The 141,564-nt window shown below is 44.7% G+C and overlaps 4 protein-coding genes across 9 annotated transcripts in view; all 4 read left to right on the top strand.

Annotated features, from left to right (window-relative positions):
• Als2 (alsin Rho guanine nucleotide exchange factor ALS2) overlaps positions 1-46,458 on the top strand; it is a 73,044-nt gene extending 26,586 nt beyond the window's left edge. For 2 of the 4 annotated variants that reach the window (XM_052749545.1, XM_052749544.1), the window contains exons 7-34: positions 796-892; positions 2,613-2,690; positions 6,792-6,974; positions 9,125-9,296; positions 10,906-11,086; positions 13,001-13,066; positions 17,147-17,309; positions 18,555-18,686; positions 19,396-19,524; positions 20,307-20,377; positions 20,820-20,886; positions 21,596-21,798; positions 21,916-21,981; positions 23,048-23,146; positions 23,875-24,039; positions 27,062-27,173; positions 27,518-27,595; positions 28,340-28,473; positions 30,075-30,242; positions 33,591-33,708; positions 35,524-35,681; positions 38,117-38,239; positions 38,646-38,822; positions 39,994-40,039; positions 40,211-40,272; positions 40,806-40,955; positions 41,405-41,501; positions 45,232-46,458. In XM_052749545.1, the coding sequence (XP_052605505.1) occupies positions 796-892; positions 2,613-2,690; positions 6,792-6,974; positions 9,125-9,296; positions 10,906-11,086; positions 13,001-13,066; positions 17,147-17,309; positions 18,555-18,686; positions 19,396-19,524; positions 20,307-20,377; positions 20,820-20,886; positions 21,596-21,798; positions 21,916-21,981; positions 23,048-23,146; positions 23,875-24,039; positions 27,062-27,173; positions 27,518-27,595; positions 28,340-28,473; positions 30,075-30,242; positions 33,591-33,708; positions 35,524-35,681; positions 38,117-38,239; positions 38,646-38,822; positions 39,994-40,039; positions 40,211-40,272; positions 40,806-40,955; positions 41,405-41,501; positions 45,232-45,270 (3,334 nt within the window). In that variant the 3' untranslated portion in view covers positions 45,271-46,458. The remainder of the gene's footprint in view (positions 1-795; positions 893-2,612; positions 2,691-6,791; positions 6,975-9,124; positions 9,297-10,905; positions 11,087-13,000; positions 13,067-17,146; positions 17,310-18,554; positions 18,687-19,395; positions 19,525-20,306; positions 20,378-20,819; positions 20,887-21,595; positions 21,799-21,915; positions 21,982-23,047; positions 23,147-23,874; positions 24,040-27,061; positions 27,174-27,517; positions 27,596-28,339; positions 28,474-30,074; positions 30,243-33,590; positions 33,709-35,523; positions 35,682-38,116; positions 38,240-38,645; positions 38,823-39,993; positions 40,040-40,210; positions 40,273-40,805; positions 40,956-41,404; positions 41,502-45,231) is intronic. The other 2 variants (XM_052749546.1, XR_008220839.1) reach the window with 2 other exon arrangements.
• A 1,347-nt stretch (positions 46,459-47,805) lies between these two features.
• Mpp4 (MAGUK p55 scaffold protein 4) lies at positions 47,806-88,993 on the top strand. The gene is made up of 21 exons (XM_052749543.1): positions 47,806-50,221; positions 51,623-51,744; positions 54,731-54,808; positions 58,121-58,201; positions 59,012-59,143; positions 59,790-59,871; positions 61,561-61,646; positions 64,025-64,096; positions 65,517-65,713; positions 66,718-66,782; positions 69,457-69,474; positions 71,175-71,213; positions 73,225-73,245; positions 74,382-74,396; positions 76,668-76,709; positions 79,140-79,310; positions 80,627-80,707; positions 84,061-84,154; positions 84,948-85,056; positions 86,128-86,262; positions 87,875-88,993. Exons 1-21 carry the CDS (start codon positions 50,146-50,148, stop codon positions 88,064-88,066), a joined length of 1,908 nt encoding a protein of 635 aa, XP_052605503.1. The 5' UTR covers positions 47,806-50,145; the 3' UTR covers positions 88,067-88,993.
• Positions 88,994-89,311: 318 nt separating this feature from the next.
• Positions 89,312-108,472, top strand: Tmem237 (transmembrane protein 237). Of its 3 annotated transcripts, none has more exons than XM_052749539.1 (13): positions 89,312-89,368; positions 91,505-91,536; positions 92,152-92,162; positions 93,679-93,735; positions 95,828-95,965; positions 98,761-98,878; positions 99,624-99,781; positions 102,030-102,153; positions 102,408-102,599; positions 103,753-103,826; positions 104,671-104,761; positions 105,640-105,761; positions 107,729-108,472. In XM_052749539.1, the coding sequence occupies exons 1-13, from the start codon at positions 89,327-89,329 to the stop codon at positions 107,788-107,790; spliced, it is 1,221 nt and encodes a 406-aa protein (XP_052605499.1). In that variant the 5' UTR covers positions 89,312-89,326; the 3' UTR covers positions 107,791-108,472. The 3 variants fall into 3 exon arrangements, with proteins under 3 accessions (XP_052605499.1, XP_052605501.1, XP_052605500.1); XM_052749540.1 differs by lacking the exon at positions 89,312-89,368 and adding an exon at positions 89,918-89,965; XM_052749541.1 differs by lacking the exon at positions 92,152-92,162 and having other exon boundaries at positions 89,349-89,368.
• Positions 108,473-116,024: 7,552 nt separating this feature from the next.
• The window catches only part of C2cd6 (C2 calcium dependent domain containing 6), a 92,266-nt gene continuing 66,726 nt past the window's right edge, over positions 116,025-141,564 (top strand). The window contains exons 1-9 of the mRNA XM_052749538.1: positions 116,025-116,390; positions 124,063-124,149; positions 125,639-125,690; positions 127,610-127,755; positions 130,704-130,829; positions 131,848-131,892; positions 132,884-132,952; positions 135,666-135,745; positions 139,970-140,107. Of these exons, the coding sequence (XP_052605498.1) occupies positions 116,025-116,390; positions 124,063-124,149; positions 125,639-125,690; positions 127,610-127,755; positions 130,704-130,829; positions 131,848-131,892; positions 132,884-132,952; positions 135,666-135,745; positions 139,970-140,107 (1,109 nt within the window). The remainder of the gene's footprint in view (positions 116,391-124,062; positions 124,150-125,638; positions 125,691-127,609; positions 127,756-130,703; positions 130,830-131,847; positions 131,893-132,883; positions 132,953-135,665; positions 135,746-139,969; positions 140,108-141,564) is intronic.

Raw genomic sequence — 141,564 nt, 5'->3', positions numbered from 1 at the left:
AGTTACATTTTAACTTAGGAAGAGGAGCACGTAAAATAACTGCCACTAAAGCATTAAACTGTCTGTACATCAGAGAAGGCTGTCATTCTGTTTAATATGCATCCTCAGACTGTTACCATGCTTGAGTTCTGAAGCTGGAAGGTGTGGAAATAGACTGTCTACAGCGGTGGGCTAACATGTCTCCCAGCGGAGTGCAGGGAACTGAAATAAAAAGTTGCCTTCCTTCTCACTGTCCGTCTTCCTGTTCTACTGCGTCATGGGTAGTTCTACAGTCACTACATTTCTCTCTTTTATTTGAGATAGGGTTGTATATGTGGCCTAGACTGGGCTTGAGGCGGTGATCCTCCTGTCTCCAGGTGCTGGGATTTAGGCCTATGCATCACTTCCAGCTCAGCTTTCTTTTTTTTTTTTTTTTTTGGTTTTTCGAGACAGGGTTTCTCTGTGTAGCTTTGCGCCTTTCCTGGAACTCACTTGGTAGTCCAGGCTGGCCTCGAACTCACAGAGATCCGCCTGGCTCTGCCTCCCGAGTGCTGGGATTAAAGGCGTGCGCCACCACTGCCCGGCGAGCTCAGCTTTCTTAATAGATTCCTAATTGCAGGGGTTAATTAGTGAGGATAGACAGTGCTTAAAACTGATGAAAACTGGGTGTAATGTTTAGAAGTAGTTTGATCATGTCCTCATTATTTTTGACATTTTATTTTTATTTAACAGCACTGACTGTAATTTGAAGGGCCTTGATTCATGCTGAAAAGATGTTGACTTTGCGTGTGTGTGTGTGTGTTTGTTTCCTTCAAGGCTTCAGCCATTGTGTGTCAAGTGTCTGGATGGTAAAGAGGTGATTCACCTGGAGGCAGCCGGTTCCCACTCTCTTGCACTTACTGCGAAATCTCAGGTAAGGGCAGACTCTGGAGTGCGGCTCTTGTATTGATGGGCGGCTATCCTGGCCAGGTGTACCACCGTCTCTGAGTGACTGCCTTCAGGCAGTCTGGCCTGTCTCCTTTGAGATCTTAGGTTTCACATGGCAGTATTTCCATTTCTGACTGAGGAGAGGAGAGCCTGTCTAAGAGGATTCATCCAGTCTGAGGCTGTAGCTTGGTTGGCAGAGTGCTTGCTTAGCACGTACGGGGCCCTTGGTTCCACCCCAGCACATGAACCAGGCCTGGTGACACATGCTTGTCATCCCAGCACTCAGGACATCTGGAACAGGGTCAGGAGTCCCATGCTGTCCTTTGTTACAATGAAGGCTTGGAGAGAGGTGGGGTGGGAGGAGGGAGGGAGGGAAAAAAGGCCAGTAGGGTGCTGTGTATGATATGGGGGTGTCTGTATATGATGTAGGTATGTGGATGTCTGTATGATTAAGGGGTGTCTGTATGATGTATGTGTATGATATGTGGATATCTGTAGGGTCTGTGGCTTTGCCCATGCTACGGCACACGGGGAAGTCAGAGAACAGCTTATGGGTTGGTTCTCTCCTCCTCCTTTACTTGGTCCTGGGGATGGAACTCCTGCTGCCAGGACCACCATGTCCAACCCTTCTCCTGATTTGAGCCCTCGTACTGACCCTGTTGAAGGGTTTACAGTATCATTTAGAATAATTAACCTGCTAATAATCCAGTCATTAGGTAGTGGAGGCATACCCACAATGGAGTTTTACGTGGTTATTAAAAATAGTGGTGTATTTTTGTTTGTTTTTGAAATGGAATCTCACCTGCGGCTCAGGTTGGCTTCTGACTCAGCCTCTTGAGTGCTGGACTTTGAGATATGAACTATCACAAAGATGCTGATTGAGCTGGGCATGATGATGCAGTGCTTTAATGTCAGTACCTGGGACACTGAGGCAGAATTGCCTGGACTAAAGAAGCAGTGATAATGTCCTTAATATATGGATCTATGTTTTGTTTTCTGTTTTATTAACACATTCTACATGACAGTGCGTCTTAGGACATTTTCATTGTACAGACTGTATTGTTCTCACTCCCTACTAGTCCCTCCCTCTTCCCAACCAGTCCCCCTTCTACCTGCACGTACCTACATGTGTGTGTACAGCTGGTGGGGTCAGTAGGGCTGTTACAGGAACACATGTACCTCACAGTGCTCCACCACTCAAGAAGAGCTGTCTGTGGGCGGGACCATGACTCCTCTCTAATCCATGGCAGGGTGTTGGCAGACCTAATCTTGTGGGGATCCTGTGCAGGTAGACTGGCCTCAAACCAGAGATCCCCCTGTCTCAGCCTCCTGACTGTGCTGTGATTACAAGCTTGTACTGCCGTGCCAGGTTTCATTAAGCTTTCTCCTCCTCCTCCTCCTGTTCTCTACCTTCTTCTCCTCCTCTTCTTCCTCCTCCTCCTTTTGAAATAGAATGAGACAGGCTCTCGCTTTGTAGCCCAGGCTGGCCACACACTGACAGTTTAGCTCAGACTAGGAGCTTTTCCCACCTCATCCTCCAGAGTGTGGGGATTTCAGGTGTAAGCCTCTGTGTCCAGCTAGTATCTGTAGTATAGAAAATGAGTGTGAACAGTTTCTGTGATTATAGGTGTAGTCTTACAAAGGTTCAGCGTTTACATGCAGAATCAAATGCACATTCTTACCTGTGTGTCTGTTGTTTCTGACAGGTTTACTCCTGGGGCAGTAACACCTTTGGTCAGCTCGGGCATTCTGATTTTCCAACAACAGTTCCTCGACTCTCAAAGGTACTTTGTGAACTTAATAGCAATATTCTGGAATTCTGTGCTAAAGCACTTTATATGTCTAAGGAAATTGTTTCTGTAGCCAAATTTAGTTTATAAATAAAATTTTCCTAAAAAATTGATTAAAAATGGTTTTATAACATGAAACCACTCCTTTTTTAGCTAAATGTAATTTTTTAAAAATGTTTTTATTTCATAGCCTTAGCTGTTCATTGAATATTTGTAGTATTTCTGTCTTTTTTAAAAAAAAGAAAAAAAAGAAGAAAAGAAATAGAAAATGCCTTCTTTTAAACAATTTTTATTTGTTTTGGTGTGTTCTGAGCTAAATACCATCAAATAGTGTCTACTCTGGCTTCTCTCTTAAATTTGGTTTTGACCAGCAATAATTTCCTGGTATATGGGTTTATTTTACAGCTTACATCACAGTAAACCTTTTGTTAACACTTTTCTGTAGCAAAACTAAAGGTTCAGCTGACCCCTTCTCTGTTTTATAGATGGGTTTTCACTTATGTAACACTGTTGAGAGAGTCGCAGCTTCTGGTCCCTTCTGTTTCCTTCTTTTTTTTTTTATTTTTTTTTTATTTTTGGTTTTTCAAGACAGGGTTTCTCTGCGTAGCTTTGCACCTTTCCTGGAACTCACTTGGTAGCCCAGGCTGGCCTCGAACTCACAGAGATCCGCCTGGCTCTGCCTCCCGAGTGCTGGGATTAAAGGCGTGCGCCACCACCGCCCGGCCTGTTTCGTTCTTGATTGGTTTCCCAGCCTCCCCTAACACTTTGGAGAAGTCCTGCTCTGCAGCCACTAGTGCTGATCCCTGCTGTGAGTTTAGAGGCAGGGTGCTGTGAGCCGGGGCGCATCAGAATGGGGGCTAGTGCTGGGCTGGGCTTCCCTGTCCAAGATGGCCTCTAACTCACAGAGATTCTCCTGCCTCTCCCTCCAGGATTAAGCCGCCATCTTAAAAATTTCTTCATTATAAATATATGTGGGTGCCTACAGAGTTCAGATGGGAGCATCTGATTCCCCAGAGCTTGAGTTTCAGGTAACTGAGCTGCTGACAGAGGTGCTGGGAACTTAGGTGCTCTGTAAGAGCAGTCCATGCACTTAACCGCTGAGCCATCATTCCAGCTCTGCGTTTAGCCTAAAACATTTCCTCAATATTCATCCCAGTTTCTATTACTGAAACACAAAGATACAGCAGATACAGCAATTCGTTGCTCCTTGTCATTTTAATAAAGTAGGAAGCGCTCTTATTCATACGAGGGAAAGGTTTTTAAGCCAGACCTTGTGGCAGCAAGCCTGTAATCCCAACTCCAGGAAAGGCTGAGGCATAAGGATTGAAATTCAAGTTCAGCATAGGCTACAGAGCAAGTTCAAGGTGACCCTGACAATGCAGAAAGACCCTGTTTCAAAGCCTTCCAGGAAGGGATGGGACTCTTACACACAAGTGTGAGGCCCTGGGTTCCATTCCAGAATTATAAAAATAAAGTAACAGAAAGCAAACAAAAGGAAACCTTATTGGAGAAAATGCCGTCCCGGAGTCAGAGAACTTGAAAGTCTGGCTTGCATTTAGCCTTTAGCATGGTGGAATTTGTTTCGAGGTTGGTCTCAGAACTCTGCATACAGAAATACAGCATTGGGGTTTTGCTTTCTTTACTTGGGAATGGGTGTGTATTTGTTTGCTTCTCAAGGTCTGGAGATGAGACCTAAGGCCTTCCATGTGGCAGGCAAGACCTCCAACTCTGAGCTCTAGCCCCACCCCAGTCACAGCCACAGCCCAAGCACGGATGACTTTGAAATCATCCCACTTACTCTACAAAAGCTAAAAATCTAGTGAGGTCTGAGTTAGGGTTTTTGTTTATTTTACTTATTTGTTTGGTTTTTGTTTGATTTTTTTTTTTTTGAGGCATACTCATTATAAAGTCCAACTGGCTTTAAATTCTTAATCCTCCTGCTTCAGCCTCCAGACTGCTGAGGCTACTACCGGCAAGTGCCACCATGCCCAGTTCTGAAACTGGAGTGTTTTTTGTTGTGGTTTTGTTTTTAAAATGTGGTTTTCTGACAATGAATTCAGGCTTTAGAGGCAAGCAAGTACCTTTGTCCTTTGAGCCATTGCTCAGGCCCTCTTCTGTTAGTCTTGTTACAATTTATTTATTTATTTTACGTGTATGAATGTTTTGCTGGCATGTATGTAAGTGTATTGCATACATGTCTCAGATCCTCTGGAACTGGAGTTACAGATCGTTGTGAGCCATCATGTGGGTTCTGGGAATTGAACCCAGGTCTTCTGCAAAAGCAACAAGTGCTCTTAACAGCTGAGCCATATCTCCAGCCCCCGAATTTGTTTTGATTGGAGATTATGTTGCACATACTTGCTGGCTTGTCGGACTTGGTAGTTGGACTTGATAGTGCCACCTCCTGGTATTCAGGAGGTGGGGGCATTCAAGGCTAGCCTAGGCCACATAGCAGAGAGCCTGTCTCAAACACACAGATTGGGTGATTCTTGTAAACCTTGTAATTCACTCTTCTCACAGTGAACTAGAAGTCAGTTGTTTGGATGGCTTGATTTTTGAGAACAGTGTCATGTCGAAAGAGGTAGCTAGGAGTAAGTAGTGGAGATGTGTGCACACACATGCACTTTCACACAGTTACCTAGAACTTTGAAGCAGTGGAGATGTGTGCACACACATGCACTTTCACACAGCCACCTAGAACTTTGAAGCAGTGGAGATGTGTGCACACACATGCACTTTCACACAGCCACCTAGAACTTTGAAGCAGTGGAGATGTGTGCACACACATGCACTTTCACACAGTTACCTAGAACTTTGAAGTAGTGGAGATGTGTGCACACACATGCACTTTCACACAGTTACCTAGAACTTTGAAGTAGTGGAGATGTGTGCACACACATGCACTTTCACACAGTTACCTAGAACTTTGAAGTAGTGGAGATGTGTGCACACACATGCACTTTCACACAGCCACCTAGAACTTTGAAGTAGTGGAGATGTGTGCACACACATGCACTTTCACACAGCCACCTAGAACTTTGAAGCAGTGGAGATGTGTGCACACACACACTCACACAGTCATCTGGTTCTCAGAGCCTAACTGGATGGAAAGGGTCTGTGGATTAGGGGTTTTGTTTATCTGCATAGGGGTGGAGGGAAGCTGGAGGTTGGGGCAGTATTTTGTCGTAGCACACTGTAATGAAATCTTAGGAGGAATGCCGTGCATCAGACAGAACCTTAGGGAATAATATTAATTAAGTGGTGGATTACAGGGTACCTAGAGCACTGGCTCCTGTCTTTAGATGGAAGCTCCTGCACCACTATGTGGACTCCTGAGGTTTGAAAACCATCAGTTTCCAGCCGTCTTCAGCTTGGTTCTCAAGCATTTGCATCTGTCAGAGTCACTGGAGGGCCTGTTAAGACGGAAAGCCGCTCCCTCCTGGGTAATCTGTGGCTGAGAGTTTGCGTTTCTAACGTGTTTCCAGGTGATTGCTCCTGCTGCTGCTGCAAAGACCACACTTTGAGAGCCACTGGCCTAGGTCCACGTAGATGGCTTCTCAGGGGTCCTGCGTGTTTCAGCATCCTGGGAGTTGGCACAGTGAAGTCACATCAGAGAGATAGTGAGTTACAAGTGGGAAACTGAATTCCAGCACCCAAGGGTTTAGTTGGCAATAATGAAATTTAGCCTTTTTAGATTTTTTTCTTCTTCTTTTGATTTTTGGCACACAGCCGAAAGTGGATGGACAAAGGTGCATTCTAGGTGTTACTTTTAGAGCAGTACTCTAGAGCCTCCTCATTGTAAAATAAGCTGCTTATAGAGACCTATACAAATAACATTAAAAACTATTAAGAACTATGCTTTTTCCTTTCCATATTCTACTTTTTCAGATTTTTATAAAAGTCCAATTCAGGTGTAAAAGCTGAACGTCAGGTTTCCTTTTCCTTCTGCTCTGTTCTGCAGTAATTGGGTACCATGCTGGGTGAGGTTCACACTGAGGTGTGGCTGACCGCCTGTGCCTGCCTAAGTAACCTGTTCCATGCACCTGGACTTCTCCTCGGTTGCCTTGGACAGACGCTATCTTTCTGTCGTTTCAGGTTAACGGTGGAAATGGGGTCTGGAGTATAGCTGCAGGCCAGGATTATTCCTTGTTTTTAGTGGACACCGATGACTTCCAGCCTGGGTTGTATTACAGTGGCCGACAGGACCCTGCAGAAGGTGACACCCTTCCAGAGAATCCCAGTGGGACAAAGACTCCAGTCCTTCTCTCCTGTAGCAAGGTGAACAGAGTTACAAAACAAACAGACAAAAAGCCAACAAGCAGAAAGCACAGGCATAGCATTCCTCCATGAAAACGCTGCCTCAGCTGCTGCCCAGAGCGCATGCACTCTGCTGGGGCAAGCGCACACACCAGTGATCCCAGTATCTCAGGAGGAGGCCGAGGACTGCAGCTCCTGTGGCTTTTCATTCCTGTCAGTCATTCCTTTCACTGCCTTCTCTTGAAGATCTGAATTAATGTCTGCCTTTCTACCTCCTGCCTCGTTTTGTACACTGAGACCATTAGCTTGTTTCTGCTTTTCCTGTTAAAGCAGCTCACATCCTCAAAGAGAGACGTGTCAGCAGGGACTGTAACCCCAAGTGCTGGTACAGCCTAGACTTTGTATTCTCATTGGAAAATGTGCTTTATAGACTGTATAGACTATGGCTTTCTGGTTAGTAAGCTCTGAATGTATTGAGATAAGACCTTAATTGCCAGAAACAGCATTGGCCAAGGTTTGGCTCTTGACTTACATGCAGCTTGTTTGGGGTGTGCTGATTGGCTCCATGCAGTAGCTGGCCTGTCACCACATGCCCTGTGAAAGACTTCAGTCTAAAGGATGACATGGACCGATGAAAGGACCGAGGCTCTGGTGTGTGTCACTGATTTCCTTGGGAGGTTAATATTTACAGAGAGTATAGCCTGTAGTAAGTAAATGTGAAAAAAGACATTGAATGTTTTGTTCATAGTGGGAAGAGCAAATATTTAAAAAAAGTTCCTTTCAGAGAAAAATCTTAGCACACACTAGTTATAGACACTTGTGGGTTACATGTGACATTCAGCACATCTGTACAAGGGGTAACGACCACATCATGGTATATTATTTATTTAGTATGCAGCATGTATGACTGCAGGCCAGAAGAGGGCGCCAGATCTCATTACAGATGGTTGTTAGCCACCGTGTGGTTGCTGGAACTGAACTCAGGACCTCTGGAAGAGCAGCCAGGGCTCTTAACCTCTGAGCCATCTCTCTAACCCAGATGTCATCTTGACATACTGATTTTCGCTCCTCTGGACCTATTCTGAGTAGTGGGGTTGCTGGATGGTGTAGTAGTTCCGTCTCTAGGTTTGTTGGTTTGTTTGTTTTGAGGGGCTGTTTGAGTGTCCTCTTTGACAGCTTCTCTTGAGGTCAGTTTCCCACTTTTTAATTGGATGATTTGGGACTTTTTGATACTGAGATTTTTCAGTTCCTCTTCTGCTCTGGATATCCCTTCATCAGATAATAATCCAAAGGCATCTTCTCCCATTCTGTAGACTGTCTCTTCACTTCATTGCTTTTCCCCGTGGAGTGGAGCTTTTGGTATAAGATAGTATCCTTTGCCTTTTTTAAATTTTTTTTGTGTGCTTGTATTTTGGGGGGGGGTCATATCCAGAAAAACCTTTCCCCAGGCCAATATCCTGAAGCATTTCCCCTGTGTTTTCCTTATTTTGTTTCCTGATTTTGATTTGTGAAGTAGAACCTTATCTAGCCAAGGCTAGCCTCTGACTGATCCCCTGCCTGGAACTGCAGCTGTGGCCACCGCACCAACTCTTTTTTTTTTTTTTTTTAGTGCAGGATCTCATAGTTAGCCCAGACTAACCTAGAACTCACTGTAGCCAGCTCGGCCTTGAAGTCCCAGCATGCCTCCTGCTCCAGCCCCTGAGTGCTGGAATTATAGGTACAGACAACCATCATATCGGCCCTATGTTTTCTTAAAGAAAATCTCTTTGTGTTGGCACTTTTAGGAGACAAGATGACACATAGACCTTTGGTTTAGCATAGGGTTCTGCTTTTTCTCATTAGTCTTATTTCATGCCAAGTGAGTCTTGAGATATATAATTCTTATAGATGTCCAAGGTAGCTTGAAATAAATACAAATAAGCGTACACAGTTATTCACATTTCACAGTGGTATGTGAATAAGCCAACTCCAAAACAAGTGAAAAGAGCACTACTATACAGTGTTGTAAATCTTCACCTTTAAGGTATTGGTAGTTTAGTAACCTGCTTACCGACTCTTGGATATCTTCACCTTTGGCTAACCCATCTGTGGCTGTGAGCCCATGCAACATACCAGATCATCGCTCATAAATTACGTGTTATCAGTGATCTTTTTATTTTCCCCCTTTTCAGCTTGGATATATAAGCAGAGTGACAGCAGGAAAAGATAGCTATCTTGCCTTGGTGGACAAGAACATCATGGGGTATATCGCCAGTCTCCATGAATTGGCTACTACGGAAAGGCGGTTTTACTCAAAACTCAGCGATATCAAATCTCAGATACTCAGGCCTCTTCTCAGTTTAGGTAAGTTGACACCGTCCACCGTCCCCATCCCTGGACCATCGGGGCTCTCATTTTAGCTTGCTTTCTGGATTGTCAGGAAGCCCATTGGTTTGCTTGCTTTTTAGATAGGGTGTCCTGTAGCCCAGGTTGGCCCAACTCACTCTGTAGCTGAGGAAGCTCTTGAATTCTTGATCCTTTTGCCTCTACCAGCCAGTTGCTGAGATTAAAAGTGTGATTAAAAATAACTGGAGTACGTGGTAAGACCCTGTCTCGAAAACAACCCCGTCCCAGCTTCCAGCTTGTCTAGGTCTGGCCCTGTACTCAGAAAACAGAGGTGGGATTTTCTCTTTCTTTTCCTCCCTGGCCTCAGTTAGGGCTTAGAACTTAGGCTAGCAGTCTAGCACATCAGTTTCACCCTATTAAGGGAATGTTGGCTTGTGTGGTGAGCTCATTGTTTCTAATGGAAAAATCCCCGCTTTAAACATCTAACTTAGCAATCTGTTTTTATTTATGTGGAGTTTGTTTTGAGTTAGGGTCTCCTGTGGTCCTGGTCAGTCTGCAACTCTGTATGTAGCTAGATGACTTTGAACTCCTGTTCCTCATACCTTCCCCCAAATACTGCAGCTACAGGCTTGGACCACCACTTCCGACTCATTGAACCATATTTGTGAATACAGTCCAGATGCAAGTCGAGGATTTGTATTTTTGTTTTTAGTCTAGTTTGCTTTGTAAGTGTTGTGGAGCCCCTGTTGTATAAACTCTCCTCCGGGGGATGGGCTCAGAACTTAGCAGGAGAAGGAAGCAGGGGGCGCTTCCCGGGTTGCTCTGAAAGGAAGAGGAGCCTGTCGTCTGACCAGGTCTTGATCTGTCTGTTGATCTCGCTGTTCTTGTCATCAGTCTCATCGCTAGAAGTGAGGAACTTCAGGCTGGGAAGGGCAGATGGTCTGCCGATGTCCCAAACCTGAGAGTGACCTAGGCCCCCGGAAGCTTAGGTTACCTGCGTGCCGAAGAGCTGGGTTCCTCCATGGGAGCAGCATCGTGCAACAAGTTCCAAACGCTAAATGAGAGCTCTCTGAGCTGGGGGTGTATCTCAGCTGCCAGAGCGTTTCCCTGGTATACTCAAGGCCCTGGTCACCTCCAGGCTCTGCATGGAACAGGGCATGGCAGCATACACCTGAAGTTAGCTCTGAGAGGTAGGACAGGGCATGGCAGCATACACCTGAAGTTAGCTCTGGGAGGTAGGACAGGGGATGACAGTTCAGGGTCATCCTGGGTCATAAGAAGACTTTATCTCTAAAAGAGAAACATACCTATCTCTACCCTGTTACTATTGTGTGAAGTTAATGATTCATTTCCTTAGCTTTCAAAATGTAACAGGCATTAGCTTCAGTGGGTCTCCTGTTTGACTGATATTAAAAAATCACCTGGGAAACTCTAAAAGAAACACCCATTCTGAGATAGTGAGACCAAATCTGCTGAGTCAGAGACCAGCAGTTCCTGTAGATTTTTGTAACATTTCTGGTAGTGATTTGGGTTCCATAGATTAGAATTTCAACAGAGTAAGTATTTTCAGAAAGGAGAAAGTCATAAGAAAGCACTTGGTTTTCATGTTGTTATCATTTTGTTGCAGAAAATTTGGGCACTGTGACTACTGTCCAGCTGTTGCAGGAAGTTGCAAGCCGGTTCAGCAAGTTGTGTTACCTCATTGGGCAGCATGGAGTCTCACTTAGCAGCTTCCTGCAGGGCGTGAAGGAAGCCAGGAGCCTGGTCATCATGAAGCACTCGAGTCTTTTCTTGGACAGTTACACAGAGCAAGTATCAATCAGTCCGTTGTCATGCCCATTCTCAGCAAGGTGGTTCTGCGGGGACCGCACCTCAGTCAGGAGAGGCCACGGGGAGAGTGCTCCTAGGCACCAGGACTGACCAGCAGTGTTGAACCTTAGCCAGCCCTAGTTCTGCAGTGCTCAAGTTCAGTGTTCCTTACAGGGGAACAGGGCTAACATTACTGCTCCCCCATTTCCTTCTGTATCCAACGAGATTGACAACGTACTTTATTCACATACAATGTCCTGTCATGAGTCTGGTTATTTTGTTCACTTAAGTACATTATACCAAAATTTGAGGAAATAAAGAAGTGTTAAAGAGCAGCTGAAGTGTGAGCCTGGTTTTACTGCTGTGTGACGGCACACTTTAGTTACATCTAACACGACAGTGTTTTCTGAATAACCCTAGGGATGATAATCCAAGGCGCTTTCCATGTTTTATAAGTAAAATATACCAAGATATTTGTAAACTTAAACTGTTTCTCACTTTTTCTTGATTTGTATTTTGATATCAGGATTCAAGGCAATAATTTGTTATGTTAATGTATACCAGGTGATGCTGTTGATCTGATGGGTGTGTTGTTTTTATATGTAGCTATTTATTCTCCATCCTACAGAAATTGACTCAGTGCCACCAAGTACCAGGCATTGCACAGAGTGACAGCATGGGGCCAGTGAGAAACACCTGTTGCCGGGGAGTTATAAATAACCTAAGGACTAATGTGTGTTTATTATCAAGAGCTGCAGGCAACACTAATCAGAAGGATATTTAAGGTTGCCCCTTTTCTCACCAGTAGAAATAGCCTGCAGTCGCCATTTCTGAGTTAGTATATAAGTGACTTCAGCCCCAGGCAGATTAAATATATTGGAACTGTTGTCTAGGAAGAAGTATCTTGTCTTTATTCTTCTAACTCATCAAACATGAATAATAATGATAGAACTCGGCACACCGATTTATTTTAAAAATTAGACTTTGTTACTTGTGTGAAGGTTTCAGCTTTCGTGCAGTCCCCCCCTTATTTATTTATTTATTTATTTATTATCTGTCTTGTATTTACCCTACCGTGACTCCATTTCTTTTCCCTCTGTGTTACTCGTGGCCTTATGCTTTAGAATGCAGTTCTGATGCCTTGGGCCACTGTTAAAGTGTAATAGTTATTCCTGTAGGTAAGATAAACTGACGTTACCTTTGGTGTGTGGGGGCAGTGTTGAGACAGGGTTTCTCTGTGTAACAACAGCTCTGGTTCTCCTAGAACTTGCTTTGGAGGCCAGGCTGGTGTTGAACTCACAGAGATCTGCCTGCTTCTGCCTCCTGAGTGTGCCAGCACCCCAGCTCAGTAATTTATATTTTTAAAGTCTGTACCACCATGGCTCCTTTCAGAAAGACTTTCCCAAAGTCTCTGTCAGTATCAGTTACTTGCTAGTCCAGGAGAATGATAGGAGCAGTCTGTCTACGTTTGTTCAGGAGCACTGGCAGTATTGAATCAGCATGTTCTAATAGTGGTCTCACCCAGATCCCTAAGTGTTTTCTTAACCTTCAGTGTCCATTTCCTGAAGACTTAATTGAAGAACTGGAAATGAAGATTAGGTTTTCATTAAAAATCCTACAATTTGAACCACGTTCTTTCCAGCTTGTTAGGTTAGTAAGTGTCACCTGCTCGGCACAAGGTGCTTTTGAAATCCCTTTTCTGTTAACATCCCTACTGACCTGGATTTATCACACCCCTGCTGCATCCATCTACCTGTTCTCCTCTCCAGTGGTAAGAGTTCATTAAGTTGATGTCACAAAAGTTCTGAAATCGGTGGGTAGGATTTCAGAAAGTGTCTAGATATGCATTTGGAACTCCACAGAGCTAATGTACATTCTGTCACTAATGCCGGTGTGTCTGTGTTCCACCCAAGGTACTGCGCATCAGTTTCAAACTTCCTGGTGATGGGAGGATTCCAGCTCCTCGCAAAGCCTGCCATGTAAGCAGCCTGCACTTCCCTTACCTTCTAGCAGCCGCACATCATAGCTTTGGGGATGGCTTTGTTTTTCCTGTTTTATTATTTCTGTTTTGTTTATTTCTTGAAAATTTCATACATAATATTTTTATCATATTCTTTGTCCTCCCCAAGTTCCTCCCAGATCCTTCTCCTGCAAACCCACCCAGTTTTATGTCTTTTTTTTCTCTTTTAAAAAACAAAACTAGGGGCTGGAGAGATGGCTCAGTGGTTAAGAGCACTGTTTGGCCTTCCAGAGGTCCTGAGTTCAATTCCCAGCACCCACATGGTGGCTCACAACCCTCTGTAATGAGATCTGGCGCCCTCTTCTGATCTGCAAGCTTATATGTAGGCAGAACACTGTATACATAATAAATAAATAAATCTTCAAAAAAAAAAACAAAACAAAACTAAAAATCACGCTGTCAGTTTTGTGTTCAACTACCTCTGAACTTGAGGGTGTGGTTAATATACCCAGTGTCGTACCATTGAAGAGTGCTGACTTTCCCTCTCCCAGCAGCTGTCAATCGCATATAGCTTCTTGGTTAGGGGTGGAACTTGTGTCCACCTCTCATTTTCAGTGTCAAGACTTGGTCTGGTTTGACTCTATCCAGGTTGTGTGCATGCTTTCACGGTCTCTGTGAGTTCATGTGTTCATCAGCCCTGTTATGTCTGGAAGATGATGGTTCCTTAGAGTCTTTTAAAAATCTTTGTCCCCTCTTCTGCACAGACCCCTGAGCCCTGAGGGGAGGGGGTGATAAAGACATCCCACTCAGGGTTGAGTGCACCCTCACTCTCTGCACGTGGTCCACTTGTGGGTTTCTGTGTTACTTACCATCTACCGCAGGAAGAAGGTTCTCGATGAAGACTGAGCAGTAGGTCAAGGGGTAGAGCAGTGTGTCTCTAGGAGTTGTTTGACTGCTGTGTTTGTTTAGCAGAGTAAGTAGTAGTAGGGCCCGTGGGGGACCCACCTTGTCTCAGGTTCTTGGCCTCATTAACATTGTCAGATACAGGCTCCATCTTTGGTGGTGGACCTTAAATGCCATTTTTAAGTGGTTGGTTACCCCTGTAATGCTTGTGCCATTATCGCACCAGTGGGCCTCTCTTGGAGGCCCAGCACTGTTGTAGCTTGCAGAGTTCACAGCTGGGTGAAACTGATGGTTAGCTTCCTCCTCCAGGACTGTGTATTACATATACCTTATAGCACCGTGATCACTAGTCAGTAGGGGTGACGCTTCCAATTGAGCAGCTGCTCAGTTTCTCCATGTTCTGTGACATAATGTGTAATGTTTTCAGCAATAGGGTCTTACCGTCAGGTGACCAGTAACACTGGCAATAGCCTGTAATGTTGATGGGGATCTATAGGACCCTTTGGCCAACAACTCCAAAAGATGTGATCTATTCTTGACACTGAGGGTTTTATTTGGTAGCATATGATGTAGTTGGCGTATTGTCTCCCTCGTTATATGGTAACTCCATTTAAGCTCCTTGTATATATATTAGGAAGCTTCTACAGTGGGAGGTTCCACATGGCTTTTTGAAGGACCTTAGATTATGTTATAGTGTGGGTATTTGGAGTGCCATGGGACAATATTGGCATTGAGTCATTAACTGTTAGGACAGGTATGGTTAGCCCCTGACTATCATTAGGTGTAGTAGGGTTCTGAAGAGCACTAAGGTCAAAGATGCAAGAACTGGTCCTTCTTCAGTGCTGCCTCTTGTTAGACCAGACTTGTTGGCCGACTCTTCACAGCAGGAGCCGACTTGATTTTTATCTGAAAAGTGAGGATGTCTGCTCCCCTGTTGGTAAAGAACAGATAATGTCCGTTATGATCCCAGAAAGGTATATCTCGCACAGATTGCATCTAGCTTTTGGACGAATAATATAAAAACCTCTGATATAATACATTGATCTAATCATAAAGGCAAACTGATAATTCTATATTTCAGTAGGAAATACTTCAGCTATTCGCTCACCACCCATACTTAACAGATTCAGCCAGGTTTGCTTTTATTTTTCTGTGCTGATGTGGTGACATCTTGGTCTCACTTCTGGTTTTTGTCAATCTAATTTTTTTTTTTTTAATTTGGCTAGTTTTCAGAAAAGGATTACACTAGAAATTCTAAAATGAGTTGAGGCGCTTCCTCTTTTCTGTTTTCTGGAATAGCTTCTATGAGCCCAGGAGTGTCTGTATCTTGAAGATTGGATAGAATGCACTGTAAAAAACCTGTGTGCCCTTCATTGGGAGTGTTTCCTGTGGGGAGTTTCTGAACTGTTAGTTTAGTCCTGTAATGAGTAAGTCTGTCTGGGTCTTGTTTCTTATGGCTTTAGTCATTATTTATTTGGAAAGTCACTCCTTTCGTCTGTTTCAATTTCATGAACATTCTCTAGTATAGTCTTACGGAGTTTTCACCCCACAGCTGCAGTTCTTCCCACTGGCATTCCTTATTTCAGCCTTTTTATTTGTTTGTTTCTTTTTTGAACCAGTGGGTTTTATTGGGTTTACTTAAAAGAATGTGGGTGAGCCGGGCGGTGGTGGCGCACGCCTTTAATCCCAGCACTCGGGAGGCAGAGCCAGGCGGATCTCTGTGAGTTTGAGGCCAGCCTGGTCTACAGAGTGAGTTCCAGGAGAGGCACAAAGCTACACAGAGAAACCCTGTCTCGAAAAACCAAAAAAAAAAAAAAAAGAGAGAGAAACAGCAACCATTGGAAAATATTAAGAGGGAGCCAACTGCTGACAAGACTGGTCATAATTTTTAAAATAAATAAAATAGACTCCAGCCAGAGGAGCAGATCACCGATGGTGTCAACCTCAGCCCATAAACACTGGTGAAGCTCCTGAGGACAAGCAGCTGCTGGGGCAGGGTGGCCTAAATTTACCCAGAGTGGACATCTACAGTCATCCCTCTAAGTAAGGCTCTGGGGTCACTGAGGAAGAGGGGACAGAGAGAATCTAACAGCTACAAGGAGAGGTGAAGTACTGGCTAACAGTTTCCTCTTAGACTGAGGGAAGCTCCTAAAGCAGGAAGGTAAACAACTCCAAATAGCTCCAGGAAGTTCCTGAAACTGAGCAGACTCACTAGGTGCCTTCTTTCCAAGTATAAACAAGCCAAGCTGCAAAGAAGACTCTAAGACCAGACCAGCTACCTGGAAGAGTTTTAGACCGGAGTCGCTTAGAAGGGACACTCTCCAACCTGTTGAGTGGCCTGCAGGCTGTGCGCTGAGCTCCAGGTCCCCAGCTCTGTGAGCTGTCACCCATGCTGGGGGGGCTTTGGTGATGCGGCTGTCTTTGGGTCATTTCTGCTCCTGTGAGTGACCCCTCACCCACATTCTTTTTTTTTTTTTTTTTTTTTTGGTTTTTTGAGACAGGGTTTCTCTGTGTAGCTTTGCGCCTCTCCTGGAACTCACTCTGTAGACCAGGCTGGCCTCGAACTCACAGAGATCCGCCTGGCTCTGCCTCCCGAGTGCTGGGATTAAAGGCGTGCGCCACCACTGCCCAGCCACTGTTTCTCATTTTTGAAAGTGTTACATTAGCACACATTAATTATACATAATAATGGCCTAATTAATTACAACATTTACACACATGTAGAATGTATTTTGATCATACTGCCCTCTCTTGCCTTTCCTCCCACTCTCTCTGATCCCTTCCTCCAGTGAGAAGGAAGAACTTAGACGGGCTTAGTTCCCTGGTAGTGCTTGGGGCCAGGGATTCTGCTTTTCCTCTGGTGTCCTTCCAGCACAGCTCAGCAGAGTGGCCAGACCTGCTAGATCCCTGTGACTTCAGGCTGTGAAAATAACGGAATGGTGTCATTTATCCCCTGAAACTGTGGAACATGAGGAAACACTTCTATCAGAGTTGCTGTTGCTACCACGTAAAGTTCTATTTTATAGGTTAAAATATTATAGTTCTGTGAATTATAATGGGTCATTCGTAGTATCTGTATTCATTTTCATAGCACCAAGGCTGTGCGTCCTGAACAGTTACTGCAATGAAACGTAAATGTCATATCATTCATATTTATACCAGATGATCAACAGAATCTTGTTTCCCTCTTTTCCAGTGATTTCCTAAATAAAAACCAAGAACTCCTACAAGATTTGTCAGAAGTGAATGATGAGAACACTCAGTTGATGGAAATACTGAATATGCTGTTTTTCTTGCCAATCAGACGACTTCATAATTACGCAAAAGTGTTGCTAAAGCTCGCCACTTGCTTTGAAGTGGTGGGTTCCCTGCGTGCCCCCTTGAATTCTGGGGAAGGAGGCCAAGAGTCCAAGTAGTTTGCATCAAGTCACATGAGATGTTGCCCCATTAAGTTGATTAAGATTGCTTTCTCTGTGAGGAAGTGGAAGAAGAGACAAGCAGGGTAGAGCGAGCTCGTCTCGAAGCTGTGGAGTCCATTTCCACTCAGGACCGTATTCAGAGCGCACTCACTGCGTGAAGCGGTCTAGTCTAGAGCCCGCTGTGAGCGATGCTCCTTCAGGAACCTCAGGGTTTGTGAACACGTGTGGTCTGAGTCACATACATTGGCTTAGCGCATTGCACCTTCCAGTCACGGTTCGTGCAAGACAGCGTTTCTCTGTGTAGTCCTGGCTGTCCTGGAATTAATTGGTTTTGTAGTCTAGGCTGGCCTTGAACTCAGAGATCTGTCGAATGCTGAGATTAAAGACCTGCGCCAGCACATGTAGCTTTTCGGTCACTGTTGTGAGCGTGTTCTGTATTTTCATTTAGCACACACATCAACCCTGTATAGGTGTGACCTTTATCCCCACTGTATAGATGAGAGAATCGAGACACACCTGAGAGGTGCTCCATTCCCCGACGGCTGCCAGGGTCTACCCCGTCTCCATTCCCCGACTGCTGCCAGGGTCTACCCCGTCTCCATTCCCCGACTGCTGCCAAGGTCTACCCCGTCTCCATTCCCCGACTGCTGCCAAGGTCTACCCCGTCTCCATCCCCGACTGCTGCCAGGGTCTACCCCGTCTCCATCCCCGACTGCTGCCAGGGTCTACCCCGTCTCCATCCCCGACTGCTGCCAGGGTCTACCCCGTCTCCATTCCCCGACTGCTGCCAGGGTCTACCCCGTCTCCATCCCCGACTGCTGCCAGGGTCTACCCCGTCTCCATCCCCCGACTGCTGCCAGGGTCTACCCCGTCTCCATCCCCCGACTGCTGCCAGGGTCTACCCCGTCTCCATCCCCGACTGCTGCCAGGGTCTACCCCGTCTCCATCCCCCGACTGCTGCCAGGGTCTACCCCGTCTCCATCCCCGACGGCTGCCAGGGTCTACCCCGTTTCACACGAACTCTAGTGGAGTGAGAGCAGCCTCTCTTCCTCTGGCTCCCTTAGTGTGCCACTGTGTCCTCAGGCTGAGTTTTCTTCCTGGTTGACTATGACATACCTGAGCCGCACAGAGGCTGCAGCTTGGGGATAATGTCTTATACTCCTCCCCTTGTTTATTGCTCTCCAGGCATCTCCAGAGTATCAAAAGCTGCAGGATTCCAGTTCTTGTTATGAGTCTCTTGCTCTCCATCTCGGCAGGAAGAGGAAGGAAGCAGAGTACACACTGGGCTTCTGGAAGACCTTTCCTGGAAAAATGACGGTACCCCTGCCCACTGTTCCTTCAGCGGCCTCTCTCTGCTCCTCACTTGCTTTTGACAGCAGCGTTACAATGATGCCCTTATGAGAACCGTAGCAGTGGGTGTTCTGAGTCCCAGCACCTTCCGTGGTTCCCAGGAGTCCTCTGCAGACTCTCTGCGGCCTTTGTCTGTCTTGCTACTGCTTCAGTCTCCTTGGGTGTAGGTAGAGTTTTCCTGCCTGGCCCACAGTCAGGACAAATCTCTCTCACCTGCCAGTCCCACAGCCGCTCAAACCCGACCAAGTAAACACAGAGACTTATATTGGTTACAAACTGTATGGCCGTGGCAGGCTTCTTGCTAACTGTTCTTACAGCTTAAATTAATCCATGTCTATAAATCTATACCTTGCCACATGGCTCGTGGCTTACCGGCATCTTCACATGCTGTTTGTCATCGTGGCGGCTGGCAGTGTCTCTCTGACTCAGCTTTCCACTTCCCAGCTTTATTTTCCTCCTTGTCCCGCCTACACTTCCTGCCTAGCCAATGGCCAATCAGTGTTTTATTTATTGACTAATCAGCAGCACATTTGCCATACAGAACATCCCACAGCACTTGGGGCCCTAATATTAGCAAGTGTTTAATGCTGCAATAAGCTATGACTGGAAGGTTACGCTGACTGTGCCCAGTCCATCCCCTTCACACATTTAAGTGATCTTGATGGTTTACTTGTAGGATTCCTTGAGGAAGCCGGAGCGTCGACTGCTGTGTGAGAGCAGCAACCGAGCCCTCTCTCTGCAGCATGCGGGCAGGTTTTCTGTGAATTGGTTTATTCTCTTCAATGATGCCCTGGTCCATGCTCAGGTAGGCTGGATTCCTAGCTGAAGAGAAGCCTTGGAAAGTTGTGAGCTGTATCTTGATAGGCTGTGCTGCAAGAAATGTAGTTGGGCAATTTTGTGGTTACATGAATGTCAGTGTACTCACAGACTCTGGAAGGGATAGCCTATGGCACACCCAGGCCATATGGTACAGGCTAGTGCTGTCAGGCTATGACCTACACAGCAGGTTATTGTACTGAACATTGTAAGCAGCTGTAACACAATGGTAAGCATTAGTGTTGGCTCAGATCACTAGGCAAAGGAAGTTTTCAGCTCTTGTGTTTTGGGACTGTCATTGTCTCATTGACTGATACATCATGTAGCACACAGCTATGTACTGTCAATTTATAGTAAACATTGTGATTTCTTTGTAATTATTGGATAAAAGAGAATGTTTAACTACCTAAGGTGTTGGCTACATTTGAGAGAATTTTTTTCTCTTTTTTTTAATGCTAGGGCCTGAATCCAGGACTTCTTAAATATAAAACACCTCCTCTCCCATTAAGCTACACCTTGAGCCAAAAAAATTTTTTTTCTAGCTTGAGAATGAGTGTCACCCATGTGAAAGGTCCTTGTAGCAGAGATGGGAAGGCCCTTAGAGGGGCTGTGATAGGGTGATTATAGCAGAGAAGGTGCCACCGACGTGTTCCTAACCCTCTCAAGAGGCTCGTGCTCTAGGGCCCCCCAGAGCTGACGATGAGAAAAGACCCAGCAGAGGCCAAGGTTGCCGTGAACTCTTCACAGATGTGCCTTCTCGTTCTGTTTCAGTTCTCCACACACCACGTGTTCCCTCTGGCCACGCTCTGGGCAGAGCCACTTTCTGAAGAAGCCGGCAGCGTGTAAGTGTGCCTCCTTTCCTACTCTTCTTATTTCCTGAAGTGGGATGGTCGGGGAAAGCTGGGGCGGGGGGGCATAGGAAGCTGGTTCCTCATCCTCACTCCAGCACACTGGGTAGTAAAGTGTCTGTTGGTAATAAAGTGCCCTGTTGTGAAGGTTGTGGTAATATGCTCGAGTGGCTGTGGGGACGCAGAGCCCTGCTGCTCGGCATCGGCTCCCTGTGTGGAGCTCACATTTGGAGCATGAGTGAGCACTTACGCTGTCTTCTCCTCTTGAATAATTAGATCGGCTCCCTGTGTGGAGCTCACATTTGGAGCGTGGGCATTTACGCTGTCTTCTCCTCTTGAATAATTAGGCGGTGCTCGTGGACGGGAGCGGGGAGGGGTCTGCTGTTAGAACGACAGCTTGCTGTATCTACTGGTGTCTGTCCTGGGAATGTTTTAGGAATGGCTTAAAGATAACCACACCAGAGGAACAGTTCACGCTCATTTCCTCAACACCCCAGGAAAAGGTTAGTCCTGCATGGTGTCTTCTTTCTGTCTGTTTTGTGAGTCAAGAAGAAACATTGTGCCGGGTGGTGGTGGCCCACGCCTTTAATCCCAGCAGTTGGGAGGCAGAGGCAGGCAGATCTCTGTGTGTTCGAGGCCAGCCTGGTCTACAGAGTGAGATCCAGGACAGGTTCCAAAGCTACACAAAGAAACCCTGTCTTGGAAAACCAAAAAAAAAAAAAAGAAAGAAGAAGAAGAAATGTTGTTGTCGCTTCATTAATAGCCCTTAAGTCAAAACTACATTTTTACCTTTTTGTTTTCTTTCCTTAAACAAAGTCTTGCTGTGGAGCCCTGGCTAGCCTTGAACTCCTCAAATTCTTCTTGCCTTAACCTCTCAATGGCGGGGTTCCTGGGGTGTGCCGTGATGCCTGGCTGGCCTCTGTAATTCGTGTGATTGATTGTTTTGTGGTTGTTGTTGTTGTTTGTTTGTTTGTTTTAGGTAGGGTCTCACTGTGTGGTCCAGGCTGGGCTGGCACTCCCACAGCAACCCTTCTTATTTATACAGTGTGACTTAATTTTAAACCAACAGCAGTAACTTCTAGGAGCTGGTTCCTGTCAGTAAGAAAAGTAATAGGCGATAGAAAGGGTACAGTGAGGAAAGCCTGCCATACTTGGTGCAGTGCTTGGTGGGTTATTGCCGGAAGCGTCCTGACGTGGACTTTCTGCTCCTAGACCAAGTGGCTTCGGGCCATCAGCCAAGCTGTGGACCAGGCCTTGAGGGGGACGTCTGATTTCCCACTTTACGGAGGCGGCGGCAGTGTTCAGAGGCAGGAGCCACCCATCTCAAGAAGTGCCAAATATACTTTCTACAAGGATCCTCGCCTAAAGGATGCCACTTACGATGGGCGCTGGCTTTCGGGGAAGCCTCATGGCAGGTGAAAAATGCTGCTTCTCTGTTCCCGGGGAAGGGAGGGTGACAGTCACATTATGGAAAGGGCGTTGATTTTCTGAAACATTAGCTGACAGTTGTTACTTTTGTTTATATCTTCCAGGGGTGTTTTGAAGTGGCCTGATGGAAAGATGTATTCTGGCATGTTCAGGAATGGCTTGGAAGATGGGTAAGGAAATTGTTTAAACTAGAAGATGAATTTCAGTCTGGTCACAAGTTATTGACTGTCAGTAATTGTTTTTCAAGGAAGTGGTCGATTTCTGCTGTTCAGGCTTGTGGATGCTGCGTTAGGATTCATGCAGAAGATGTGCGGGCTCGTAGACAGCCAGGACAGTGTTTATGGGAGTCAGCAGACACAGCAGGGTCACCTTTACAGGGGACACAGAAATTTGATTTTCAGTAGTTTTACAGAAATAGTTCCCCCGCTCTTGCTGCTTTGAGGATGGACTCCAGGGCCTTGAGAACGCTGGGCAAGTAGTCTACCACTGAGCTACAACCCCAGGCCAGCTTTTCAGTAGTTTCAAACTCGTTTCTCTGTTAAAAGGCAAATCTTGGAAGTGATGTTATTGTAACAATATTCTACTGACATTAATTTAAGATAAGTTTGTCATTTTTATCACATTTATTACTTAATTCATTTCATTATATATTTGTGTATGTATGTGTGTGGGTGCACGTGTGCCATGTCACATGTGTGGCCGGAGGACAACTTTGGCGGTCCTCTCCTTCCACGATGTGAATACTGAGGATTTGAACTCCGGCCACCAGGCTTGTCCGCAGGTGGCCTGTGTTTTAACTTGCTGAGCCATCTCGTGACCCGTCTTGTCATATTTGACAACATTGTAAATATATTTACAAGAAAAATTTATGGCAGTTAAATATTTTATGTCCTGTTAAGAAATTTGTCTTATTATAAAAGGATACATAAAGTGGAGAAGTTAATGTGCATGTGTGACAGTGTCAGATCTTGTGACTTCAAGCTCTTAAACAGGTACTTAGAACAAAGGGAGGATTTGGATGATCTGTTTTCCCTACTCACTAGAGAGATGCCTGAGCTGTTGTGTGCCTTGACTTCCCCAAAGAGATGCTGCAGATTAGTGACAAAGATGGGAGAGGACACAGGTGCCCTCAGGAGCGGGCCTGGGTTCCCTCCTCAGCCTGTGCAGAGGGCTTCAGCCAAGAGAGGTGAGCGTGGCATCTCCGCGTCTTCTTACACTTTTCATTGTCCTTGGCAGATACGGTGAATACAGAATCCCAAACAAGGCCCTAAACAAAGAAGACCATTATGTAGGCCATTGGAAAGAAGGAAAGATGTGTGGTCAAGGAGTCTATAGGTAATGGCATGCATGCCAAAGATTGTCAATCTGGTGTTGCCTTTTCAAAGAACTGTAAAGCTAAACTTCGTGTGGACAAAACTTCTCAGGAGTAAACTATTGGTCTTTTTTTGTTTGTTTGTTTGGGTTTTTTGGTTTTTCGAGACGGGTTCTCTGTGTAGCTTTGGTGCCTTTCCTGGAACTTACTCTGTAGCCCAGGCTGGCTTCGAACTCACAGAGATCCACCTGGCTCTGCCTCCCAAGTGCTGGGATTAAAGGCATGCACCACCACCGCCCAGCTCTATTCATCTTTTTAATCGTCAGAACTATGTGCAGAGTCCTCCTTTAAGAGTATGCCCTGTCTATGGCACGATGACAGTGTTATTAAATGTGCTTTGTAGCTCCATTGTACTGAGTAAACCAGGACTTTCTATACAAGTCTCACCTATAAGTCTAATTTTTTTTTTTACTTGATTGTAATTTGAACAAAGCTTTTGCATTCTTCCTTCTTATTCTTTCTAGCTCATTATTTCATTTCCCACAAGGAACTAAACACATAATTTTTCATGTTAATACAGAATGTTAATTATATTACCTTTAATTTTTGAGACTTTGAACTTTCAAACTGGGGGTTTTGATTTTTTTTATGCTCATATAAACCAATAATTATAGCTACCTGTAAAAGCATAGCATTGTATTTCCTACACTTTGTAATGTCCATGTTATCTTTCTGTCCTTTCCAACCACAGCTATGCCTCTGGTGAAGTGTTTGAAGGCTGCTTTCAAGATAACATGCGCCATGGGCATGGTCTCCTCCGGAGTGGAAAGCTGACTTCTTCTTCTCCTAGCATGTTCATTGGCCAGTGGGTAATGGATAAGAAGGCAGGATATGGCGTCTTTGATGATATCACTAGGTACAGTGCTCTGCTTCTGTCTCAGTGTGTACAGTGAGAAGATAAGGTTCCTAGACCACCCCTCATGCTATTTTTTTATTTTTAATTATGCGTGCACTGATGTGTGTGTGTGTGTACACGTGAGTGCAGTACCTAAGGAGGACAGAAGAGGGTGTTGGATACCCTGGAGGTGGAGTTACCAGTGGTTGTGAGCTACCGATGTGGGTACTGAGAACCAAACTTGGGTCTCTGTAAAAACAGTACAAGTTGTTAATTGCTGAGGCACCTCTCTAGCCCCCCAAACCATGATACTTTTATGAAGACTTGAACATCTTATATTTGATCTTAACCAGAAGACCAAGAAGCAGTTGAGTGGAGCATCTTTTTTTTTTTTAATTTAATTAATTAATTTATTTTTATTTTTATTTCATGTGCATTGGTGTTTTACTATGGGTATCGGGTCCCCTGGAACTAGAGTTACAGACAGTTTTAATCTGCCATGTGGGTTCTGGGAATTGAACCTGGGTTCTCTGGAAGAGCAGTCAATGCCTTTAACCACTGAGCCATCTCTCCAGCCCCGAGTGGAGCATCTTAATTTGACAACATTAAGAAAACTTTTCAGCTTGTTTGAGGTGGTGGCACTCAGTGGTGCATGCCTGTAATCCCAGCTGAGGGAGGCTGAGGCAGGAAGATGGAAAGTTTGAGGCCAGCCTGGATTACGTAGAGATGAGTTCACTCCACCCAGCACGCCAGTGGAAAGAGAAAGAGAGCTTGCCATAAGGAGACGGTTGTCAGGAACCTTTTTTTTCCATTTTCTTATGGGCCAAACAACAAACTACTTCACAAAGTCAGGGTCGTTCAGAATTCACATAGGTACTGTTTTTCCTATACGTTTGCACATGCAAGTTTTTACTGCCTCAGAAAGTTACCAAATCTTTTTTATTTACTTATTTATTTTAGTTGAGATCAACTACATAGCCCAGGTTGGTCTTAAACTCCTTATATAGGTCAAGGATAACCCTAAATTTCATGCTCCAGTTTATGCCTTCTAAGTGCTGGGATTATAGGTAGCTGAGGTTAGCCTTGAACTCCTGATTCCCCCCTCCCATTGCCTCTCATATTCTAGGATTGTGGGCATGTGCCCAGGCCCTGTCATAATGTGAGTTTTTTTAATTACTTTTATGGTCCAGCAAGGTGACTCTGTATATAAAGGCATTTGCCACTGGGCTTAAGGACCTGAGTGCAGTCCCAGGACACATGTGATGGAAGGAGAGAACTAACCACAAATTGTCCTCTGACCTCCACACATGTATTTGTGGCATTCATGCATCCTCCTGACCCCGACACACACATAAGATGAATAAACAAAATGTAAAAATTTGTATTTCTTTTATTAATAAACTACATGATGTTTATTCTTTTTTGAGACAAGATCTCTCTCTACATAACCTTGGGTAGCCTGGGACTTACAATGTAGACCAGGCTGACCTCGAACTCACACAGAAATCTTTGCCTCCTGAGCTGGAATTAAAGGTGTGTACCACCATGCCCAGCAAAATGTATGATTTAGCAAGTAGTTTATATTTCTCTGCCTCCCTCTTACCTGTCTCCCTCTCTACCCAGAACTTTGAACTTGCTCCCAAACCACAGTACTACTGAGCTACATCCTGGCCTTATTTTATTGTTATCTTTTCTTTTTGAGACAAGGTCCTGCTCTCTAGCTTAGCTCTGACTCAAATTTGAAATCCTCCTGGCTTATCCTTCCACGTGGTAGGAGTGTAGTAATGTACTACAATACCTAATTCACATTTTCTTTTATCCCCTCTGTGTAGTGCTGTCTGTCCTGGAACTCACAGAGATCCACCTGCCTCTGTCTCCCAAGTGCTGGGATTAAAGGCGTGCACTACCACCACCCAGCCACTTTTTTTCTTTTAGTGGCAATAGTAAGAACCTTCTGAGTTTAAGTGGGTGAAAATTAAAGCCTTTATGACAAACTTTTGGGTAAGGAAAATTATTCAAAGTTTGATTCCATTATAGTTTAAATTTGTGGTACTCTTTTTTTAATTACATATTTTATTTTGAGACAGAGTCAAACTGTGTAGCGCTGGCTAGTCTTGATCTCTCAGATCTGCCTGCCTCTTGCCTCCTGAGTATTGGAAATTAAGATATACTCCACCATACCTGATTTAATAACATTTTAAAGTTATCAAGGAAGTATATAGAGTGTATTCAGTCTGTTGGGTAGAACACAATGTCAGATTCCTGTGTGACTATTGCTCTGACTGAGATGTCTTTCGCATCACACTGTCTTGTTTGAAGAGGTAGAGTGAACCGCTCTGACTAGAGTGATGGCGCCAGTTCAACCCGGATCCCCTGATAATACTCAGATCCCTGATAATACTCAGATCCCCTGATAATGCTCAGATCCCTGATAATGCTCAGATCCCTGATAATACTCAGATCCCTGATAATGCTCAGATCCCTGATAATACTCAGATCCCTGATAATGCTCAGATCCCTGATAATACTCAGATCCCTGATAATGCTCAGATCCCCGATAATACTCAGATCCCCGATAATATTCAGATCCCCGATAATACTCAGATCCCCGATAATGCTCAGATCCCCGATAATACCCAGATCCCCGATAATACTCAGATCCCTGATAATGCTCAGATCCCTGATAATGCTCAGATCCCTGATAATGCTCAGATCCCTGATAATACTCAGATCCCTGATAATACTCAGATCCCTGATAATACTCAGATCCCTGATAATACTCAGATCCCTGATAATACTCAGATCCCCTGATAATACTCAGATCCCCTGATAATACTCAGATCCCTGATAATACTCAGATCCCTGATAATGCTCAGATCCCTGATAATACTCAGATCCCTGATAATATTCAGATCCCTGATAATACTCAGATCCCCGATAATACTCAGATCCCCGATAACATTCAGATCCCCTGGTAATAGTTTCTCTCTACTTTGTCCTTTTATTTGATTTTTCATCCTTCTTTCTTCTTCTTTCTGTGCAGGGGAGAAAAGTACATGGGAATGTGGCAAGATGATGTGTGCCAAGGGAATGGGGTGGTCGTTACCCAGTTTGGGTTATATTATGAAGGCAACTTCCATCTTAATAAAATGACGGTGAGTGAAATGTGTGTATTTGGTTCACACTGGATTTTAACATCTCCTATGTCCCTAACCTTTAAGATCTTTCAATTAATGTTTTACTTTTGTTTCGGCTTCTTTGAGATGAGGTCTCACTCTGGAACCCAGGCCAGTCTGGGACTCACTGTATAACTACCTGCCTGGCCTGGGGCTCATGGAAAAACTGCTTCTGCCTCCTGATCCTGGGACTGCAGGCCTGAGCCCTGTTTGACTTTCTTAGATGGCTGGAGGCTTTGGGGGCGTGGCTACATGTACACTAAGGGGCGTGGTTACATGTGCTTTAAGGCCTTCTGAAGGCTGTGTTGTGCTTCTCCACACAGGGAAATGGAGTTTTGCTTTCAGAAGATGATACTATCTATGAAGGAGAATTTTCCGACGACTGGACCCTTAGTGGAAAGGTTGGAAAACAGCTTTGTTCTTTTTGTACACTCTTTCTTATTTTTCTTGACTTTGAATTTTTTTGAAGAGTCTAAATTACTTTTTGTGCATTAATATTTAATTGCCTCAGCACCTTTTCCAATTAAATCTCCTTGATGCCTGTTGGAACTAATTGGCCATAAACTCCCTAGGGAGTTAAGGATAACCCTGAACTTCGGTCCTCCTGCCTCCATCTCGCACGTTAGGGAGCGTACCATGATGCTCAGCTTCATCGTTTTGTATGTTTTCAAAAAAGCAACTTAGATGCAGTGCGCATGTCTTGTTTTCCCTCAGTGCTTGGTTTCTGTTTCACCGATGTCTGTCTGTCTGTCCTGATCCTCCTTGGGTTGGGTTTCATCTGTTCGCATCCTAGTTTTCTAAGATAGTGTCAGGTTACGGACTCAGGCGCCTTAGCGTTTCCTAAACAGATGTGAGCAGCCATGACTTTGAGCACCGCTTCAGCAGTGGCTGTGAATGGGGTCCAGTGAGTGTGTTTCACACACACACGACTAAAAAGGCTGCCTGTGGCTTCTTTCTCCTTTTCCCAGGAACTGCTCTCATACATTCTTTCTGGGCATGTTCATGCATGCATCTTTTGTTTGTCTACCAGAATTGATTGGCCAAGAACAAACTAAAACGGAAAGTGTTGCGTAGTTGTGCTTTTTTCTGTTAATTTTGTGAATTTAAACACTCTCCTAACTCCACTTCTCTTTCGCTTTACCCAGGGAACACTGACCATGCCCAATGGAGATTATATTGAAGGCTATTTTAGTGGAGAATGGGGGTCTGGGATAAAAATCACTGGGACCTACTTCAAACCAAGCCTGTATGAGAGCGAGAAAGACAGGCCCAGAGCCCTGTGAGTACCAACCCTGGAGTAATTACATCAAAGTAGCTTAATATTTTAAGGCAAATTCAAGTTTTTACAATTGTCCTTTTTAAACAAGCTATAACTTCCATAAATTACTGGTTGTCAGCTGTATAGATGGCTACATCTGTAATCCTGGCTGAAAGTATAAGTCATAGTGCAGAGATGTTTCAGAGTTGCAGATTTTTGGAAATGACCCTGCTGGGAAGGGTGCACACAGGTGTGCATACACACACACACACACACACACACACACACACACACACACACACACACACACACACACACACCAGTACAACCTGCATCAATGAAGAAAAAGCAGAAGTATAATTTGTTCTCTCAAGTTTTGGGTTGTGTTTTCTCTATTGATTGCATCTTAAGCTTTGGATTCTTTGTTTGGTTTTTGAGATGTCTTACTGTGTATCCCTGGCTGGCCTTGGACTCTTAATCCTTCTGCCTCAGACTCCTGAAGACTAAGATTGCAGCTGTGGACTACATACTCTTGGTTGTTGTTGTTTTGGGGGTTGATTTTTTTTTTTAGATTTGTTTTTATATTTTGGTGTTTACTGGTATAGAGGCAGTGGGACCTAGGAAAATGGAGCTGAAAAATGAGGTGGACTAAAGTCTTTATTCAGAGCATCAAATAATTTATATCAGTGGTTCTCAACCTGTGAGTTGCAACCTCTTTATCAAAACCTCTGTCCCCAAGAATATTTACATTGTGATTCATAACAGTAGCAAAATTACAGTTCTGAAGTAGCAATGGAAATATTTTATGATTTGGGGTCACCACAACATGAGAAACTATATTAAAGAGTTGCCGCATTAGGAAGGTTAAGAACCACTGATTTATGCTCTGAGGGTTAAGAACAGTTTCATGTGTATGGTGGACAATCACAAGGACAAGCTGCATGTGGCAAAAAAACATGTTTTTCCATAGAGGCATATGAGTAACTAACAATAATCTGAGTAATCTGAAGTAAGCTCACTCCTGTGTGCCACACCTGGGAAGAGCACTAAAACATTCCAAGATCAGTTCCATGTTTTGGAGAAACTCGTCACAAGACGCTTATCTTATTTTCTCAGAGTTTTCTCTCAAGCACTCAGAAGTCTCACAGGATTCCATTCTTGGACCATGTTCTGACATTTGGTATCATTTCACATTCTCTGTTCCAGTGAGAACTTATTGCATTTTCTGTCCATGTTGACTTTTTGTTTGTTTTCAAAGTATTTTTAGAAACCTGTATGTAACACAGTTCACAATTCTTACCACAAAATGAAGTACAGAAAACCACTGTTTTTTCAGGAGTCTATTTTCCGAAGTCAATTCTGTAGAAATGGGGACATCAGAGTCAATACTGTTATATGTGACAGTCCATATGCATTAGTATCTGGTAAACAAATTAAACACTAATTAACCAAAGTAAATCCCTTCTAAATTTTCTTCCAGTGTTTTTGGGATAGAATTCCCACTGGTGTATTGGCACTTTGGCTCACAAAGTTATCTTGAGTTGTATATTAGGAAGTTTTTCTTTTTGAGGATGATTTTTCACAAAGGTATGATGACTAGAAGGCTGGTGTGGCTTTATTAGCAGGAAGCTGGGAAACCTGGCAGTGGCCGCAGATGAGAAATGGAGAGCAGTGTTCGATGAATGTTGGCACCAGCTGGGCTGCGAGGGCCCAGGCCAAGGGGAAGTTTGGAAAGCGTGGGATAACATTGCCGTGGCCTTGACCACCAGTCGACGCCAGCACAGAGACAGGTGAGCAGACGCCTGCAGAGCACACGGCAGAGCATGTGAAGTCAGAACCTGAAACCAGGCAGTAGTCAGGTTTGTATGCTCAGCACACATGTAGCTGAGAGTCAGTGGGGGGGCACTCCCATGCAGGGTGCATTGTGGGTAGCTTGGACTGCTCTTCCTCCAGAAGAATGCCCTTGGAAAGGAAAGAAAGTGTGTTTTACCCCTTGAACCTGGAGCTAAGTTCATTGTCAGTTGGAAGGCTCTCTGGAGGAAGGGGCAGTATGGCTATAAATTTGCCTAGGGCTGCAGCCCTGCCAGCTATGGAAGAAATGTGGGTGGCAGAAACTCCTGGTGTGCCAGGCTTGGTGGCCTCTGTTCCTCCTGGTTTCTGCAAGCCAGCCTTCTGCCCCGTGCAGCTTAATCAGTGAGCATCCAGCAAAGGGTTGAGCAAGGAAAGGCTCAGCACTGCAGGCTGTCTGCAGAGCCGTGTTCAGAGAAGGAGCTTGGTGGAGAAATGACGCCTGAAGCCGGACACAGGACAGCGTGCACACCTTTAGCTAACTGCGCAAGCCTGCTGGTGAGATTGGGAAAGGGCGATAGTCGTGAGGCTTCTTTGCAAACCTCGAGGAGAGTCCTAGGGAAACAAAGAAAGTTCTCCTTTGAGAGGTCGATAATCTCCTTCATGTGTGTCAGAGCGTGGGCCACTGTGCCAACTCTCTCTCTCCTTTAGTGTCTGTTCACGTGTGTCAGAGCGTGGGCCACTGTGCCAACTCTCTCTCTCCTTTAGTGTCTGTTCACGTGTGTCAGAGCGTGGGCCACTGTGCCAACTCTCTCTCCCCCTCTCTGTCTCCCGCTCTCTCCTTGGTCCCTTCACTTGTGCTGGTGCCGTTGTTCTAGTTTGGGTAGCTGAGATTGTTGATTCAGGCTCTAGAGACTCTAGGCTCCTCAGGAAGAAACCTTACTGCATTCAGTAGAATCAGTGCACTTGGGCTGTGCACAGACGTGGGTTCCTCATATCACACAGTAGTTTTGATCTTTAGTCTGAACTTGTGCTGAACTCTGTTTACTGAGCTCTTCTTTTTTTGTAAGATTCATTTTTATTTTTAATTTGTGTGTGTGTATGGGGTGTGTGTGTGTGTGTGTGTGTGTGTGTGTGGTGTGTGTGTGTGTATGTATGGGGTGTGTGTGTGGTGTGTGTGTGTATGTATGGTGTGTGTGTATGTGTGTGTGTGTGTGTGGTAGGCATGTGCATACGATGCATGTACCTGTAGAAGCCACCAACTTTGGATGCCCTGGAGCTGGAGTTACAGGCATTTTTGAGCCACCCTTTGATCGCTGGGAACCTAGCTAGGAGCCTCTACAAGAGTAGTGCAGTCTTAACCCGTGAGCCATCTCTTGCCCAATATTTTGGGCCTTTCTGTGTGAAAACAAAGAGGTCATTTTAATGCCTTGGCATGCATAGTTTCATTGATGAGATTATTTGCTTAAAGACCAAAATTTTGTGCTGGAGAGATGACTCAACTCATTGGAGAGTGGATAATCTGCGGGCCTGGGCCAGAGATGGACAATGTTGGGGTTAGCTGGCAAAAACTTAAAAACAAAGATGGCGGAAATGCTCTAGTAAACAGTCACAGCCATCCTTGAAACAGATGTTAAAATGAAACTATCATCAAAGAAACAGAAGACATAAAGAAGAACCAAGTCTCCAGGCAGAGGTGGTGCATGCATTTAATCCCAGCAGCAGGAGGCAGAGGCAGGCAGATCTCTGAGTTTGAGGATAGCCTGGTCTACAGAATGAGTTCTAGGACAGCCAGAGCTATGCAGAGAACCCTATCTGGGTGGGGTGACCTGAAAAGAAAGAAAGAAAGAGAGAGAGAAAGAGAGAACCAAATTCAAGATTTAGATTTGAAAAGTGCAGTCACCTGAGGAACTCGGCGTGGGCTTGGGAGCAGAAGTGGGGAGCTGATGGAAGAGATGGTGAACTTGGGGGTAGGTCAGGAGGACCAGCTGGTGTCAGCAGCACAGGAAAACCTTGGCTGGGGTGGGGGTGAACAGGGCCAGGAGAACTGATGGGTTTAAGTGTGTGTACTAGTGTTCCGCCAGAGGACCAAAACAACAACAAAAATTCTACAAAAGAAGAAATAATGATATGGGGTGGAAAAAATTTTTGAAGCAGTAATGGTTGAAAAAGGTTTGTAGTTTGGTAAAAGACGTGAACCTGTAAATTTAAGGAGCTGGGCATTTCTTGGGGAAAGTCAGAGGTAATCATATTCAGAAGCATCACTTTCAAATTCGAAGAGAAAGATCTTGAAGGTGGCTAGAGAAAAATGTGTATCACATGTGGGTGCCACAGTGGGTGTGAGTGTGCTCAGTCTCAGCAGGAGCCTGCAGCCCAACATTTCCAGAACACTAGAGGAAAATTACAGGTGAGCTTTCATTTGTCTTTCCCTCTCTTCTTTTCTCCCTTTCTCCATCTGCCTTTCTTCCCTTTTCCTAAGCAGGCAACTGAATTTCTAGCCCCCAACAGTCCCGTGTGCTTGCAGGTGGTTGGTGGCACTGTTCCTTGCTGTAAACAGCAGGAAGTGCTCCTGGAGCCCTCAGGACTCAGTGGCTTCGAGCACTGGCTGCTCTGGTAGAGGACCCACATGGTGACTCACAGTTGCCTGTAACTCCAGTGCCAGGGGATGGGACCCTCTTCTGACATAGGTGGGCACACATGTGGTAAACACGCACATACTCAGGCAAAACATTTCTATGCATAAAGTAAATGTAAAAAATTAAAATATCAAGAAGTGCTTAGTTTGCCCTTTGTGCATAGATGCAAACATTTGATCTGTTAAAAGTTAGGTTTATGCTACTTTTCATTTGCATCTGGTAATTGCTTTCCAATATCCAGCAATTAAAGAAAATGCCAATTTTGACCTTCAACGTATAATGACACCAGGAAATGTGTGATAAAGGTAAACTAGAGTAGAATTGCATGGGCTTCCTTAACCGATGGGCCCTGAGGTTACCCATACTCCTTGCTGTGGCAGTCAGGCCTTGCTTCTGTAACCCATTCTCATCTCTTTCTTTGCTCATTCGTTTATTTATTTTTAGCTCTTCCCTTATTGCATTTTCTTTTCATGATTCCTGGTAGTTGACATGAAGTAATGTCAAATGCTGTTTTGAATAGATTTATGTAACAGCAGGTCATCTGCCATTGATGATCATGTGGGGCCTGTGCTAGGTCAGTGGATGCTCAGAGTAGCAGGTCAGCCACATTGAGCAAGATGCTCCGTTTCCTCCTCAGCTAGTGACTGTCTGATGTGCACAATTACAACTATTTTCCTTTCTCATGTGAAATGCTGGACTTTCTCTTCTTCACAGTCCAGAAATGTTAAGCCGCTCACAGACTCAGACGCTTGAGAGTTTGGAGTACATTCCCCAGCACGTTGGTGCCTTCTCTGTGGAGAAATATGAGAACATCAAGAAGTATTTAATAAAGGTAACAAGTCAAAATGATGACCTCGCTTTTGTCAGTTAATGGTGAAAGGGCTGTAGATCAGCTGGGGGTGGTCATACACACCTGAAATCTCAGCACCTGGGAAGACCAGGAGTTCAAGATCATCTGCTCATAATTCTGAAGCCAGCCTAAGCTACATGAAGCCTGCCTCACCCCTGCTTCACCCCCCAAACCCTCCAAAACAAACAAAGTCATCATTCAAATGCTAACCCAGTCTGGGTTTTACTTTGTTTTGTTTGCTGAATCTTGACCTGGAACTCAGGGCACTCCTCCATCCTTAGCCTCTCAAATGCTGAGGTCATAGCCTTTAGTCACTGTACTTGGCTCTAGTTTTGTTTGATTGTTTGTAATGGACAGAAAATAATGTAGGGGTCCAAGGAAACGCTGAAGGAAGACCCCAGACTCAAAGAGGGTCTATTTACCGGCGGCGTACGTGGGGTTGTTCCCCTTTACAAAATGGTGACGACCCCTAGAGGAGCGAGGAGCGTGCAGGCCCCTTTAAGGGGGATTTTCAGGTCGTCTCAAACGTAATTGGTTAAGCAGGCAGCAGGTATGTTAGCAAGTTTGGATAGGCTGAGGTTCTGGTTTTTTATCTGTGGACATATTTGGGCAAGTCCGGGCCTGTTTCAGGGGTTACAGAAAAGGTCCTTTGCTGGTCACTGTCTTGTGATACTGTGGGGCTGATTTAAGCCTTGTACGTGCTCGCTCTCTCTCTCTCTCTCTCTCTCTCTCTCTCTCTCTCTCTCTCTCTCTCCCTCCCTCCCTCCCTCCCTCCCTCCCTCCCTCCCTCCCTCCCTCCCTCCCTCCTGCTGTCAGGGGTGTTGTTTGATTAATAGCCCTTTGTTTAAGAAACTGAAACTTGTTTGTGCTTAAAAAAAAAACAAAAAAAAAACCTGAAACCTAGATCTGGTTGTAAAATGGGGGAATTTTAGACCTCTCAGTAATTACATTTTTGTGGGGAACAGTATGATGTTTCAGTACATTTATATATTATATATTGATCATTTCAGGATCCAAATCCTTTCTTCTGTCTGTTTTGAGCTATACAATATTGTTAACCACAATCCCCCACCACCACTAATTTTTCTACAGTAGAAAGCTGTTTAGCCATAAAAAAGGACAAAATGAAATCCTGATAGAGAATACCACTACAAGAAAGATTTTAACATTTTTAACTTACCAAAAGACAGCCAGGCACAGTGGTACCTTGCTGTAATTTTAGCCCCTGAGAAGCTAAGGCAGGAGGATAACAAGTTTGAGGCCAACTTAAGCTGCACACCAGGACCCTGTCTCCAAAACAAACAGCAGTAAGTATTGTAGGTGCTGGAGAGAAGGCTCAGCAGCCAGAGCAGAGGCCCCAGCACCCACACCAGGCAGCTCACAACTGCCTGTCACTCCAGCTCCAGGGGCTCTGAGCAGTCTGCCTCCATGAGCACCTGCACTCAGACACACACACATAATTTAGAAAGAAAATCTTTGAAATATATAAAAAGAAAAGCAAAAATAAAACAGGTCACAAATGTGTATGGAGTGCTACCTTGAAGAAAAGCAAATACTGACAGTTGTTCCTACTGGGCCACGGTGTGAGACCTGTCTCAGATAACAGTAAGTGTTCACAACTCTAGCTCCTTACAGTTTAGATTGACTCAATATTTACAGAGTTAAGATATTTTTTCCTGCCCCCCAGTTGGCTCCGGGTATTGGGGAAACTGTTCATTCCTTGTGAAGGGTTTGTTATGGACTGGTTTCTGCTGCTCTCGCTGCCTGTTGACCAACGTTCTTGCCCCTGCCCCCCAGGCCTGTGACACCCCTCTGCACCCGCTGGGCAGGCTGGTGGAGACCCTGGTGGCTGTGTATAGAATGACATACGTGGGTGTGGGGGCCAACCGGCGGTTACTGCAGGAGGCTGTCAAGGAGATTAAGTCCTACCTCAAGCGGATCTTCCAGCTCGTGAGGTAAGAGAGCATTACCCTGATGTTTGAAAACCCAGAGTGTTCTGTTAAGATGGGGCGTCTTCAACCCAAAGCTACGTGTTACAGCTTGGTGAGATGCCCAATGGCCCTCTATCATAGGAAGTATTCATCGAGAGAATGGTTTTATGCTGCAGATCCTTAAATAGATTAAAAATGGAAGTACACTTCTAATTGGCTCATGCTTGTACATTGAAAAAGATGAGCCCTAGCCATTGGTACTTACTGCTTTATTAGTGTTCTCATTAAATGTAAGTGCAGGCTAAAATAAATGTATGTTTGGTTTGCCAAGTCTAATTTGGTATAAAATATAGCAGTGTTATTTGTATTTATCTTCTAGGCTAGATCAGGTCTCCAAAACCTAACCACAGAACAGAGTTCACTGCAAAGTTGGTCTCTGAGGACATGTCCAGTCCCTCCTCTACAGCTCCATATATACACATTTACTCAGTAGTGCCAGCTGAGCATTCCAGCCTCTCAACCAAGCAAAACATTGAAAAGTGGGGTTTGGGGGGACGACACCTGTTTTCGTTCAGTTTACGAGCCAGTGTGAGGAAGGGCAGATAACACGTGCAGTGTGCCAGCCTGATTAGCTCTTTCAAGAACACCAAGGAAGGACGGCGGCCTGGGGCCAGAAGAGGGGCTGCTGCCTGCCTCGGGGCTGCAGGCCCGTCTGAGCAGGAAGTGTTGAGCAGAGACCAGCAGTGGTGAAATGAGTCATCAGTAACTGTCGTAACTGTCAGAAGAAGACAGATTCGGGCAGCAGCCATTGGAGCTTGGAAGCTGCGTTTAAACCAACAAGTGACTTCTCTATTGCATCACCCAGGAATTTCCTTGTATCACCAAGCTCAGAATTGCTGAGCACATTTGGAATGTGTCAGGTGTGGAGAGGGCAGTGTGTCTAGGGAAAAGATTACAGAAATGCAAGTGCTTCAGCTCCAACCTTAACTAGTATGTGCGATGAACAGAGCTTTCTCTACTTTGTGTTTTTAATATTCCCAACTATACATTTAGAGCAGAGGTGGGTGGCAAAAATAGGCAAAATGACAAGCTGCCTTTGAAAGGCCAAGAGTTAAGTCTCTGGAATAAAGCGGACAACTTACTTAAGGTGGACCCTACCAACATACCAAAGGTCAAAGATAAAAACCTAGAGCAGTGTTCTCAACCTTCCTGATGCTGTGGGGACCCCACATCAAATGGTTTTGTTGATACCTCATAACTGTAATTTTGCTACTGTTATGAATCATAATGTAAATATCTGACATGGGACCAGTTTGTGGTCATGACCCACAGGTTGGAAACCACTGAGTTAGAGCAAAAAAAAAATCAAGGCACAGAGGAAAAGCAAAACTAGGAAATCCTTAATTTTTAGTCCCTTATCATCATTTAATTCTCCACAAGTGCATTTTAGTTTGGCTTTTGAAATGCACATTTAGATCGCTATAGTTCACGTGTTCCATTCTGAGACTGATGTTCAGAGTCAATGCAAGTGTCTGGTTAGAGTTGATGCCAGTTGGCCTCAAGTGAGACTTACCAGGAAGACGTGTGTATCGTGGGGAGATGAGGACTCCTTAGTTACTGGACAGAATGAAGCCCCTGCTCAGGAGGGCCTTTGTAAGTGTCACCTGACCTGAAGGGACACCAGCCCACTGGAGCATGTGGCTCTGGCTGGCCTTGCCCTTCTCCCCCATCCCTCGTCTTAATAAATTCCTAGATTCCATTCCTAAAGCCACCCCCAAGGTCTGTTCCCTTTTGGCCACCTTCTTTCCTGAGGCTGACTACCAAAGTCTGTCAATCAAAAGCCCCCTTGGCTCATCTAATTAACATGTCCAACTAAAATTAAACACCTCATTCTAACACGGGTTTTTTTTTCCCTCTACCTTTATAAACCCCCATTTGCCCATGTGCCATGTCTGTCTCCCTCTATCCAGAGGCAGTCCTTTGTCCTCTGGGACAGATACCCTCCCCCTTCTCCCTCCTCCCCTACCTCCTCTACCACTGCACCCTAGCCCGTCCTAACCCAGACTCCCCTTTTCTCTTAAGAATGGACCTGCAAGGGTGTTTGCTGCTGTTTTCCTGCCCGAGTCAGAAAGCAGCCACTTTAACTTTCCTCCCTGCTTAATGGAGGATCTCTGTGAAATAGATGTTCAGGGTCTGGAAGGGAGCGCGCGCGCGCACACACACACACACACACACACACACACACACACACACACACACACTGTGTGGGAGTCCCCTTCACAACCACTGCGTTCCCATTCTGTAAGAATCATCATTTGAGAGCCTCAGGGATCTAAAATAGTTAATGATACATTTTGATTTCATAGGGCCTTAGATAGCTCAGCTACTAGAAACTGATAATTCCTTTTGTCAGCTGCTCTGGACATAGAATTTTCTGGTTTGTTTTCAATCATTGCTAGGTTCTTATTTCCTGAGCTTCCTGAAGAGGGCAGCACAATTCCTCTGGCTGCTCCTCTACCCACCGGAAGGAGATCCTTCTGCACTGGGAAATCAGATTCCACATCCGAGTCCCCAGAGCCGGGGTAAGTTGAGCTGGGTGAGGTGGTGAAGATGTAGGGTGCGGGCTGCATGGACTCCCGAAGAACCCCTAAGATTCCCCAGGCCCGGTTCATCATTTCCTCAGTGACCCCTCCAAGGTTCCTAGTGGTACCAGTCACTGTCCAGGAAGGAGCAGCTGCACACAGCCAGGCACAAAGGCTGCTGAGCAAAGGAGACAAAGCATGCCGAGTTAGGGGCCCCTATGAGCGGCCTCGGGATGGAGGCAAGAGAGATTTCAGTTTGCTTTCCGGTCTGACAGTTGGCCCAAGGCAGTCAGCTCAGGTGTATAGAGCAGCTCTCCACAAACCGTCCTGTGAGCCTTGTAGTCTGGAGAGGACGCTCGTCTCTGAACCGTGCTAACGCTCCCGCCTTCCCACTCCTTGGTTGTAGTTACGTAGTGACGAGTTCTGGCCTAGTGCTCCCTGTGCTGCTGCCCCGGCTCTACCCGCCACTCTTCATGCTTTACGCCCTGGACAATGACCGTGAGGAAGACGTTTACTGGGAGTGTGTGCTTCGCCTAAACAAGCAAGCAGATATCGCTCTCCTGGGCTTTCTCGGAGTGCAGAGGTTGGTACCATCGGGAGAGAACCAAAGTTGGAATTGAAAATCCTTCAGCACCTATGTGTATGTGCATGTCGTTTTCCGACCTGCTCATGGTCTTCATTTCTGAGAATATTCGCAGATAGTTCTGAAGTTGCTTATTCATCTGAACATGTTCATTATCATGTGAACTAAATGGCTCGTCTGACCTACTGAAGATGCATAATTTATATTCCTGTTCTTAGAAGTTAATTTCTTTAAATCCTTGGTGTTCCTCACCTCTTTTCCCTTCTCTCCTCATTTGCAATTTAGAATTTCAGATCCTAAAAGTTTTCTTTCTATCTCAGACCATTGGTTCTTGTTCTGGGGAATCACATGACCATCCTTTCTAGAGCAATGATAAAGCTGATCCCCAACCCACCTAAGAATTATGTATTCATGCTGTATGAGAAGTTGATTTTTTCTAATAGACTATTTTAGCAATAAAAGTGTGATAAAAGTAAATGAAGGAAGCATTCTGGCCTGTAGTGTGAGATGATTGGAATATAGAATGCCAGACCTCTTTGGGATATGGTAGATGCTGTTGTCAACATAAAAACCACAGCCCTCATCTTACAGGGAATACAAGATTTAGGTTACCCCAAACCCCATGTGTCAACATGGGAGCATATTTATGGGATTTTTATTGTTTTACACAACAAAGACGGTCCTAAGTCAAGCAAGTTTAAAATGCATTGGTGGGTCCACCAGAGAGAGAGCAGGTACATTGAGATGGGGGAGCAATTCCATAGACCCAAGATGCTGTGTGATGATACAGAGGAGGGCCAGGAATGGCTGCTCCAGAAGCCTAAAACTAGTCCAAGATAAAGTAATCAGCCTCTGAACCTGCAGAATTCCACTATTGTCACAGCACTGGAATTCCAGTCAGTCCTTCAGGCTCTGCAGACACAGACTTCTAACAGGAGTTTTTCGTTCACAGCTAGACACAGCTTCTTTTCGGGAATTTTATTCACACTCTTAAATCATTTCCATGATATCTACTAAACTTAGGAAAAATGGAAATAAGAACATGAAACTGAGAACCAATTTGTAGAGAACTTGTTTTTAATGGGAACAGGGAAACCAAGATAACGATCGCCTTTTTAAAGGGGGTGTATCTATCAAAATGGTCTATTAACAATTGATGGTTTCATTGTAGGAAATTTTGGCCAGCAACCCTGTCAATCCTGGGAGAGAGCAAAAAGGTATAGTAGAGTTTAGTTCTCAGCAAACATGCTCTTGTTTGCGGAGAAGTGTTCCACTCTCCATGAGTGGTGCTTGGGTTAATGTCAGTTCCCAGCAGCTGTCGGGCCCCACAGGACCGTTCATTTTCTTGTGGGGAAGACGCCTGTCTGATGGCCGCTCTCCCTGTGCAGGTTTTGCCAACCACAAAAGACGCTTGTTTTGCCTCTGCGGTGGAGTGCCTGCAGCAGATCAGGTAAGCCGATGCTGCTGTTGACAAGTCGCACAGTTGGCTCATGGTCAGATGGTCAGTCTGCGGGCGGGCAGAAAGAACGCGTCCCCGCCCCTTCTCTCCACGTCATTCTCTCCACGCCTGGGTGTTGTGAGAATCAACAGGAAGATGGCCAGGTCTCTCTGCAAACTTGCGGGCTGTTTCACTCTAAAATACCCTTGTGTTTTCCAAGGCATGGAGAGCCTGCCTGGAGACTCATCTGTGTGCTCCTGTCTTTAGCCAAATGGAAATTAACCAGCTTCTCATTCAGAGAAGAGACTCCTTTGATCAGTGGATCGAAGGGAGCATTCTGTCAGAGTTCTCCCAGGGGAATCTCTGACAGCTGGAGGCGTCTTCACCCAAACACTGTAGGATTGCAGAGGCCTTCCCCGCCACCCTGTATGGTGTCTAATTTGAGGCATGTGAGACCCAAGAGAGACTGTTTTTCTAAAAATGAGTAAGAGATGGCTTTATCAGGAAAATCTAGGCTATCTTTTCGCACTTTGTTTCCACAACAGCACAACATTTACTCCGTCAGACAAACTTAAAGTCATTCAGCAGACCTTTGAAGAGATCTCCCAGAGTGTCCTGGCCTCACTGCAGGAGGACTTCCTGTGGTCCATGGATGACTTGTTCCCTGTCTTCTTATATGTGGTGCTACGGGCCAGGTATCCAGTCTTTTCTGAGGTCATTGTTATCTACTCTGGCACTGTTTGTTTTCCAAGTCTGCCCTTTGCTTCTCTGGAATGGATGATAGCAAGATGCACCATTAGACTAGAAATCCACTTCTCTTAACCCATTCCACAATGGCAGTGTTTGAACCTGTGGGTCGCAACTACTGCGGGGTCAAACGACATCAGGTATCCTGTGTGTCAGATGTTTACGTTCTGACTCCTAACAGTAGCAAAATTACAGCTATGAAGTAGCAGTGAAATAGTTTTATGGTTGGGGTCGCACAACATGTATTAAAGGGTCTCAGCACTAGGAAGGTTGAGAGCCACTGCTCTACGCTACTGTCTTTGTGTTACGCTATTCTTTCTCTGCCGCTGTCAGTTGACAGAAAAGGAAAGTCTACTTGAAGCAGAATGAACTTCTCCTCTTTTTCTGTCTGGGACAGGATTCGGAATTTAGGCTCTGAAGTCCACCTCATTGAGGATCTGATGGACCCCTATCTCCAGCATGGGGAACAAGGCATAATGTTCACCACCTTGAAGGTGAGTGTAGCACTTAACAGTGTTGAACCTTAATCTGCCCGTCATCTACCCTATTATAAATCATTCAGTAGCCACGTTTCCTCACTTTCTTCTTTTTTGGGGGGATGTTGTTTTGAGAATGAGGTCTTACTTTATAGCTCAGGTCAGCCTGGAGCTCTTAGTCACCTTTCCACCAGCGCTTCCCAAGGGCCACAGTTGCAAGGGAGAGCAACACCGTGCCTAAGCCATCCTCTTCTTTATGGAAAAATTCAGTGTAGACTTCACTGTTTTCTTTTATTACAAATCGATTTTTTTCATACAATATATTCTGATGATGGTCTCCCCAATCCCCATTCCTCCTAGTTCCCTCCTACCCTCCCATCCAGATCCACACCCTCTCTGTTCTTGTTAGAAATCAAACAGGCATCTAAGGAACAGTAGTGAGATACCGTAAGATAAATACAAAACAAGCAGATTGGAATAGGGCAAAACAAAAACAAGAAAAAGCACAAGAAACACAGAGACACACTTGTTCACACAGGAATCTTGTAAAAACACAAAACTGGAAGTTATAATATAGATGCAAATGACCTGTAGGTTAAGAAAAACAAAAGCCCTGACTTAACATTATGAGACAAAGAAACTCCACTGATACTACTGAGTTCGTTTTGTGTTGGCCATCTACTGCTGGTCGTGGTTCCTGCCCTTAAGCGTGGTCTGCTTTCCTAGTGAGACTCCCTTGGAGAAAACCAGTTTTTCATTGGCTCTCAATTGGAGATAGCCTCTGGGTTAGGGATGGGGGTCTGTGTCCACTCTCCTTTCAGTTCTGGGACCCCATATGGGGCGGACGTGTGCAGACCCTGTGCATGCCACCGTCTCTGAGTTCATGCGTGCATCAATCCTGTTGCATCTGGAAGGCCTTGATTCCCTGGTGTCTTCATCCCTCCTGGCTCTCACACTCTTCTGCCTCCTCTTCTGCAGGGTTCCTCGAGCCCTGAGAGGAGAGATTTGATGGAGACATCCCTTTTAGGGTTGAGTGTTCCAAGGTCTCTCACTCTCTACATATTGTCTGGCTGTGGGTCTCTGTATCTGTTCCCATCTTCTGCAGGAAGAGCTTCTCTGATGGCTGAGCAAGGCACTGATCTATGAGTACAGCAGAATGTCATCAGGAGTCATTCATTTTTATATTCCTTGAGCAGAACAGCAGTATTTGGTTTTCCCCTAGGTCCCTGGCCTATCTAGTATCTAGTGGTTCTTGGCCACCCAAGCAGCATTGGATATGGGTTCCATTTCATAGAGTGGGCAGTCTTAGTTAGGGTTTCTATTGCTGTGAAGAGACACCATGACCATGTAACTCTTACAAAGGAAAACATTTAGTTGAAGTGGCAGCTTATAGTTTCAGAGGTTTAGAGCATTATCATGGCGGGTAGCATGGCAGTGTGCAGGAATATATGTTTCTGAAGAAGGAACTGCTACACCTTGATAATGCAGGCAGCAGGAAGTGGACTGTCTCACTGGGCGTGGCTTGAGCATATATGAACCCTCAAAGCCCACCTCCACAGTGACACACTTCCTCAACAAGACTACACCTGCTCCAACAAAGGCACACCTCCTAATAGTGCCACTCCCTTTGGAGGCCATTTTCTTTCCAACTACCACATGGGCCTCAACTCAAATCAGATATTGTTAGATACTCCTCCAAGCTTCGTGCTAGTACTTTGGGATCACTAGAGATGCTTCTCCGAAATGTGTTCTTGCAGGTAGGTCACTCTTACAGATGGATACGTTTGTAGGGGTTGGTGTTTCTCTTTTGGTCGTGTTCAGAGTGCCTTCCAGTACCCTGAACACTAGTCAGCAGGGATGAAGGCTCTGGGTAGGCACCAGCTCGACTCCTCCATGGTCAGTGAGCTGTGTGGGTGTTGACTTCAGCAATGGGTAGGGCCTTGCCATCGGTTTGTGGAGAGCCACCAAAAGCCTTGGCAACAACCTGAGTTGTTTGGGGGTTTCCAGGGGCCCCTTTGGCCAAGAGCTCAGTTAGATGTAACCCAGTCCTGGCATTGGAAGCTTCATTTGGTGACAGATGGCCAGTAGGAGCTCTGTCTGTCTCCCTGTTACTTGGTGATGTCAGTTAAATTGCCTTCATCTGTGGAGTTTCATTTAGGAAGCGTCTACTGGATTAGACCCTCACAAGCCCGTAGTTTGGCCTGTCTTTCCCCACATCTCTCCCTCCCTCCCCTCCCTCCCACCCCCTCCTCCTGACCCATCCGTAACTATCTGTTCCATTTCTGCTTCCTAGGGAGATCCACCTCTCCTCTAGTCCCTTACTCTGTACCTAATCTCTGTAGTTGTATGGATTGTAGCTTGCTTATCCATGACTTAACAGCTAATATCCACATATAACCAAATACATACCATATCTGTCTTTCTGGGTCTGAGTTGCCTCTCAGAGTAGACTAAATACCTTCAGACTATATGTTGTTGGTACTAAAAGCATGATAATACATTAAATTAGGACAAATCAGACCTACACTGCCAAGTAATAAAATCTTAAAAATTATAATATTTAATATGAAGTAGTATGTTATGGTCACATGAATAAAAAGTCCCTAATGGAAAGGATAATGTTCATATTAACATTACAGTAGTACAATTTCACATTAGAAATGGAAGATGCAAACTAAAATTGGTAAAGATTTAATAAATGTCAAAAAAAGCATTCTTGTCATTTGCAGCTGTCTTGGAGGTAGGCTGAGGCAGCAAGGCATGTGTGCTGTGGGGTTTGTAGAAAAAGGATGAGCAAAGGAAAGACGGGGCGTTAAAATGAGCAAAACCTTAGAGCTGAACATCAGGTTTGTGGCTTGAACTAACTTTTAAACTTTTTCATGAAGATTTCTGTTATATAAACTGGGAGAGAGAAAGTAGTCTCCAAATTGTCTACAAATTGCTTTATTAGTATTTCCTTGAAGAGTATGAATCATTCATTCCAAAGGAAAATAAGTAAATGTACGTGTGAACAAATGCTCAGAGTCACTCAAAATCCTAGAAGTCCAAACCGAAGCTTGTTGTGCCTGAAATACCAGCAGATCTGTGTTCTGCTTTACCCAGTGCTGGTGGGATAGCAGTGAGGTCACTTTCCCACATTGCTTACAGTGGGGGGTACATGCGGTTCAACTGCTCGTGTGTGAACAGTTCAGAGAGGTTATTAACATTCTGATCAACAACAGCAAAGTGTTGGTGTGTTTGGCTCAGGACCCCACTCCCTGGAATTCATTCCAGGAAACCAGACTCAAGAGTGGAAAGCATGTGTCCGTCACCCTGGTGTGGCGTGCGTTGTACTTTGTAACTCCTAAGTACGACCACCGAAGGATCCCTGAACATGCTTCCCGTAATGCGTTCTTGGAAATTCTGACTTGCCGTGTGCAGGGCCACTCAGATCCTTTGTCCTGAGCTGTCTCGGGGAACTCTGGTCACACATGACCTTATGTCCCTTCAGACCTCCCAGTCACTAGTGAATGTCGTATTTCTAACCAGTAAAGACTAGTACACAGCTGATACGGCCTTGCTTCAGAAATAGAGGGACATATGTACAATTGTGTTGTTGTTAATTACAACTAGGCTGCACATAAGCATTTGATGGAGTCACAGGGAAGAAGAGCATGAGTGAGTGAATATGTGGGCATCTGTGTTAATAAGGGATTGTTCCTTCCCTAGTCTTAAAAGGAAAACTTGGATTTGTTTTGAATTTTTCCAGGCATGTTACTACCAGATTCAGCGTGAGAAGCTTAACTAGGGTACCTGACAGCTTAAGAACTGGATTATCTTCTTCGGAGGCTGCAGCACCATCTGGAATCGTCTGATGGTGGCAAAAAGAACAGTGTTGAAATTGGAATGGACTGTGTGTTGTTTTGGTTGTCATTTCTGAGCCTTACTGATAATTAGAGCCCTGAGCTCAGGGTGGAAAACCTACTGTATAGTTCAAATGGAGAATGGAAAAGGAAATAGGAATCCTCTTAGACAGTCTTTGCTGTACTAAGATCCATACACCTACTTAGAAAAGGAAGCCGGTTACCTCTTTCCTGTAGTGAAAGGTGTCAGCTCCATGGAATTGCAGGAAAATTTCCCAAGAAAGCTGCTTATGTGAAAGAAGTTGCTGACTGTTTTTAAGTTCCTGGTTTGTCCACATCCATTTGCAATTAACCCCACATCCCTGGGCAAGGAGTAGGTTGTGCTTGAAACTGAAGTAGCCGTACCTTGCCTTCCTAGATTCTTTCCATCCACTTGAGCATAATGCTGCTTTGCTGGGGGAAGAAGAGGAATTTTTAAATTGCAGTTTTAATCTTTTATAAGCCCCTCCACCAGGGTATTTGTGGTGGGAGAGGTTCCATGAGGTGACTGGTCCAGACATGGAATACATCCAAATAGGAACTTCTGCCTCCTGATTGAAAAGGACGTAGGGATACACTGGAATTCAGACCCTGATGCTGAGCTGCTACAGAGCCTCACTGGTCCAGGCAGCTGCGTTCCCAGGAGGCCAGCACAGGCTTTGCGTGGAGACAGAAGACTGGGAAATGTGGAAGGAAGCAGGGGGCTGCAGCCTGTGGCCTTCCCTCTACCTCACACTGAACTCAGACGGGAAGAAAGGAAAGACACACTGGGCTGTTCCAACCTCAGAAGTATTGTGACACCACATTTCCACGGTCTGCTTCTTGACAACCCCCCTTGTAGGTCGGTGGTTTACACTGTAGCAGTGACGTAGCTGTTTGGCTAACACAGGTGCTCTTCCCCTCTCATGTGCTGTACTCCGTGGGGAGCAGTGTCCTGACTCATGTGAAATGACTCAGCAGGCATTAATTACTTTTGAAAAGGATCATGATTTCCGAGCTACTTTATAATCAAGACAAGTGTTTGTTAAAATACTGTTTTGGAATGTTGGCTGTAATGTAACAGCAGTTTTCATAATAAAAGACATTCATCTCTATGAAGTTGTTCTCTGACTGTAGACGAAATGGCATAGGACAGACTAGAATTGTAAAGAGTGCTCAGCTCAGTATTTCTTTGTCCACCTTGTAATAAATAATGCATGCCTCTGACCTCAGGACACCCTGGGGTTTTAGCTCACTTAACTGCAGCCCATTTTGATAATCCAAGGACAAGAGTCTTAAAGTCTGTTTCCTTGACTAAGACACTTGGTGGTGGTTCACTTTGTTCGTCTTTAGGGAAGGGAAGGTCCTCTGCCAGAATGAGCCTGCACCCTGTGGGAAAGGACCGGGGCCCACTCCCTTCTGAGCATTCCCCATTTCGAATGTTTTTGACTTGGTGGACCAACACTCAAATGCCACGTTTGGCTAGTAAAGACAAAGTAATTAAACAAAGAGCTCCTTGAGACAGAGAGATGGGATAATAGTGGAAATGGACGCAAACTCAGATGATGGAACCAGACACATCCTCAAATGCCAGCACGCCACCTCCTCTCTGGTCACACTGCAGCCCATCCTATTTCAGTCCTCAGTGGAGATGTCTGAACACCGCCGAGTCCTCATTCTATGTGCTTTTGAGTTGCTTCTTAAAGATGATACATTGTCAGGTTGTGTGTGGAAAATCCTAAATCTCCAGGCCACCAACGGTGGCTGGAAATGCCCAGCACCCGCACAACTGGTAAAGAGATCCCGATGGATGCTCACAGCGGCCCTCACAGGCAAGTGTCCATCCCAGCTCTCCCCATTTTCCAGCCATGAAGAGCCGTGGTGTGCTCTGCCCCTGAGCTGGGACCCCGAGGCAGAGCTTCCCTACTCTCCGCTCCTCTCTCCTGCCTGTATGGATGCCCCTTCAGGGCCGAGCTCTGCATTAAGTCTTCAGAAACTGAAGTTTGAAGGAAAACCCCGATGGGGATGGTGGCACACGTTTGTGATCGCAGCCCTTGGGAAAGGGAGGTGAAGGCATGAAGGATGAGGAAGTCAGAGTTGTCCTCGGTGACACACACACAGTCTGAGGCCACCTGGGCTCCACGAGACCCTGTCTCAAAAAAAATTAAAATAAAATATAAACTAAAAAGTAGGGGGCTGGAGAGATGGCTCAGAGGTTAAGAGCACCGACTGCTCTTCCAGAGGTCCTGAGTTCAATTCCCAGCAACCACATGTTGGCTCACAACCATCTGTAATGAGATCTGGTACCCTCTTCTGTGTACATAATACATAAATAAATCTTGGGGTTGGGGATTTAGCTCAGTGGTAGCGCGCTTGCCTAGCAAGCACAAGGCCCTGGGTTCGGGCCTCAGCTCAAAAAAAAAAAAAAAACCTAAAAAGTAGAGAAGAAAATCTAGTGGGATATCTGCTATCCTGAAATAGTCCACAAAAATACTAGTGACTGTAGTGGAGTGTGGTAGCAGTGTGAGAGGAAACCCGCGTGAGGTGGGGGGTAATGCAAATGAGATGCTTGCACCCGAGGAGGATTGGCGAGGGCCGGCTTACAGGGAGTGAGTCAGTGGTTGGCTGCAGCTGCAAGGTCAGGATTAAACCCCAGCATGGGCAGGGACTTTATCCAGAGCCTCGAGGTGACTTTGGCAGCTGACAGCTGCCGGGAGTTCCTGCTTGCTCGTCTCTTGACAGGTGACAGTTACGTGTGTCCATCCTTGCAGGTAAGAGACTGCTCGCAATCCTGCATTTCCTGCAGGCCCCTCCCGAAGCTCAACAGAATCTTGGGTAGTCTATTTCACAATGGTGGACACCTTAAGTCACCTATAAAATGTTATGATTTTGAGAGACCATCTCTTTTAACTGTGGAACAGTGAGTTATAGACTTCAAGTGAAACTGAGTGTCCCCATCTTCTTCCCTGAGGGCCTTTGATGCAGGGAAGCCAGCAGGCCGTTTCTCATGGTTACACATGTGCTTTGCTCAGGATTTCCATATTGAAAAGTATTTTGGAAAACAAGCATAATGGGTCAGAGGTCAGAATTTTAAAGCAGTTAGTGTGTCTGTAAAGCAGAAGGAAATGCTGTCTTAAAACATTTTCATTACATTTTGTGTGTGTGTGTGTGTGTGTGTGTGTGTGTGTGTGTGTGTGTGTGCTCTCACACACACGTTTGTGGGGGCCCCCGCTTGTGGAAGTCAGAACAACTTTTGGGAAACAGTTCTTCTACTGTGTGCATTCAAGGTCGTCCGTCAGGCTTGGCAGCAAATGCCTTGCCCTGCTGAGCCATCTCAAAGGCCAAAGCTGACTTAAGGTAATGTTCAAGTTCGAGGTATTGATAATGATCACGTGCCAGCTTTTAGTGGCTTTTTTATACTCCCTGCCTCTTTACCCTATAAATTACATGTGGTAATATATTGTGTACCCTAATAAACTTCCTCCAACAAGGCCACACCTCCTAACAGTGCCACTCCCTTTGGGGGCCTTTTCCTTTCAAACCACTACAGTGATTGTTTATCATGTAGAACTACTTCTAAAACATTCCCAAAGAGTCCATCTCCCCTTTGCCCTTCTTTTCTTAACCCTTTCGTCATCCTGCTAGCTGAAATGTAGAGGTGATGGCTGGAAACCATGCCGCCATCTTGGAGCAGATAGATGAGTGCTGTGTGCATCCTGGGGTTGGGACAGTGAGCTGGCAGGACCCCATTGCCTCAATACTTTATGGACTGAGGCTGACCTAGCAAGTCTGGGTTGTCTCTGCTTCTGAACTGTCAAATAAGGAACACAGAAACTTCTACTAGGCCACTGTTATTCTGGATCTCTATCTTGTGAGAGTAAATAGATCTAAAGCAATGCTGTTGAAAGTACATTAAATTAAGCTGTTCAAACTGGTTGTTAAAGATGTGTGCTGAAACTGATAGGGCTAAGATATAATGAGCTGCCATGTGTTTGAACCTACGCAAAACCTACGGGGCACTGTTGTCTAGGTTTTAGACAGTTTATAGGGTGAACCAGGAAGGCTATCGGGGGCCCGGAGGGCCAAGTCACTGTTACGTTGTCTCTAGATTAAGAAGACTGTGTATTCCAGGACAGTAATCTGTTTCACATAACTCAGTCCAGTCTTCTAACAGGAATTGTGCAGTGAGATCTATGAAGAACGCCAAGTACAATATACAGAATGGAGTATCAGTGTGCATTCGGGCCAGGGAGGCCCTCTGAGCTCTCAACAGTGGGTAATGCACCCAGGAAAGCAAGCAGATAGACTGTGGCTTGTCAGTTATTGGAAAAGATGATAGGATTGTGAGATGGCTCAGTGCACACAAGGCTAACAACCTGAGATCTATCCCTACAACCCATGTGATGGAGGAAGAGAACTGAGCCCTGCAAGTTATCCTCTGACCTTTAAACCTGAGCTGAGTCACATGCATATGAGTCTGTGTGTGTTTAAACATGATGTAAAAGAATTAATTTTAGAAAAATAGTGGAGTGGGGAAGTGTTTATGGAATAATAGTTTTCTCTTTCACACAGCTAGTAGCAGCTGATTTGGAGGGGAAATGTCACAGGACAAGGCTGTGTTTTATTTGATGTATACCCGAGTATGTGCGACTTAGTACTTGGCTTACAGAATAACTGTTGTTGAAAATATACTCCGGTATGCTGAGCATTGTGTGGCTGGTGTGGCCGAGTGACAAGATGCTGCTGTTTGTCAGTCTGCTTCCTGTTTCTGACTTCCCTTTCCAAGTGTTCCAGCAGGGAGGATGAAACAGTCAGACAGAGGGGCAGAGCTGACGGACAAGGACGGGACACTTTGCACATCGCCCAGTCCTGAGAACGGTATGTGTTACCAGAGTTCCTTTCCTAGGCCAGAGAAGACTTACCATACTGTCTGCGTTTGTGATCAAGCACACAGGGACACCTGCTGTGATCATTACCGAGGCTTATTCTGCACCTGTGCCCACTGGCACTCGTGTCAGTGATTCTGAGAGCAGCTGTCAGTGCAAAGAAGACAATTGTCACGCGAGAGTCAGAGCCGCACAGGCCACACTGTCTGTCTAAAACTCAGAACTGCGTACCTTGTTCGCATGCAGAGTAACACTTGAAAGATTTTTGTTTTGTTTTGTTAGTTTGTTTGTTTTGTTTTGTTGTTTTTGTTTTTTGGAGACAGGGTTTCTCCGTGTAGTTTTGGAACCTGTCCTGGATCTTGTTCTGTAGCCCAGGCTGGCCTTGAACTCATAGAGATCCGCCTGGCTCTGCCTCCCGAGTGCTAGGATTAAAGGCATGCGCCACCACCGCCCGGTCAATTTTTGTTTTTATAATGAAAAAAAAAAAAACTGAGGATTTACTATGTATGTAGTTCCTTTGCTCAGTAGAATGTTGAAATTTATAATTGGAAGTCTGGGGGCAGTGAGTGAGGAGGGTACTTGTCATCAGAGCTGGTGACCTGAGTTAGAAGGAGACAACCAAGCTCCTCAAATTGCCCTCTGACCCCCACAGATGCATTTGCATATACACACAATAAACAAACAAACAATAAATAAATAAATAAATTTGAAAAAAATGTAACGGAGGGCCAGCCAGATGGCTCAGTGGGAAGAGGTACTTGCCACCAGGGTTGACAACATGAATTCCATCCCTGGGACCCACATGGTATAAAGGGAGACCTGACTCCTACAAGGTATCCTCCGGCTTCCACACAAATGCTGTGGTGTGCATGCCCCCAGCCCCACACAAGGAAATAAAGAACTCAAATGTAATTGTAAAATTTCAAAGTCCAGTGGGAAAGGTTTTCAGGAACACTCTCCATGAGTATTTTCAGAAAGGGTACAAATAGCCAACTGTGTTTGGCTTAGAGAAAGAAGGCCCAGAAAACATCTGGATGGTTTAGGGATAAATTCCTGTGTGGTAAGGCAGAAGAGGGAAGGTGATTGCATCATCCTGACGGTATCCCATGTCCACATATCACCATCATTCACCTACAGTTGAACTCAGCCCCATGAGAAAGCTAGCTGATTTGCAGTTTGCCAAAAGGAACTTTTTCCCACAGTCACGTGGTCTTCTGAAATGTATAGCAGAAATGATGGGACAGGGCTTGGAGCCACCCTGAGGCCTTAAATCCAGTGTTGTCCCACTCGTACAGTATCTGGAAACCCAGGGGCATTCCGAGCAGTGTCAGTTAACCTTACCGGCCCTCCTTGTGCCCCCCCCCCCCCACGGCTGACCTCTGTCCTTTCCTAGGCCTCTCTGGAATCCTGAGGCTGCTGCTGCAGGAGCTGAGCCTTTTCTACAGTCGAGATGTGAATGGCGTGTGTCTCTTATATGACCTCCTCCATTCCCCGTGGCTGCAGGCTCTGCTGAAGGTGAGTGCGCCAAGCCTTTGATTCTCTGGCTGGCAACAGCCAGTGTCTTGCTTGGACCTTTCAAGTTGCTGTCAAAGCATGCCGAAGATGTTGGCTTGTTGATTTGCTTTTTAAAGTAAAACTGCATCTTCTTTGTTTTGCATACTTTTAATTTCAGAAGAAAAACAAAACAAAAAAACAAATAACAACAACAAAAGTCTCCATAAAACCCCAGTACACAACCTTGTTGTCAGGTTGAGGGGAGGATTTTCCTGGTTTAAGAAACAGTACAGGAAAGAAGAAGCCAGCAGAGAGCCAGATGGATGAAGGCCAGTCTCGCTGCTGGAGGAGCCAGAGGCTAAAACAGTACAAAGGTCGCAGGCTTCCCAGGGGGAACTCTAAACTGCTTCCATGTGAGATGCGTTCTCAGCAGCCTCACGCAGGAGGCCGGCATCAGGGACAGTGATGCTGGACGCCTCCACTGATGCTTGTCTTCATCAGGAGGCGGCATCAGGGACAGTGATGCTGGATGCCTCCACTGATGCTTGTCTTCATCAGGAGGCGGCATCAGGGACAGTGATGCTGGACGCCTCCGCTGATGCTTGTCTTCATCAGTGCCCAGGCCAGCTGTGATCATGGTTGGAGTTCTTCCAGGGATCCACATGTGAGAAGCCGGAAAGGAGAAGCGTAGCTCTTAACAGCGGTGCCACGGGGTCCTTGACAGCCCTGGTTTTGCCAGTCCCAGTCAACTGCTGCAGGATCTCCACGACTGGGTGGGCAGGGTTGATTTCCAAGTGCCTTTTGACCATGATATAGCCCCTAACGGAGCTGTCTCCTAGTGCCGGGGCCTTCATGCACTGCCCTGCAGGCGCTGTCCAGCTACAGGTGTTCATCATAATGCAGCCGAGTGAGGATGCTTGCCTGTTGGAGATTGTCACCTCCTTCACCTTCTTTCGAGAGCAACTGGGGCTTGCTTACAGTTTTAGAGGGTTAGTCCATGATCATCATGACAGGAAGCAGATAGGCACGTCACTAGAACCGGAGCCGAGAGCTTTATATTCTGATCCATGTGCGGCCGACAGAGAGAGAGAGAGACACTGTGCCTGGCACGGGCTTTGGAAACCCCAAAGCCCACCCCAGTAGCATACCTCCTCCAGCAAAGCCACACCTCCTCCAACAAGGTCACATATCCTAATCCTTCCCAAACAGTTCCACTCCCTAGTGACTAAAACATTCAAACATGAGCCTATAGGAGCCATTCTCTTTCAAACCACCACACCAGGCGAGATGGTGCACACCTGTAACCCCAGCACTCAGGAATAGAGGCAGGATAATCAGGAGTTCAAGGTCATTCATGGCTAAAAGTCAATCTGAAGCCAGCCTGGAATCAATGAGACCTTATCTCAAAAAAAGTTGGGGTGGGGAGATACAGAGAGAAAGAGACGGACAGACAGACAGACAGACAGACACAACACACACGGAGACAGAGACAGAGACAGAGAAATATATATATATATATATATATATATATATATATATAGACACACCCCTGTTGGCTTTGGAAGCATTTGGGAATGAAAAACTATGTCTGATCCTTTCTTTACTGTCCCCAACTTATTTTTTCAGAGGCCCCTAAGATCACAATATAATTACCACAATGGCCACCAGCAGCTCCCCACAGTCCTTTGTCCTTAAGGCCAACTCCAGACAAATAATGCTTTTACAAAAGCCACTTCTGCTTAGATGGAGTGGTGCATGCCTTTAGTCCCAGCACTTGGGAGGCAGAGGCAGGTGGGGTCTCTGTGAGGCGGCCTTACCTACACAGTAAGTTTCACGTAGTAAGGAATGCATACTAAAACCCTGTCTCAAGAAACAAAACAAAACATCATTCCTCCTTTGTTAAAACCAGGAACTAAAACATCCATGGATCTGGTTGGAACTCTTAACATTTCCTTACCCTGATAAAATCTTCTAAAATTTGATTAAAAATTTGTGCACCTTACAGAGTAGATGTTCTGAACAGGTGTTCTTAAAAAAGATCCTTTTGAAGTTATTTTTGGGGATATAGATTATCTAATTAAGCATGAAATATGGTCAGCCTTATAGTGCATGCTCATGTTATAGTCTTTAGAATTGAAGTGGTAACATCTTCTGTATGACCAAAGATGCACATCACTTGTTTTAAATCCCTTGATCCCAGGTCTCACAGTTCAGTCTTGGCTGGCCTGGAACTCAGTATGTAGATCATACCTGGCTAGCACTTGACCCCTACCAGGAACACACTTGAGTACCAACCCTCCAGTACTGCAGGAAGCTTGCTCCTCACAGATAGAGATGGAAAGGCTAAGGTGCCTCTTGAAACTCCTTTCTCTATCTGTAAGATGAATTTGATTCCCAGAATAAGATGAAGGGCAGCACTGTGAAGCCGGGCGAGCTTTGCTTACCCACCCTGATTCCTTATCTAGTACGGAAAAGAATCCCCAAGGATCAGGACAGATGAAGCTGGAATTTGCACCGGAGAATTGCCTGAGGAAGGAGAACTGAACAGCTTTGAGCACATTCCAAAGGTCTGACTTCTTATCCTAGACCCTTGTTGGGTCGTGAGCCATACAATGCATACCCTGCCCAGCTGCCCAGCGCAGAGGTCCTTAGGGGTCTATACCCCATAGACCCCCCCCCCTTGAGAAGCCCTGTGTGCATTGTCTATAGATCCCTGTTGGCGTCAGCATCAGAAACCTTCTCTTTACCTTCCTCACCTAAACAAGGGAAACATTTGCATACTTTTTATTAATGAAATTTCCCTGGGGCTGCCAGTCTCCTGGTAGCCGCCAGGAGTGATGCCGTTGAGGTGCTGGGACCTCCACTCAGCCGCCGGAGTCACACCGTGTTGCTTGCTCAGGTGTCAGCGGTACAGCCGCCTTGGCTGTTTCCTCCTTTGAGAGCCTTTACTCTACAATGTGACCGGTCACATCTTCCGTATCATTCTCACCCTTGTGCCCTTCTGCAGGTCTATGACTGCCTCCAGAAGTTTAAAGAAAAGAAGCTCCTTCCTGCTACAACCCATGCACAGATCCTATCCTGTGAGGTAAGGTGGCTCTGCCCAGAAGACCCGTAGAGCCTTCGATGATGTTCTCTGACCTGGAGTGTTTGTTTAAATGGAGGTTTCTGTTGGGAGAACATGGTCAATGACTATGCACTTTAATAAATGTTCTTAATTAAATTTAATATAAAGAAGAAAATCGTCTTCCAAAACTAACACACACGCATGTGCGCGCGCACACACACACACACACACACACACGCATTCGTGCACACATGCATGTACATTTTTAGCACATGACCAGCTCTGCCTTTGCCCTGTCCTTCACATTCAACTGGCCCTGTGTGTACAAGGTGACATTGCGGTTAATGATTCTCCAATTTCTATCTCAAACATGGATCTGGGTCTTGTTTGGATTCCAGTCTTTGCCACCCAACTTCCTCCTCCCCGTCTTCCTCGAAGTTGGATGGACACGTCAGACTTAGCATGTCCTCACATGTCCCCTTCGGCTCACCCCAATCACGGCCTTTCCTGTCTCTGTCACTGTAGTACTATTGTCAGGCTGGAATCTTGGGGTAACCTGGGAGTCTGTTCTTTCTCTCAGATCTCACCAGTCGTGCGGCAAACCTTGTCAGCTCCACTTCCAAACACATCTGGACTCTCACCAGTGTTTTGTTTTGTTTACTCTTTTGGGGGCCCTGCCACTCAGCTCCCAGATAAATCACACATGGAGACTTATTCTTAATTTATGAATGCCCAGCCTTAGCTTGGCTTAGTTTCTAGCCAGCTTTCCTTAACTTTAACTTATCCCATCTACCTTTAGCCTCTGGGCTTTTCCCGTTCTCTCACTTCTGTAAATCTTACTCTTACTCCGTGGCTGGCTGTGTAGCTGTGTAGCTGGGTGGCTGGGTGGCTGGGTGGCTGGGTGGCTGGGTGGCTGGGTGGCTGAGTGGCTGGCCCCTGGCATCCTCCTTCTCTGGCTACTTCTCTCCTTTTTTCCTCCCAGATTTCTCCTTCCGTTTATTCTCTCTGCCTGCCAGCCCTGCCTGTCCTTTCTCCTGCCTTGCTATTGGTTGTTCAGGTCTTTATTAGACCATCAGGTGTTCTAGACGGGTGAAGTAACACAGCTTCACAGAGTTAAACAAAAGCAACATAAACAAAAGTCACACACCTTAAAATAGTATTCCACAGCACGCCAGTCCTGTACCCCCTAACGTAATTAAGTAGAAGCCATTGACACCCTTACAAATAACTGGGTGTCCCTTCCACCGGCTCCTCCAGCCCCACCTTTACACCCCCATGTCTGCTTCCAACAGAGAAGCCTTAGAAGCAAGCCAGACCAGTTGTTTCTCTGCCCCAGTCCTCCTTATGACCTCCTAACTCTGAAAAAAAAATACTAAGATCCCAACACACTTGTACACGACTGAGCCTCTCTGGTGGCTTTATTTCATACTTATTTCCTCCACCTGCTCGCTCTGCTCCAACCATGTTGGCCTCATGGTCGACAAGCTCCTGTTGCATCCTTTCTGCCCTGGCCTGTCCTTAAGCCACTCATGTTCTTGCTCATGAGTCCTCATGATCTTCCTCTTCCATCCATCAAAGGCTACATTCCAGGAAAAGTTTTCCTGGCCACTCATCTAAAATCGGACTCCTTCCTGGAACTCCCTGGCCAACTTCCCTGGTTTGTTTTTCCTCTTAACTCTTTATATCAGACAAAAATGTTCATTTCTGTTGTGTTTATTGCCTATGCCTCCCCCACTGGGATGAGAACTCTAAGAGAGTAAGAATTTTTGTCTGCCAACAGTGTCCATTACATAAAATGTGTTCAAAACCATAGAAGGAGTCAAAGAGAGGAGGAGGGGGTAAGAAAAAAAGGAAGAGACTGTACCCTTCATTTCAGCAATCAGCAGTTCAAACTGTCCCCAGTTGTTTGCAGGATAACATACACATGGCATCTTACTCACTGTAACCCCGGTGCACAGGTGTGAAGCCTGTGACCTGCATGCTTTACTCAGCCGTGTGCAGTGATGTGTGCTGCTGGGGATTCATACTTTGAAAAATACTGTGCTGTGGGATGTCTTTCTGTATACTGTGAATACATGTTGTTCTGACTGGTTGATAAATAAAGCTTCCTTGACCTGTAATTGTAAGTTTTCCTGTGTCCCACCTGGTCCCACAGCCCCTTGGGCCCAAGTAAACACACAGAGGCTTATATTACTTACAAACTGTATAGCCTGTGGGCCAGGCTTCTTGCTAGCTAGCTCTTATAACTCAACCCACTTCTATTAATCTATATGTTGCCATGTGGCTGTGGTGTTACTAGTCTGCTGGCATCTTGTTGCTCCTTCAGCGGCGGGCTGGTGTCTCCCCTGATTCCACCCTTATTCTTGTCTTTAGTTTGAATGTCCTGCCTAACCGTAACCTGCCCTGCCATAGGCCAATGCAGCTTTATTTATCAACCAATCAGAACAACACATATTCATAGCATACAAAAAGATATCCCACAGCAATACCGTGTCCTCTGAAAGCAGGTCTACAGTTCGTTCTAAGTCATTTCACATTCGCAGCAAGTATCGAAATTGCTGATAAAATGATACACTTTAAAATAAAAGTCATCATTTCCATTTTCTACTCAAAGAATGGAGCTTCTCATGAGACTGAGTGGCCTGAATTCTCGGCTCACCTGTAGCTCAAATTCATCTGCCTGTAATGTACTGCATTAATAAAGAGCCACTTTAGCAATACCAGAGGAAAAGGCCTTGCTACTTAGGCTATCACGGGTTTAATCTACCTTGAGTCTTGGCTTCTGTCTGCTATGGTAAAGTTTAACAGCTAAGGAAAGACACTAGGCCCTGTCTCTGGAGACAAAAGAGAAGGCTTCAGTAACAATGTCTCTTAGGTCAACATCATATTAGTACATCTACTTTTCAGCCTGTGTGAAGTTGACTAGGTGATAACGATTGTTGTTATGAATGTGTATATGTCTGTGTAAGTGTTTATTACATGTGTGGGGTGCCCTCAGAGGCCAGCTGGAGTTATGGGCAGTTGTAACCCACCTGAATGGGTGCTGGGAACCAGACTTGGGTCCTTTAAAAGAGCAACAAGCTCTCATAACCCCTAAGCCATCTCTCCAGCCCCAGGTGATGAAGATTTTAAGTATTTGATTTCATTTCATTTTGCTTTTTGGAAACAGGGTCTCACCTGAAGGCCAGAGTGGTCTGTGACTCACTTTGGAGCTAAGCTAGTTTCAGAATTTTGGTCACCCTCGTGACCCAGTCTCTCAAGTGCTAGGATTACAGCCATAAGGCACCTGGCTTAAAAATACTTTATGCTGTATATTTTTCCGTCATGAATCAGGTCTTGGAGCTATTACCCAAAGCCTCCAGTTCTCCTGAGATCCAAGAGCTGAGACAAGTCCTCCAGGCTCCACACTGCAAGGTAAGCATTTGCTAAAATGGACCATGTTTGCCCACCTGCCATATGGCAGAGCTGGGAAGAGTAAATAAACAGGATATAAAACGTTGTCTCTGAATATATATTCTGTTTCTGTACATGACTGACAAACCGATTATACTTGAAGGTGTGGGGCTCATATGTGGTTGACTAATCACTGAGCCAATGCTCTCACGTGTATGAGGAGGCACCCAGAACTTTCCGGGGTGTCTTGTTCTCCCAAAAAAATACTATTCCTCTAAAATTCTGGGCAGTCACCAGGGCAGCTCCCGGTTACACAGAAAAAAAATCCCTATACTTTCTCTCCATGTTGGGAAGATTTTGACTTTTGAATACAGTGTATGAAATTATTTGGGATATACATTTATTTGTATATATGTATATGTGCCTTTATGAGTTTATGTGCACCACATGTGTGCAGATGCCTGCAGAGACCAGAAGGGGGCATCGGATCCCCTGGAACTGGAGTCACAGACAATTGTAAACTGCCTCATGTGGGTGCTGGGAACAGAACCCAGGTCCACTGAAAGAGAGCAAGCTCTTTATTAACCGCTTAACCTCTGATCCATCTCTCCAGCCCCTGAAAGAGATTTCTGTACACTTTTTAACCTCCGTATTCCCGGACCCCTTGTCCGTAAACAGGGAGCAATAAATAGACTTATCTCATAAGGTGACTGTGACTGAATTGTGCCTGACACGTAGGCGTGGTGTCTGTGGCTGGGTGTCTTATATAGTATCAAGTCACCGTCTTTCAGGTGCATGTGACATTGCTCACCTGTCTCTTTCTGTTCCCAGGCTCTGCTCAGTGCCCATGACACGGTAGCTCAGAAAGATTTTGAACCCTTTCTCCCCCCGCTGCCGGACGACATCCCCGACAGCGAGGAAGCTTTGAGGATCGTGTGTTTGGTGAAAAACCAGCAGCCCCTGGTAAGGAAATCATTGACCTCTTGTTTAGGTTATGCCAGCGCTCCTTGTGATCTAAGTCGTATTAATGGTTACTTGACTGGCGGTTGTGTCTCGGTCACACACAGAGTGGAAACAATGGCATGATAACCGGTGTACTATTTCCTGTGGTTCAGATGCACTGCTGGGCATAATGTTGTCCCGACCAAAAGGTTTCTGTTTAGTAGTTTTTCTTTCATGAGAAGACAAGATACAATATAAACTTTTTGGTGAAAAGACATCTGTATTATATATTTTATTTGTCTTTCATGTATTTTACTCAGTTCTAATGCACTGGCCTACATCTTTCTCTTCCACTAATAGGAAGTGGGCAAGACATTAATTGATTCTCTAAGAGTGCTTCCTTCCATTAGATTATAATCAAGGGCACTTTATTTCTGGAAGATTCTAAATATTCTATGTCTGAATATTATATGGAGGCCTTATGAGGTCAAGGTCTGATGGCCCTTCCTTTTTGATGGCATGATGTGGCTGATGGCCACAGGGTGACTGGGGGCCCCTTCTGGTTAATAAGAAAATCATTGTCTGAAAGACAAGAGCTGTGCTGACTGAAGCTACCAGAAAAATAGTCGTGTTAGTAAGCCCAGGACCTATTGTGTTCTCTCTTTAGGGAGCTACCATCAAGCGCCATGAGATAACAGGGGATATCCTGGTGGCCAGGGTCATCCATGGCGGGCTGGTGGAGAGGAGCGGTAAGCTGGGGTGGCATGGTGTTAGCCAGACACAGGGACACTGGATTCTATGACTTTTCCAGAAGCAAGAAGTCTCTTGTGCTCTTCGGTCAGGGCCTTCAGATGTTCCTTTGCTTGGCTAGTAAAAAAAACAGGGACAAATGTTCCGAGGGACTCCAGCCCCCTCGTTCAGAGCACCCCCGCATGCTAGGCTCTGTGGGAATGTATTCTTTTTATCATTCTCAAGGCAAGGGAACAATGCAAGCATGATCATGACATTTCACAGATGGAAGAACCGGGCCTTACCTAGTATGAAGAAAACCTTTTTTGTTCTAAGAATTTGCTCTAGGGCTGGAGAGGAGGGGAGATCTGAGTTTGATTTGCACCAGAAGCAAAGCTATGCACCTAGGAGACAGGCTGTGTCTCCATAAGGGTGTTTACCTTAACTCAGGGGCCTCAGGTGCCTAGCAGGTGGTCTGACCAGCTATTCTGTCTGTCACTTGTCCTTGGATGCTCTGTCTGGAGCTGGCCCTACCTTTAGATGTAGCTTAAAAGGATATTTGCAGAAGGCAGACATCTAATGCAAATGCTAAAAAGGGAATAGGAAGCCTGGAGGCAGAAAACCTTGTCTACGTGACCTTATCCAAGTACTTTAAGTGTATATGCCCAAGGCATGATCCATCCACACTGTTAGAAGTTCTTGGGGAAATTATGAGAGCGCACAAGAAATTCAGGGCAGGAAACAGCTGATATATTAAAGGCCGAATAACTCTAAATACTCCCTGAGATTTGGCTTTTTCCTCCAGAAGGATTCCTTGATTCTTCCAGGTATATCTTTACCACATACAGCTGAATCTCTGTTTCATATTCCTGTGGCTTGTAGCAGTTTATGTGTGTGTGTATATATGTGTGTATTTATATATATGTGTGTATATGTTTGTGTATGTTTGTTTATATGTGTATATTTATATGTGTATATTTATATGTGTGTGTGTATGTTTATATATGTTTGTTTATGTGTGTATGTGTCTATGTATGCATGTTTATATGTGTATGTGTTTATGTTTATGTGTGTTTATGTGTCTGTGTATGTTTGTGTATGTGTGTGTTTATATGTGTGTATGTATATTTGTGTATGTATGAATATTTATATGTGTGTATGTATATTTATATGCATGTATATGCATGTATGCTTATGTGTGTGTGTGTGTGTGTCTGTGTGTGTTGTTAGGGACTGAACCCAGACCTTGAACATGCTAGGCAGGTGCTCTACCACTGAGCCATGACCTTGAACTCACTCCCCCTAGCTTCTGCTTCCCTGATGCTGGCATTAGAGATGTGTGTCACCATACATGTTCAAGGCTTCATCTTATCCCCCAAATTGCTCCATACTGAATCTTTTGAAGAATAATTCATTCCTTTTTCTTTCCATGTGTCCTTCACTCACACCCTGATGTCTTTAGTGTTCTTCTGGTCAGCATTTTGGTTCCATTTTACAGCATCAGGGTAGAAAAAACAAATACCAAATCACTCTTGGTGCCGGCAAAGAGGTAGAAAATAGAGCGCTCACAGATGGTTGTGGTGGTATAAGTCGAAGTGAACAGTTTAATTTTTATTTAAACATTTCAAACATGCTTGGGGGCGTGAGCTTGTAGTCGTTGGAATGGTGGCCTCTGCCAGACCCTTCCCGTTTGTGTTCCCCTTCCCTAGGGCTGCTGTACGCTGGAGACAAGCTGGTGGAAGTTAACGGTGTTTCAGTGGAGGGCCTGGACCCCGAGGAAGTGATCCACATTCTGGTAATGTCTTTCCTCCAGTCTTCATTAGAGACTTAGTGACATGCCAAGCCCCATGGTGTGTGTGCTGTGATGTGATGGGGTTTGACTCCTGTAGCTGGAGTTTTCTCCAGTCCTGCCTGGCCCACAGTCAGGACAAATCTCTCTCACCCGCCAGTCCTGCAGCCGCTCAGACTCAACCAAGTAAACACACAGAGACTTATATTTCTTTTTTTTTTTCTTTTCTTGGTTTTTCAAGACAGGGTTTCTCTGTGTAGCTTTGCGCCTTTCCTGGAACTCACTTGGTAGCCCAGGCTGGCCTCGAACTCACAGAGATCCGCCTGGCTCTGCCTCCTGAGTGCTGGGATTAAAGGCGTGCGCCACCACCGCCCGGCCCAGAGACTTATATTTCTTATAAACTGTATGGCCATGGCAGGCTTCTTGTTAACTAGTTCTTATATCTTAAATTAACCCATATCTATTAGTCTATAAGTTGCCACATGGCTCATGGCTTACCAGTACCTTACATCTTGCTTTTCATGGCAGCGGCTGGCAGCGTCTCTCTGCCTCAGTCTTCCACCTCTGTGGGGCGTTTACCCAACCACCCCCACAGTTCCCCAGAGTTTTCTTGAGTGCGAGCAGCAGGAAATATTAGATAGAAGGATTTATTGCGGAGAATATTGCGGAGATAAACAGATAGAAAATAAAGGATAGCCTCGAGAGGGCCTGAAACCTATTCCAACAGGCCCCGACTGTCTCTGCCCCAGGGTTTTTATAGAGATGCCAAGGGGTGGAGCAAAAGACCTCCTCCCCCAGCACAGCCAAGTGCAGACCATCTCAGACACCTGCACTCAGGCCTGTGGTCCTAATCATCCTCTATGCGGACCTGCTGGGTAAAGCCACGAGGAACCCGAGAACGGGCTCCCACACACCTCCCAGAATTCTTCTCCTCCTTGTCCCTGCCTGGCTACAAGGCAATCAGCGTTTTATTTATCAATCAATCATCCACAGCAGAGTCCCTCTTGCAGCTTTCTGCCTCTAGCCCTAGACCTTGTCTGTTGCCAGGTAACTCATCAAGCTTTGTGTTTAACCCCCAGAAGTCCTGGCAAAGGCTGGGGACATCCCTTCCCAAGCATCTCCTCCACAGGACCAGTCATCCCCCCAACACACACACACACACACACACACACACACACACACACACACACACACACACACACACAAGTCCCTCATTACGTGTGCTCAGTGGGAAACCAAGCTGGGGCAGAGTGAGGTTTCAGAGACAGTTTGAACCTGAGAAACATCCCCTCACTCCCTAATACATTCAGACAGCTTACGTCTGTTTGACATCTTTCTCTGGGCAGCTTTGGGTGGGTGGAGAGGGGAGTCACCAGAAGGCATCATGTGGGCAGGGATAATGCTTGCTGCTCCTGTTCCTTGGTGGCTGGTGCTGGGAATTTTAGAAACTGAAGCGGTTCAGGGTGGGTCCAGTGTCTGCCCAGCCTGTGTGCCTAAGCATATCAGCCTTTCATCTCCAGTTCTCATTCTCACGGGTCGGGACTGTCAGCAGTTCAGCACTACTCCCCATAGAAAGATGGAAATGCTCATCCCCCAGGTACACATCTCCCCCAGGTTCTCCCCAGGTTCACTCTAGGCTTTCACAGTGGTGGCTGAGAGACGAAAAATGAGAAATACAGCCAGAGCACCTCAACGTTTTGTAAGCTACCACCACAAGATCCCATGTGATACGGAAGGTTCTGCAAAGGGCATTAGAAGTATATCCACCTTGGACCAAGCAGCTCTCCCTCAGCCTCCTGGCTGGTTCCAGCTGCGGGGTGACTGGGAACGATGCTTCTTGGGAAGCTACCAGGAGAAAGAATGAGGTCTCACTAATCTGCTGCCTGTCACCGGGTCTGTAGCTCACATCAAGCCAGGAGGGTCTCTTCTAGCCTGTTCTAGGCTCCTCCTATCCAGTTTTAGTTTGGAAGCTTGTTGGTTCTCTCAGAAGATGCGGGGGAGCCCTTTATCCTTCCCGTCAGGCTGGGGCAGCTGGCTTCGAAACGAGTTTTCAGGAAATGCTCACTGAGTGAGGAAGGACGTCAACGATGTTGTCTTTTCCCCCAGGGTGTGTGGGAGAGAGACCTTGCTGAGTGAGGCGTCCATCAGCAGTGTGGCGGGTCCTGGGGAGAGGCCACCTCAGTGTGTGTTTCTTCTGCAGCCAGTGCCCCTGGTGCCCCTCACTGAGGCAGATACAGAGATCAAGTGCCTCCCAGTTCCCATTTCTGGGTGGTGATGGTCGCTGTGGTGAATGTTGTCCTTAGACCTGGACACATTCAGGCATCCCTCTGTCTCTGCACCGCGGAGCCCATGCTTTGCCATCCTTCCTCTTTGCTGTCTTCTAGACTCTGTCCTGTGGTACGATCATGTTCAAGGTGGTCCCGGTGTCTGCCCCTCCTGTGAGCAGCCAGCAGATGGTAAGAACTTCCCGCCTTTCCGCCTCCCACACAATGACAGTTCCTAGGTATGCTGTGTAACGGTCCTGCCCGCTAGACTGTTTGGGACAAGGGTTCAGTGTTCTGGGTGTTTCTCGGTGCCGATGACCTGAAATGGAGAATGGGTAAAGGAACACAGCAATGGAGTTAAGATGCAGCCTCAAAAATGGTGAAAATCTGCACAAAAATGTGTCAGAGCTAAGGGATGCTACAACACATTTTAAAATGTTTAATAGCATCTGTTAACATCTACAATAAGGGGTTTCACTATGACATTTCAGACATATAATATATATAATGTATTTTGATCGTATTTAATCCGTTTTATTACTTGCTCATGTTCCACTCCCATTAATCTTCTTTATCTTCCCAACTAGCACCATTTCTACCTTCATGTCTGTGTGTCCTTAGTGCGTGTGTGTGTGTGTGTGTGTGTGTGCGTGTCAATGAGATTTAGTGGAGTTGTTAACACTGAAGCAAATGTCTCAATCTTCCCGTCAACCATTGACTGTTTATAAACCCCGAGGGGGAGGAGAGGGGACCCCATGAGCCCTCTGACAGGGTGTTGACCTGGCCAATCACGTAGGTGATCATGATGGCTGTGCGTTCAAGAGTGCTACAGCTGTGCCGTGCCTGTGAGTCGGTATCCACACCGCTCCTCCCACTTCCTCCGGCTCCTACATTATTTCTGCCCATCTACAGCGTTCTCTGAGCTGTGGGGTAGATAATAAAGATGTCCCATTTGTGGCCATTCGTTCAATAAGCATCTAGTCTCCGTACTCTGGCCACTTAAGAGTCTTTGCAGTAGCTGCTAGCCGCTCCAAAAAGAAACTTCTCTGACCAGAGCAGACAGCAGCACCGATCGATGGGTCTAAGCACAGTTATCGGGAAAGCAATTGGACAGCCACATCATGCCCGTTTAGCAGAATGTCAGCAATGGCTTCCCACTGGGACCTAGGCCCTCCTCAGCCGCAGACTTTTGACAGTGTTTACAGCACTGAATGTGGGTTCTCTCTATGGAGTGAGCATCACCTCCAGCTGGAATGTGGTTGGTGGTGGCCATAACAGACTTGTCCCTGCCGCATCGAAGATCTCACTGTGCCTGGCTGGTTGCTATTACTCCATACAGGTCCACGGATAAGTAAAGCTACTGATGACAATTCCTCCCCAGCAGCTAGCTAGCAGGGAGGAAGCTTCCAGCCTGATTTCTCTATGTCCTGTGGCCAAGACACCAACAGCACCCCTCTTCCTCCACCATTTAGTTTAGAAGAGCAACTCTCTTTTATGGTGAGGGTAGACAAGAAAGATGAGAGCCGCGGGCCGAGGAGTGGGCCGATGGTTTAGTTGGGGTGGTTCTCGGGCAAGCATTCCTCTGACAGTGCTGTTCTGCACCTGCTGTCAGGTTTATGTTCGTGCCATGATTGATTACTGGCCCCAGGAGGATGCTGACATCCCTTGCATGGATGCCGGATTGCCTTTCCTGAAAGGAGACATTCTACAGATTGTGGACCAGAACGATGCCCTCTGGTGGCAGGCCCGGAAAATCTCAGACCTGGCCATCTGTGCCGGGTTAATCCCTTCTGATCACCTGCTGAAGAGGTGGGTGACCTGGCGCAAGAATTAGGCCATCAGGCAGTGCTTGGGACAGCAAGTGTCTGAATATGTGATAAAGACACAAGCAGGTGGAAGAACATAGACCCAAAGTTTATAAACCAAAGCGTCAATTTACAGATAGACTTTCAGCTTCTTAAACACTAAGGGGACCAGGATAGTTATATCAGCTAGAAGGGATAGAAAAGCGCTTGTGAAGCTAAATGAAACTTTAAAATGTCTATGGTCTGAATATGTTGACCCAATCCCCCGTTTATGTGGTGAAATGTAATCCCCAGAGCAACAGTACTAAAAGGCAAGGCCTTTGGGAGTTGATTGGGTCATAAAGTAAGATTAATGGATTATAGAATCCGCAGATTACTGAGATTGTGACGGTGGAGGTGTTGGCAGGACTAAGAGGCGTGAGAAGTGAAATCCTGGAGAGTTTGCAGCTACTGGGACGGAACAGCCCCAGGGCGTGGCCGTGGGAGGCAGTGGCAGAGGAAGGGTGAGCCTAAGGCTGCCGGGTAAAAGATCAAGACCCCACGGGGTGGTGGTCCACACCTCTAATCCCAGCACTCAGGAGGCAGAGGCAGGCGGATCTCTGTGAGTTCAAGGCTAGCGTGGTCTACAGAGTGAGATTCAGGACAGCCAGGGATACACAGACAAACTGTGTCTTGGAAAAAGAAAAAAAAAAAAAAGATCGAGGCCCAAGTGTTAGAAGCAACATTTGCCTGCTTAAAACCATCCAGAATTACAACTAGTATTGAGAGCATGGGAGCAGTCAGGGAGAATGGGGAATGACATTCCAAATGGGGACTCTTAAAGGAAAGGAAGGGTGTTCTGGAGACATTGGTGGGAATCCGGTACAGCCTCTGCCTCAGGCTCAGTGGAATAGAGTAGCCCATGCTGGAGCCAGATGACATCTTTCTGTCTCTTCTGAACTGCATGCTCAGTGCCACACCCCGAGAGAACCCGCAAAGTCAGCCAGTCTCTGCTCTCTTTCTGCCCAGGAGGCAGCGGGAATTCTGGTGGTCTCAGCCGTACCAGCCTCACACCTGCCTCAAATCCACCCGATGCGAATGTGAGTATGTGAGTGTGTGCAGAGACCTCCAACTCAGCGTGCACATCCAAGAGGGCTGCTCCCGGTCTCAGGCTAGCGTTCTGCCTGAGAGAGGGGCTTAAATACTCTCGATGTCCCAAGACAATCCCCCTGCCTCCACCAGGCATCAGAAATCCTACCGTAGGCTTTCCTTCCTTCAGTTGACAAAAAGGAGTCTTAACATATTTATTGCCAGTGATAAACACCGTGACCAAAAGTGACTTGGGGAGGAAAGGGTTTATCTGGCTTATACTTCCACGTCATAGTCCGTCATCGAAGGAAGTCAGGTAGGTACTGAAGCAGAGGAGGAACACTGTGTACTGGTTGGCTCTTTAGCTTGTTCAGCGCACTTTCTTCTACAATCCAGGACCACCAGCCTAGGGATGGTACCACCCACAGTGAGCTGCGCCCTCCCACATCAACCGTTAATCGAGACAATAGCCCAACAGACTTGTCGATCTGAAGGAGGCATCCTCTCAATAGGAGTTCCTCCTCCCAGATATGTTTATGTCGAGTTGACAAAACCAGCCAGCACAAGCCAGACACAGCCTTGTGTGGAAGACTGAGTCATTTTCCCCCAACTTCAAGTCCTCCAAGACCCCTGCAACTCTGTGGGTGTCGTACCTGGACACACACCTGTGGCTGTACACCTGCGCAATCTCCCTTTGTGTCTTTCCTTTTTTAATATTAAGATTTATTTTCTTATTGTTATTTTGTGTGTTTGGGGGCGTGGTTTGCCTGCAGGAATGTCTGTGCACCACATGCATGCAGTGCCCCAGGAGGCCAGAAGAGGGTGTCAGGATCCTTGGGACTAGAGTTACAGAGAGTAGTGAGCCTCCACGTGGGTGCTGGGGACCAAACCCAGGTCCCCTGGAAGAGCAGCCAGTGCCCTTAACTCCTGAGCCATCTCTCCAGCCCCCGCTTCCTTTCTTTTTCCTACTGTAGACTGGACCTAGGACTTGATGCCCTGAGTAGGCGCTCTCCCACTAGGTAATGTCCCCAGCCCCAGTCCTGGGCCTTTGTGACTAAATACGAGACTGAGTTACCACTTAAGAAATTCAGTGTGGTCGTTATACAGAGCGCTTCAAATAGGAGGGGAGGGGTCATGAGTGCCTGCAAACTACCTAAGGCCCTCTTAATGAAGCTGCCAGCAGTGGGAGAGAGTGGCCAGGGCAGGCTGACAGACAGCAGAGCTCACCGGAGCCTGCTGAGTGGGGCCTTCAGAAACGGCCCTCTGGCAGGCTCTGTAGGGGTTCAGGCTGGGGAGAGATGGGACATAGAGAGAACACACAGAGGAGACTCCATATAGACCACCGACAGCAACACCAGTATCACAGATTTGCAAATGCCATGACTTCCTGTTTATTATTTTCCAGTTTTCAAGCCAAAGATTGTTTTTCTTTGATTTTGTATTGAAAAAAATGTCATAATGCCCATGAATAGGTTTTTCTTTTTCTTTGCTTTGCTTTTTTTCTTTTTTTGAAGGGGGGGGGCAGTATCTCATGCAGCCCAAGCTGGCCCAGAACTGGCTATGTGTCTGAGGACCACTTTAATTCCTGATCCTCCTGCCTCCACCTCCCAAGCGTTGGATTACAAGCGTGCACCGACTCAGCTCACAGAGGAAACATCCATCCAGTACTTTCTCCCTGACACTGTGCTAACTTATCTTTCGGTTACAGACGCGTGTCTACACGCCACAGCAAATGCTCTAATGCCGCTGTTTCTTCTCTTACCTTCTCTTCAGAAGCATTTAACATCATCATCTTCCCAGTGATCTTTTATTTTGAAAAGAATTAACTGGTATAGATGGAAAGCGTCCTTTAGTTCACTCTCCTGTTTCATTCAAAGAATCATGGAGATGCTGTTGGTTTCTTAGTCAGTATCTGGTAACTAGTATGACCAGAGGTTGACATGCAATCTGCCTGTGTGTCCTAAGTGTGATTTACAGTACATATTTTTAGAAGTCCATATAGAAAGCTGGCCCTGTCAGTGCTGGCACCCAGCCCTGAGTCTGGAAGCCCAGAACAGAGCCATTGCCTTACAGGATCATGTTTCTTAGAGAATGCTTCTGATGGAGCACATCATGGCCCCCAAACTACTAGATCAGTTCTTTCAGCTGTCATGCATGATGCTGTGGTAAATGCTCTTCTTTTTTCCCTCTGTTTAAATCTTACCATGTAGAAACACGTGTCATGGACAGGCAGCTAGTGAAGGAATAGACCATTTAATTAACCAAGTTTTTGAGCATTCTAGTCCTGTGTTAGGTCATGCATGATTAGTAAAAAGGTGTTTATCATAATGCATTTATTGTCATCCTGTTTCATGCTCTCCCTTCCTCTCCTCCCCTACTCTCTCCCTTCCTTCCGTCCTAGAATTGAGTTTCTGCAATATGCTGTCCTAACTCAGACTTGAGAAGGACATGAGTCCTACAGGGCATGTTGAGAAGGCATGTAGTGCCTTTGCCAGAAGCAAGCAGATCCCTTTTCCAGCCATTCTAAACACGTATTCATTTCTAAAGGGCAGTCAGCAGGTGTCTCCATGAATCCCAGAATGCTAGTTGCAATGGTGATGCTTGGCTTTTCTTATTGTAAGTTAATCTGAAAAAAATGCAAGAGTATGAACCACTATTCCTTTCTCTCCCTGTCTCCAGCATTTCCTATGGAAGAAGGTAAGAAATGGGATTGAGGAAAACACCCTTACCTCCAAATACTCATTTCTGCTCCACTCAGCTATTTGAGGCTTTTCCTGCGTATCTGGTAGCGTGTTAGCACAAGGCAGGTAATTATCCTGATCTGAGGATCAAGGAGGGGGACGTGATGTTTATACATCCTGTTATAGCCCTAGAGTCTCTCGGAGCACAGGGCAAGAAGAGCTCAGTGGGAGGTAAGTCCAGCAGGGTTTTGTTTCAACTGTTTTATACAAATTTTGTGACATTGTAATGAAGTTACCATTATTTTCATACTATGTATGAAAAACTGAGGTTCAGAAGAAGAGAATGTGTAGAAGTAACCGTCTTATTCAATAAGAAACACAGAACCAATGCAAAGAAGAAAGCCAAGAGGTCAGAGCTAAGAGCTAAAAACCTTACCCTTCCTCTCACGGTGGTCCTACATCTCTGAGAGAGACCTACTTCCTGTGTGTCTGTCTTTATAAAGACTTTCTGTTCTGCCTTCTCATTGGTTGTAAACCCAACCACATGACCACCTCGTCACTGCCTGTCTGTACAGACCTCCAGGTCTTCTATGGTTGGTATTGAGATTAAAGGCATGTATCTCCATGCTGACCGTATCCTTGAACACACAGAGATCTGCCTAGCTCTGCCTACCAAGTTCTGGGATTAAAGGCGTGCGCCACCAACGCCCAGCTTTCGCTATGGCTTGCTAATAGCTCTGACCCCCAGGCAACTTTATTTATTAACATACAAATAAAATCACATTTCAGTACAAATAAAATATCACCGTAAGAATGGTTGTCTGAAATTGAAAGCAGGTGGTCTGGAGATTCACACTTCCATCTGGAGGTCCTGTGTTGGGGGCTAAATGGGACCTTTGGGGATTATCTTTCCATTTGTTCTTGTTTCTCTCTCTCTCTCTCTCTCTCTCTCTCTCTCTCTCTCTCTCTCTCTCTCTCTCTCTCTCTCTCTCCCTCTCTCCCTCCTAGCTCTTCTTGTGTTTGTCTGTCTCTCTTTTCACTCTCTGTCTCTCTGACTCTCTCTCCCTCTCAGCTACAATGAAGGAAGTAGCCTTTGCCTTTTGACCAGTATGAGAGTCTATATTAAGTGTTTTCCACTGCAAGAAGAAGTTTCTCTGGCCAAGATGGCTACAGTGCTAGTCTTAGGGTGCAAGCATAAGTATTTATTTAGAAGGTAGTTTGGCCACATATCAATAGTAAATTATGCTCTAGGGCCTATGACATCCAAGCCATAGGTTTTGGTCCAGGTTGTCAATATCAGTTTTGCATTTCTTTTCGTGGAACAGGCTTCAGATCCAGTCAGAAAGTGATTGGCTAGGCCCCAAACTGCTGTTGCATTAGTGGGGGCCACTTGCCCGGCCGGTCAGCACTGTAGTATTCAGGATCTGCGCTAGGTGGCGCTGTTGATGCCTTTCCCAGCAGGCTTCACACTTCCTCCGGCACTATGAGCACTAGGCAATGCTACCTAAGTTGTAGAGTTTTGTATCCTGTTGTTCACAACATGCATTTTTTTTTAAATCTGATACAGTAGAATTAGTTTTATCTCTCCCAGTGAGCAGTAGTTCTAGGGTAATACTGAAAGGTGGTCTTAATTTGATTGATATCTCCTCAATAGGGTTTTGGTTTGAATGTGGGCCCGTCTTAAGTTCTAAGTCCCCGGTCTCTGTTCTCTTGTAGAAGATAACGTGAGGATTGACGAGAAGTGTGTGGAAGCAGGTAACATTTCCCCCGATTGAGTCACCACTGGAAGAAACGGGAAGCACCTCAGCTCTAGACGACCAGATGCAGAGGTGTCAAGGGGCCACCAGTCCCTTCCTCTGGAAGACATGTGTTAAATGAGCCCATCCATGTGCCTTACTGTGGCTCTACACTCAGAAGGGGAGGCAAAGCTGGGGGGTGTCTCCAGGGTTCCATCCTGGAGTTGATCTCAGAACACAGAGATAGCCAGTGAGGTGGGGGGACAACGGGAGGCCCATGCTCCTTGTGGAGTAGATGAGAAGAGCGTGATACCAAAGATTTAAAATGCAAAATATACTTTTGTTATTACATTTAATGATTCTAGTCTGGGCAGATAGTAATGGGTTCTATTTCTGTACTTAATGGTTTTTGTAAAATCTGAAGAGATTTTTCCCAAATTTAGCAGTGGTTCTAGGGCGGGCTCATGAGCCATTAGGTTTTGCGAGGAAACAAGTTGGAGAGGCATTGGTTAATAGTTGGGCTTGTTTGTTTTTTCTTTTGAGACAGGCTTTCACTCTGTATCTCAGGCTGGCCTGGTACTCACTCCCCAGTCTAGGCTGGCTTCTACCGCTCAGCAATCCTCATGACAGCCTCCTGGGTGCACGGGTTATAAGTATGAGCCATCATGGCCCTCTCTAATGGATGACTTTGTCTTGACATCATGGACTATTCTAGTGTTTAGAAATGAAAGAATTGGCCGGGCGGTGGTGGCGCACGCCTTTAATCCCAGCACTCGGGAGGCAGAGCCAGGCGGATCTCTGTGAGTTCGAGGCCAGCCTGGGCTACCAAGTGAGTTCCAGGAAAAGGTGCAAAGCTACACAGAGAAACCCTGTCTTGAAAAACCAAAAAAAAAAAGAAATGAAAGAATTGTTTTTGAAAGATTCATGTATATATTTCTGAGACTAGCTTCAGACTAATAAGCATACTTTTAAAAAAAAAACAAAAACAAAACCAGGATCCATAATCTTTTTTTTTAAACTTGAGGTGCTATTAATTTCCTTTCTACAGTTTAAATTATATTCTGTTAATGAATATATTGACATAGTTCAAAATTCACAAAAGCATAGTCTGAAGTGCCTCTCTGTGTGTTTCCTTGCTCAGTTTCCCTTTTTAAAATGATGATGATGATGATGATGTGGTGGTGGCGGCTGTGGCGGCGGCAGCGGTGGTGGTGGTGGCGGCGGTGTGTGTGTAGGGGGCCAAAGGACAACTTTCGGGATGAGTTCTTTCCTTTCAGCCTTAACTGGGTTCCGGGGTTCAAACCCAGATTGCCACGCTTGTGCAAGCAACTTCTTTTACGTGCTGAGCCGTCTTGCCTGCTGAGTCGCCCTCAGTCACCTGTAGTATCCCTCCAAACATACTCTGTGGTGTGTGTTCTTCTCCCTGCCTTCCCCGATGCCTTTCCCCCAAACACAGACGCGCACATCCTTCCACGGTGCTCTCTCTCTCCATCTCTCCCCTCTCTCACATACAGAACTAAATACATAAGTTTATGAGAATAGCCAAAGTTGTTTTAACTACTGAGGTTGGCTTATCTCATCACTTGAACAAGCCTACTCAAGCCAGTCATTCTTTAATTCACTCCCCTTCCTATGCCCTCTGGCGGGGAGACCTTGACTCTGCAGGGAACGTACACATCTCCTACCCCGCTGACCCCTGGAGCAGTCCCTGCACCACATCCAGCCGTCTGGAGGAGCTGCCTATGGCGTTCCACTTTTCAAATTTATTTTCTTCTCTCCCATTATTTTATTTCTTCATTTAATGCTGCATCCCTCTTGGTTATTATAGCCCACTATTGAATGCAGTCTATCTCATTTAAGTCACATGTATGCCATACAGCTAACGCTGACTTGATCGTGATCTAATAAAGACACTTTAAAGGTAGTGCATGGGCAGAAGCATGGAGCAGGCTTACCCTGCTAAAATGTAGACTTGCTGAAGATAATCATGTAATGATCACTTTGCTTTTTACCTCCACTGAAAACCACAGACGAGGAGACTTTTGAATCAGGTAAGTTAAAAAATGCATATTTAGTACTAACTTTTAAATGTATATTCTATGTTTTGGTATAATTTAAACATATTTAGAGATATAACATGGCAGCGGTTTAAATGAGACAGTAAAAGAATAGAGATCTAAAACTGTGTGAGATGACTACTAGGTTCTTTTGCCTCACTACAGTAGCTTTTTATTACCTATGCATGTCTCCAAATACGTTTCAGGCTTCGGATATGAACTGAAGCTGTGTTTGTTTATGAAAGACTGTGATTTTCACCTACCCACTTGCTTCTCACAGGCCCAGGACTGTCCTAGATGAGGCTGCAGCTGGATTTCCGTGGGGCACTTTTTGATTGTTGCATCCATTGAGAGTAGTAGCATCCTCTGACTGGTCGGATTAGGAATGCCAGTGTCCTGCAGTGTATCAACCATCCCGCACCATAAAGGGTTGTCTCTAGACCCACATGTGTTCCCACGGGGCGACAATAATTGCATTTACAAATAAGTGTCCCTTTAATACATGATAGCGATATAAACATTTATAATCCATATGCATAGAAGGCAGGGGAGATGGCTCCGTGGATAAAGACCTTGTCGTGTAAGTGTGAGGTCCTAAGTTTGAATCCCTATAGCTCCTGTAAAGCCAGGCACAGTGGTGTGCCTCTGTAATCAGAGTGTGTGTGTGTGTGTGTGTGTGTGTGTGTGTGTGTGTGTTAGGCCAGCCAGGGCGGAGGGATGATGACGTCAGGCCGGCGTAGAGTCTGCCCATCTGCCTAACTAACACCCTTCCCAGGAATGTGGCAATATGGCTGTGGGAGAGGAGAGAGAAGACTCAAAGCCATTGCCTTCCTATTTTTTCTTTCAAGTACAGTTTTGTGCCAATCAGTAGTCTTCATGAATGAACACCACCTTCAGGGACAGTGTTGATACACAACATGCAGGACAAATTACTGTCCCCCAACGGTAGAGTCAGATCACATAGGTTTCTGAGTCCCAACGGTGTGGCTTTCATCTGCCTTGCCGAGTTAGAGCTTTTGCTAATGGTCACATGTCTTCCCTGCTGCGTCGTTCACATTTATTTAATGGTTAACTCGATCTTTGCAAGATTCATTTTTCACGTTTCTTTCTGTACTTGCTCTACTATCCAGAGGAACTTGCAGAAGGTAAGTATTCATTTTTATCTCCTGCGTGTACCACGTAGTGCTACGCTCAAGGTCTTTTGCCGCCGCAAGGTGGCAGCATAACTTTCAAGAAGAGATGACTTTTTTAAAGGTCAGATCAATAACTAGTTGGTTTCATAGAAACCATTTTAAATGAGTGATGAAGGCGATGAAGCTTTGTGAATCCACACGTTAGTGAGATCTTCCTTGTGAACGTGTCTACATAATGTAGAAAAATGTGACTAGTCACTAGGAGATGGAATTGATAGTGTTGTTTTCTTTTTTTTTTCTTTCACATTTGTTTTCATGTTTATTTATGTGTATGGGCTTGTGTGAGTGTATGCCATGTATACATGGGTGCTTGTGGAGGCCGGAGGAGGGCAATCAAATCTCTTGGAGCTGGAGTTACAGGTGGTTGTGAGCTACCCACATAGGTGCTGGGAACAGAAGTCCTCTGGAAGAGCAGCGGGCTCTCTTCACCCACAGAGCCATTTCTCCAGCCCTTGGTGTTTTCTTTCTATTTTAAAATGCATTCTTAAGGCCAGGGACAGTAGCATATGCGTATAATTTCAGCACTTGGGGTGGTGGCGGCAGGAGGATCACGAGTTCAAGTTTGCTCAGCTACGTAGCAAATTTGATGCCAGCCTAGACTACCTGAGGCCTTGTCATAACAAACAAAACAATTCTTAAAAAGAAGGTTAAAGAAAGAAGGTTGTCTATGTGAGTTCATCCTATGAACAAATGCTTGATGTTCATTATATCAGTAATCAAAACAGATCTGTTTAAACTGAAAGGGGTTTAAATAAAAATAACTCGAAACTGGCTTTTTATAAGATTTCCTAGAGTTTATAGCCAAATTTCAGAGTTCCAAGGAGAAGCAGAAACAGGAGCCCGAACCAGCCCTGGAGGCTGTGGGGGCTGGGCATCTTCCCTTCTTTGTCTCTGGCGTTCCTGGCCACCCCAGAGCAAGTGCTGCTTTTTAGAAAATGAGCAAACCACTTTTTACGGGAGGAAATGAAGACCCAGTAACACCTCTGCCCTAGCTGCGGTCCCTATTTCTGTGAGAAAATATTTTGACAGAAGCAGCTTCAGGGAGAAAGGGGCTCTTTAGCTTACAGTTCTACACTGCAATGTGTCACTGTGGGGAAGTTGAGGCAGGAACTTTCAAGCAGCTAGTCACAGCCACCGTCGAGGGCAGAGAGAAAATACATGCGTGTGCTCAGATCACGTTCTCCATCCTTATGTAGTCTGAGACCCAAACCAGGGGGGGACTGTTGCCCCAAATGGGTGGGTTTCCTCACCTCAGTTAATGTAACGAAGATAGTCCCCACATATGTGCCCACAGGCCTGGATGATCTTGACAGGTCCCGACTGAGTTGTTCTTCCCGGGCGACTCTATGTCTCATATTGACAATTTAAACTGCTGTCACAGCTGTCTTAGTCAGGGTGTCTGTTGTTGTGAAGGGACACTATGACCACAGTAATTCTTATAAAGGAAAACACTTAACTGGGTCTGGCTCACAGTTCAGAGGTTCAGTCCATGATCATCATGGTGGGAAGCATGACAGCAGGCAGGCAGACATGGTGCTGGAGAGGTAGCTGAGAGTTCTACATCTGCATCAGCAGCAGCAGGAAAAGAGAGACACTAGGCCTAACTCAAACATCTGAAGCCTCAAAACCCACCCCCAGTGACACACCTCCTCCAATAAGGCCACACCTTCCAATAGTGCCACTCCCTATGGGCCTATACTAGTCATTTTCACCGAAACCACCACCACAACATTACTACAGGGCCCGCAAGACCACCGTCTTCAGGTAAAAGCTAAAGTCAGCTTGTTTCCTTTTTGTAACATCAGATTTTGTAGGATGTGTTATGTTTTTACTATAACTCAGTATCTCGGTTTTTTGTTTTTTTTTTTAAGACAAGTTCTTAATATAAAGCTCAAGCTTGACACAAAATGGTGGTCCTCCTGTTCTAGCCTCGTGAGTGTTGGGATTATCGGTGTGTACCATGTCCAGCTTCTTTCTCACAACTTTAATCAAGCCTAAAATAGTTGTCTAGTCTCAGTCATTCTAGACAAATCCTAAAATGGTAAACAGAGTGCATAAGAGCAGTGTGTGGGGGGGGGGGGGAGTTCAGAGAACATTCTAGAATGCTGCCCAAGGGTAATGCCACCCCCAGAGAGCGTCACCTGAACCCAGAAGACGAGGCCATGCCTCTGCTGGTTGTATTACTGTCTGGTCCTCATGTGTTCTCCATTCTCTGTGTTCCAGCTAAAGAGGAGTTTGTTGGCAATGGCCAGAAGTTCTTTATCGGTAGGTGTCGGCTGGTAAGAGGTGTGCGTCTGTTGCTTTTAAGTGCTATTCCCACTATCCGGACGTCTTTGTGGAAAGCTGCCATTTGAGGAGTCTCTCCAAGCTGTTTGTTCTGACTTCCCTCTGTCTGCTTTTCCTCATCCATAATCTGTTCTATTGGTTACTCATTGTTATTATCTAATTTCACTGGATATCTTTTTAATTAGTTGTCAGACATACATCTGCTCATTTTTCCCCCCAGACTGTTCTATAGCCTATCTGTCTTACTCTAAAGAGACAGTTTCATGGCTACTAAAGCCAGCTTTTATGTCCAAATTTCTAGAATCTGTCACCTGAGCAGAGCTCTCTAAAGGAGCAGGCCTCCCTGATTAAAACCACCCTGGACCCCCTTTTTCACCAGGCAGGGGAGAGGCACAGAGCTGCAGTCTGAAATCTAGAACGTTGGTCCCAAGCCTGGGCGCACTTTGGGATTGTTGGAGCAGAGTAAGACATAAGCACCTGCCTTTGCGCCTTGCTTCCGGAATTATCAATCTCAATGCTGTTAAGTAAGGCTGAGCAGAGTAAGCAGCTGCACAAAGGTTGTGGATAAGGAGCCTGAGCAGGGCCAGGAGGGAATCCTTGGACAGCGGTGGCCTGGCACAGTGCTCATGCCAGAGGAGACAGAGGCAGCAGCTGCTGTCTACAGGCTCTGATACCCCACAACCTCCGCCGAGGTGACCCCGGGGGCTGTTGTGGATATAGGTGAGTGTGTTGAGAACAGTAAGAGCCAGGGCTGAGAAGGGAGCTGCCAATGAGAAGAAAGTCTACAGTGAGAACTGTAGTGTAGCATTTATATTGTAGGGGCTGCTGGGGGCCCGGAGTTTTCAATAGAGATTGATACAAAATATAAATGTGTTCGTGTATCTAGAAATGCACAAATAGTTTCTAGCTTTACCTTCAGAGAGGACCTGCAAACAGCTGTGGAAATTCCAAAAAGGCGCTTGATTCTGTGGCAGGACAAGGATTCTAAGAAGTCAGTCAGGAATAATGATTAGGGGGTCTTGTTCGGCTGGAATCTCCAGCTCACTCCTGCTTGGCCTGGAGGGCCCCATTTTTTTCCTCTCTCCAAACCCTGCCCTCTCAGAGAATCTCTAACGGAGAAGAGCTGTCAAAAAGCCCAGTTCCGTATTCTTGGCGACTGAGGGCGGTTCCAACCCTGAGGTCGCCAGCTGCCCAAGTCCCTGCCTGAGGTGTCCCATACTTGGGCACAAGCCCAGCTTATGGAGGACACGTCATCACCCCTGGCCTACAGGGTATTTAAGCTCCCTGCTTTGGTTTGGGTCGTGACTTCCCCCGCCTCGATCTCTGGGGGCTGGAGAACTCACCTGGGAGTGGCTTTGCTCAGAATAAACCTGTTCTTTTGCTGTTCCAATTCCACTCGATCTGGTTTATTGTGTCTGCTGGGAAACCTACTATCGAGGTACAGAAAACCTGCTGGTCCTCACTTTGCAGACTATCCTACCATCCTACCTAACCACCTAAGCTGTCTGCGTCTTGGTGTGTCCAGCTGAAAAAGGGGAATGAGGAGCCTACCTAGTGTTTCCACCCTGGCCTCAGAGCTACTGCGGGAAGCTCCTAACTGCTCTCCCTGAGGCTGCTGGTCTCCTCTTACAGTTTGCATCCTCTCTACAGCAACCGAAGGAATCTGCTAGAAACATAGTCCAGGCTTCTCTTTACACACCGGCCACCACCCAGCACAGCATTAAGGCCCTGTGTGGTCTGGCCTTGGCTCCTTCCTCAGCACCGGCTTTCCCCGCCTGCCTGTTGCTCGCTGCCGTGTAGTTATTCAGAGCTCTCTGCCCTCCTGAGCCCCCTCTCTGTCTCCTGTCATTTGTTCTGTCCTGCAGACGCCGCCTTGGCTCACCCCTGACGCACCCAGCCCACTGCTCCTTCCTGGCTCACTTCCTTTTTTCTTTTCTTTTAACTGAACTGCCCTTCCCAAGGAACTACCCATCACTCTCGGACTTCTCACCATTTTTTTTTCCTGAGGGTTTACTTTTATTCTTCTTGTTTTGTGTTTCCTCCTCCAAGAATTGTAAATTTCACGAGAATATGGCCTGGTTTAGTTGATCACTGTATGCCTATCACCTAATGGTGGATGCTAGATGCCACTTACGGATACCTCGTGGAACATCACTATCTGCTTCTTCTATTTTGTTTAGGTTTTTTTGTTTTGCTTTGTTTTTTTGAGACAAGGTCTCATTATGTGGCTGTCCTGGATCTCGCTCTGTAGACCAGGCTGGTCTCGCACTTGCAGAGATGTGCCTGCCTCTGCCTCTCAAGTGCTGGGATTACAGGTGTGCACCGCCGTACCGGCTCACTGTCTGCTTCTCAAGGCCGGTAACCGTCCTGTCCTGCCTCTGACGTTTTGTGCATTGCCTCCCCCTTCAGCTGGCTTCCGCCGCAGCATGCGCCTCTGCCGCAGGAAGTCGCACTTCAGCCAGCTGCACGCCAACATGGGATGCTCCTGCAGCTGCTACAGTGCCGCGGGTGCCCCTTACGAGGAGGTGGCGAGGTACCAGCGGCAGCCGGCAGACAAGCACCGCCTCGTCGTGCTCGTGGGTACGGCCCTCAGGCTCTCTACCCAGCCCCGGGCAGTTGTCCCTGGAGAGTGAATGTTTGGTGTTGGCAGTAACAGTAAAAGCAACGCTCTTCGTGGACCTCCGTGTAGATCCGTTTGGAGAGCCGGTTTGTGTGCATAAGAAAGCTTTCAGAGGCAAGCTTTCTTTGCCTTCTCTGCCTCCTCTTTGACCTACAGTTGAACATGGAAGGCCATGATGTGTAGGAACCCGTGTATTAACAAGCCTTCATATGATGAGGCTCTACCTGATCTGTACTTTTTAAAAATCTGTTTAGAATTCGGTCTAGAAGCATGGGTGGTCTACCTTAGACGGCATCACGACTCCATATCAGAAAAACACCCTTCAATTCCTTTCTCTAAGAAGTGTTTATCCCCCTCCCCTTTTTTTTTAAAAAAAAAAAAAGAAAGTGTCTAAGCCAGCAGTAGTGGCGCACGCCTTTAATCCCAGCACTCGGGAGGCAGAACCAGTTGGATCTCTGTGAGTTTGAGGCCAGCCTGGTCTACAGAGTGAGACCCAAGACAGGCACCAAAGCTACCATGGAGAAACCCTGTCTCAAAAAAAACAAACAAAAAAAGTATCTAAATCTTCTGGATGTAGTTTTGACCTGGAAGGGCTTGGGTGATCTGGTTTTGTGACCAAGACTTCTGCGAAGCTGGCCCCCTGAAGCCGTAGAAAATGATAATTCACTGCCATTGTGGCTTGTTGAGTTATGAGCGAGCAGTGGGGTCCTTGCAGAACAAAACAGGCCTGGCAGCCACCCCAGCTACATCACTTGTGGTACAGACTCTGAAATGAAGTTATAAGACCCTTTGTATTTGCAGATGGAGCAGCAGGGCATTACTCCAAGTGTGGGCTCTGTGTAACTGTGCGGGTTCTCGGCCCCGGGCAGTCAGTCCCACCTCCAGGAGAACACGAGACTGCTCACTCAAGCTCCTGTTAGAAATGCTACAGCATCCATGGGGGACAGCGCTGCATTCTGATTGTGACTTTATTTAAAGAAGGGCCCAGTGAGGTCTCAGAACAGAACATCAACAGTAGTGGACTTTTGGGGGTGACAGATCCCTGTGATTTCACACCCCATCTCTGAATGTCGGAGTGGTATATTATTTCACGGGTCACCAGGAAAATCCTCAGGAGTTTTCTGCTTTGTTCCAACTCATAAGAAGGGTTACGACAGACTTTCCCTGAACAGCATTGGCTCTCGAGGTCCTGCACCAGGGTGACTGAGGGATGGTTGTAGAATCCAACCCTGTGTCTCCACCTCTAATTATCTCTGCTGTGACTGTCTGTGTTCAGGACCTTCTGGCGTTGGCGTCAACGAACTGAGAAGACAGCTCATCGGGCTGAATCCCAGCCGTTTTCAAAGCGCTGTCCCACGTATGTTGAGTTTTCTTTCTGGTGGCTCATGTTTTGGTAAAACTTTGTCTCTGGATGTACGGATGTCACTTTCCAGTGCCATATCACCTTTGTGGTAAAAGTGTAAGGACCAGGCCTCACATAGTTTTACCTATGTTTGTTTTGATAACTATGTGGATTTACTAGTGTGTAGTGTCCAAGGCTGGGCTTTCGAAAGATGAGTTTTCTTTCCCTTTTTAAGTGGGAGTCGGTTCTTTCCTTCCGCCAAGATGACTTCTGAGAATCCAACCTGGTCAGGCTTAGTGGCAAGCATCTCCACCCACTGACCCATCCATCCCCATGGCCTCTTTTCTTCCTTTTCTTAGTAGTCATATAGACGACTATTCAGATTAGGAAATATTATTTGTAATAATGGCCAACACTCATTTAATATTTAGTATCTTTCTGGCATTATGCTTGGCCTTTATGCTGTTTATTTTTATCTAAAGCTTTTAACATTTCCATATTATTTTATATAAATTTATAAGCACTATTATTACATACCTATGGCTTTTTCAAATCATATTTTTCTTATTTCCTTTTACTCATGGCCCCCAGTCTGCCAGCACCCTAACTTCAAAGAACTAGTCTCCCAGACTTTTCTCTATTGCCTTTGGAGAGCTTTGTGTGTGTGTATGTGTGTGTTTAAGCTTTAAGACATTGGAAGACTGCAATTCTAATACATTATTATATATTTTTAAATGATTTATTTATTTTTATTTCATGTGCATTGGTGTTTTCCTTTGTGTATGTCTGTGTGAGGGTGTCAGATCCCCTAGAACTAGAGTTACAAACAGCTGGGAGCCACCATGTGGTTGCTGGGAATTGAACTCAGGACCTCTGGAAGAGCAGTCAGTGCAGTTAACCACTGAGCCACCTCTCCAGCCCCATTATTGTGTATTTCTACTAGGGTTTAGTTTTTAGTAAGTCATTTTTAAAACTCACACCAGAGAACTTCCTTTGCCGTAAACTAGAGAAGCTCTGGCTTAAAATCCCTCATTTCAGGCAGATGGAAGGTTCATAATGACGTGTAAACCGTGGGACAAAGGAGGATGAGGTTGGAGGCATCCAGATGAAAGTCTTTAAAAGAGGAATGTGAAAAACCTGTCAAACACCTCGCACACATCAGTGTGTGAAAGGCTCTGGGGGAGGGGTTAGTAAGGGTCTTCATGGAGCCTTTTATCAGAAAGCCTCTCTGGAGGATGGCTTCCAAGACTGTGGTGCTTCAAGGAAGACAGAGGAGCCTGGGGAGACAGCAGAACTTCTTCTGTGTCCCCTGCATGCTGGGGATGCGCAAGTCTGCTGTCAGAACTAGAATTGAAATCCTGGATGTGGCCGATGACGGCTCGAGTTTGGAAAGGCTGCCCTTGTAGACTTTGTCACAGTAAAAGTCTTGAGATTCTTTGCAAGGGTCATAGCTGGGTAGATAATGTGGGGAAAAGTCAGCCTGGGTTTATCACAGCACTGTTCAAGAGAAAGTTCCAGTAGAAGCAGCCAGAAGTCGACCTCCAGATTCCTGAGGTACGGAAGGGATGACAAAGACCTGTCTCGTGTAGAGACCGGGTTTGAAATGGCCAGTTGTTGTTGGTAGCTCGGCAGGCTCTACAGCACAATCTAACAGTCGTTTGGTGAGAAAGAGCCTGGTTTAAATGTCTGTCAAAGGAAGTAACTGATGGCCTTGGGATCAGCCAAGTCGGAACACCTTCCTTCCTGTTTGCTTCTCTCTCCTTAGAGAGATAAAAACTGATGGAGGAAAGGTAGAAATGAACGAAAGGAAGTCATGGGAGTTGTTAGATTTTCACGGGGAGGAAAGTGGAAGGGTCTTGTCTCAAGGAAGCAAGACCAGCCTTCTTGCCTGCGATCCCTTCTGATAGGCTGTGCTTCTCAAGTATGACTTACACACACAAAAGTGAACATTAATCTCATAGAGAAATTTGAATGGAATCACCACTTTCAATAGTCTAGTTAAAAGTGAAATACCCACGGAATGCAGACATTTAAGTGCACAGGTAGCCGTCATTAAAAGCAGAAAGAATTGCTTGTATTCTGTTTTTTATTAAATCAATTGAACAGTTCTAAAAATGGACACCTCGTGTTATGTACAGTCCGTAGACTTCAGACGAAAAGACAACCCAACAGGAATAACGGAGGAGTCATCCTGGCACGCTAACACAGTTCACTACCTCTTGGGAGCTTTAACTCTTGCTGGTTCTGCTTGTCCTCGGTAGGAAGCCGCAGGAGGAGCAGCATAGGTGTAGAACCCGAAGGGTACAAAGAGGGGTTGAGCAGAGAGAAAGCAAAAATGACCCCAAGGTGATCCCTCCTTCTGGAGCCCCTTGGAGGGTGACCACTGGGGGGCTGGTTCAAGCTCCTTACATGTCATTTTTATTGTTCCAGTTTATCCTTAAACTTTGTCGAATGCAAGAACAGATTTTTTAATTCTCAAGGGGAATTCGTTGCAACAGAGACTATGGAACAGTAAGCATTACTGCATGTAGGATACAGAATTAGAATGGTGCATTGTTCTTGAGTTCTAGAACCCAAACTAATGCCTGGAATGTAATAGGCACATAGTATGTGTTAGTTGAATAAATAGACAATAAATAAATCCCTCTTCCGTATTTGGGGGAACTTGTATATTCTGTACCAGATGCCATTGAAAGATAAAAGTGAAGAGTCTAAATTAAAGAGGCCACATCAAAGAATGAAATTGAACCTAGACTTGGCCAATTTTCCCCTTTCTTTATCTCTAAAAACCTCTTTCTTTGATATGAAAGGATTACCAAGACTGCAGAATGCCGTGGGTTTTCTCTATCTTTCAAATCTGAGACAATCTGGTGTAATAAAAAGCAGTCTGGGAGGAAGCATTAGTCTTACGAATGTGAGCAAAGTGCTCACTCTCCAAAAGTTGCAGTTACTTATCAGTAAAATAATAATGTACGTGGAGAGCGTGTGAGAGATAAAATGAGATCATCAGAAGTGTATTATCTAAACAAAAGATGCTATTGATATTGCCATGAGGGAGCATGTTTGCATTTTAGGCCTCACATTTAGTTCAGCATTGCCTGTTTTGAAGTAACAACAGGTGGTTCCTTGTCTGATATTTATGATACAGTCTTTCCCACACTATGAGCAATAAATAAATGTTTGTAATTGGTGGAACTTGACATGGGAACTCTCACTTTATCACCAATTCTTATCACGTTGGTTCCAGCATCTTGTCTGTTTATGCCTTCACTTATTTGTTTTACTTGGGAATCTCTATCCAAGTGTACATTTGGTAACAAATCAAAATATTTAGAAGATTCTGAAATTTTCATTCTCTTCTGTTGTAGATACCACCCGTTCCCCAAAGAGTTATGAAATGGATGGACGTGAGTATCACTACGTGTCAAAGGAAACATTTGAAAGCCTCATGTATGGACACAGGTAAGGTCTGAAAGCCAATTCTTCCTTTTGGAAGTAGTCCTTATTTGACAGTAGTCTATTTTTATGCATTAGCCAAAGCTGTTGGCAGTAACCCCCCAGTTCTGAAGAGCTGAGAAAGGAATATGCATTTATGTACTAGATCCAAGTGTTCAGGTTTGGGAAAGGGGCAGACTTGAGGTGCAAGCTTCAGAGAGTTTGAAGAAGTAGGTAAGTGCTTGGTTTTCTACTGTTTTTCCCCCTCCTGTTGAATACCCACTCATTCTTCTTGTGCCGGCAAGAGCCACGCATTCCATCCTGCTGGAGTTCACATTTGTGTCCCAGTTAGCTTTCTGTTGCTATGGAAACACCATGACCAAAGGAGCTTGGAGAGGAAAGGGTTTATTTGGATCCCTTAGCCATGTCACAGGCAGTCACTGAGGAGAGTCTGGACAGGAAATCAAGACATGAACGTGGAGGCAGAAGCTAACGGAGAAGCCATGGAAGAATGCTGCTCACTGGCTTGCTCCTCCTGGCTTTCTCGGCTCCTATTCTTACACAACCCAAGACCACCTGCTCAGGGTGACACCACCTGTAGTGGGCTGGGCCCTCCTGTATCAATCATTGATTTAGAAAACACCCTCACAGACTCGCCTAAAGGTAACCTGATGGAAGCCATCCCTCAGCTGAGAGTCTCTCTTCCCACATGATGCTAGCTTAGTCAGGTTGACAAAAAAACAAAACTAACGAACACAATTCATATTCCTGCTGCTCATATTTTACTCGTGGGGAACTGTTTCCTGTCTTACTCTTATAGGATGCTGGAGTATGGTGAGTACAAAGGCCACCTGTATGGAACTAGTGTGAATGCTGTACATGCAGTCCTTGATGAAGGAAAGATCTGTGTCATAGATTTGGAGCCTCAGGTGGGTCTGCGGTAGAATATTTCCTATCACCCTGAAGTCACAAATGCATGTAATGTAATCTATGTTGTGCACATGCCCCAGGCTCTAATTGAGACGTTTTATTCAGCTAGACTTTTCAGAGTAAGACCACCTCTCGTATCTCAGGGCCAGGTTGTTCCTTGAAATGCAAATTGGCAACATTTTGCTTTTAGTTGGAGAGGAAGTCTTATTTCTCACACCGAGAACCAGAGCTTGAGTGGATAGCCATTAAAAACAAAAAAAACCTTCCCGGCTTTGACACTGATCACAAACTTGTCAAGGAAACTTCTTGTGAAGATATTCCTTTATACAAAAGGTAATGCTCACTGTTGGCATACATGTATGACATGCCTGGACCACATCTGAAAAGAGCAGCGATGCACTAGCTGAGATAGAATCCGTATGTATCCAGGCCCAGTTTTCTGATCCTTGCATTTTTCCTTATTCATTTAAGAATATACTTTGTGTGCTAAAGAAAATTAGAGGAAAAGCCATTTGTTCTTTCCTGAGTCAGAGTTGGGGGTCATGAAGATGGAAGTGGTGTCCGATGCGAGGTGCTAGCTAGAGGAAAGGGAGGTGAGGTAAATAGACCTTTCCTGAATTTTTCTTTGTTTTTGTCGTATGAGGTCATAGACAGGAGTCTATTCTCGGTAATCAGCATTTTGTCTTATATAAGATTTATTTCAATAATTCAATAGCTAGTCATAGCTAGAAAGAGGAAGGGCTAGGATTTTAACTTGGAGTCTAGAGCCATATTTATTATTCAGTTGTTTCGATTTTATAATTGAGAACTTGAGGACACATGAGAGTATGATCACATTAACTACAGGAAGCTAGGACTTCTATTTTTAATTTTAAAAAATGTATGAGGTGTATTTGAATGTGCCTGTGTGGAAGCCAGAGGACAGTTTTTACAGGTCGGCTCGATCTTCTACGGTGGGTTCCAGGGATGGGACTGGGCTCTGCAGGCTTGCACGGCAGGTGCTTCTGCCAGCTGAGCTATCCTGCTGGCCCACGTCTGACTTTAACTGCGCACTTAATTTTTCTGTGTAGGATATTCAGTTGGCTCGAACCCATGAACTGAAGCCCTATGTCATATTTATTAAGCCACCTAACATGAGTTTCATGAAACAGTCTCGGAAAAATGCTAAGATTATTACTGACTACTTTGTGGACATGAAATTCAAGGTAAATCGAGTACAAATCCTGGAATCACTTTCGGTTATGGCTGAGTGGGAAGATGTTCAGGCTGGACTGGGTTGAGGACCATTCATTATTTTTGTCTTTATTTAACCCTCTCCTCAGGAGCACATCAATAAAATGGTTAAAAAAAAAAAACCCAACCAAACCACTATCATTTCCACAGAATCCTTTAAAGGTTTTAATGAGTAATGTCTTTACAAGCCATCCTTTTAACCAGATGGTGGTGGCACACGCCTTTAATCCTACCAGCACTTGAGAGCAGAGGCAGGTGAATCCCTGAGTTCGAGGCCAGCCTGATTTACAGATCAAGTTCCAGGACAGCCAGGGCTACACAGAGAAACCCTGTCTCAAAAAACAAAAGTAAAACAAAAAAATCAAACCAAAACAACCCTCAAAACAAAAACAAACCAAAAAAACCCCCAATAATTATTAGTTATTGTTTACAGATATTAAAATAAGGTTTAATAAATTGTGATGCTATTTTTTCTTAGCTTAACAAAAGGTGTGTATAAGCCTATATGTATTTTTGAATTATTTTTACTTATTTTTAAAATGCTGTACTGAGTATAACACACACACAGAATAGATAGATGTATAAATTTTAGAAATAAACTATTATATTAAGTATACAATTCAGTAGTATTGAATATATATACAATTATATATATATATATATATATATATATATATATATATTTTTTTTTTTTTTTTTCTCTCCCCAACACAGGGCTTCTTTGTGTAGCCCTGGCTGTCCTGGAACTCCCTCTACAGACCAGGCTGGCCTGAAACCCACAGAGATCTGCCTGCTCCTGCCTCCCAGTGCTGGGATCAAAGGTGTGCGCCACCACCACCTGGCTGGGTTGACTATATTTATATTGTTGTGAAATGTACTTTTTGCCTTGAAAACTAAGATAAAAATATGATTGCTTCACAACTCTGCATGTCCTTTGCACAGGGGCCATTGCTAATCTCCATATTGTTCCAATGTTAGGATGTCCTGTCAAAGCAAGCCTAAAGTATCGTCATAGTATCCCTTATCTCTTAGTATTTTTATCTCCATATTTTTCCAGTGGCTATGAAACTATGATTCTCCTGTTTGACTTTTTGACAGTTGATGGATATGACAGTATTTTCTAAGTCTTTGGGGCTTTTAAAACTCTGTTCTTGTTGGGCATGTTGGCACGCACCTGAAACCTCAGCACTTGAGAAGCAGGAGGATCACAAGTTTAAAGCCAGCCTGGGCTACATAGCAAGACTCTGCCTCACAAATCCAAAATAAGAAAAAAAAAAAAAAGGCAAAAAGAATCTAGAGGAGAGATATTTGATATAGTGTTTATAAATAGCCTCACAACTTTGTATAACAACCTGATGTGTCGTCTCCCCCCTCCCCCCCCCCCCCCCCCCCACACAGGGTTTCTCTGTGTAGCCCTGGCTCCCCTGGAACTCATTCTGTAGACCAGGCTGGCCTCAAACTCACAGAGACCCGCCTGGCTCTGCCTCCCGAGTGCTGGGATTAAAGGCGTGTGCCTCCCCAGCCTGGCTAAGAAGCTGGTGTCTTATTGCCTGTCTTACTCGTGTTTCTCAATCTCTCCGGAAGGATGAAGACCTACAAGAGATGGAGGATTTAGCTCAAAAAATGGAGAGTCAGTTTGGCCAGTTTTTCGATCACGTGATTGTGAATGACAACTTGCAGGATGCATGCGCCGAGCTGTTGTCTGCCATACAGAAGGCTCAGGAGGAACCGCAGTGGGTACCGGAAGCGTGGATGTCTCCTGGCACTGAGTCTTAATCAAGTCTCCTCTTTAAAACTGGAGGCTTGGGGTTGGGGATTTAGCTCAGTGGTAGAGCGCTTGCCCAGCAAGGCCCTAGGTTCGGTCCTCAGCTCTGAAAATAAATAAACTGGAGGCTTAATATTGTGTCCTAAGGATCCAGCCTAACAGCTGCACTAGAAAACAGCAGCATTTGACCCATTAGAACTGCAGCTGTGAAGTGCTGCAGCTTATTGTATGGCTGTAACTAGCACTTTGTAATGATATGGAGCTACTTACTCGGCTCCGTCGGCTCCCCATATGAACTAATGGTAGGCATGTGAATAATGCTAAGTCTCTAAATGTGACAATATTCATGTGAGAATTACAGATTTCATATGGTGTTTGTAAGATTTAGTTTTTTTAAGTTTCTTTTAAATAAATCGGACAATAAATAGTTAATGGCTGAAACTATTTTACTTTGTAAAATATTTTGTCTTCTGTTTTATTTTTACAAAAGTGCCTAGTTGACAAATTCAACAAGAATGGTTGTTAACACACATATCTAGTAAGGAAACCTATGGCAGTGTCATTTCCAAATCAGTGCCCAAATTAGTAGAGCGCAATGGACTCGTCCTGGAGGCCTGTATATGAGCAAACTCCAAGATGAGGAATCGTGGTCTCCCTAGATCCGTCAATTCGAGCGGCATTCCCTGCACCCATGGCTGCTCATCGTCATATCTACACTTCCCTCCATTCGACACACTATTTTAAATAATGAAAGGATTCAAAAAGCTTATTCTTTCTTAAGTGAATATATTATCTAAAACAAACGCGGGGAAAATTAAGTCGTTTTACATGATGCAAAGGTGAGATGGGCTTTGGCCACAGGTTGTGGCTGTGAACATCTTCCTGAGAACCTGATTTTATAGCCGTTCCCACTGAATAAACTATTAGAACGGCATATATATATATATATATATATATATATATATATATATATATATATATATATATATATATATATATATATATATATATATATATATAAATGACACTCTAGGCCGGCTGGGGATCTGGAAATCTGGGCCTGGCCAGTGAAAGATTCCCCCGTACCCAGCCAGCTCTAAGGATCTCCCCTCTAGCAGGGCCCTGGCAAGGCTGGAACCAGGCCTGGGGGCGGCTGCCTCTCCAGGCTCCGCTAAGCCGCCGCCTCCCGCACGTCCCGGGAGGGAGGCGTCGCGGGGAGCTGGCCTCGGGCTCCGGCGGTTGCCCTTAGGGAGCCCCGCGGGGAAAGCATCATGAAGGCCGAGTCGGAGCCTCCGCTGGAGGAGGGCCATGCGGTGAGAGACGAGGGGCGCAGGACCCGGAGCGTGGCGATCTGGGGGTGCCCTAGCCAGCAGGGACCCCGGCCGAGCCGGGAACGGGGGGCACAGCCCTGTAACCGGGCCGGATCGGGGCGGTACTGCTGGGCGGGGCCCCCAAACGGGAGAGGAGTCCGACGGAACTTCTCCACGCTGCAGTCCGCGTTGCCATGACGACGCCTCCAGGCGGCTCTCGGCTGTTTCCGGTGGGGAGTTTGGATCCGGGTCTGGTCACGCCGTGCCCGTTCCCGCGCAAACCAGGACGACCTCCCGGGAAACCGTGGGTGAACCCGCTCCGCTCCTGGGAACGTCGGCCGGTGCCCAGGCTCTCCCTTCAAGCTTAGTCTGAAGGGGTCAGAGCGGGTTCGGACCCGGGAACCCCTAAACCTCCCGCGGGAACGGTGGGGCCCGCTTTGGCCCGGCAGCCTGAGGGGCGCAGCCCGATGACGTTTTGCGCCTGCGCCTGGGTGGGCGGGGCGAGCGGGGCGGGGCGGGGCGGGCGGGTGCTGGGCCCCGGGCTCCGCCGCGGCCCCTGGAGACGCGATGGGGAGGAAGCAGGTGGTTAACGAGCCTCAGGTACAGTCGAGCTGCTGGACTTTATTTAGCCTTCCGTTGAGCCGTCCTGGTTTTGAGGGGCGTAGGGTTGCGGTTTCTAGATGGGCGAGATGGGTCCTTTTTGCGGGACTTTTGAAATGTGGACTGGGTCCCACTTCATAGCGTCTGGAGAATAGGAGCGCTTTCGTGGGACCATCTATTCCTTCCCAGTTGTCATTTTGACTGCTGAGTAGCATTAGGGCATCCTCCAGTGTCCTAATCTTGTAGCATTTTCATGAATCTGTTTGGATGACTACAACAGTGGATTGCTAAAATGTATGCAAGCCTTTGGAATCAGTGCCCTCTGTAAGCAGCATGAGATACTTGAGATATTCAGTTGACTTCTAGACACTTCCGTTAGTATTCAGTTCTTTCAGAGATTTATTTGCTTTCTGAGTATTTTGCCCGCATCTATCTGTGTGCACCACTTGTGTGCCTGGTGCTCAAAGAAGCCAGAAGAGGCTGCCCATTTTCCTGGAACTGGAATTATTGATGCCGGGAGCTCCTTTGTGTGTGCTGGGAACTGAGCTGAAACTCTGCAAGAGCAGCAGTGCTCTGAACGTCCGAGGCATCTCTCCGGTGCTTGGTATTCTATCATGAAAAGTTTCAGAATGCTCTCAACTAGTGCTCTCTGAACTCGCAAACGTGATTTTTCTTACACAGGTAGAGCGGTGTAAATTGTATTCCACCACCAATACTTTCTGTTCTAGAATATGTTTTCTATTTCTATTTAAGATATCTTTTTAAAAAGTGTGTTACTTTGTGGCATAAAACCCTCAGTTGGCTTCCTACTTAATAAAACAAAATCCATATTCCTTTTCTTGGTCTGCAAGGCCCTACTTAATCTAGCTTTTCCGCTGCTGTTCTTGGTAACTGTGCTCCAGCCTTGGTGCTTTTCTTATCTGGAGCACTCGGAGCCCAGGCTTTCATGAAAAGCCATTTACTCCCCATTGCCTGCAATGTTGGCTCCTTTATCATGCAGGTCCCAGCTCACATAACCTCAGAGAGGCTTTCCCTAAGTAAAGTAGCACTTCATTCCTTCTATATAGTTACTTATATCTAAACACACACACACACACACACACACACACACACACACACACACACACACACACACACACACGGTATGTTCTAGTTTTATATGCATATGTAACTTTATCTTCCAATACTTAGCCACTAATGGAAGTCCTGTAAAGGTTGGTGAGCTCCATTTGGATCCTGTTCTGAATGCTCACAATAGGCCAGACTGGTTGGTTGAAATGTAAGAAGAAGAGAATTTTACATGGGATGTAGAAATAGCATATCTAAACTCAGCAGTCTAGTTTACGTTATCACCTTCCAAGTTTCACTGATAAACAGCTTCCAAAAGATTTCTGATCCATTTTATTCGTCTTACATCTGAACATCAGGTTTTTGGATGTGTAGCTTTGTGGTACTTGAGATGAATGAAGGTAAGATGCACCAGCTTTAATTTATGAGTTTTTTTTTGTTTTTGCTTTTGTCTTTCCCTTACTCCTACAGCATCCTCCACGGGCCCTTCCACCTGTGCCAAGGTAAAAATAATTTACAGTCATTTCATGATTGAACTTTAAAAATGGAAAAATAGGTAGAATAAAAGGAATAGTGTGATTGAAAGCTACAATGCTTCAGGAAAACAACAACAACAATAACAAAAAAAAAAACCTTCTTTGAAGACTTTTCCTAAAAATTTAGAGGCAAAAATTAGAGTCATGAGAATAATTGCTGTAAGTAATAGAAAAGTCTTAATCCAGCCCAGTAGAATAATGGTCTGTTCTGAATGTCCTGGTGTCCTGTTTACCAGAATTCTCCCGACGCCCTGGTGTTTTCGGTGATAGTTCCATCAGAGCCTAAGCTGATTATAACCAACAAAGGAGAGTTCTTAATCCGATTAGTCCCTCTAATTAATAGATAGTAGGGAATATGTATTTGTGCTTTCAAAGTGTTTTTAACAGTGCTGTTAAAACAGTATACTACTCACAGATAATAAGCTAGTTTATAAACTAGCTGACTGTGTGTGAAAACTTGTTGTATTTTTAAGGTTGTAATGATGTAAGTCAATTTTCAGTCAGATAATAATTAAGTTGGTTTGTTTGTTTCTTTTTTTTTCTTTTTTGTCCTGCTGATTACATTTGGTTGGGGTCATGAAGTGCTATTCAAGGTGAGTTGGTTTACTATTAGTGTGAAAAATCCTGCTGCAGTGTTTGGTGTTCTGAGGTAAGCATGAGTAGAGTGACACTCCTAGTTCTGGGAAGGCCAAGGCAGGGAGGCTGTGAGTTTGAGGCCTGCATGGACCACATAGTGAGATCCTGTCTGTAGGGGATTCAAAAGTGGAATCTGGGGGCAATGGCATACACCTATAGTGCCAGCCACTTAGTGGAGTCTGGGGACAGGGGCTTACACCTATAGTGCCAGCCACTTAGTGGAGTCTGGGGACAGGGGCTTACATCTATAGTGCCAGCCACTTACAGGCTGAGGGAGGAGAGCTGCTTGAGCTCAGGAGTTGAAGGCCAGCCTGGGTGACAGTCAAACCTTGCCTCAAAATGATGATGATGATGATGATGATAATTTTGATTCCTTACTTTGTTCTACTTAGAATTCAATCTGAATATAGTCTATAAAATTACAGTATCCATTTGCTATCACAGTCTCCTGTGACTGCCATTTTAAAATCGTGTATGGTATACAGTACTAGATTGCTCTTTGCAGCCCCCGAAGTCTATCCATCCCTTGACTTGCTGATAGCTCTGTATTAGACTGTACTTTTCCTCTTCCCCTTTAGGCAGGGTAGCACCTCCAAAATGTTTATTCGCTTAATATCTTAATGCAAAGTGGGACCACCAGGATGGCTTAGTGGGTGAAGGCACCCGCTGCCAAGCCTGATGACCCGAGTTTGATCCCCAGGACCCACATGGTGGAAGGAAAGAATTGATTCCTGCAAGTCGTCCTCTGACAGCTACATGCAAGCTGTGGTGTGCACATCTCCACCCACGCACGCACGCACACACACACACACACACACACACACACACACACACACACACACGCATACATATATACACAAAATAAATGGTTTTTTTCCTTTGAATAAAAAACCCTACTAGGTTAATTGCAAAGTCACCGGGCAACAGTCCGGAGCAATTGTCTTTGTTGGCGATGTGGTGAGATCCAGACCGCTTTTGTCACGTGGTTTAGTCTTCCTAGTATGAAGCTTCTTCCCCCGACATGCAGCTGGCCCTTTCAGAGTCTTGGCTCACAAATGACACGTATCACTCCCATCCAAGTACTGACCAAGCTTCACCCTGCTTAGCCTCTGAGGTCGACAAGATCAGGCACTTTCAGTGCTACAGACAGACACATACCACTTCTATTCAAGCCCCTGGCCAGAACCAATCTAGACCATTACCTCAGCGCAAGGGGCCGGAGACTGTCTGGGACCAGGTGGACGTTCCTTGAGCCTACTTTCTAAGTCACAGTTGTCAACATCACTGAGCAACAGTATACTACTGGCACCACGCTGTGGGTGGTGCCAATTGGCCTTGCCAGTTTCTTACCTTTCATTCCCCACGTATGTGAATGTTGGTTGGCTCCAGAGAAGAGAGGGAAAGTCTTCCTTACTAGAAGTTCTGTTCAGCTGATTCTCTGCCATTTTTCTTGTTGTTCTTTCTGTTTTTTAGATGATATTCCACTTAGCCATCCTAAGAAAAAGAAATCCAGAACGAAAAGCACACTAGGTAAGAAGTTCTGTGTTACGGGGGAATCACAAGTTTTTCCAGAACCTTACCCATGATCAGCACAACATACAGTCAAGGTTCCGGGGTACCAAATCATTGATATGTTGAGGACAGGGAGGCAAGGCCATGGGCGGCCTGGAGAATAACTAGGTGCGTTCACAGAATGAAGTATTGTGACACCCATGTTTAATGTTTACACTATTGTTGTGCTCTTCAGGTCTTTTGTCCCTAGATAACGTGAGTGTTTTTAACCTCTACTTGGTTCTAGACCTTTGAACACAATAATGGACTTAGACCTGGGATTCTTAGCTCTCCTAATCTGTGTCTTCAGGCCTTAATAACAGACCAGGAACCCCTTTTGCCACAGTTGCCTAGCTGGTAATCCTGGATGGGCTGGTGATCCTGTTGGGCTGGTAATCCTGGATGGGCTGGTAATCCTGATGGGCTGGTAATCCTGGATGGGCTGGTAATCCTGATGGGCTGGTGATCCTGATGGGCTGGTAATCCAGGATGGGCTGGTGATCCTGATGGGCTGGTAATCCTGATGGGCTGGTAATCCAGGATGGGCTGGTGATCCTGATGGGCTGGTAATCCTGGATGGGCTGGTAATCCTGGATGGGCTGGTAATCCTGGATGGGCTGGTGATCCTGATGGGCTGGTAATCCTGGATGGGCTGTTCATAACTCAGACTCAACACACTGGGAATTTATTACCCTCAATAGTCAGTTTCGGTTTTCACTATTTTCCTAGTGGCCTTGGGATCTCAAAGTCACTATTAGTTGATCTCTTCACTCTTTACTTAACCCCTCTCACTAGCCTAAAAGTCTGTGTAGTGATGATTGTTTTCTTGTTTAAAAGGAATCCTATTCTATGGGTACTGTCTTGGCTCTTTATAGAGTATTCTGGGTGTTCCTAAGCAGTGACTTTGTAGTAATATTTAATCTTTAACGTAATGTCATTTAATTTACTTTGAACCTTTGTTCCAAACTGTAGTACAGTTCCACGTACAGTAGTGGCTCGTGGGGCAAGGGTGTTTCTAAAGTGGCTAGCGGTGGCAGGGTGTGTGCTGTTGATGCCGAGGGTTCTGCTAGCTTGTCTTCAGGGAAGGTTCTGTTACTTTCTACCATCATAAAGCCTGGGAGTGTCACTTTCTCTCTAAATCCCTGATGAAACCGCCCCATGCCAGTCTTTACTGTTCATTAATTCAGTGACTGAAAAGTAACTTGGCCTCCATTTGTGTAACTCCGCCGTGTGTTCCCAGTGCTAGGGGAGCCCAGGCCCCCACGTGGTGTGCAAATGATCTTCCACTCACCGACATCTCGAGCCACAGGTGGCCTTCCTCTAGATGCCAGTGAGGCCAAGAACACTCGCCCTTGTTCTCAGTATATTTTTATTCTTATTTTGTAAGGAATAGCAGTAGGCGAGAGAAGGTAGTCAAGAATGATTCAAATTTCCCAAATTATATTGAAATTCTGTTAGAAGGTTTCATTAGGGGAAAAGTTGGAACTTCTAGATGACCTGTTACCTCCAGTTACTAATTCATCACGATGCCGGGCGGTGGTGGTGCACGCCTGTAATCCCAGCACTCGGGAGGCAGAGGCAGGTGGATCTCTGTGAGTTCGAGGCCAGCTTGGTCTACAGAGCTAGTCCAGGACAGGCTCCAAAGCTACAGAGAAACCCTGTCTCGAAACCCCCCTGCCAAAAAAAAATAATTCATCACGCACTGACTTACTACTGAAGGAGGGAACTGTGGAGGCGGTGGAGTTCTTAGGGCAGGGGACAAGAGTTGTCTATTATGTCACGTTGAATTTGTACCTTTTTGAATGCTTTGAATGTTCTGAAGCGATGTCTCCTCCTCTTCATTCTGCCGGCCTTCTTTTTGGCCCTCTCCTCCTCCTCAGCCTTCCTAATCCCACATTTATTTATTTCCCACACAAAGCCCAAAGTTAGAGAGGGGAGGCATGAAGTCTCCAGGGCACAGTTCTGAGAAGAGAAAGTGTTGTATACAGAGAACACCGTAGGTACCCTTGTCCGTCTTTCTGACTCATGGTCTCTGCCCAGGCTGACGCGTTTTCCTCCTGTCTTCCTGTAGCTTCTGCTTCTTCGGAAGGCCTCGCTGAGCCCGTTGTTGACAGGCACTCTGAGAGCAGTGAGCCGCCAGCTGCAGGGCTCAAGGAGTCCCCAGAGGCTCCTGTCCAGAGGAGGCAGAAGAAGACAAGGCCACCTCCTGGTATGTGAGGAGACCAAGGTTAGACAGTGACCGAAGGTGTGATTTTGAACCTTGTTCCCATAGCTGTGTTCTTGCTTGCTTTCTTAAAACACCCACCACTTCAGCTCCAGTGACCTCAGGCCTCTTTTCAGGTTCTTTGATCACATATATGTAGTGTATGAGAGAAGAAGTTAAAAAATTCAGGCCTAAAACAGAAAGCTCAGATCTCAGTGCATGCAAGAATTTAGTAAATAAAGTGGATTTCAGATTAGTAAGATGAATTCTGGATTAACAATAATCGAATTAAACAACAGTGTAGTATGCTTTCTTGTTGGGACCGCCAGCTCACAAATAATGACACGGAGTCTTATGAATTATGAAAGCTTGGCCACTAGCTTAGGCTCATTCCGATGGCTCTTATAACATAAGTTAATTCATAATTTTATTAATCTACATTCTGCCACATGGTTTTTTTTCACCTCTGTCCCATTCTGTGTGTCCAACTCATTCCATCTCTCAATGGCGTCTCCCCTTCCTCTCTCTGCCAGGAAGTCCCACCTATCTCTCCTGCCTAGCTGTTGACTGTTGAGCTTCTTATTACACCAATCACAACAACACATCTTCACACAGTGTATAAATATTCCACAACACGACAGTTACCATTTATTGAGTATCTGTGACTCAGGCAGTGCTCTCTCAATGTAAACAAAAATACTGTGTGCGTGTGCGTGTGTGCGTGCGCGCATCAAGTTAGCAATGCTATTTGCTTTTTAAATTAGAAGATCTAGTGTTGATCTGAGCATAGTACATACCTGTAATACCGACACTCATAAGGCTGAGTGAGACAGGAGGATTGCAAGGTGTAGGCCAGCTACATAATGAGTTCCAGGCTAACCAAAGCTACAAGGCAAGATCTTGTTTCAAAAAAGACCACAATACAAAAATAAAATCAAAGCTAGAGTTAATGGGAACAGGTACAGTAATACAGTAATAGAAGCATAAATTGCATCAGTCTGTCCAGATGTCTAAGAGTAAGAAACAGCTGTAATAATTGATACAATGAAAGGATATTAGCTTTATAGTAAAAATGGGTAACCCCGAGAACACTGTGGTTAAATAATCACAATTTATCTAAGTAAGTGTAAAACAAGCACAGGTTAGAAGGATTGTTCAAGTGAAGTAGTGTCCTGGGAAACCATCTGCAAAGTATTGTTGAGTCAACAACAAAGGTTATAAAACAGTATGTACTGAGGGGGTGTCTCACTTCCACAAAAATATACTAAGATTGTTATTACTTATTATGAATTTCCTGTGGTTGCTATAACAAGTTACCATAAACTGGGAGACTTCAACAAACAGCATTTATTTCTTCATAGTTCTAAAAGATAGAAGTTCAAAATCGAGGTGTCCACAAGGCCGTGCTACTTGCAGGGGCTCTAGGGATGGTGCCTTCCTTGCCACTTGGAGCAGCCAGTGTTGTGGGATGATCTTTTTGTATATTGTGAAGATGTGTCTTTGCCAAGGTACCTTCTGATTGGTTTAATAAAGAGCTGAATGGCCAATGGCTAGGCAGGAGAGCATAGGCGGGATTTCCGGGCGAGAGAGGAAGAAGAGAGGCAGAGATGCCAGCGAGACACAGAAGACGTCATACATATGGTACTAAGGAGAGGCAATTGGGCCACATGGCAGAACACAGATTAATATAAACAGATTAAATTATAAGAGCTAGTTGAATTAAGTCTAAACTAAAGGCCAAGCTTTCATAATTAATAATAAGTCTTTGTGTAGTTATTTGTGAGGTGGTGGTTCAAAGAAAAGTCCGATTACATTCTAGTAATTGTTGACGATCATCAGCATCCCTTGGCTGTGGAAGCATAATGCCAATCTCTGTCCCATCTCACACTATTTCATTTTGCCTGTTTCCCTGATTCTCTTTATGTAAGAAACCTGTCATTGGATTTAGGGTCCATCCTCACCCAGCATGACATCATCTTAACTTGTTTATATCTGCAAATACTCTATTTACAAATAAAGTTATGTTAGCAGGTTCTGGGAGTTAGGACTTGCATGTGTGTTTCTGGAACATAATTCAATCCAGAACATAGGTCTAAGCACACATAGACACAGTGAAAACTGGGGATGTTAGCAGTGCTAACAGAGATTAGGTTAAAAAAAACAAGCAAGAACAAAGCATGTTATCATTTTTTTTTCCATTTGAGAATACTTATTACTTTTATAGTAGTTGGAATAGGACAGTAGACTGACTTTGTCAACATAAAACAAAGTGAAGGAGTAACTATGAGGCTAGTGTGCACTGTTAACACAAGTCAGTGTTTCGTTTGAGACAAGGTCTCACTGTGTAGCCCTGGCCAGCCTGGAGTTTACTGTGTAGACCAGGCTGGTCTCAAATTCACAGAGATCTGCCTGTCTCTGCCTTCTGAGCGCTAGGATCAAAAGCGTGCACTACCACACCTGGCTAAGTTTTTCATTAAAAAAATTTTACACTTCTGTACTATAATTTCAAGTTTTAATATCAACCAATATGGAAAAAAATTTAAGAAACCTAATCCTAGCTGAGTATGTTGTGACGTGCATTTAGCAGGCAGTTCTCTGAATTTAAATTAGCCTGGTCTACACAGCAAGTTCCTGGGCAGCTGAGGGTACAGAGTGAGACCTTGTCTCAAACACCAGCACTGCCCTTAATAGACAAGAATTGGTCCAACTCAAAATCTTCAAGTTCTCTGGTCTCCCAAAAGTCAGGAGACGGTGTTGTTTTTGTTTTTACCTTGTAATCATGTGTCACATCTCATTTTCAGAGTTGGAGACTTCCTTCGCTGGGAAGCCATCCAGTCCATCTTTACTACGAAATGAAAATGGCATTGATGTGGGGCCGCCTGCGGAGCCGGTGATTCCAAAACCACGAAGGAAGGCAAAGTAATAGTTACCCATCCTTCCAGCTCTCCCCAGGAGGTGGTGCTGGTGTTTCATTTAGAGATCTGGAATAGTAGCTCCTCACTGGGTCTTGGAAAACACTGTATTTGTATATGTCAGGATAAGTGGTATTATAGGAATACAAGCTAAACCAATGTATGAGAAATTTGAAAAGTATAGAACACCAAAAAAAAGAAAAGAATAGTATATGGAAATAGCCTAAGGAGTCATCTCTAAAAAAGCATAAAATGAAGAAGATACTTTTATATGAGTTTCAAAAAGTGAGATAAAGATTAATGATTAAAGATAAGCTACTGTGATTTGTTTCTTTATGTTAATGGAATTTGAACTATTTTGCAATAAGCATAACTATTGTGTTTTAATATAGGTCATATAATATACAAGAGCATACTTTGTGACAAATACCCTGGAAGTTACATAACATTGATGTTTGTACTTAAAAATGACTCTATAAACAATAATCAGTTATATTTAGAATTTTATAATTTTAAGTCAGGAGCAATTCTAGTCCAGTCAATGACCGTTTTCTAGATGACAAAACTGAGATCCACAAAAATGTGGGCAGTTTGAGACCTGTACTAGTTCATAACAAATCTGTTTGAGTAAACAGCATATTTCTACATTCCAAGTTCAGGACTCTTTCCATTACATTCATGGGTAATTTCTTATGTGGGTCTTTAAAAATTCAGGCATGATCTGTTTTTTCAAAGATTGTCCCTGATTTCAGGAAAACCCAGCCAGCCGAACTACAGTATGCTAATGAGCTGGGAGTCGAAGATGAAGACATAATTACGGACGAGCAACGCACTCTGGATCAGCACTCGAGGTTCACAGCGCCCACTGGAATTAGCCAGCCTGTCGGCAAAGTGTTTGTGGAGAAAAGCCGTAAGTAATTTCATGTTTTGGAGTACAATTGCTCTAAATATGGTAGAAGGAAATCTTTAACCTGGAAATTATAGTTCTGATGACCTGACTGAAGGAAATGATAAAAAATATGAATGACAATTGACACACAAAACTGTTATTATAGTATTTTTCCCCCAGCTGGATTTTATTTATTTACTTTTTGTTGAAAATGGATTTTTTTCTATGCAATATGTTTTGATTACAGTTTCCCCTCCCCCGGGTCAGGTGTTGCCCTTAAGTAGCACTGTCTACCTCCTGTGAGACAGGGTCTCTCATTGGGCTGGAGCCCACTAGACCAGCCCAGCTGACCGTCAAGCCTTAGCAATCATCGTCTTGTCTCTGCTCCTGAATGCCGGGATTCCAAGCACGGCAGCGGCTGTCAGGACAGGCATTTCACCAGCCGGGCCATCCCCTCAGCCCCTCTTCTTCTAGCCGTGTTACCCAGTCATTCTTATTCCAGTCTCCTTTAGTGTAAAAACTTCCTGTTGAAGAATTGATCATAAAAGGCACAGGTAGTTCTGTTGGCTATCCAGTAAATTTTTTTTTGGAGAAAATTCGTTATTCTTTCATCCTTCAAAACATCTGAGCAACAGGTTTTGTGAGGGTAATTGAGATGGAATCTTGCCTGCTTCCTGAGGTCAGTTCTGGAAGAAGAACCCTCCTAACCAGTGTAAGTGTGAAGTCTCACTCCCGAATCTCAGGAGAACTTTATGAAATACACTACTTCTTTCCTGCCGATACAGAAGGCTGTGTACACCCTCCAACATCCTTCCTGTCGATACAGAAGGCTGTGTGCACACACTCCAACATCCTTCCTGCTGATACAGAAGGCTGTGTGCACCCTCCAACATCCTTCCTGCTGATACAGAAGGCTGTGTGCACCCTCCAACATCCTTCCTGCCGATACAGAAGGCTGTGTGCACCCTCCAACATCCTTCCTGCCGATACAGAAGGCTGTGTGCACCCTCCAACATCTTTTCCCAAGAATTTTAAAGAATTTTTTAAATAATAGCTTGCCCTGATACTGTAAACATTTTATGTTTTTAAAAATTATTTCTTTTTAGAAACCTATTTTTTTTTAAATTTTATGTTTTGCCTATGTGTACCACATGTGCTTGCAAAGGTCAGAAGAGAATATCTAATAATAATAATAACTGAGCCATCTCTCTAGTTCCTAACATTTTAATTTTAATATTCCTAAAGTCTCTAAGTTACCTCTATAGACTGTCATGCTAAAGGGTTTTAAATTTAATTATGAGTTGAAAGTTTATTGCTGGATTTCATTAAATACCGTTGACTCTTAAAATTGTCATTTAAACATCAGCTTTGGGTTGAGAAGAAAGCTTATTGGCATTGTATTATTTTTTTTTTTTTTAAGATGAGGAAATTGTACGTCTAAGCTGCGGAAAGTGAAAGAAGAGAAAAAAAACTTACAGTCAAGGAGAATTTTTAGATTTAAAAAAAAAAACAGGAAGCCGGGCGGTGGTGGCGCACGCCTTTAATCCCAGCACTCGGGAGGCAGAGCCAGGCGGATCTCTGTGAGTTCGAGGCCAGCCTGGGCTACAAAGTGAGTCCCAGGAAAGGCGCAAAGCTACAGAGAAACCTTGCCTCGAAAAACCAAAAAAAAAAAAAAAAAAAAACAAACAGGAAAAGTTCAATCTTAGTTTCAGCCCTCCTTTTAACTTTTTTAAGCATCTGTGCTTGTGTGGTTTAGATGAAAGACATGCGTGTGAGGTCAGAGGACACGTTTGTGGAGTCAGTTCTGTCCCTCTACCTTTGTGTGGGTCGAGGGACCAAGCCTAGGCCATCAGGCTAGATCTGAGCAGCACCTTTACCTCAGGAGCCTTCTTGCAGGACCCGCCCCCCATTTTTTTTTCTGCTTTAAGATTTTATTTTGCTTCAGTTAATTCTCTTGTGTTTGTGTATGACTCTGTGTGGGGGTATGTGGATGTGTGTGCGAAGACCCGTGGAGGCCAGAGGTGCCGGAACCCTTGGAACTGGAGCTGCCGTTGGAGCCTGAACAGAGGTGCCTGGAAGAACACTCTTAACTGCCAAGCCATCTCTCCAGCCCCTTGGTTGTTCTTGAGACAGATTCTCTTGTAGCCCTGGAACCCCTGAACCCGCTGCCAGGGTGACAGGCATGCACTGGTATGCCGGGCCGAGGCTCTCACATGGGTTCTTTCTTGCTAGTCAGTGGTAATTGTGTTTGCTCTGCTCTGCTCTCCAGGGAGATTTCAGGCGGCAGATCGTTCGGAGTTGATAAAGACCACAGAAAACATAGATGTGTCGATGGACGTGAAGCTGTCCTGGACCACCCGGGATGTGGCCCTTTCGGTGCACCGGGCTTTCAGGTGGCCGCTTTTGTTGATATTCATTAAGCATATGTTAATTAGATTTCACCGTTTAAAACCAAAGGAAAAAGCCATGCCTGTTCCATACTTTAAACAAAATCGACAATTTACAATGGTATACAGATCTATTATTATAGACATTCCACTTGTTCTTTTCATAATATATTGAATTTTATTTTATGTGAAGAGATTTTAAAAATACTATAGCTTTCTATTTTAGTGATTGGTGTGTAATTAAACCCTTTTCCGTGCAGGATGATCGGTCTGTTTTCGCATGGCTTCTTGGCTGGCTGTGCTGTGTGGAACATTGTCGTGATCTACGTTCTCGCCGGAGATCAGCTGTCTGACCTCTCCAACCTTCTGCAGCAGTACAAGCCCTTGGCATACCCCTTCCAGAGCCTTCTCTACCTGCTCTTGGCTCTGAGTACTGTTTCAGCATTTGACAGGTGAGGCTCTTGTGACAGGGGATCATCCTTCTAACTTTGCTTCAGGGAGAATGGTGAGCAAACCATGTCACTAACTGTGAGTTTTCAAAATAAGTGATAGGATATCGACGTCATCATTGTTAAACCAGTCTTTGGGTTAGCATGGCCGTGTGTTTTCACTGTATCTTCAGAGATGCTGTTTCCACACGATGTCACCTTCATGAGTACTAGGCTTAGACATTCATCACTTATTTTGGGGAACACAGGTCAACCCATGTTTTAACCATCAGCAGGGCTGGAGAGATGGCCCAGTGGGTCCAGATGCCTTCTGTCAAGCCTAATGTCCTGCATTTGCTACCCAGGAACCACATGGTGGAAGGAGACAGCCAACTCCTGAGAGCTGTCCTCTACCTCCACATGTACACCATAGCTTGAGGGGTGTGTGTGTGTGTGTGTGTGTGTGTGTGTGTGTGTGTGTGTGTGTGTGTGTACACATGCATAGCTGTCCACACAAACCAAAAAAAATTCCTGCCTACTTACTGTCATCATAGTTTGCCTTTCTGTTTCTGTGATAAAACACTGACCAAAACAACTTGGGGAGGAAAGGGTCTGTTTTATCACACACTTTACTGTTCCCCCATCAGGGGAACCCACAGCAGGAACTCAACAGGGCAGGAACCTGGAGTCATGAACTGAAGCAGAGACCATGGAGGAGTGCTGCTCACTGGCTGGTTCAGCCTGCTTTTTCATACAACCCAGTACCACCTATCCCAGGATGCCATCGCCCACAGTGAGCGGGGCCCTCCCACATCAATTCTTAATCAAGGAAATGTCCCCATAGACTTGCCTACAGGCCAGTCCTGTGGAGGTTATTTTCTCAGTTGAGGCTCCCTCTTCCCACGTGACTCTAGTTTGTGTAGGTTGACAGAACCAACCAGCACTGTGGCTTGATGGTCTACAGGAAGAGGAGGAAGCTAGTGAATTTTGTAATAATACTAAATTCTTCTTGTTGGATATTTGATGTGGCCTTTGCAACAAGGTAGATGCTCTTTCCTGTTAAGTTTAATCTTTAGCTACTTAGAGACCCATGGGCGACGATAGACTCGAGAAGGGAAAAGCTTGAAGGAGGAAGTACCAGCCGGACGGTGACAGAGACTTTCGCATTTCGTTCTAGGACGGACTTTGCTAAAACATCAGTAGCCATCCGGAACTTTCTGGCCCTGGAGCCAACAGCTTTAGCCTCCTTCCGTAAGTAATAGTTTACCTCAATAACTGTTAGGATTGAGGAGTGAGTTATACTGTTGTGTTGAACCAAGAAAAATACTTTTCAGAGGTTTTTAATATTATTTCTTTATATGAATCATTACTTTTTTAAGCCTGTGAAATTGTAATTTAAAACATGGTAGGAGTAATTTTGATAGAGTGTTTTTTTTGAGGCAGGATCTCTTACATAGCTCAGGCTGGCCTTGGACTTCCTGTGTAGTTGAGGATAGCTTTGAACTCCTCCTCATCCTCTTTGCTCTCCCTTGAGTACTGGGACTTGCAAGCATGCCCCGCCATGCCTGGCTTACAAGTGTTTTTCAATAGACGATCATCTAAAGCACTTTCAGAAGTTGAGTTTGTGTGTGAGGTCCTGGGGTTAATGCCCTGCACCAAAAATAACAAAGTTAAATGTGTTGCCCTTCATTACTTATTTGGCTGCTGTCTTTTCCACTTGTCATTAGGCGGACACAGCTGGCCTGGCCTTTTAGTAATAAGTACCACTTATGTATTTCTGGCACTCTACAATACATTTTGTTCTGGGTTACAATAATTTTATTAAAGCTAGTTTGAGGAGCCTGAGCAAGTCATCCATATTCTTAAAAGATCATCTAGGTTCCTTCTTGCCAGTTCTGATGATAAGGTAGTGCTCATCTGTTACACTCTGTGCCGTATCCATGCCAAGTAATGAAAAGCTGCCAATTGAAGTTAAGTGAATTTCTTTTGTGTAGTCATTCGCCAAAGTGTGGATTATTTTCACCTTAAAGAACCTATAAATCCAACATAAACAGAAGGTGATATTGTTAGTAATTTGACCTTTTTTTCTTCTCAGTGTACTTTGCTGCTCTAATACTGTCTCTGAGTCAGCAAATGACAAGTGACAGAATCCACCTTTACACACCTTCTGTGAATGGAAGCCTCTGGTAAGAATTCACAGTAATGTTAGCAGTTGTTATGGTAGCAGCAGCTACAGAGGAGTAATGATACGTCTCCACATTTTCATCCATAGAGCACAACCAGCCTACATTTCTGTTTATAATAAACCACAAGAAGAAAATACCTATTCTGTTGGTTAATGGATAATGACCTTTTTATAGCTTATCAAATAGCCCAGGCTAGCTTCAAACTCCTTATTTAGCTGAGGCTGTCTTTGAACTCCTGATCATATTGCCTGTACCTCCTAAGTGCTGTGGTATCCAGCTTATACCTGGATTTTTAAAGGAACTGTCTTCTTTTCAAAAATATGTTTTAACTCTTCAAGTCATCATACAGTGGATTGGAGGTGCCCTGTGTCTTTACCCCAGGCGGAACCCTAAGACCACAGAGCAGTGGTATGCAGGTGCCTGGAATAGAGGCCAAGAACTGAGTGGTGCTAGAAGAGACTATGGGGGAACCGGCATTTTCAGACGCGTGGCCAGCTGCTGCTGGGGTTATAGGATGCTGAAATTCCAGTTTGTTTTGAGAGAGTGAATAGGGGTGGCTAAGAGAGAAAGAGAAGATGGGCAATTGAGGAATATTGCCATGGTGTTGTAAGGGAAACTGTCAGGACTCTTGAGGGGAATACCAACTTTTCATTTATACTGATCTACAGAGATCTGTTTAGAGTTCAAGTTGGCTTTGAACTGCAGGTGTGTGCAGAGGCTTCTTCCGTAGTTGTTTGTTTTGGAAGACTCTTACTTTATTTCATACTTCGTATTGCTCTAGGAGAGGACTTCTTTTTAAAAGTTTATGAAATAGTTACATTTGGACCTGTGAACAAGAATGAAGGCATTTCTACTGAGCGCTTGCTTCTCTTCTCCAGGGCAGCGGAAGTCGAGGAACAGATTCTTGGGCCATGGATCATCGTGAATTTGGTGGTGGCTCTTCTGGTTGGGTTGTCCTGGCTCTTTCTGTCTTATAGGCCAGCCATGGATCTTAGTGAAGGTATTAAAATAAAAAGATATGAGTATTCTGATAAGTATTTGCTCCTGATTTTATAAAGTTTTCCAGTAATAATTTAATAACCAATACATTTAAAATAAGCTATCAGAAGGACAATGAAAACAGCTAGGTCTCAGAATGGGGGAGGAAACAGGGTGGGGGCCTGGAGAGTTGGAGCCTGGAAACACTTCTGCACATCCGCACCGTGTGCCTTCTTGGAATGTTTGGGTATTGCTAAAGCTCTGCTCTCCTTATCCTCAGTCTTCACTTGATGACGTCACACTTCATCAGTATAACCTCTGTCACACAGAAGTGAGTCTCGCTGGCACAGACCCTGTCCATTCTTAGTTTACCTTCAGTGTGCCCAGTGCCCAGTGAAGTCACTGATCTCTAGACCCCAGGCCCTTTTCAGAACACTCAAAGGGAAATTCCCGTTAGCAAACAGCTAGCTCATCAGGAAGAGCTCTGGGAACACTTGGTATTTTATTACACACTGTACCTCCTTGACAGGGCTTCCCCATTTTCATCCATTCACACATGAGCACTGTAGTTACATCATTTCTGCCCACCCCCAACTCCTCCCGTGTCCCTCCTTCCACGTTCATGACCTTTTCTTCTATAATTATTTTTGTTACAGATGTAAATGTGTATAAATTATATGCATATAAATATACAGTCTATTAAGCCCAGTTATCGTTGCCCATATGTGCATGTGAACAGATTACACCAAACCAGGATGTGGTTTCCGTGTGTATTTCATGTGTGAATGCACCATTTTGCGTGATAATCCTCTTGTTGTCCCTCTAAATGTCCTGCTGCTTTACCCACTTTGCTGTCTTGGGCTTTGGGACTGAGTAGCTGGTGAGTCATCAAAGCGCTTGTTATGCAGACATGAGGCGCTCCAAGCACCTGTGGAAACCCAGGCACAGCGTTATGCACCTGCAGTCCCAGCACGGTGAGGGAAGAGGCGGGTGGATCCCTGAGCTCATGGCCAGCCAGCCTCGCCAAACTGATGAGCTCCGGTGAGAGACCCTGCCTCAAAAATAATGTGGAAAGCAATAGAGGAAGACAGCTGACATCAGCCTCCAGCTTCTACATGTATGTGCACACATGCACACACTCATATGAACATGTATGCACCACACACATTCATACACAAAAACATTGCACATTATATTATTTTGCTGGTTTTTTTTTTTTTCTCACAAGGTATGTTTTTTGTCCATTCAAAGATTTTTTTTATTTACTGGTTTATGTCAGAGGACTTTTATTTTCTGTATTCTCAAGGTTTAATTTTTTTTTTATTTCTTGACATTTTAATAATAAGTAATGTTTCTATGTGGAACAATAGTTTAATTATGAAAATGTCAACTAACAGCACTCTGGAGTGTTGCTGGGACTGATGCTGCATCTGGCTGGTGTGTGCAGGTTCCATATTAATTATAATGAGTATGATGCAGAGCAGGAGTTTTAGAAACCTGCTGACTTTTAAGGATGGCAAATTTAAAAAGTGAAAACAAAATGAGTGTAATAACTAGTTCATTGGTCTTTTGAAGATGAAATGGGATAGCATATTAAGGTATTTTAGTAGACACCTAATGTTAGTTGAGAATCCTTCTACTTCTCCCCTGCATTTTATTACCTGATAGAATTAGACCTCTGAGCTCTTTAATGATTCTAGACTTCCTAGGAGACTTAATTTTCTTGGTAAGATGTGTTGCATTGTCTTTATTATGGGTATTTTATTTTAAGAGGTTTATAATGAACTTAAAACTTGAACTTTTAAAAATATAAAACATGTACACTTGCTACTAGCTTAGCATTTAGATAAAAGACTCCCTGAATAAGTTACACTCGTACTTGAGGACTTTGTATTACCATGCATACATGAGTATTTATTAAGCCAGAAAAGTCTTTTTTGAGGAGCTGAGGAAATGTTTAAAGTGTGACATGTTCATTTTCTTCTCCAGAGCTAATGTTCTTCTCTGATGTGGAAGAGTACCCTGAGAAAGGAGTCCAGCCGACTGCATAGTGCCCACCCTCCACTGCAGTAAAGACCCGCACAGTGCCCACCTTCCACCACAGTAAAGACCCGCACAGTGCCCACCTTCCACCGCAGTAAAGACCCGCACAGTGCCCACCTTCCACCGCAGTAAAGACCCGCACAGTGCCCACCCTCCACTGTAGTAAAGACCCGCATTTCCCCACTTTGTTTTTAAGCATATTTTTATAAGATATTTATATATGTATTTATAATTGAGCTTTTGTTATATAATGCTGAAATGCGTCTGAAGATTATGAAAAATGTTTCAATTGTATCTGGTCTTTATACCCAACATTAATTTCTATAGTATTGTCACCTAAGTGATACAGGAGATAATGGGCTAAAAAAGCAGGCAAAAGTGTTTGTTTCCTGTTCTCTCAAATTTGATATATGCATAATCATAATCATAATAAAAAGCACCAATCTAAAAAAGCCATAACCTCAGTGTTATAGAATAGATATCACGTTTAAATGTAAATTTAGAGAATAGGGTAGAAGGGAAATGCCTTCATTTTGTATTTTTGATGTCTCCTTATTGAACACACTACAGTATAAAATTTGTGTTTTCTGAATCTGGTAAATGTTTGTGTATCATGTAAGAATTACATTGTAATTTAAATTGAAAGATGCTTTACTTCATGGCTAATAAAACAGACATATTTTTTTGAGAGTTTTATAAGTTTTATTTTTCCCTTTTAAAATCTGTGCTGGTTCTCTTATCTGGTTGCACATCAGGATCTGTGGGGAGCTTTAGAAAAACAGCTGTAACAGCTAGGCGTCGTGGTGTGTGCCTGTAATCCGGCACCTGGGAAGTGGAGGCAGGAGAGTCAGGAGATCAGTGCCAGCCTCAGCTACTTAGCAGGCGTGAGTCCAGCCTGAGCTACACGAGAAACCATTTCAAAAACTAAAAGCAGCAACAACAAACACAAACCATGAGCCATGAACCGGCTCAGGCCTGTGATTTGGGGCTAACCTCTGTAGAGTCTCCACGCTGCCTTTTTACAGTTGATGGATATCAAACCCAGGGTCTCATTCTGGCAGGCAGGTGCTCTACCATTGGGCCGCATCCTGTGTTTCTGTTTGTCTGATGAGAAAGGGTCTCGATGAGTGTCTCAGGCTGACCTCAGACTCCTGATCTTCCTTCCTAACCTCTTGAATGCTGAGGTTGCAGGGCCTGCTTCTTCTTGTGAGTCACAAGAAATGTGAGTGGATGTTCACCATCCTCATTCTCAAACTCTGTCAGGTATCTTTAGGTTTCTGGGAAATTTTACTCTTGGAGTGGGTTCTGCCTGGAAAAAAGCTGTCTGCACACACTTGAAATGCTTCTTCAGCTGGTGGCGTGTCTGTGAGCCCTACAGTGTCCATCAATGAGAAGACCTGCTGGAACAGAAAGTGACTCAAAGGCTGTTGGATGCGTCCCTGGAACTAACTATTGGGCCCCCCTGATTAGCACACAACCGAACGTTGTATAGAAGATGACTGACGAACTGAACACTGGGGTGGCTGTCCTGAGGGTTGGTCTGTATTTGGTGCAAGCACCATACTAGAAACATCTTTTGCTGTCCGTAAGGCCAGGGTTGCTGAGCAGGTGTCATAGAATCGTGACTCTACAGGCAATGCTGACTATCCTGTCCGTTGTCACTGTGATTGGCAATGACTCTCACGTTGGCAGCGGCAGCTGGGAGCGTAGGCGTCTGCTTCGCAGCTACTGCAGGGAAGTTGAGCTGAGATCGGTCACGTCTGAACTGTGTCATCAAGGAGAAATAGGGAAAGCTGCTATTACTGTGGGGGATGTAGGAGGCTGAGTAATGGCCCCTAAGGGCCATTCATGGTCTAATGCCTGGAGTCCAGGAGTATACTACTTCTCACAGCAAAAGTGGTTATATAGATGGTATTGGGGCTAAGAATCTTGAAACAGGGAGAGTTTCTTCCGTGATACGAGTCGCACAGTGTAGCCTGATGATGTTTCCTAAAGGACTAAACCTTCCCATATCTCATCCAAGAGCTGTTGGTCAGTTGTGATGCTTCTGCTTATAAAGATGGAAGGGCCATCAGTGACCCCAAGAGTCAACAGAGACACAGATATTCCAGCCCCATGAATTCTATCAAGGATGAGCGGCAGGTCCTCCTAGAGAGCCTTCAGAAAGCAATGCAGTGCTGTGGTACTAGACTTGAAACACAGACCTAAGAGATAGCAGCTCTGTGTTAGCTAAGCTGCTAGGTATGTTCCCGAGAGCACAGAGAATGGGGAGCCTTGTACTACAGATGGAGAATAATGTCATAATTGACTGTGGTGTTATTGTGTCCCCCAAAATATTGTGCATGCTAATAAACTTATCTGGGGTCAGAGAACAGAACAGCCACAATATTAAACATAGAGGATAGGCAGTGGTAGCACACGCCTTTAATCCTAGCATTCCAAAGGCAGAGATCTACCTGGATCTTGGTGTGTTCAAGGATACAGCCAAGCATGGTGACTCACGCCTTTAATCCCAGAAAGTGAGCCTTTAATCCCAGGGAGTGATGGTAGAAAGCAGAAAGGTATATAAGGCATGCAGACCAGAAACTAGAAGCTTTTGACTGTGTAAGCATTCAGGCTTTCGAGAAGCAGTTCAGCTGAGATTCATTTGGATAAGGACTCAGAGGCATCCAGTCTGAGGAAACAGGATCAGCTGAGGAACTGGCAAGGTGAGGTAGCTGTGGCGTGTTCTGCTTCTCTGATCTTTCAGCATTCACCCCAATAACTGGCTGCAGGTTTGTTTTTATTAGACCATTTAAGATTCATGCTACAATTGACACTGGAAGGGTGGTCTTTGAATATGACTTGGATTTCAAATCTCCTGATGTACCCCAGCAAGCACACAGTCCCTGAGCAGCTGATGGGACAAATCCTTTAGCAATGCACACCAAAGATTCCTTTGATCATGATGATTAGAAAAGTTCATTGCAGATGAATGTCTCAGTGATTAACTCAAGGCAAACGGCTAAAGCCATAGATGAGAATATCAGACCTGTCAAATCTGAATATTTGAGGATGAAGCCTGGGTTTATGCTGGGTCCCGCCCAACTACCCAACAGTCCTTGGAGGGAGGAGTGAGGATTAAGAAATAATAGATATGAAAAACTGAGATGTACGACTTAAAAAAAAAGTCAGAGACACAGAATAGTATTGGGAGGGCTCTGGGTCAATACCACAGTTGCCCCGAGTTTGTTCCTCATGAGCTTTTTATACACCAGCAAGGGGAGAGGTGAAAGACCTCCCCCTCTCAAGGACACAATGGTTCAAGGTACAAAGTACAGACAAGTGTAAACACTTTCTTAATTCTCAAAACATCTAGTAGCCATGAGGCAAAACATCCTGTAATTTGACCTTGAAGTATAAGACCATTCCTTAGGTAACCACTCCTTAGGCCAAAGCATTCTATTATGCAGCCTTGAGGGACAAAACAAGCTTGGACTCTCTGACCTTGAGTCACTGTGGAATAAGGCCACACTATGGAATCTCTGTGGCCCCCACAGGTTTATGGGAGCAGAGGATAGGGAGGCTGAATACATGGTAAACATACTGTCTGCCTTCTAGAGGCTCTTAATCTACTTAGAGAGAGAGATAAGAATGGAAGCATCTAGGAAAGGTTTGTGGGTGAGGTCTGATGTGAGTGGGGCTTTGTAAAATGGACAAGATTTCTACTGGTAGAGATGGGGCCACACACACACAAAAGGTCAGGCAGGTGAGTAAGCTTAGCACTTTAGAAAATCTTTCTTCTTCTTCTTCTTCTTCTTCTTCTTCTTCTTCTTCTTCTTCTTCTTCTTCTTCTTCTTCTTCTTCTTCTTCTTCTCCTTCTCCTCCTCCTCCTCCTTCTTCTTCCTCTTCCTCTTCTTCCTCTTCTTCTCCTCCTGCTCCTCCTCCCCCTCTTCTCCGTCATCATCATATGTGTGTATAAATGATGGGAGAGGGGCTTTCCACTACAGTAAACGTGGAGGTTAAAGGGCAACTTTGCACAGTTGGTTCACCTTCCTCCGTTACATGGGTGGGTTCTGGGGCCCAAATTCAGGTTACCAGTCTTGTGCAAGGATCTTTACTGGCTGAACCAGCTCACCAGCTCAGCTCAGCATTTAAAAAGTAAAAAGGTTTTATTTTTTATGTGTGTGAACATGTGTGGGCACCTGTGCAGGCTAGAAAAAGTATCAGATTCTTTGGAACTACAGCTACAAGTAGCTGTAAACCATCCAATGTAAGTGCTGGGAACTGAACTCGGGTCCATCTGAAAGAGCAGCAGGTGCTTTTAACTGCCGAGCCATCTCTCCAGGCCTTCAGGGTAGCATCTTCTGGAGATTTGAAAACACAGTGTTGTGGGATATCAGCCTAGGTTTGATGTTAAACTTTTATCTCATTTGCTTTTTCTTTGTACACCCCCTTTTTTTCTTTCAAAATCTTTTGAAGGGATGTTTATTCTAAGAATTAAGGACTTTTGTCTATGAATGCACAGTATCATTAAAGCAACCAGAAAAACATAACACCATCATATCTAACATCTCATCCATTTTCAAATTTTCCTAGTTGTCCCTCAAATGAAATTATATTTCATTGATTTTTATCTCTCAATGTAAAATTATATACTTAGATTTTAAATTTAAATTTCCTTAACATTTATTTGTGTTTTGTTTGTGTGTGTGGATGTGCACAGCAAGGTCAGAAGAGAACCTGTGGGAGTCAGCTCTCCTGTGGAGGCCCACAAAGCTTCCTAGTGAGATCTGAGCTTGCTTTACCCAGCAGAGCTGCATTAGAGGATGCCTTGACCATGTGTGTGGTCACCAGGTGTCTGGGATGGTCTGCACTTGGCTGTGCTGGGGAAGGGAGGTCTTTTGCCCCACCCCTTGGCATTTCTTTAAAAAGCCCTTTAGTAGAGACAGAAGGGGCTGATGAGTTTTGATCCAGGCCCTCCCGAGGCTATCCTGTGTTTCTATCTGTCTCTCTCCCCTCTATATTTCTATCTAATCTAATTTTATTATCTAATAGAGATATTAAAAAACTTCTATATTTCTCACTTCTCCCCACTCAAAAGTACCCTGGGGAAAAGGTGGGAGCTGGTCTCTCACATTCTCCTTCTACCATTTGGGGAGCACACTGTCACATTCTGAGCTTCTTGTCCTGACCAAACCTCAGACCTAGACAGGTAAAATTCTTGCAGGACATGCCAAAACTTCAATAGTTTTACCCTGTCATGTGAACACAGATATCCCGAGGACACTGCTCAAGGGACTATTTAGGAAGCATAGACTGGACTCCCAGCAGAACTGTGAGAAACACATTTCTGTTCTTCTTAAATTGTGTAGCACTAGTGGACTGAAATACCTAAAGATATAAATTGGTTCACAAGACTTAATTTCTGTCCCATTCAAAAACAATTGCTTGCTGCCTCCATCAGTTAGGTTCAAGTACATTTTCAGACTTGGTGACAATTCTGAAGAACCAGGCTTTTGTGGACCCTGAAGGGCCTCCTCCCTCCTTTGTAGTTCATGGTTCACAGTAAATCAATAATGCCACTCTTCTCCGGCACGTGTCTCCGGAAACCAATGCACAGAGCTTCTACATTTAACCAGAGATCTCTAATAGTGATAAACTTGTTCTTACAGCTCAGGCCCTGGCCAGAAAACATTACAAAGTCTGGAAAATGCATAGAACTAATTGCTAAGCTGACCTGGAGAATTGAACTCTCCTTAAGGAGCCAATAAATGAAGCATGGGAATAGTTTTTGTTTTGTTTTGTTTTGTTTTGTTTTGTTTTGTTTTTGTTTGATTCAGTTTGTTTCCTCTCCCCTGCTACCCCCAGACGGGGGTTCTCTGTGTATCCCTAGCTGTCCTGGAACTTGCGCTGCAGACCAGGCTGGCCTTGAACTCACTGTAGATCCACCTGCCTCTGCCTCCTGAGTGCTGGAATTAAAGGTGTGCGCCACCACTGCCCAGCAGGAATAGTTTTACAGTACAAATACAATCATCTCTCATTGAGAAACCAAACAAAAAGCAAGATTGCTTCATCTATGGTGTTTCATGCTACATTACATGAACCCTCCGGAAGTCACAATGAGCTGGGAAGCCAAGTCTCATTGGGGTGGAGATTAGGTACAGTGCAGCACAGACCCACACTGACAACACACAGGAATTAAGGGGCTTGGGATATTGTGCCATGCAACTTGAAAGGGAAAGGCAAGGACCGAGTTCTTGTTCTTACAGAATCCTGCCTTTAGAGATTAGCAGCTACTAGTGTGAGCCCACACAAAGGGATATGCCAAGCAGTAGGTTGGAGGCAGCAGTTCATTGTGTCTTTGGGGCACATGCGAGAGCACATGGCAAACATACTGTCTGCCTTCTGGAGGGATCTTGGTCTACTTAGGGAGAGATGGGAGTGGAGAATCTAGGAAAGGTCTGTAGGTGAGGTTAGATGTGAGCAGGGGCTGTGTGAAATGGAGTTTCTGGTGGTAGAGATTAACTAAATGTTGTACCCAGAGTCCCCCAAAGACCTTCAGGAGACCAAATCCGATGCAAAAGCAAAGAGTCTTTTTATTTCGAGTTAACTCGGGACTCTCTGTCCGTCTGACGCTACAACAGAGGAGAGACTCTGAGTAGCAATGGGGCAGGGTTTTTAAAGTAAAGGGGGCTTGGGGTCTACAGACTACATAGGAACAGACTCAGGATTGGTTTATTCGAGTGGCAATCATGTTAGCAACTTTTAATTGGCTAGGGTTAGTTGGGGGTTACAGTTATCCATTTTTAGGCAGGCCTGGACAAGTCCCAGGCTTTGTCCTTGAGCTGCCATGGAGGCACGTACTGACTGTGGGGGCTGGCTCAGTGGCCCAGGCTTGTCTCCCTGTCCCTGCTGCCAGGGGCATCAGTGATTGTCCTTTGTCCATGGCCCTCTCAGAAACTGCTTGCTCAAGTCTCAGGAAACTGAAATTGAGGCCTGATCTCTGAGAGAAGACTGAGCAGCCTGTTATGGCGTCTGCTTGGTCCTTTCACTAAAGGCGACTTTTGAGCTCACTCTTGCCTAAAAGAAGACTACATTTCAAATATTATAACAGTAAATAATGGCTCTGAGGAAGGGAAACATATTTAAAATGTTTTATATTTTTGAAAGCCTAACATGCAGCTGGGCAATGGTGGCACACGCCTTTAATCCCAGCACTCAGGAGGCAGAGGCAGGCGGATCTCTGCGAGTTCGAGGCCAGCCTGGTTCTGGCCAGATGACTTCTCTTATGCATGAGTGAATGAGAGTTCAGAGTATACATCCTAACATTATCATGAAAATGGACTTGACTCTTGAAGATGTGACACTATAGTCTGAAAATGTCCTATCAAATTGAGCTTGATTAGTAAGAGTGGTAATTGTATAGATCGAGTTCCAGGACAGCCAGGGCTACACAGAGAAACCCTGTCTCGAAAAACAAAACAAAACCAAACAAACAAAACTCCCAAAAGTCCAATGTGCTACCCACTTTGCCTTAGAACCACCTTAAAAAATATTTTTAAGTGTTAAATGGCCAATAAAGTTCTGGAAGCTTCTGGGTTTGCTTCGTGTATAATGGGAAATTATTCTAATACTGAGACAGCGGAAGAAATTGATGAGTCATCCTGGGAAACCATAGAGTAAATCATTGTACATTTCTATACGAGAGATGTCCCAGAATAGGAACAGTGAAAAGAAGAAGGGTTCTTGTATCAAGGATACATTTTTTTTTTTTTAAAAAAAGGGTCAGAATTTTGTGCATGTGGAATTACTACATCAAATGAATTTGGAACACACTAGAGCTCCGGAGGTAAGATAAATATGTGACTGTGTCCTGTGTTGTGGAACAGTCAGATCAAGGTGTCCCACTAGGTTGCTGGAGATACACATTTGGCTCACGGGCGAGAGTGCACAGAAAGTATGCCTGAAATTATAAACCTACAAGAAACGGTGTGGAGAGAAGAGGGCTGCTGAGACTTAAGTAGAGTTTAGTAGAATGTGAAGGAGGCCGCCCACCCGCAGGCTCTGACTTCCGGAGGAAACAGAAACTGCCTGACAAGGAACCGGAGCCGATGGGCCCGCCTGCTAAACGCTCACCTCCAAAGCCCGGGCACTCTGCACGTGGTCCGGGGACGGGCGGGAAAGGCTGCAGCGTGCGCGCGTGCGCAGCGAACAGCGGTTGGGTTCAGTGGCAGATTGGGCCCCCAAAGAGAATGTAACAATGGAGCTGCCTCCTCCTCCGGGAATCCGGAGGGTTTCCATCAACCCTCTAGAGGCACCCCGCAGGTTTTCCATCTTCCCAGGCGTGATGCCCATCCGCTCATCTTTGGGCTCATTTTTGGCCACGGCTGGGACCTCGAAGCCCTCCATGCAGAGCAGCCTGAGGGCCCCGAGCCTGATACCGAGCCCCATTCCCCAGAAGAGCTCCCTCAGCCCCGCCGACGCCATGCGGCGCAGGGCGTCCAACGTCTCCTCCGTGCACTACGCCAACGAGCAAGGCAAGCCGCCACCCTTGGACGAAGACAAAGAGAAGGACAAGGGCAAGGGCAAGGGCAAGGGCAAGGGCACCGGGACGCGGCTGCTGAACGTGAGTGGCCCGGGAGGAGGGAGCGGGCAGGATGGCAGGCCCGGAGGTGCCCTAGGGACCGCAATCCCGAGACCTCCCTCGCGGGAAAGGGGGCCACACTAGACACCTTAGGCAGCTTAGCCTCCTGCAGCGTCATTTTGTCGACTAGGAGATGAAAGGCAGTGAAAATGTAGACGGTGACGCTCGTTGGGACAAAGAACAGTCACTACATGCTCACTTGTCATTTGTCAAGATGTCATTTGTCTGGATACCTGCCAAACCCCAGAAACTTTATTCATTCATTCTTCCTTCCTTCCTTCCTTCCTTCCTTCCTTCCTTCCTTCCTTCCTTCCTTCCTTCCTTCCTTCCTTCCTTCCTTCCTTCCTTCCTTCCTTCTCTCTCTCTCAATATCTCTCTCTCTCTCTCTCTCTCTCTCTCTCTCTCTCTCTCTCTCTCTCTCTCCTCCCTCCCTCCTTCCCTCCTTCCTTCCTATTTATTTATTTTGTTATGGAGGGTCTTTAATTTGTTTCATTTTGCCTTACTACATAAGGCCCGGCTGACCTGATAATTTGCTATGGAGCCCAGGTTGGTTTCAAACTCTTAGCAATCCCCCACCACCACCTCCGTCTTATATACTTAAGTGATGGGATGCTGGTGTGTGCCACTACACCCAGATATTACCAAGGCCCTTAAATTATGACTCTGGAGGACTAATTCTTCATCAAGTCTCCAGTATTTAGTGGTAACGAGGGGCTGGAGGCATACATGACAAAGGAGAACCAAACTGTAATTCATTCTATATAAAGGTCATTTTATCCAGCACTCAGAAGGCAGCAGCAGGCAGATCTCTTGAGTTCAAAGCCAGCCTGATCTATAGAGCGAGTTCCAGGACAGTCAGGGCTACACAGAGAAACCCTGTCTCAATAAACAACAACAAAATTCAGAAACAAATGGTACATAGAGAAGATGAGCTCTGTCTCTGTAAAATAATAATTTGATCTCCAAAGTTCCTGCTAATTCCAAGAGTTTAGCATGCTTTTAGAGCATTGTTAGGATGGATTGAGAGCAGATTAAAGGCTAACTAAAAGGTAAGTTTCTAAGATGTGCTAAGTTAAAAATCACAAAGGTTTATAAGAGAGATGTGCTTCAAAATCAGACCATGGGCTGAGCTTGTTGTGTATGACCTCAAGGAATTTGGGCTTTGTTTCCCAGAATAGTGATTTCTAATATTGTTTTGAACATGGCAGTTCCTTGTCAATGTAAAATTTTCCTTTTGCATAAAAATAACTGGTCTTTATTACTTGCTGATTGGGTGATTATATAACCACAAAAATGAACAAATAAGCCTGGTATTATTAATAGAGTTCTCTCCAGCTCATTGCTTGTTCATTTTTCAGTTTTTCGTTCATCTCTATTCAATTCTTCTGAGGTCCTTGGCAAAGCCTTGGTATGGGGATGCTGAGGAGATGGCTGAGTAGTCAGGAACGTGTACTGCTCTTGCACAGGAACCTGAGTTCAGTTCTGTACCCACGCTAGGCAGCTCACAACTGTCTGTAACTCGAGCTCTAGGAGATCTGGCCTTTGGGGTCACTTACACGCATGTGCACACACTTACAGACAGATATACAGACATACACATACATAAAGAATAAATCTCTAAAATCTGGATTTTTCAGCCTCCACCATAGTCCTCCTGGATTAGAGGGGTAAATGCGGGAATGTGCTCAAATTAAAACTATTTTTAACTGATTCCTAGACATGAGCTTGAGAATCACCTCAGAGGAAAAGGGGAACATCGGTGTGGTGACTAGGTTGACAGAGCAGCCAGAGGAACTGGATGAGCTGTGGTGGGGATGTCCCTTAGTTTGTAGAGAGCTTGTCTAACGTGCACAAGCCCTGAGCCCAATCCCCGCACTTCAGAAACAGTGGCACATGCCCGTACTCATATCAGGAGGTGTAGGCAGAAGGATCAGAAATTTAGGTCATATTTGCCCACATAGTGAGTTTTAGAAATGGGTAAACTGAGTAAAAGCAGACAGAGGGGGTAAGTGACTGGAAGTCTCAAATATTTTTTTAATTTAAAATTTAATTTAAAAATTTATTTATACCGGTGATGGTTTGTTGGTTTGTCTTTTCTTTGTCAACATGGTGTAAACTAGAGTCACCCAGGAAGAAGGCAGTTCAGCTAAGGAATTGCTTCTGTTGGATTGGGCTGTGCCTGTGTTTCTTGATTGGTGGTTGGTGTGAAAGGACTCAACCCACTGTGGGCCACGCCACCCCTGGGCTGGTGGTCCTGGGTTCTATAAGAAAGCAGGCTGAGCGAGACATGGGGAACAAGCCAGTGAGCAGCATTCTTCCGCGGTCTCTGCTTCAGTTCCTGCCTTCTGATTCTTGCCTTGAGTTCCTGCACTAACTTCCCTCCGTGATGGACGGAGTATGAGCTGTCACATGAAATAGACCCTTTCCTTCCCAAGTTGCCTGTGGTCCTATTGTCTTAATGACTTTTCTATTTCTGTGAGGAGACACCATGATCAAGTCAACGTATGAAAGAAGGCAGCACTTAATTTGGGGCTCACGGTCCCCGAGGGTGAGCCCATGACCACCATGACCGGAAGCACAGCAGCAGGCAGGCAGGCTTGGTGCTTGAGCAGTAGCTGAGAGCTTATATCTGATCCACAACATGAGGCAGAGAGGGGTTAAGTGGGAATGGTGGGGGATTTTGAAAACCTTCAAGCCACCCTCAGTGACACATCTCCTCTACCAAGGCCACACCTCCTAACCCTTCCCAAACACTTCTACTGACTGGGATCCAAGCAACCAAATATATGTGCCTATGGGGGCTGTTCTCTTTCAAACCACCACACATAGTATTTGTGATAGCAATAAAGTAAACTGGCATGCCTTTAATCCCAGCATTGGGGAGGCAGAGGCAGGCGGATCTCTGTGAGTTTGAGGCCAGTCTGGTCTACAGAGCGAGTTCCAGGACAGGCACCAAAACTACACAGAGAAACCCTGTCTCGAAAAAACCCCCCAAAAAGTTTTATTAAAATGTAGGTTTCTAAGAAAATTGGAAAGATTGGTTATGCATAGTACTTAGATTAAGATATAATAAAAATGTGTATTGTCATCCAGGTTTGATGCCATAGCCTCCTGCGTTCAGAGATTAAGATATCAGGATTGGGACCTTAGGACTAGCCTGGACTGCATAGTGAAAATCTGTATCAAAGACTTGTGCTGGCTCTTTTCAAGTCAACTTGACACAAGCTAGACTCGTTGGAGAGGAGGAAACCTCAGTTGATCTGGCTGCAGGGAAGCCTGTGAGGCATTTTCTTAATTAGTGATTTGTAGTTGGTTTTGTTTTGTTTGTTTATTTGAAACTCTTTTGGCTCTTTGGGGGGCCCACCACCAAGCTCATGCTATCTTGGGCACTTTGAAATTCTATTCATTTCTGAGATGTGTTTATCTTTTCCTTTTTTATTATTCTCTCATACATTATACCCTGACTGCAGTTTCCCCTCCGTCCACTCTTCCCATCCCCCTACCTCCCCTGAACCCCAGATCCACTCCCCCTCCTTTCCCTTTAAAAAAAGAGCAGGCCTCCTAGGGATATCCACTGAACATGTCGTAACAAGTTTCAATAAGAATAGGCCCAAACTCTCATATCAAAGCTGGACGAGGCTAGAAAAGGGTCCCAAGAACAGGCAAAAGAGTTAAAGACACTCCCTACTCCCACTGTTGGGGAATCCCACAAGAACACTCAGCTACACCACTATAATGTATATGCAGAGGTCCTAGTTCAGACCCATACAGGGCCCATGATTGTTGCTTCAGTCTCTGCAATCCCCTGTGAGCCCTGCTTAGTTGATTCTGGGGGCAGTGTTTTCATAGTGTGCTTGACCCCTCTGCCTCCTACAATCATTCCTTTCCCTCTTCTGTGGAGTTCCCCTGGCTCTCTCTGGTGTTTGGCTGTGGGTCTCTGCATCTGCTCCCATCTGTTGCTGGATGAAGTTTCTCTGATGACAATTGGGCTAGGCACCTATCTATGAGTATAGCAGAATATTGTTAGTAGTCATGTCATTTAATTTTTTTTTTCCAGTCATATCTGGGTCTCTGGGCTGTCTAGCCTCTGGTTCTTGGCCATCCAGGCAGTGTCAGGCATGGGTTCCCTCTCATGGCATGGGTCTCAAGTCAGATCATTGGTTGACCACTCCCACAAGTTCTGTGCCACCATCTTACAGACAGGACAGATTGTAGGTTGAAGAAGGTTTTGTGGCTTGGTTGGTGTCCTAGTCCCACTGCTGAAAGTCTTGCCTGGTTACAGAAGATGGCCAGGTCAGGCTCCATATCCCCTATTACTAGGAATCTTTGCTAGGGTCACTTTAGAAGATTCCAGGGAGTTTCCACTGCACTAGGTTCCACATCCCCCTGCCCAGCTGCCCCCTAATTCCAGCCATCTCTCCCAGTACTCTCTCCCTCCAACTCCCACCCCCAACCCGATCCCTCCTGTTTCCATCCTCACTAGCCCCCAGTCCAGGCAGAAATAAAGAAAGAAATTAAAGACTTCCTAGTCTTTAATCTCCTTGAAGGAGATCAAGGGGATACATTTTGAAAAGGAAGAAGTCAAAGTATCACTATTTGCAGATGATATTATAATATATATAAGTGACCCCCAAAATTCTACCAGGGGACTCCTACAGCTGAACACCTTTAGTACCATGGCAGGATACAAGATTAACTAAAAAAAAAAATCAGTAGCCCCCCTAAACACAAATGACAAATAGGCTGGGAAAAAACACTCTTTATAACAGCCACAAATAATATAAAATATCTTGGGGTCACTTTAACCAAGCTAGTGAAAGACTGGATGATAAGAACTTCAAGTCTTTGAAGAAAGAAATTGGAGAAGATATCAGAAGATGGAAAGATCTCCCATCTCATTGGATCAGCAGGATTAACATAGTAAAATGGCCATCTTACCAAAAGCAATCTACAGATTCAACTCAATCCCAATCAAGATTCCAACACAATTTTTCACAGACCTTGAAAGGACAATACTCAGCTTCATGTGGAAAAACCAAAACCCAGGCTAGCTAACACAATCCTGTACAATAAAAGACTTCCAGAGGCATCACCATTCCTGATTTCAAGTGCTACTACAGAGCTATAGTAATAAAAACTGAATGGTTTTGTCATAAAAACAGATAGGTGAATCAATGGAATCGAAGACCCAGATATAAATCCATGTACCTATGGACACCTGATTTTTGACAAGGAAGCCAGAAGGACACAACAGAAAAAACAAAGCATCTTCAACAAATGGTGTCTAACTGGATGTCAGCATGTAGGAAAATGCAAACAGATCTGTATCTATCATCCTGCACAAAACTCAAGTCCAAGTGGATCAAAGACTTCAACATAAAGCCAGACACACTGAACCTAATAGAAGAGAAAATGAGGAATAGTCTTGAGCACATTGGCACAGGAAACAACTTCCTGAAAAGGGTTTATCTTTGTGTGTGTGTGTGTGTGTGTGTGTGTGTGTGTGTGTGTGTCTTGAAACAACACTCATTTCATTGGTCTTTGTATCATTGTGGAATTTACTGTTGTAAATTCACCCTACTAAGTCCATTTAGTGTTGCTCATATGTGTGTGTGTGTGTGTGTGTGTGTGTGTGTGTGTGTGTGTGTGTGTGTGTGTGTATGTGTGTGTGTGTCCCCAGGTATGACCATTTGGAATTGAACAATCTTTATGGGACATCCTCACTGGAGAAAATGGACCCTCCGTCTCTCTGCAGCCATTGACTGCCTGTAGCTCTTCATCTAGCGGTGGACCTTGTGAAATTTCCCCATTCAGTCAGCATGTCAACTGCCGTTAACATCATGCAGGTCTTATTCAGGCAATCATATTGTTGAGATTTCATGGGTGCAATTTCCCTGTCGTGACTATAGGATAGTATTTAGTGGAATGTGTTGCCACAACCTGTGTGTCTTGGGTCCTGGAACCCTGGAAATCTGACTAGGGAATACAGGAAAGCTGGGGTCACCGCAGTGTATTTATTACATATAGCACAGGGGAAAGGAGTTAGTTAGTCAATCAGTCTTGGTAGGAGGTCTCTGTAGGTGAGCAGTCTCAGGCTGTAAATATCCAGGAGAAAGAAGCTACAGTTGCTAGTTTTTACACACACTGCTAACATTCACACTCACACCAGAGGAAGGCTTTGCCTCTCAGCCTTACCCATGGGTCTGAGGTGTTGGTCCCTGACAAGGCGGTGCCCATGTCAGCAATACGGATTCACTCAGGACCTCATCTGTTCTTTATTCATTTACTCAAGGTTTCCTCGGCTCCCCACAAGGTGTGCTGGTCCTCTGACTCTTACCGATTGTCTTCCCCTCCCATGATTTTCCCTTGGGTGCATGGTGGCATTGCAGGTGTATCAGTTGGGTTTGGGCACCCAATTTTGTGGATCTCTGTAATCGTCTCCATCTATTGCAAAAAGGAACTTCTTTGATGGGGTAAGAGGTACATTTATCTGTGGGTATAAGGATAAGTATTTAGAGTATAATTAGAAATTATATTAATTTAGGAAAACAGTAGTTGTAGATTTTCCTTTAGTGTCTGTGACTTCTCTAGTCATGGGTAGTTGGCTAGGTTTTCATTGATGGGCATGAATTCCCTCCCATCAAGCCAGCCTTGGGTTCAGTTAGACAGCTGTTGGTTACCTGCAAGATAAAAGTGTCACTCCTGTTTTATTGGGGATATCTTGCTGGGCTGGTTATTATTGTGGTTCCTTCACTTTACAGCTAGGTAGGACTCGTTGCTTCTCTCCCACGGCAGCATCCATAACACCTTCACATACCACAAGAGCAAGGCCTCATGGAGGAGGCTTCCAAAGGAGAAGGATGACCATCAATACAGAAAAAAAAAAACTCTCCCAATTTTCTTCCTGTAATAAGTTTGAATGCAGTTGATCTGATTTTTCTTATTCCCAGTGGCCTGTTACAGGATTCAAGCATGCTGTACTTCTAAGCGATGGGAGGTGAAGGATACTGTAAATGTGACTGGTGGTTCTTATTTGATGTTCTGATGTCCTTAATTCCCCCCATAACGTCTTTCTTTCTCCTTCCTGTCATGCATTCAGGGGACCCCGCTTCTTCTCAGATGTCTTCACCACGAAGCAGTACTCCTCTGAGGGTCCCACACTAGGTCCTCCAGGGCCCTTCTCTCGCCCAGTGCTGGACCACCTGTGTTGACTTTCTCCTCAACTCTGTCTCTTCTGTTGCCTCTGCTCCTCTCTCCTATTCTCCACAGTCACTTATGGATTTTCTTGTCTTGATCTCTGTCCCCATTGGTTTGTGCTGGGATTTTTACTTTATTTCTCTCCCTAAAGGAAATCTGGAAATTGTAAGGTCTTTCTCTAATGTGTCCTATGTTTGTTCATACACATGTGTGCTTTTCTCCTCTTTTCTGATTTCCTTGATAATTCCATATTTACTATGTATATTTTTATTTCTTTGTTTACCTATTGATGAACTTATTGAAGATAGAAATGAGTTTCATATTCATAGTTATATCCACTGCCTAGAGCACCAAATACTTACTACACACTCAGAAAATATTGAATTGGAATAATATTTTATCCAGTTATGTTCTACTTTTTCTTCTAAAGTGTTGAATTAATTTATTTTAATTATAGATGCTAAGAAAAACTCTTCAAGGGTCTGACAGTGAAGAAATGGTAATAGCACAGGAAACACCAAATTTGATACCATTTGGAGACGTGGTATGTATGAGTAACCTTCAATAAGCCTGTACAAATTATTTCTAATTTGATATGAAACATAGTTGATATTTGTTATCTGGTAATTGAAAAGTATGTGAAGAAAATAGTCCTTTATGATAAATATAATCATGAATTTTTTATTTACATGAGCCATAAAACCATTAAATATTCACCAAAATTATTGGAAAACATTCTGATTCACAGAAACAATGTTTTGTAGAATAAAGATTCCCCAGGGACTGGAGAGATGGCTCAGCGCTTAAGAGCACTGACTGCTCTTCCAGAGGACCCGGGTTCAATTCCCAGCACCCACATGGCAGCTAACAACTGCCTGTAACTTCAAGATTTGACACCCTCACACAGACATGCCTACAGGCAGGACACCAATGCACATAAAATAAAAATAAATTATTAAAAAAAAAGATTCCTGATCACCTGACATAACTGTAAGACATTGATTTGGGGCCCAACCTAAGATCTGCTAATGTCAAATGTCTGTCTGAAAGAGGAGTCTATGAACCAGTGTTTTTGTTGAGCTCAAGTGATTATACTTAGTCCAGATTGACCTGTGCTTTGAACATTGACCCCTTCACCGCTCTTCCATCCCCCTCTCCAAACATCAGAAGGAAGAGTTTCTGTGTGGCCACAAACATTGTTTGGGCTGCCAAGAGGCCTCAGTGGGTAAAGATACTTGCCACTGCCAAGCCTGAAGACCTTCCTTTGAACCCCAGGAAGCGCAAGGTGGAAGGAGGAACCAACTCCTGCAAGCTGTCCTCTGGCCACCATAATCATGCCATTATGCACATGTCGACAGACAGACAGACAGACACACACACACACACACAGAGGTGGGATGGTGAAAGGGAGAGAAAGGGGAGAAAGGAAAGAGTGAATGTAATAAAAAATTTAAAAGAAGAAAAGTATTTTAAAAAGCTTTTTCTATCCTTTTGTGTGTGTGTGTGTGTGTGTGTGTGTGTGTGTGTGTGTGTGTGTGTGTGTATCAGTACGTACTTGTATGTATGTGCCCGGTGCCCATGGAGGCCGGAAGAGGACATCAGATCCCTTGGAACTGGTGGTTTGATGTGGGTGCTGGGAACTGAACTTGAGTCCTGTGCAGAGTGCAATATGCTCTTAATCACTGAGATGACTTTCCAGCCCCAAGAAACCATACTTCTAGTAAGAACAAACAACAAAGAACTTCTAATGTGAAAAACCCAACACAAGTGTGTTTTAAAAATTTAAAAACGGCCGGGCGGTGGTGGCGCATGCCTTTAATCCCAGCACTCGGGAGGCAGAGCCAGGCGGATCTCTGTGAGTTCGAGGCCAGCCTGGGCTACCAAGTGAGTTCCAGGAAAGGCGCAAAACTACAGAGAAACCCTGTCTCGGAAAAAAAAAAATAAAAAAATAAAAATTTAAAAACGGTTCAATGTAAAGTGTAAGAAAGTTAAAAAATGTGCTTGCCTTTGTGTTCTTGTCTCGGTTGCTGTAGGTCGGCTGCCTGGCTGTTCACATAAAGACTTGTAGACAGTTTTCTCACAGGTGTATCCTTTTGGCTTGTAGATCACAGTGTCAGCATGCCCTGCTGTTCTGGTTACTGATTGCTGAGTCACTAACCACTGGAAAACATAGCAGCTTGAAACGCTAACCAGTTTATCACCAAACACTCCGCTCACCCACTAGGTGGAACTTCTTCGCAGTGTTAGCTTTGGCTACCATTGGGCAGTTCAAAGGGACTGGGATGCTCGGCCCTTCAGTGTGGGTGCCGGCAATGTCGGACTTGGCTGGGTGGGTGGTTAGAACGCTTGTTCTCTTCATGGGATCACTCACAGCCTCCTGCACTCATTTTCAGTTTACAAAGTGTCATACGCATTTCAAATGAAACCTGGATTACTGTAGTTTTTCATGTTCCCTCAAATCTTACTCTTCGGTGAATATTCCTGTCCTCCATCCTAAGGCCGTTTCAGTTGCAGTCATTGGATTTATGTTAAAATGACCATAAAAGCCTGCTCTGATTCAAGGACAGCAAAAATAAATCCCATTTTTCAGTGTAGAAAAAAAAAAAAGATTTTTGGCCATCTGTAATTTACCTCAATCTCCATGTAAACTAAAGGAAAAATAATGCTAATTTATTTATAAGCAATTAGTCTACTTCCCTTAAACATGTTAAAAAGAATTTACTTTAAATTTGTGCCTTGTTTTGGTTCTTTGAGCCTATGTCTTTCTATGTAGCCCAGGCTGGCCTTGAACTCTCAATCCTTTAGTCCCAGCCAACCAAGTGCTGAACTACCACACTCCTCTATTCTTATTTTTAAACCATTCTCATTATGGTATTTCTTTTTCCTTTTTTGTATAAAGGGAGTTTTTCAAAGAATTCTCTATAGAGATGTTTTAAGATACTTAAATCTTAAAGACACTTTTTTAAAATTCATAAAGTACTGGGAAAGCAACACCATACAGTGAAAATGAGGGCTATAGTGAAGTGAATTAGAGCAGAACACTTTGCTGTAAATTCTGTCTTAAGATTCAGTTATTCTTAATTTATATGCTTATTTATATATACATCCCTAACTCTTTGGCTGGCTCTTGGGACCCTATTCCTCATACTGGATTGTTGTACCCAGCCTTAATACCAAGGGAGTTTCTTAGTCTTACTGCAACTTGATATGCCATGCTTTGTTGATACCCATGGGAGGCCTGCCCCTTTCTGAACAGAAACAGAGGAGGAGTTGTAGCTGGATAAATTTTTCCCACTGGCTGATACCCAAATAACCAGTCTGAGGCTTAATATTAATCACAAACTGTTTGAGGTATGGATCAGGCTTCTTGCTTGCCAGCTCTTATACCTTAAATTAACTAATTTCTCTTAGTCTATGTTTTGTCACATGGCCATGGCATACTGGTCTGCTGGCATCTTGCTTTTTGGGTGGCTGGATGGCATCTGCCCAATCCACCTTCCTTCTCTCTGTATCTCTCTTCAATTTCCTGCCTGGCTATAACCTGTCTTGCCATAGGGCAGAGCAGCTTCTTTATTAACCAGTGGTAGCAACACATATTCACAGCATATAGAAAGATACAGCAAGGAGTGGATTTCCGGAGACGGGGGCGGGCAGAGGGGAGGTGGGAGGAGGGAATGATAAGAGAGAAGGAAGGGGAAACTGTGGTCAGGATGTAAAATTAATTAATTAATTAAAACGTCTCTACATAATAATTACATATAGAAAATAATGTCAATTATATATTATAAATACTTAGTCACCTTAAAATTAATATACAGAAAATTTGCAAAGGAATTATGCTAAGAGTGTGAGAATAAAGATATGGTAGGTATGTAGAGAAGAATGAACATTCCTGTATGTACTTGATTGCTTTTTATAATTTGGTCTGGATTGTTTAATAGATTTTACAATGTGGTATTTGATCAATTACAACAAAACTTGTTTCCTAAATATTTTATTTTCAGTCATTATACAACAGCATGTTAACATGTTCATTCGTGTCTCTATAAACCACATCATGAAATGCACAAAACTTCGGAACTTGAAAGCTGTTAACAATGAAAAGAACCTTGTCCTTAGGTTTGATGAAGTGAAGTATTTTTCTGTACAGGTAATGGTAAAATTCTCTTCTCAATGTGATGATGTGTCTTTATAGTTTCAAACATTCTAAGTACTTACATTTTTTGGAAAAAAAAAAAAGGCAGACAAGAACCAAGAGTCCCACTTTTTCACTCGGGGGATTCTGCAGTGTTTTTCTCCCGTGCGGTGGCCTGGGGCGTTCCTGAGGACACCGTGCTGTGAAGTGCCTGCTCCCTGCGTGCGTGCTTGACGCTTCTTCCCTGGCAGGCTCCTGGGTGACCCTCTAAGCCATCTAAGCGTTTACCTAAGGAAGCCGCCTCCCCCCCCCCCCCCCCCCCCCCCCCCCCCCCCCCCCGTCCCCTCTGCAGTGTGGTCCGCGGTTCTCCATTCTTTCCTCCCTCTCCTGTTCCGTCCTCTCCTCCAGTATCTTCTCCCCATATGGACTCCTCCTGCTGTTTTCACATAGATGACACAATCTTTGTAACAACCCCAAATACCTCTTTCCCTGCCCCCTTTCTCTTCACACACAGAGACAGACAGACAGACACACACACACACACACACACACAATCTTCACAGATATAGAAAGTGAGGCACTACAGGAGTTAAAGGACTTGTTGGGGCCATGATGCTGGGACGCAGTGGAGCTGGAACTGCATAAGTTCCGGCTTGAAATCATACTCCATAAAACTGCCTCTCAACCGGAACTTGTGCTTCTGTTTACAGTTAAGCTTCTTAAAGGCTTACATAGAAATAGTGAAAGCTTTCTTTAAAGCTTTCTTTAAAATAGTGGCCGATTGCCCAGGGGTCAAGAGTACCAGCTGCTCTTGAAGAGGTTCAGTTCCCAGCACCCACGTGAGGCTGTAACTCCAGTCTTAGGGTATCTGACGTCCCCTCTGGCCTCTGTGAGTACCTGCATGCATACAGTGTGCAGACATGCACTCAAGCCCACGAACATACACACATAAAATAAATAAATCTTTTTAGAAGAGTAGTACTATACTTTACAGTTACAGGGTTCATTAATTAGTCTAAGAATTTCTTAATTGTTTTATATTGCATTTTACTGAAATTCTAAAGCATTTCATCTATGCTCCATATGTCTTTGTAAACTTTATTTCAACTAAATGTTGAGTAGGAAAGATAATTTTTAGGCCTGAATTCTTAAAAAGTAACAAGAGGGTTCAGTGAGCAGAGGCATTGGTACCAAGCCCAGTGACTTGACTTTGATTTCTGGGTCCCGACTCCTACAAGCTGTCCTCTGACCTCTATCTACCTGTGCATAGGGTCACATGTGCTCCCCCTCACATACATACATACATATGTACACACATACATACATGAATAAATGAATGTAAAAGAACACCAAACAAGGCATAGTTTGAAATTAATCTAGTCTATTGGAATGTCGATTGTATAAAGCGATGGCTTTCCCTGACATTTTCATATGTGTGAAGAACATACTTAGATCCTATTAAGCTCTCCATCACCCTTCTTCTCCCACCCCTTACCCCTCCCAATCACTGATAGCCTCTTTCCTCTTATGTCCCCTGTCTTTTTCCCTAAATTCCAGTCAGGAGAGAGCACTAGTCTTTGTGAGTCTGGCATATTGTGTTCAACACGATCGTCTCCAGTCCCATATTTTTCCTGGAAATGACATAGTTCCACTTTTCTATGACTGACTGACACGTCACTGTGTGTGTGCTACATTTCTGACACCATTCAGTCCATTCCCGGACCCCTAGGCTGATGCACTGCCATCGGCATGGGTATGGAGGCCAACACTACCGTGTGCTGACTTGGATTCTCCTGTATCGGAAGGGATGTGACTGGTCCAGATGGTCATTCGGTCTTCATGTTTTTAAGGAGCTTCCTTATCACTCTCCATTCCCAAAACCAGTGATGCACAGCTCAGCCCCGAATCCTCCCAAGCCTGTCTTGTTTTCTTCTAGATGAGAGCTTTTCTGATTGGAGTAAGATGGAATCCACATTGTTTTGATTTGCAGTCTCCGATGGCTAAAAACGTTGAGCATTTCTTCATGCTCTTTTTGTTATTTGGGCTTATCATTTGAAATGTAACTATCCAGTTCATTTGCCCATTTGTTGATTGGGGGTTATTTATCCTTTCAGCATTTTGTCTTCTGAGTCCTTTACATATTCTGGATATTAATCCCCTGCCTGGTGAGCAGCTGGCAAGGAGAATTTGTTTTCCGGTGCAGAAGCTTTTCAGCTGCTGCAGGCGGGCTTGCCCGTTCTGGCTGTTGCTCCCCGAGCTGCTAGAGCTCTGTTCAGAAAGTCACTGCCTCCGAGAGTGTCTGAAGTGCTTTGATCTCGGTCTCTTAAAGTCTCAGGTCTTACACTAACCTCGTCCATCACCTCTGGATTTGTTTGTATACAAGGTGAAAGGTGGGGATCTAGATCTTTCTTCTGCATGTGGGTATTTGGTCTTTTCTAGCACTGTTTGCTGAACTGTCTTTTCTCCAATGTATACTTTTTGTGCCCGTGGAAAATCAAGTGGCTGTATGACCTTAGGTCTGGGCCCTGTAGTTGACTCCTTTGTCTGTGGCTGGCTTTACCCCAGTGCCAGGCTGGTTTTGTTGCTATGGCTCTGTTAGGATAATTTGAAATCAAGATAGCTCTAGCGTTGTCCTTTCTGCTTAAGATACCGGAATCACTTCATCTTTGTGTGTAATTTCAGTCGAGTGCTGAGTGCACCTTTTTATGTATAGTTAAAAAGACAAAGCAGGCAATAGATGATTCAAAGGATCATCATTAATATTAGACATAAACAGGTCCTGATTTTGTTGATATTAGAATATGTGGAATGGTGAACTTGAAAAGTCACAAAGCTAACATGTAAAAATTAATAGTTAGTGATGCCCATGGTATAGTATACCTTACGGATATATTTATTTGGAAATGATGTCTGAAATTCAGGCTTGAAATTTAATACTTCTTTTCATGCATTTTGGTATTGAGGTTCCCAGACGTCAGGATGATGAGCGGAATAATATTTTCTTGGAACTAATGCAAGATGGAGGAAACATAGAAAAACCTCCACTTTCCTTGGGCAGTGTTGAATCACACCTTTATGAAGTAATACAGGTATGTATAAAATATCCATTTTACCCCCAGCTACATGGGGACCCATACCTGTAATCTCAGTACTTGGGGAGTACAGAGAAGACAGTTATGAGTTCAAGGTCATCCTCAGCCACATAGTGATTTCAAGGACAACCTGGGCTATGTGAGACATAGTTTCAAAAAAAAAAAAAAAGTAAAAAAGAAACCTTTTATTTTTTTTTAAATCTTGGTACCATACTGTCTAGTTGGTATTTGTCACTGTGGTTTCTGATGTCTGATGGATTCTTTTTGTTTAGCACATGCATAGGAAACAACGTTCATTATAAACGTATGAAAACATATTAGGATTGCCAGATAGCTTGAGGCTTAAACTAAGAAAACTTGGAATTCCCAAGCAAGAGCATATCATTTGGAGCTATTGGGGGCAGCATGGAGGAGTCTGCCTTACTCTCTGACCTTGCCTGGTGTGGGCTTTGGAGAAGTGCCTGTGCTTCAGGGGTCCGTAGGAAACACAGTGCAGGGTGATGGCGAGCAGGAAAAAGGATGCTTACCAAAGTACTCAGCATGAAGTATGTAAGGTTCTCAGCCGTGAAGTTGGAAGCAGTAAAAATGCTCAGGAAGAAGAATAAACCACAGAAGTTGGATAGGGTAGCAGAGATATCCACAGATGGGGACCAAGGATGACGAAGACTTCAGAGCCTGTCCATGCCTTTGGGGTGTGAAAGGCCTCCCACCTATCCAGGAGCTTGTCATGGAGGTTTGCATTTAACCCTCAAAACCAGAATTGGGCTTGATTTCCAGAAAGGGAAGTCCACCCAGCAGAAACATTGCTGCCCCTGCACATTTATTTTTGTTGTTCACACCTGGATTTTCCTTCTCCTGAACATTCATTGTATTTGTATTTTAATTTAGTTAAAAGTCATGTTGTACTTGTATTTTAGCTACTGAGTTCATGTATATTTAAAAATGATTTCATTTTATAATACTCTTTAGATAACTTGCAAATACAACCATGAATAATTCTACATTTATTTTCTAGAAAGGCTGCTTTACCGAAGTATTGCAAATGATGCATAGACACACCGTAAGAGCTTTACAAACCTTCCTAAGATTTATGCATGTGTGATATTTTAACACTGTATAGAATTTACTCTGATAGTTCATAGCCTAGTTTTTAAAATTTTTTCATTACACTAACCATAGCCATGTGAATTAATAAAAATATGTGACATAGAAAAAAATCACAATATTTGCTCATAAATTCATTTTAATATAAAAATTTGGTATCATTTTCAGACTCAATTTAGCTTTTTTATATTTTTATAATAATTATAATATCGTTCCCTCTTCCATTTTCTCCCTCCAACCCCTCCCATGCACCCCTCTTGCTCGTTCTCAAATTCATGGTCTCTTTTTCTTTAACTGTTATGTATATACGTAATAAATATGTTTGATCTTATTAGTGAATTGTGGAAGAGAGGATTAGAAATCACCGGATGAGACAGGAAATGGCTCTGACTGCTTTCAGTGCACAGACCAAAGAGCCTCGCTGGAGAGTCCCTGGGGAGGTGTTTGCAGCTCCTAATTCCGAACCGACTTAGATGTTAGTAATTTGATTAACTGGGCAATCCGAGACACTCCTGCTGTCTCCTGGCCAGAACGGGGGTGAGGAACACATCAAGTCACTGAGTACGGGGTCCTTTTTCCCTTCACACATGGTCAACTTGGGTTCAGAGGTGAGGTTGCTTGTCTCGGTCTAAATTTGATCTGGGGTGCCATTGAAAGGCATGTGAATAAACCATCTGAAATACATACATATATGAAACATGATATAAAATATGTACATATCCGTCAATATCTTAGCATGATCCTACTGATTACTCTAGGTTAAAACTTTGTACATTAGCATTGTATTTTTTAAGATGAAATTTTAAGATGAAAGGCTCACCACATTCCGGGGACTGAACCAAACTCTCTTGGAGTTCTTCGTGTAAATGAGCTTTGGTCCTTTTAACCAGAAGATTGAGACATGGCCACTTCCTGTCTCTCCTCTAACAACATCATTCTGCTTTCAGTTTATCTGCAGGTTGGAGGTAGAGTTCATGTTTTCCTACGGAAACTTTGGTTATGGATTTTCACATCAGGTTAGTTCCCTTCTTTTAAAAAACATATTCTGTTTTAGCTCATCAATTAAACCGGCCTGTTCTAAGCCTCTGTTTTTTTCCAGCTGGGCAACTTTAAAAAATAAGCATTTTTAGGGCTAGCATACAGAGTCTGATGACCTGGGTTCATTCCCAAGAGCCCACAGGGTGGAAGGAGAGGGTCTTCTCCCACAAACTGTCCTCTGACCTCAGACATGCACTCCCCCTAAAAAAAAAATAAATAAATGTTTAAAAGTAATCATTTAAAAATAAATGCTGTTTCACATTCTGCTCCTGAGATAAAAGGGATTTTCTGCACACACACACACACACACACACACACACACACACACACACACACACGCACACACACACACCAAAAAAACCCACCCCAAAACAAACAAAATAAAACAAAACACTTTACCATGTGTTTGATCATATATTTCAAATGATGATATTTTATTCAAAATGAATTTGTTGTAAGACTTCCTTTTTATTGTTTCTACACATTTTTATTATTAAAACCAATGTTATCTTAGGCATTTAACTGAGTGTGGAATTTTACATCTAGAAATATTCATCAAAAATGGAGTCATTGGTCATACACATATACATGTAGTCTCAGCATTCAGATTGAAGAAAGAATTACTCTAGAAAAATCATATATATATATATATATATATATATATATATATATATATATATATATATATATATATATATACTGTCACCTAGTATTTGAAAGAACTCTCTTATTTTGTTTTGTTTTTTGAGACTGTTTCTCTGTGTAGTCCTGGCTGTCCTGGAACTCACTCTGTAGACCAGGTTGGCCTCAAACTCACAGAGATCCACCTGCCTCTGCCTCCTGAGTGCTGGGATTAAAGGCATGCACCACCACCACTCAGCAAAAGAACTCTTGATATCCCTGGATCATCAGAATTCCGGGCGTGTTAGCAAAGCCCCATTAATGCTGTTGATGTATAGTGTGTGTGTGTCGGGGGGGGTGACCTTTCATTTCAGATTTTTGTTTAATAGTCTCAGATGAGTTTTGATTAGTAATTGATAATAAGGAGATTAATCTTACTGAATAAGTCTACTGCAATGTTGATTAAAAAATCCCTATGATATGTTTAAATTTTTGTCCACAGTATATCATGATTGTTAATATATTTTGAAACAGAAGTGTACAGATAGGAGCCACAAAAACAAGCCTTTTTTCCTCATCTGCTTTTACTGTTGTTTCCATTTGTTTATTTATTGTGATGCTGGGTGCTAACCCAGAGCCTTGGGCACAGCAGGCAAATGCTCTGCCACTGAGTTACGTGCCCAGGACATGACTTCGAGGAATAGAGACTTTCTATCCAGCTCAGGATGGTCCTGAGTTGTCTGTGGGCCCAGGGTCACTTTATACTCCTGGTTCTTACCTCAGACTGAGTGCTGAGCTTACTACATTAGTGTACTGGTTATTTTATTTTCTGTGTGTGCATGTATGCACATTAGGGTGTGTGTGTGTGTGTGTGTGTGTGTGTGTGTGTGTGTGTGTGAGAGAGAGAGAGAGAGAGAGAGAGAGAGAGAGAGAGAGAGAGAGATCTGTGTGCACACGCGCACGCGCGTAGAGGCTAGAGATAACTTTCGTCATTCCTCAGGAGCCATTCACTTGGTTTTTTGAGAGAGTCTCTCACTGGGACCTGGGGCTCACCAATTAGAATAATCCAGAGATCCCCTGTCTCTCCCCAGCACTGGGATTACAATGCATGCCACCATGCCCGGCTTTTTAGGTGGGTGCTTGATGTTGAACTGAGGTCTGCATGCTTGCACAGAGAGCCCTCAGCTGACGGAGCCATCTCTCTAGCCCTTATAGGCTTTTCCTGTGATGAGCGTGCCTTGTTAGACTCCCCGCTGCCATTATTTCTGTAGGTTACATTTAGCAGTCATAGCTCATGAATATCAATTTTAGAGGGAGGTTTTGTGTCCAAACATAAGCATAACATGTAAGAGCGTTCTTAGAGAGAGGCTGTTTTCAGATTTGCAGTCCCAGCACTAGAGAGGTGGAGCTAGGAAGAGCTCTGGGCCTTGCTGGCCAGCCACCATAGCCTACTTAATGAGCTCCAGGCCAGTGACAGACCTGAGGTTGTCCTCTGGACTACACACACAGCACACACATGTAGCGCACACACCTTCAGATACAAATGAGCACATACATATGCACACAAACAAATGCACACAGAGAGAAAGCAACAGCCTATTTTCAGATTAAAACTAGGCAAGTATTGTTTTATGTACGTAGACCTTACTGAAATGTAGAACAAAGGTATTACATGGAAAAGAACTGGTCATCCAACACAGTGCAACTTGACCAAGAACCTCTCAGGGATATGCTCCCTGCTCACCTATTGTGATGATGTGAAAAGAGCTCCCCATACGAGGCAGAAACATCTACACTCATGCTCTGTGGCGTACACCACTTTGTAATATTGAATGAATCACTGCTCTTCAATGTGATTTATAAAATATTCCCACTTACCTCATATTTTTATCAAAAGGGTGAGAGATATGTAATACTTGGCAAATGTTTAGCAGCCAACAATTAAGTCCCTTTCTTCATCCCTCTTCCACTTACATGCATCACTTAAGAACTGTATTGGCCTTCAGGGGCTGGGGGCTGTTAGTCCTATTATGGTGAATTATACTGTAATATGCTTACATTTTTATTCAGTTAAAACCTCTTCAAAAAATCATCGAACCATCTATGTTTATGAAGATTGCACCTCCTCCAGAAAGGACAGATCCTGTCACGTAAGTGTTTTGATTTCATTTCATATATTAAGGTCAAGTTGCATTTTAAGGTGTGATGGAGTGTATTAGTTATCTTAAGAACCCTGAGAGCCTGGCGGTGGTGGCACATGCCTTTAATCCCAGCACTTGGGAGGCAGAGGCAGGCAGATCTCTGAGTTCGAGGTCAGCCTGGTCTACAGCACGAGATCCAGGACAGGCACCAAAACTACACAGAGAAATCCTGTCTGGAGGGGGGCGAGAACCCCTGAGAACGTGGCCAAGATGGGCTAGAGCCTAAGGTAAGGGAAACACTGAATTCCTTTGCTTAATAAGATAAGACAAAGAGCCGGGTGTGGTGGCTCATGCCTGTAACCTCAACACTTGGGAGGTAGAGGCAGGAGGATGGAGAGTTCAGGGGGTTACTTGAAGCCCTGTGAAAAACAAGCAGACAAACGAAAAGATGGGACAGGTACTGAGTTTCAAGGTGTCACCCTGGAGAAAGGAGCTGAGGTCTAGAGATGAGAGGAGATGGAGGAGATGGGTGACTCCTTCATGAACGAAGACTTGGCTCAATGGGGTACTTAGCCAGCAAGATCCTCCTTATGGAATAAAAAGGAAGGACTTCTAAGACCCATGTGCCCAGTGGTTGCCAGTTTCTGCTCTATAGGACAGTGTCAGCCCACCCCACAGCACCCCAACTGCTACTTCCAGATGGGCTGTACAACAAAACAAACAAGCAGACAACTTCTACAGTGATGGGAAGTTGTTGCAACTTTCCCTTTCTACAGCCAGCAGACCGGTTTCGACTTTGGAGGTAACCTGTTCTTCATGTGGGTGCATTGTTCTGGCCAGTTTACCCAGGGACCAAGACCAAAGTACTGAGTAGAGCTCAAAGTGAGAGGGACTTTGTAAGCAGGGGCAGGCTGCTGGGCCAGTATGACCCAACAGGTCTGACGGAGTCTTGCACATAAATGAAAGAGAGAGGTACTGTTGGGCTCCTTAAGGGAGGCCCCTGTGGGTGAATTATACAATAAGTCCTTGGGATGTTTGAATGAAACCCTGATGCCCCTACAAATTACAGCTCTGCTTTTGAGAAGGAACTTTGGACTACTGGTGAAGCTTAGTAGAGATTGAATGTGTAAGCAGAGGCCATGAGGTCACCATGGAACCTCAGCTGCCATCACACTGAGGGGTGTCTGACTCCTCAGCCATGAAGTTGGGGGTCCTGGTGATGCTATACCTTCTAATGGAAATGGTGCCTGTGATTACTTACTTACCCTGGATAAAGGTGCTTATTCTGGACACAGCCGGGCTTTCCCAATATGCGCTGCTTTTCTGTAGACTTAAAAATGTCCCTTCCACCATCTTGGTATTCCACACTGTGGTGTTCAGATTGGAGAACTCAATTCACAGCAAATGCAGTACAATAGTCTATCCATGATCCATGAAATCCATTTTTACTATGTTCCCTACCGCCCTGAAACAACCCCCTCAACTTAACAGTGGAATGGCCTCTCCCATAAGTCAGTCACAGCAGAAACACTCAGACCTGGGCAAGGTTCTCCAGAAGGTTTTGTATACTCTGAATCAGTTACCAGAACCTGATGTGTTTTCTCCCGTAGCCCGTATTCAGTGGTCCATGAATCAGAGAGTGGAAATGAGAACAGCTCCTCGTCACCACTCCTCGTGATTCATGAACCAAACCTCTCCTGTTCCGGTGGCCTTCTCTTCTGCTGCCCTGAACTAGAAGTTAAGGCAACCACATGGCCACAGGGTCCTCATGGCCCAGCATCAACAGGCAAAGGAGGAAGTCACTGCCCTGGTAAAGCTAAGGAAAGCCTGGAAAAGGGGAGGAATCTCTTAATATTACCATCCCCCACAATTAAAGGATTTTTGCATTAAAAACTGTGTGGGGGTCTAGAAAAATAGCTCAATGGTTAAGAGCACTGGCCATTCTTCCAGAGGACTGGGGTTCGGCTCCCAGCACAAGGTAGCTCACAACCGTCTGTATCTCCAGTTCCAGAGTCTGACCCCCTGCTTTGGCTTCCAATGGGCACTGCACACACATGGTGCTCAGGTACCCATGCAGGCAAAAGACCAATACACACAAATAAATGAAATCTAAAAAAAAAAAAAATTCAGAAAAATCATCTGGCATGGGGGCATGCCATGGCATGCGTGTGGAAGTCAGAGGACAGCTTGTGGAAGGTGGGTCTCTCCTTCCACGTGATGCCAGGGATGGAACGCAGGTTCAGTTTTGGCAGCAAGTACCTTTACCTGCTGAGCCATCTCACTGGCCCTGAATCAGAATTCAATAAGAAAACTACAACATGTAGTCTGCACAGGACTGTTCATGGCCCTGAGGAGTGAAAGTTTCAACCACACCACCAGGGAAGGACCCAGCTGAAGTGCTTGCTAGTGTAGAGAAAGGACAGAATGGGCAGTGATAGAAGGAAAAGGTATAGGCTGTGACATGGGGGTACCTCCAGAAACAAGGGGTGTGCCTCCCTCTTGTATTTCCTCACTGTGGTGATGTATTGTGTACCCTAATAAATTAGCCTGAAGATCAGAGAACAGAACAAGCCAGTAGATTAAACACAGAAGCCAGGCACTGGTGGCACACACGCCATTAATTCCAGTACTTGGGAGTCACACGCCTTTAATCCCAGCACTAGGAAAGCTGAGACAGGACATGATATGGGTGGGCGGAGAAAGGTATATGAGGCGTGAGGAGACAGGAACTAAAGTCTTTCAGCTGAGGAAAGCTTTTCAGGCTGAGGAGTCCTAGAGATAAGAGGTGGCTTGTTCTTTTGTCTCTCTCATCTTTTAGCATTCACCCCAATATCAGGCTCCAGGTTTTTTATAAAAAGACCATTTAGCAATTCGAGTTACACCTCACCAGTTAGTTATGAATATTTGTGTGTGTGTGTGTGTGTGTGTGTGTGTGTGTGTGTGTGTGTGTAAGTAGTTTTGTTTTTTTCTCTCTCTCTCATCCCTACATCATACAACATCACAAAACTGAAGTTTTGGAATGTTGAGAAGAAGAGTAAACATTACTCAAAACTTTATTTCCTCTTCTGGTCTGTTGGCAGAGGGAAGTTGTATGGCGTCAGGTGGAACTGTGATCACGTGATTGTCTTCATTTGGAGGTTCAGAATGATTGAAGAAAGGTTGGGCGGTGGTGAACATGCCTTTAAACCCAGCACTTGGGAGGCAGAGTCAGGCAGATCACTGTTGTGGAATATTCGTACACTGTGTGAAGACATATTGCTGTGATTGATGTAATAAAGAGCTGAATGGCCAATAGTTAGGCAGGAGGTATAAACAGGACTTCCTGGGCAGAGAGAGGAAGTAGGAGGAGATAATTGAGGCTCAGAGGAGACACCAATGGAGACATGGAATGAGTTGGACACACAGAATGGGAGAGAGGTAAAGGCCATGTGGTAGAATGTAGATTAATAAAAATGTGGGTTAATTTAAGTTATAAGAGCTAGTGGGACAAGCCTAAGCTAAGGCCAAGCTTTCATTATTAATAATAAGTCTCCGTGTCATTATTTGGGAGCTGGCTGACGGGACAAAGAAAGACTCATTACAAACCACTGGGTACCCATGTGGTGCTACTACTTCCTGAATTGGGGAATACTATGGAAAGAACCTAGTTAGAGAATGGAGAAGTTGTGCATTCTATTTTTGAACATGTTACACTTAAGGTGCTCATCTCTGTATATAGCAAGGACTAGTGTTTACAGAACTGCCAAGTGTTAACTGTGACACTCCCTAGCTGTTAGACGTGTAAGGAAATTGTTTAATCTCTTTACTGCTGGCTTTCTTGTGTGTCAGGTGGATTCAGTAATTCTTATCCTGTGGGTTTGATGGAATAAGACAGTCAATATAGACAGACACATGCGTACAGTGCCTGCATGAAACCTAGTCCATAGAATTAGTTGTTCGAGAGAATGAGGGACTCTGAAGGCAGATTTGGCTATAAATGGTGGTCGAAGGACCAGACTCAAATACTTTCTATTTCTCCTTCCTTTGCATCTCCTCTTTTGCCATCCCTCCTGCCCACAACCTTGATAGGACAAGTAACCAAGAGAGCACTTCTTCCTTAGCTCCGTCTTCTTGACGGCCCATGGTAGTGGGTGAGCTGGTACAAGAAAACAGTTCAAAACAGCAGCGACCACACTGATTTTAGGGATGTGCTTTTATATAACGTTGGCATTTAACTCTATTACCATTTTTCAGAAATGTCATTACTCCACAACGAGTAGAATACCCAGCATTCTTATCCCCAGAATTTAATGTTACCGTCGGGTCTGCTGAAGCCAGCCAGCCATCTGCGGCGGTGCGACTTGAAAAACTCCGTGAGAAACCCCGGGAAAGGTAACGAGCCACATTTCATTTATGTACATGTAGTCTGTGTCATTCTAAATTCCCCGTGTTGAGCCACGGGCTTCCCGCTGGCCCAGGAATGCTCATTGTGATGCTGTTTCATGTGTCCATTGACTATTTCTCAGCAAATTAGGACGTTATTATGGTAAGAAAAGAGGTGAAACCCCATTCATAAGAAAGAAAACAAGATGCTTCCTTCATGCATGTCTCTTCTCTGTCTCCTGTGCTCTTTTTCCTCAGCCTCCTCTCTGTCGGTTCCTTCTGGCTCACGCTCCATCTCACTGGCTCGTCCTTTCTTTTTAATCTGCTGATGAACTAATTCAAGCTTGGATTGTAGTTACTTTCTCCCTCAGTTATGGGATTTCAGCCTTGGCTTCTCATCCCTTGGTCATAGTAGTCTTTGTGCTAAATAGTCCAGACCTCTGTAAATTACCACAGACATTGTGGCTTAATCTGTAGACATTTATTTCTCCTACTTCTGGTGACAAGATCCAGCATCATGACACTGGCTGAATGCATTTCATGACCTATAATTTAAGATGTCTTTGTTAACCCTTTTCAGTCTTTAACCATTCAATTCTTAAGGTTTTGTTTTTTTTGAGAAAAGATATGGTCCTTGAAACATACCATTGTGTGTTTGGTACTTGGAGAATACATGACATACAGTAGATATTCAGTGAGTCTTGGCTAAACAGACAAGATGTCAGATTCGATGACAAAGGTGTGTCCTCTGGTCATCCAGCTCATGTTAATGAATTTATGAAGATGATAACTAATACGTGCACACACTCACTTTCTATGTAGGTCCTCCTAGGTTATTTCAGACTATCTCACTGTATAACATCGACAACAAAATCTGGATGAAATCGATTCTGAAATTTTGTTTGAAAGCAATGAGTTATAAAAGCAGTGAGTATTTGCTGATCCAAGATTCCAGGAAATACAGAGGTCCAGGGATGTTGAGTCTGTTGTTTGGTGCCATCATTTTCAAGGGACTTGGTGGCAGCCAAGATGATAAAAAGCTGAGCAGAGCTAAGGTAGACATGCAGCCCTGAAGCAACAAAAGCCAGAGGTCAGCGTATCCCAAAGACGATGAGCTCCATAATACCCAGACTTGTACTTGGGCCTCCAGTGAGCTATGACAGACTGTGTCTAAATGCCATGGCCTAGTTGCCTTAGTTGCCTACCACTGATCCATACCACTAGTCTCTACTCTGGAGGTAGAAGTAAGAGTGAGCCTGAAAAACACTGATCTTTCTGAGAATGGAAGCCAGGTTTGATCACTCTAATCTTAATCTCAGATGTTTTGAGGTGATCTGAGTTACCAGGGTTCTTAACCTAGTAGACTGCCAGAGGTAAATGCATGCCTTCTCCAGAGGAAAAAACACACAAGAGCCTCAAATTCATTCTATAAAGTTCCAAATACAGTGTCCTGCACTCAGGAAGAC

The sequence above is a fragment of the Peromyscus californicus genome, unplaced genomic scaffold (assembly GCF_007827085.1).
Source record: "Peromyscus californicus insignis strain IS unplaced genomic scaffold, ASM782708v3 Scaffold_21__1_contigs__length_65335640, whole genome shotgun sequence".
Lineage (NCBI taxonomy): Eukaryota > Metazoa > Chordata > Mammalia > Rodentia > Cricetidae > Peromyscus > Peromyscus californicus.
This window is presented reverse-complemented; position numbering and strand designations above follow the sequence as displayed.

Excerpts from the sequence above, each read along its gene's own strand:
- Tmem237 (XM_052749539.1), top strand. The coding sequence starts at position 89,327 with ATGAAGGCCGAGTCGGAGCCTCCGCTGGAGGAGGGCCATGCG. Across the intron at positions 89,369-91,504 it reads CGCTGGAGGAGGGCCATGCG|CATCCTCCACGGGCCCTTCC; the intron begins GTGAGAGACGAG and ends TTACTCCTACAG. Across the intron at positions 103,827-104,670 it reads AACAGCTTTAGCCTCCTTCC|TGTACTTTGCTGCTCTAATA; the intron begins GTAAGTAATAGT and ends TTTTCTTCTCAG.
- Mpp4 (XM_052749543.1), top strand. The coding sequence starts at position 50,146 with ATGAAACAGTCAGACAGAGGGGCAGAGCTGACGGACAAGGACGGGACA. Across the intron at positions 76,710-79,139 it reads TGGCCAGAAGTTCTTTATCG|CTGGCTTCCGCCGCAGCATG; the intron begins GTAGGTGTCGGC and ends CTCCCCCTTCAG. Across the intron at positions 86,263-87,874 it reads TTGTGGACATGAAATTCAAG|GATGAAGACCTACAAGAGAT; the intron begins GTAAATCGAGTA and ends TCTCTCCGGAAG.